This window comes from Eptesicus fuscus, chromosome 2, assembly GCF_027574615.1.
Source record: "Eptesicus fuscus isolate TK198812 chromosome 2, DD_ASM_mEF_20220401, whole genome shotgun sequence".
Taxonomy (NCBI): Eukaryota; Metazoa; Chordata; class Mammalia; order Chiroptera; family Vespertilionidae; genus Eptesicus; species Eptesicus fuscus.
Genome location: NC_072474.1, coordinates 117,613,376 through 117,715,360, shown reverse-complemented (window position 1 = coordinate 117,715,360; position 101,985 = coordinate 117,613,376). Strand labels below are relative to the sequence as shown.

Genomic DNA, 101,985 nt, shown 5'->3' with positions numbered 1-101,985 from the left:
ATATTCCTATATCCATATATCCCTATATCTCCATATTCCTATATCCCTTATATCCCTTATATCCCTATATCCCTATATCCCTATATACCTTATATCCTTTATATCCATACTAGCTTTCCCGTTGCAGGAAAAATCCTTCAATAGGATTTCCTGCTGCACTCCACCCCGCCTCTGTTCCTCCCTTGTCTCCGCCCCACCTTCTCCTCCAGCCCCCCTGCATTTCTCTTCTCCCCCGGCCCCACCTCCACTCCGCCATTGTCGCCCACCCCGCCTTCTCCTCCATCCCGCCTGTGTTTCCCTTCGGCCCTGCCTCCGCCCCACCCTTGTCACCTGCCCCGCCTTCTCCTCCAGCCCGCCCGCGTTTCCCTTTGCCCCCGGCCCCGCCTCTGCTCCGCCTTTGTCACCCGCCCCGCCTTCTCCTCCAGCCCGCCTGCATTTCCGTTAGCCCCCGGCCCTGACTTTGCTCCTCCCTTCTCCTCCCCCCCCCCCCTCTCCCGGCTTGCTTGCTTTTTCAAGGCTTTACTCCCTTCTGCAGCTCTTGGCTTCTTTCGACGCTGTCTTGATATGCAAATTAGCCGCCTTCTTTGTTGGGGTAATTTGCATACTCGTCCTGATTTGTTGGTGGGCGTGGTTTGGCTGGTGGGCGTGGCTTATGTGTAGCGAAGGTGTGGTCAATTTGCATATTTGTCTATTATTAGATTAGATGTCCCTAATATTGCTTATATCCCTATATCCCTATATTTCTTATATCCCTTATATCCTTATATCCCTATATCCCTTATATCCTTATATCCCTATATCCCTTATATCTCTTATATCCCTTTATCCCTATATCTCTTATATCCCCATATCCCTTATATCCCTTATATCCCTTATATCCCCTATATCCCCTATATCCCTATATCCCTATCCCTGGTGAGGATTAACCAAAAAAGGAAAAAAGGCAGCACTTGCCCCTGGGGTGTGTTGGGCCCCGGGGGTGTGTGGCAGCCTCTGCAGCTGTGTTGCTCCCCTCACGTATTGTATAGAGGCCACAGATGCTGCTCAACACCCTGCAAGGCACACAGAGGCCCCAGTTCCCAACCAGATTATGTGTTAGAAATCTGGGCCCTGGGATAATCTTCTTGGACCCGGCATGATGGTCTGGGCCCCGGATAAAGATCTGGATCCCAGGAGGGCAGTTCGGGCCAGGGAGGGTGGTCTGGGCCCATGGGAGCGGTCTGGAACCTCACCTGGACATCTGGGTTATGGAATGGTGGTCTGGGTTACAGATAGAGAACTACACCCGATACAAGACTGGATTCTGTGTTAGAGACCTGAGCCCCATGATAATCTCGGACCCGCCATGATGGTCTGGAACCCAGATGTAGGTCTGAGCCCCAGATAGAGGAATGTGTTCTGAGAGGATAGTTCAGGTCAGGGAGCAAAGTCTGTGCCCCGGGGGAAGGTCTGGTACCTCACTTGGACATCTGGGTTATGGAATGGAGGTCTGGGTTACAGATAGAGAACTACACCCCTGATACAAGACTGGATTCTGTGTTTGAGGCCTTGCCCGGGGATAATCTTCTCGGACCCGCATGATGGTCTGGGACCCGGATGTAGGTCTAAGCCCCGGATAGACGAATGGGTCCTGAGAGGATGTGGCCAAATGATGATGGGGCCTAATGATGGGGCCAGGTGATGATGGGGCCAAATGATGGAGCGAAATGATGGGGCCAACTACATCCCTGATACAAGACTGGATTCTGTGTTAGAGACCTGGGCCCCGAGATAATCTTCACGGACCCACCATGATGGTCTGGGACCCGGATGTAGGTCTGAGCCCCGGATAGAGGAATGGGTTCTGAGAGGATCGTTCGGGCCAGGGAGCAAAGTCTGGGCCCTAGGGGGAGGTCTGATATCGCACTTGGACATCTGGGTTATGTTATGATGGTCTGGGTTACAGATGGAGAACTACACCCCTGATAAAGACTGGATTCTGTGTTAGAGACCTGGGCCCCAGGATAATCTTCTTGGCCCCGCCATGATGGTCTGGGACCCAGATGTAGGTCTGAGTCCCGGATAGACAAATGGGTTCTGAGATGATGGGGCCAAATGATGATGGAGCCAAATGATGGGGCCAAATGATGGGGCCAAATGATGGGGCCAAATGATGGGACCAAATGATACCTTTGGTTAATCTTCACCCGAGCATAGTTTTTCCCCTGATTTTTAGAGAGAGAGCGGAAGGGGGGAGGGTGAGAGAGAGAGAGTGAGATGGTTTGTTTGCCTCCTGCACACGCCCCAACCAGGCCAGGGATTGAGCCTGCAGCCCAGGCACGTGTTCTGGCCTGGGAATCGAACCTGAGACTCTTCGGTGTACAGGCCGACACTCTAACCACTGATCCACACCAGCCAGGGCCAAGACCATTTTTAAAGATATCTTGGGGAGTGTGGAGAGGGGTGCAGCGCATCGGGGTGGCCCTGCCTCCCAGGACTCAATCGAGGCGAGGTCCCCAGCCTGCTCCCAGCCGGATGGGAGCACCTCCATGGCTCCCCCAGGGGGAAGGCTGCTTCGCCCCCACGTGGGCTCTGGCTCAGGTCTCCCAGAGACGGCAGGCCGCCAGGCCCAGAGGAAGCTGTGGCTCGGGTGTCCGACGTGGGGACTCGGTGAGTGTCGGCTGCCCAGAGTCGGCTTGCTTGCCCTGAAGTTGCCTCGTGGCCATGGTCATGTCCTCACGGGAAGCCCCGGGCTGCCCCACTCCCGCCCCACCCTGCCCCATCCGGACCTGGGAGGCCAGCACCAAAGTCAGGGACAAAGTCATTTTGAGGATATCAACTAAGGAACATTCTGGTAGCTTCACGGGGTCTGTACCTTACCTCCAAGTCCACCTGGGAGGCATTTGCAGCCCTTAAACCAGACGCGAGACATGAAGTTCCCTTTCGGGGACACCTGAGACTGGGTGGATCATCGGCTGGTCACAGGCCCTCAGCAGCCAGTGCGGGAGCATGTGGCCGTGTCACCGGATGGTGAACAAGACCCGACGTCCTGGGAGGCATGCAGATTCGCCCGGGAAGGTGCTCTGTAGGGTTTTCCACTGGAGGTCTGGGCATTTACCTGACAGTGAGCCTTGAGTGGGGCCCAGTGGCCTGTTGAGCTCAGATACAAAGGGTGAATTGAGTGACCAGGTGAGGGAGGAAGGAAGAGGCAGGGCCACAACTGGGCATGGCATGTGCAAAGGCCCTGGGGCAGAGCAAGCCAGAAAGAAGGCAGGTGGCCGGGCACGGAGAGTGACGGGCGTGTGTAAGGGTGGGCAGAAGCCAGACCCCACTAGAGAGTTTTGCTTCATCCCAAAGTCAACAGGGAACCATGGAAAGCTTTTGGGAAAGAGAGAGCTGGGGTTGGAGCAATGTTGGCTGATCCGCTCTGCATTGGGGAAGATCGCCCTACGTCCCCACCAGAGACACGGCCCATCGCTAGAAACGTGACTGTCCACATGGACCAACGGAAACAAACCACGGGGGCGGGGGAGGGGGGGAACACATGACAAGGCCTGTGGCCACGTATGAGCACAGTGCAGAGCATGCTCGTGGTCAATGTCCAGTGGCCACGTTGAAAAACAGCGGAAAGAAGCAGGTGCAGCTGCGTTGAACACTGCCGTGGAGCCCGCCTTCCTGACCCTGCAGCGCTGAAACCGCGCCTCCCACACTTAAGTCTGGGTCCGGACGACTCAGCACGGCTCCCGCCCATGGCCAACGAGCCCCTCACGCAGGCGCCACTTCAACCACGAAGGACAGGAGATCGAGGTCCAGCGGCTGCTCCCCCCGCACAGTGACCCTAAGGTGGTCAGAGCCCACGGCACCCTCATCGCTGGGCTTGCCCCTGCTCCCCCCCCTTCTCTCTGGCCTCCTGGGCGCCCTCCCTCCGGCTCCCCGAGCACGAACCCCTCAGGACCAGGAGCCCACACTTAGCCTCCACGAGGTCCCCCACGCACAGGCTGTTTGGAACCATGCAGACCAGTGTCCTCGGACTCATTGTAGTTTTGCATAAGACCAAAGAAATACCAAGCACAAATCCTAGAGAATGGGAGGGACCCCGTTTATTAACACTAGTGGACTCCAGAAATAATTTCCAAATCAGAGTGAAGAAACATCGCAGAGGGCTTCCCTTTTTATAACCTTCTGGGGTCTTTGTCTTGCTGATATGATTCCTCCCCCTTTTATGGGCTTACAGGAAGGCCCCCAGGTGTTGGGGGTCCCCAGGCCATATCTGATGATCTGTCCTGGGGCCAACGATAACGACCCTCCCTCCCCAGGGCAGTGCATTGTTCACAGTTTTTAAGGCCTGACACGCCTTGCAAGACCAGTTTCCTCCTCACCTTGACCAAGAAACATGCAGTCGAGTTGTCCCTTTGAGACATTGCTGCACAAGAGCAGGCCGTGGGCCCACTCGACCGAGCCCTTGATGATGGGGAAGCACGCCTCCCATAATTTACTGGTTCCAGTCTTCATTGGGCCCAGACGACTGGGGCCCCCTGCTCATGCTCCATTGGACTCCAAGGAGGACAGCAAAGCCCTTTCTGGAACCAGACATATGACCAGTGAGTTTTCCTGCTTGAGGGCCAGTCCAAGGTCAGGCCTGTCTTTCAGTCTAAAAGGAGTGGCTGATCACAACTTATGCAAAATATATGCTTCAATTCAGGAATTTCTGTGGGTGGAAGTAAAAACTCAGACTGACTGGTGTGTGAATGACAGTGTGAGAGTCTGCATGAAGTGAAAGCTACCTTGTGTTGTCCTGTGTCTCTGTTAACTGGGCGGGATAACATGGTTTAACTGAAAACTTGGGAAGTAGTTCCTCTAAACCACAGTCTTAGAACGTATGCTAAAAAAATTTAAGAAGGGCCCAGACCGCTGCCTGCAATGCCGATATCTCTCCACAAAATCAGGGCCCCCAGCTTATGGCCAAGGATGGTAAACAGAAATTCCAGGCCTGGGAAATACATTCTCCCAAAATAGTCCATTAAGGAGAATGCTGAGATTCTGTGGAGGGGCAGTGCCCCAAACCAGAGACAGAAGACATTGCTCTACAGTGGAAACTTTTAGTGTTGCACGAGCCGCTATGAGAGTGTTTGTTGATGCTTTATGTCTCTTTGTTGTTTAATTTGTTTAAAGATGGGGCAAGTTCCACTTTGGAGGAAGCCCAGTTGTGTGTAGTGAGGCTGAACCACATGGAAGATATTGAAGAAATTCCCCAGCAGCTTCCAAGAGTTCTTTATCTTGGGAACTTCTTTCTCTTCCCCCCCCCCCACTCCCCTCCAGGCCACCATAAACCCTTAGCTAATGAGATTTCTGTCTGTGTGTCTGTATTGTAACTTTAATTTGCTCTTCCCTGATTTGTGATTTTGCTGTGATGGGTTAAAATTTTAAGAGTCTAAGAAAGTGTAAAATTTGTGAAGGTCGAACGCAACCCAGGAAAGTTTAAAACAAAGGCTAGACCATTCCATTATCTTCCCCACCTGAGGCAAAGTGGGAGGACAAAGAAAAAAAAATTTCAAAGCAGCTTTCAAGATGCTGAATGAGAGGCAGTACTTGACAAACTCGGCAGGGCAGAGAAATTGGCAAAACTCCGCCCAGCATAATGTAGGCAGCATTGTTATTACCAGGGGACTGGGTGACCCGTGCCTGCTTGTGACATCACAAACTTGTGCAGGCTGGCAGAAGCAGAACTGAGTCTATGGGGTGGGCACAGCTTGCCGCTCCTGTGCCCTTGAGGGCAAGGTAGCAAGAGAATGGGCGGGCAGTAAGCATGTCCTCCCAGTGTTTTCTCTACAATTCTAGGTATATTCTGTACTTCTGTAGCATTACTAGACTATTACAATTTATTAGCCAAATTGAAAATGATTAATTCTGTGGTGAAGACCAAAATTTTAATGTTAAAACTGGTTTAAGCTTTGATAATCTTTAAATTGGGTATTTAACTGAGAGATAACTTTGTGACATCTCAAGGGCCCTTAGGTGACACAAAGATCTACTCTGTCCGTAAAAGAAATATTTTTGAACTAAATTAGACCAATATAATACACTTGAAATTACACAAGGAAGTAAGTAATTCAGGCTGGATTGGGCAACAAAATTAATGCTTCAATGATAATGGGCAGTTCTTAAATGAGAATGGACCACATTCCAAGGGTGACTCCTGGGTCCCAGGGGCATATAACTTCAAGCCAGATTAGTGTGTCCTTTCTTTGAACAGAAAGGGCAATCATGGTTAACAGCATAATTAAAATAAAATGCCACTTTCACATTGAGTTATCCCTGTTACAAAATTGGTCAAGAAAATGCTTTAGGTAATAATTGGCTTTAAAATCTCAAAGTTGCTAAGAGAAGTAACCAAAAATAAGAATTTATTATAAAGCTTTTAAGTAATAATTATAAATATGTTAATAATAAAAGTCCAGTCACTCAAGAGGAGATTAACTATGCTCTCTGTTGGTGGAAGAAGCCAATCACCCTTCTCCCTGTAAAAGGAGAGACACTTAAAAGAGATCCCTTGTCCTGCCTTCTCCTTCCTATGTAACCAGGGGACAATCTGAGGGAAGAGCCAGATGGCGATTTACAATCCCAGCCTCCCCCTCAGGAGGAGAGCTGTCCTGATAAGGCTCCAACCAGCCTTTGGCCACTGCGCCACCAGAAACCAGCTTTTCTAGGCTGTGAAAGGAGCTGGAGCAGTAAAAAAAGAGTTAAAACCTCTTATGGAATACCCATGTGGTTTAGCTGACCAGCTAGACCCATTTTGGGGCCCACAAATGTATACGTACACCCAAGTTAATGTCTATCCTGGGAATACTATTCTCAGGAAAAGAAGGGGGAATGATTTGAAGGTTGGCTGTGGCTATCTGAGAAAAAGAGTACCTGGCAGACCCTGGTGTACTTAAAATGTAGCAGTTTAAGTCCAAGCCACTAGAAGTTGAAAACAGGCTATGGGGCTTACTCCCTCCTCCCCCTGCCTTTTCTTCAGCCTCATGCCTATACATAGTTTTCCAAAGTCTTTGGTAACTTAGAGGCTTTAAAACATTGCTGGGTTAAATGATAAACATCTAAAATATTTTAAAATAACATAAAATACTGAAACATTGCTATACAAGTTTTAATTAGCCTTCTCTTAGTTTTTATTACAGAAGGTCTCTTGTATTTTGTTGAATGTATATCTTCTTGAAAGTAAAACTGTGTTTAAATTGTGTTCATAAGTGTTAAACTAAGATATGATGGCTGTTTACTTTTTGGTAATCATTGAAAAATTAAAGTTTCTAAGAGTGAAGAATACTAATATATTTTAAAGAAAAAAAGGTCTGTAAAAGTTGCTGAAGGTATGACAGAAAGAAAGAATATTGGAGTAGAAATACTTAATGGAAGGTCTGAGGCATGGTTATGCATTTTGAAGGAAAAAGAAGGTAGTTTCTAAATGTGGTTATTTCTGAAAGTTGTAAGAATGTCTGTGAAAGTTATAGAAAGTTTTCAGAAAGAAATGTTAAAAGGAAATTGATTAAATGACACAGGCCAGTAAGCCAGGATAAGCAGAACAGGGAAACTGAGATAGTAAAACAGTAGGTTGCAAATATAGAGAAATTCTAGATTCCAAGCACTTTGGGACCATCTAGTAAATCCTACCTTCCCTAAACCAAGGACGCTTAAGGGTAAATGATTTGCATTTTGCCTCCCTAAACAGAGGGTAAATAGCTTATGTCAATGTACTCCAGGAGACTAATAGCAGAAATCCAATTAGTGTCATTGGCTGTCCACACCCAAGGACAGAAGAAGTTAGAAAATAAGCCTTATTTTGGTTAGTTCTTTTCTAGCAAAATGATTATGCTATATTAATCAGGTATTTAATAAAAAATAAAGACCATCTTTTAATCATAAGAATTGAAGTTTGCTAGCCTATGTTTGTGTCTAATACACTTTGATATATAATCTTTTGATATAAAGTTCGACAATCCTTCAAGGGTTTGAATTTTAAGAAACTTTATCTTGATCTAGAATTGGCTTTATATCATTCCAATAAGCTCGGAAATGTCTCGAATGTTTGTTTTCTCATGAAGGAAAATTTTGTACTGAAGGTACATAGGAGCCTTTGTAAAATACAGTTATAACTAATGGTTATTGGTTATAGTATAAAATGTTGGGGTTTGCAGCAAGAATAACATTTCATGTCATCAGTATTATAATGAAATCCATTATAGTGTCATTTTAAATTTCTTCTTGTCAATTGGAGACAGTTACTATTTTGTTATAATGCATTTGGAAACATATCACATCTTCTGAAGAGTCCATGGAAAGGACTGGTAAGGAAAATAAGAAGATCTTAAAGCAAGTTAGTCTATTTTTCTTCCTATATGATCCCTCTGATATTTGACAATTCTTAATGAATGAATCATGGCAATGCATTTCTTCGCATAAATTCAATAAGACAGGTTTCCAATGGTGGTTTTATTGACCAAAAAATTTGACTGGAGTGTCATGTTTAAAAGGGTCTTATATGGACTCTGAAGACTTGAAGCCAATAAGAGTGCCATGGAGAAAGCCTGGTATCTTGCTTGGTATCCCTGAAAATGGATGGTGCTGGAGCGTCAGGCCCATGCCCTGCCATCACTGGTGATTGGTCAGAGTGGAAGGGGAGCAGCAAGGGCGCTTCTGCATCCCTGCCAAACCCCCATGCACTCTAGGCCATGACCAGTAGGAGGGTTGCTGAGATGGGTTTTGAAGCCTAAGGTATGGGCCCCATGGAGCCGCTGCAGATACAGATCTTAGTGAGGAATTCACCTAACCCAGCAGATATTGCAGACAGGCCTGATGGAAACTGGATGGCTTGGCTTCTCTGCCCTAATGGGCACATTGAGACTCAATAATGAAATTCCAGCAAAGTCAGTCAGTTACCATTCTTGTTGTGTTTATGGAAACAATCAGGCCAAATTGATAAATTGGTCATAATTTGGCCCTTTAATAAAAATAAGGGTGATGATTTGGAGAAGATGGCTGCCAACAAGAAGGCAGACTGCAAGATACTGTGTGATAGAACAAAGGCAGAGTGTGTGGTCACATGGGGAGTGTTTCTTAGTGAGTTCAGGGACAGCTATACACCAGTAGACTGTGGGAGATGGCTGGATGGGGTTCCCCTGAACAGCAGCCCCCACTGCTGCTGGGTTCCCTCCCAGAGTGACCAACTCTGACACAGAGACCGTGCCATCTTGAAGGGGAAAGTGGATGTTATCAGAAGCCTGAAAATCTACAACTACGGCACCCAGTGAACAGCTGAGAACCCGAGAACACCGGTTCCCAAGTGGCGCGAGCACGCGGATTCAAAGGAGCTCTGCACCCGCTCACGAAAGGTCAGATTTTGCCTGGGATAAGGTGAGGTCTGTGGTCCAGGCAGGAGAGAGAAACATGCACTGTGGGAGCTGGAGGGCCTGGGGAAGTCTGCAACCAGAAAAATCCGTGGCCGTTGGGGCTGGCATGATCCGCAAATGTGGAAGGGGGTCCTCAGAGCTGCTAACAGAAGAGAACTCTAAAAAGCAACCCATAATTGAACTGGGCACAAAAGGACAGCCTAAAAATTTTAAACCTTTGCACTCGCTTGCTTTTTTCTCGATTCCTTTATTCTGCTTGGGATTTAATTTTTTAAATACCCCAGATTTTACAAAGCGTGGCAGTAGAATAAAACACTGAAGTTTCTTTTCATACAAACTTATTTATTTGGATTTTTTTTATATTTCAAATTATTGATACATTCAATAACCATCACACTTGACATCCGAGTGCAAAAGGTTAAAATTGTGCCAGCTGCTTAGACCCAGGGAAAAAAGACTGCACAGACTTGCGCGCAGTGCCAGAGTTCGCACACTTACTCTGCCTCTCTCTCTCTTTCTGTTTAAATTCTTGCTTTTGATTACTAAGCCCAATACATAGGATCACCAAATTGGGGACACTCTAAGAGACTGCAGGGGAAAGTTGTTTTTGTGGAGCCTGGGGATCAGAGCAGGGAATAACGATCAGAGAACCAGCTCTGGGGCAAGTCTTTCCCCAAAAAACGGTATTAAGTGCTATGGGAAAAACAAAATCTAAACACTAGCTGGAGAGGACTTATAGACCCAGAGGTCAATCCAGAAACACTGCCACCCAGGGGTTGAATCACAAATTGACTCATGTGTAAACACAAATAAAGGAGTATCATACCTAATAAAATGGTAATATGCAAATTACCATCACTCCACTACGCCCACGATTGGGCCAGCTGGAGGCGCGGGGGGCGGGACTCAGGGTGGCCGATTGGCTGGCGTTAGGAGCGGGGGGGGGGGGGGCGGGGACTCGCGAGTCCCCGCCGACCCCCGCTCCTCCCACCGGCTTAAACGGCCCGGCGCTGCTTAGGCCGGCGCTGCGGAGGAACTCAGGGTGGCCGATTGCATGGCTGCTGGCACCAGTTTTCCGCCAGCAGCAGTTTTCCTCTGGCCACCCGCCCAATCGGAGCGCCTCCCGATCGGAGTTCCTCTCGGGGTGGCTGATCGTGCTGGTGGGAGGCGCTCTGATCGGCGGGTGGCCAGAGGAAAACTGCTGCTGGCGGAAAACTGCTGCTGGCGGATAACTGGTGCCGGCAGCCAGGTGAAGGAAAAGTCTACTGCACGAAACTTCGTGCAACGGGCTCCTAGTAAGAAATAAAGACATACTGCCTATTTGAAAATCAGGACTGTGACCTACAACACTGAGGAGCAGTGGAACGCAGGGAACTTCAATACTGTCCTGACTAGGAAACAGGCATGTCAAACAGAACAGTAGAGGAAGTGAATGCCCTTCACTACTGCACATTTTTATTTTTATTTTTTTCATCTTTCACTTAAGAAACTATTTTTTTCTTTTTTCCTCACTTGATTTTACCTTTTTAATCATCACATTTTTATTTTCAATCAGTATTATTACTACTAGTATTTTACCTTTTTTCTTTAAAGTGTCATTTTATTTCATCTTTATTTTACTTTGGGATTAGTGTTCTACATTCTATTTTCATCTTTCCTTTAGCATCATTTTACTCTATCTCAACTTTACCTTTATGCCAACACTCTCTTCCTCACTTTTCCCCTTTTGTTGTCCTGTTTCTCTTACCCTATTCCTGCTTTAGATTTTCCCTATTCCTTCTTTTTATCCCCTGTTAAAATTTCACCCTACTTATATATCTAATTTCCAATCCCCTGTTCCAAGTCCATACACACCTCTCTCATCTCTTTCTTCACTATCCACAGTTTTTTCTCTCTCTGTTCTTTTGTTGTTGTTTGCTTGACTATTGATTATATCAATTTTTTTATGCTTGTTTGTGAGATTGTTTGGCTTTTTCTTTTTGCTTTTTGCTTCTGTTTTCCCTTGCCTCACTTGACATTAGTTGTTGTTTGTAGTTTGCATTCATCTCTAGGTATTTGTTGCTGGCATTTGTTGGGATTAGTGGCTGTTCTATTGGAGTTTTCTCCCCATATAAAATTTTACCCATCTTCTTTCTTATTCTCTTTCTTTTCTCTCTTACTTTTTTTTCCTTTTCCCAATTTCATTTTGCTCTAATTCCCCCCCCCCTTCCTCTTTCTTTTTTATCCTCTAATTCACCTTTCTCTGGTGGTCACCTTTATTTGGGGTTATTAATTTCATGAATACATTTCTGTTCAGTGCCTTGTGCCTTGTTGTATTGTATTTTGTGCCTTTAAATCAATGCATGAGAGAAATAACTACATAACCAGACAGCCAGAGAAGAGAAATCATGGGGAGATGAAGAAACAACCCGCATATAAAAGAAAGGCAGGCATCACCAGGAGAGGAAGTAAATGAAATGGATGCAAGCAACCTTTCAGAGAAAGAATTCAGAGAAATGGTCATAAGGTGGATGAAAAGAATGGAAGACAAATTCAACAATATGTGTAAGAACCAAGAGGAAATGAAGAAGAACCAAGAAGAAATGAAAAATGACATCACTGCTATAAAGAACTCAATAGAAAGCATCAACAGTAGACTAGAAGAATCAGAGGACCACATAAGTGAGCTAGAAGACAAGGTAGGGAAAAAATACCCAAGTAGAGCAGCTTCTAGAAAAAAAATTAAAAAGCAGGAGGAGAGCCTAAGGCAGTGGTTTTCAACCTTTCTAATGTTGCAACCCTTTAATACAGTTCCTCATGTTGTGGTGACCCCCAACCATAAAATTATTTTCGTTGCTACTTCATAACTGTAATTTTGCTACTGTTATGAATTGTAATGTAAATATCTGTGTTTTCTGATGGTCTTAGGCTCTACAGCAGCAGTTCTCAGACCACTGTAGAGCCTAAGACCATCGGAAAACACAGATATTTATATTACGATTCATAACAGTAGCAAAATTACAGTTATGAAGTAGCAACGAAAATAATTTTATGGTTGGGGGTCACCACAACATGAGGAACTGTATTAAAGGGTCACGGCATTAAAAAGGTTGAGAACCACTGGCCTAAGTGAACTCTGGGACAACACAAAATGAAACAACATCCACATAATAGGGGTTCTAGAAAGAGAGGAAACTGAGCAAGGAATAGAAAACCTGTTTGAAGAAATAATGACAGAAAACTTCCCTTAAATGGGGAAGAAAACACCCACACAAATCCAAGAAGCTCACAGAGTCTTTAAACAAAATTAATCCCAAAAGACCAACGCCAAGGCACATTATAATTAAATTGGCAAACACCAACGACAAAGTAAAAATCTTAAAAGCAGCCAGAGAGAGACAGAAAGTTACCTACAAAGGAACCCCCATCAGACTAGAGACTGATTTCTCAACAGAAACACATCAGGCCAGAAGGGAATGGAATGAAATATACAAAGTTGTGCAAATGAAGGGTCTGAATCCAAGAATACTGTACCCAGAAAGGCTGTCAATCAAAATTGAGGGTGAAATCAGGAGCTTCACAGACAAAAAAGGACTAAAGGAGTTATTTACCACCAAACCAGCAATGTAAGAAATGTTAAAGGATCTGCTGTAAAAAGAAGAAATAGGAAGCAAAGAAGGAACACAGGGGTAAAGAATAAAAATGGTGACAAACAAGTACCTATCAATAATATCTTTAAATGAATGGATTAAATGCCCCAATCAAAAGACACAGGGCAACGGATTGGATAAGAAAACAAGACCCATATATCTGCTGTCTACAGGAAACCCACCTCAGAAAAAAAGACGCACACAGACTGAGGGTGAAGGGATGGAAAAAGGTTTTTCAGACGAAAGGAAATGAAAATAAAAAGCTGGGGTAGCAATACTTATATCTGACAAATTAGATCTCAAAGTGAAGGACATAAAAAGAGATAAGGAAGGCCACTTCATAGTACTAAAGGGAGCAATCCAACAAGAAGAAATAACTCTGGTAAACATATACACACCCAATACAGGAGCACCAAAATACATAAAAAAAACTCCTGGAGGATATCAAGGGAGAGATTAACAGCGATACAATCATAGTAGGGGACTTTAATACCCCACTGTCACCATTGGACAAATCCTCTAAACAAAAAATCAGCAAAGAAATGTCAATCCTAAATGACTCACTAGACCAGATAGAATTAATTGACATCTTCAGAACATTTCACCCCAAAGCCACAGAATCATAACAAGCATCTTCTCAGATCACAAAGGCATAAAACTGGAAATCAACTACAATAAAAACAATCCAAAAAATATCAAACACATGGAGACTAAATAGCATGCTATTAAACAATGACTGTGGTACCAGAGAGATCAAGGAAGAACTAAAACACATCATGGCGGAGGCGGGGGGAGGGGGTAGAGATGGCAGCTGGCAGGGTGGAAGTGAGGGAGTGAGGGTATGAAAGGAGAGTGTGTGGATGTGCGTGGTGTGTGTGTGAGTGAGGGAGGGAAAGTTAAATCTTGCAGGAGCAGCAGGGGCTGGCAGACAGACTCTCCTTGACAAGGAGAGACTACCACCGCTGCGGGCACTCCCCAGACTGTGGGACTCCAGCACGGAGCCCACGCCATCTTGAAGGGGAGAATGGCATTTTTTAGGAATTCATTCACACCACCAACAAGACAGGCCTTGGAACTGCCCCGAAACCCAGCAACCACTCCAGCCAATATCCTGCTACCCCAGCTACAGGTCCGCGGACCCTGGGACTTCCACCTCCAAAGGTGCACCGCTCAGCAGAACAAGACACCCATGAAAAACACACATGGTGTCAAAACAAGCCAAAGGAAAATCATTTGGGCAAAAAATGAAATAGGATCCCAAGTCAAAGTTATAGAAAATATTCCTTTATTAACTTTTGGTCAAGAATATGTTTGTATATTTTCAGAAAACAACTCCGAGACCATATGGATTCCTGCAACAGAGAGGAATTGACAGGACTGCTCCAGCCATGAAGACAGAAGAGAAACAGTCCAGAGATGGAAGACACTGATGACGCCTGCCTAACTAGCAATCAGCAGCTGTGCGTCACTGCAGATTGCCCAGGATCAAACCAGAGAGGGTTGGACCTGCACTGCCACCATTTGAACTGAAATATCATTGCTGACATGTACAAATAAGGAACTGTTTGACATTGAAATTGGGACTCAAAAGAACTGTTGGCCCAGAAAGAAACTCACTACAGACTGATTCATTTACCTCTCAGCATAACCATTATTGCTTGTCTCATTTTCGGTTCTTATAAATGTATTTCTTGTATCACATGATCTCACTCATCTAGGGGAAATAATGAACAACATAAATGATGAACAAAAACAGACCCGGAGACAGGGAAGCATCTATCAGACTGTCAAACCTCAGAGGGAAGGTAGAGGAGGGTGGGGGAAAGGGAGAGAGATCAACCAAAGGACTTGTATGCATGCATTTAAGCCTAACCAGTGGTCACGGACAACAGGGGAGTGGGGGCTTGCGTGGGGAGGGGTTTGGGATGGGAATGGGGGGATGAGCACAAATATGTGATACCTTAACCAATAAAGTAATTTAAAAAAACATCATGGCAACAAACGACAATGAAAACACAACGATCCAAAATCTATGGAACACAGTGAAAGCAGTCTTGAGAGGGAAATTCATAGCTCTACAAGCCTACTGTAAAAAACAAGAAACAATGGTAATAAATTATCTAATTGTACAAATCAAAGAGTTAGAAAGAGAGAAACAAGAAAAGGTTCCTTTGAAAGGATAAACAAGATTGATGAACCTCTAGCCAGGCTCACCAAGAAGCAGAGAGAGAGGACCCAAATAAACAAAATCAGAAATGAAGAAGGAGAAATAACAACAGACCCCACAGAAATACAGAGGATTGTTAAAAAATACTATGAACAACTCTATTCCAACAAACTGGACAACCTGGAGGAAATGGACATATTCCTAGAAAAATACAACCTTCCAAAACTCAAATCAGGAAGAATCTAAACATGTCAATAGGCCAGTAACTATGGAAGAAATTGAAGCAGTCATCAAAAAGCTTCCAGCAAACAAAAGCCCTGGGCCAGGCGGCTTCACAGGGGAGTTTTACCAAACATTCAAGGAAGAACTAAAACCTATCCTCCTCAGACTATTCCAAAAAAGTCAAGAATTCTATGAAGCCAGCATCACCCTCATATCAAAACTAGATAAAGACAACACAACGAAAGAGAATTACAGGTCAATATCCCTCATGAACAAAGATGCCAAAATCCTCAACAAAATTCTAGCAAATAGGATCCAGCAGTACATCAGAAAGATCATACAACATGACCAAGTAGGATTTATCCCAGGGATGCAAGGATGGTACAATATCCGCAAATCAATAAACGTGATACATCACATAAGCAAATTGAGAGATAAAAATCACATAGTCATATCAATTGATGCAGAAAATGTGTTTGACAAAATCCAACACCCTTTCTTGATAAAAACGCTCAGCATGGTGGGAATATAAGGATCATACCTCAACATAATAAAAGCCATATATGATAAACCCACAGCTAACATCATACTCAATGGGCAAAAACTGAAACGATTTTCCCTAAGAACAGGAACAAGACAGGGATGCCCACTCTCACCACTCCTGTTTGACATAGTACTGGAAGTATTAGCCATTGCGATTGGACAAGAAGAAGAAATAAAAGGCATCCAAATTGGAAAAGAAGTAAAACTGTCCCTATTTGCAGATGACATGTTACTGTACATAAAAAAAACCAAAAGACTCCATAAAAAAAAATGATTAGACTTAATGAATGAATTTGGCAATGTAGCAGGATACAAAATTAACAACAAGAAATCTATGGCATTTCTATATACCAATAGTGAACTTACAGAAAGAGAGACTAAAAAAAGCAATCACATTTACCATCGCACCAAAAAAATTAAGATACCTAGGAATAAACAACTTAAGGAGGTAAAAGACCTGTAGAAAACTACAGGACACTGAAAAAAGAAATAGAGGAAGACATAAACAGATGGAAGAACATACTGTGTTCATGGGTTGGTAGAATCAACATCATTAAAATGTCCATACTACCCAAAGGAATCTATAGATTCAATGCACTCCACATTAAAATACCAACGGCATATTTCACAGACCTAGAAAGAACTCTCCAAAAATTCATCTGGAATAAAAAAAGACCCCGAATAGCCACAGCAATCCTGAGAAAGAAGAACAAAGTAGGTGGGATCTCAATACCAGATTTCAAGCTGTGTTACAAAGCCACTGTTCTCAAAACAGCCTGGTACTGGCACAAGAACAGACATATAGACCAATGGAATAGAATAGAGAACCCAGATATCAACCCAATCCACTATGTTCAATTAATATTTGACAAAGGAGGCATGAACATACATTGGAGTCAAGACAGTCTCTTCAATAAATGGTGTTGGGAAAATTGTACAGGTACATGCAAAAAAATGAAACTAGATCACCAACTTACACCATACACAAAAATCAACTCAAAATGGATACAGGACTTAAACATAAGACGGGAAACCATAAAAATACTAGAGGAATCCATAGGCAGCAAAATCTCAGATGTATGCCGAAAGAACTTCACTGATACTGCTCCTAGGGCAAGGGAAACTAAAGAGAAAATAAACAAATGGGACTACATCAAAATAAAAAGGTTTTGCACAGCAAAAGAAACCATCAACAAAACAACAAGAAAGCCCATTGTATGGAAGAACATATTTGCAAATGTTATCACTGATAATGGTTTAATCTCCAACATTTTCAGGGAACTAATACAACTTTATAAAAGAAAGAGAAATGATCCAATAAAAAAATGGGCAAGGGACCGAAATAGAATCTTTTCAAAAGAAGACAGAAGGAAGGCCAAGAGACACATGAAAACATGTTCAAAGTCAGGAATTATCCAAGAGATGCAAATCAAAATGACAATGTGGTACCATCTCACACCTGTCAGAATGGCCATCATCAACAAATCAACAAACAACAAGTGCTGGCGAGGTTGTGGATGCACTGCTGGTAGGAATGCAGACTGGTGCAGCCACTGTGGAGAACAGTATGGAATTTCCTCAAAAAACTGAAAATGGAACTCCCATTTGACCCAGTAATCCCACTTCTAGGAATAATACCAAGAAACTAGAAACACCAGTCAGAAAGGATATATGCATCCCTATGTTCATAGCAGCACAATTCACCATAGCTAACATTTGGAAACAGCCTAAATGCCCATCAGCAGATGAGTGGATTAGAAAACTATGGTACATCTACACAATGGAATACTACGCTGCTATAAAAAGAAGGAATTCTTACCATTTGCAGCAGCATGGATGGATCTGGAGAGCATTGTGTTAAGTGAAATAAGCCAGGCAATGAAAGAAAAATAATACCACATGATGTCACTCATTTATGGAAAATAAAGAACATTATAACCTGATGAACAAAAAGATACAGAGGCAGTAAAGCACTGAACAGACTGTCAAATTACAGCAGGAAGGCTGAGGAGTGTTGGGTAAGGGGGGAAAGAGATCAACCAAGGGACATACAAGTACAACCAATGGACATAAGACACTGCCAGGCGGGGCACAGGGGATGAGGACATGCAACAGTGGATAGGGGAGGCTGGGGGAAGGTCAATGGGGAAAAAAAGGAGACATATGTACTACTATATATAATACTTTAAACAAAAAACAAAAAAAGAAAAAATACATGAAAATAAAAAAAATAAGGTTGATTTTAAGGAGAAAAATTCTATTTCAATAGGAAATTATTAGAACTGAAATGTTTTCTCTTCCCTCCCACCAGACTATTTGTTGTAATTCTTGCTGTTCTAATTTCTCAATAATACTAAATTTTGTAATAGTTTGTCTCCACCAGGTAACAAGCCCTCCTCCTTCCATGCCCAGGCCTCATCGCCCCTCTGATAGAGAGCGAAGATCTCTTGGCTCTGAAAGAAAACTTCATCCCTCTTCAGCATTTAAGCAGTTAGAGGAGCCCACCAACACCCACTTTCCCTGAAAGAATTCACAGCCAAGATCCTTGAGGAGATGTGTTAGGCAGTTAGACAGACATGAGCAGAGCTAGGACAATGGGTCAACTGGAAGAGAAATAGATGGGACCTTGAGATATGCTTCTCACCACTCCACCTGCTCTGAAGCCAGAAATGAAGAAACCTGTGCAGATTCCCTCTCCCTTCCTTTAAGAAAGCCAACAGGCTTAGATCAGCTAATAGAGATAGAATCAGTAAGCCCTAAAGCCCCAATGTTACTTCAGACCAGGTCTCTGGACTGCCATTGAAGCATCCATCTTACATAAAAAAACTGCTGTTTGAAATTGAACCCTGCTATTTGGTTTCTGTAAATGCTTGCTTGCTTGCTTGCTTGCTTGCTTAAATAATAAGGAAAATAAGACTACTCCCACTTCAGAGAGGCCATTAAACCTTCCCCAGACAAGGTTATCAGTGCTGGCACCAAGCCAGGCCTCTGGTTGAGGTCTCAAGGCCCCAGCACATAGGTGCTCTTTAAGAGCTTGCAAAAGGGGCTGGAAACACCCCATATTTGGGAGACAAAGAAGGTAAAAATATATAAATAGGGAAAATTCCTCCATGTTGGGGCCCAGAATTTGAGAGACATTTTCCTCTGGACCCGTGCGTAATAAAGTGTGACTCCAAACTCTGCGAGCATTGCTTGATTTATTCCGGTTTCTCTGTAACACCATTACAATCCCTTGGGTGAAGATGAAAAAGACTCAAACTGGTGAACACCCTACTCCAGTGATGGCGAACCTATGACACGCGTGTCAGCACTGACACGCGTAGCCATTTCTGATGACACGTGGCCGCTGAGGCGGCTGCATGCCGAGGATAAAACATTTGCTGCTCCTGAGGATGAAACATTTGCGAAATAATGTTTTTTCCTCAAAGTGACACACTACCCGAGTTATGCTCAGTTTTTTGGTGAAGTTTTGACACACCAAGCTCAAAAGGTTGCCCATCACTGCTCTACTACTCCCTAGCTTTTGAGTCTTCTATTGAATCCCCAAGGCTGAAAATCAGCTTGAAGATCAAGAGGGAAGAATGAAGAGGAAAATAAGACAATCGGGGGGCTAGCAATCTGAATCTGTGCCAGTAACCAGTATTCTGACATACATTCTTGTAAGCCTATAATTAAGTCACTTCCACTTCCATACGCAATAATCTGTTTTCCCAAATATTCCCAGTTTACAAGGGCCATAAACCAAGAATTTAACAGCTTAGCCAGAGGGGAGGTCACTGGCACCACCCAGGCCAGGTCTTTAACTGTAATCTTACTTCCCCATTCTAACTGACATTAAGGAGATAAAAGGAAAGCTTGCTCCATATTCATCACTCAGGTTTTGGAAAACTGACTAGTTTGGAAAACTGACTCAATGTACTAGTACATCTTCAAATAAAGGGTTTTTCCTGAATCTTCTGAGTACCCGTTGTTTTCTGGTTGCCTGGTAAATTCTGCAACATTCCCACCAAGAGGGACACCATCACAGCCCGGGCAGCTGTGTGCTGAGCTCAAGCCCTGTTCCCCTCATGCCCACCTCACCCCAGTTCTCTCCTGCCTCCTGACAGGCCCTGTCCCTACTACTCTCCTGCCTCCTGAGAGACCCACCTGCCTCCTTCTCTCACCTGCCTCCTGACAAGCCCACCTGCCCCACATGGATTAGGATAATCCCTGGGAACTTCACTCTCGGGAGTTGTCCATCCAACCACACGTGACCCTCTGGCTGCTCAGTGACTCGGGTGCATCTGGAAACCACCCCAGCAGTACCCGCTGCCACCTACTGTTCTAGTTCTCACCAACTCGGACCTAGACTCTGAGTTCCATGAGCTCCTTCTTCCCAGCTCCCCCACATTGCCTTTCACAGAAGAAACTCTCAATGAATAAGGGAGCACCTGGGTCCCAACTTCAGCACCTAACGTCCACGTGACATATCTGCTGATCACAGACACCCAGGCACTTGAATTGTGGAGATTTCAGTTATAAATTCCACATAATGGACTTGTTTGCATGGAGGAAATATCTAATTTTAAATGCTCACGTAAATGTTTACTTTCATCAGGTTTACATAACATTGTACAAAGGTGTTTAGGGGTAAACTATGAAGACACAGAGAAGGAGGGTTTCCAGCCCCACAGGCCTGTGGGGAAGAGGTTGTTGGTGCCTCCCCAGGACTCAGCTCACACTCACAGCCGCTCTCTGCAGTGCACAGTGGGGAGGAGAGGCCCACATGAGCAGGCTACCCTGAGGCCACAGTCAGGAGGGACACTTCTTCTATCTGATTGAGTGCCACTCACAGGTCCGCCTCCACACAGGGAAGGGTGCTCTCCAGGGCGCTCAGGGGTCACTAGCAGACAAAGAACCCTCACTCTCAGCCCACAGCCCACAGCTCACAGCCACCACCACCCCCCAACCCCGTGTGAAACAGACATGGTTGGGGAGCGGAGGAGCACGCCATTGCCCTGAATCCAAGCAGTTTAGAGGAGACCTTACCCAGGGACTGAGGGACACTCGGTGCTCAAGGGCACAATTGTGGGGAGCTCTCAGGAATTGGCCCTAAAGGAACCTGTGGACACTGTCACTAAACCTAGGACAGGCGTACACAGCGCAAGGCCAGCCGCTGGCCAGGTTTCCTCTCCAGTCCCGAGCCTCTGGCTCACTCGGGGCTCTTACAGACTTACAAGGACTGCACAGGATGCCAACATGTGGTGCTCAAGCTTTATTGCAGACGCTAGCCAGCGAGCTGTCAGAGAGAGTGGTGTGAAAACATCCACGGTGCACACCCTGGATGTGGGCCAGGACCCCTGCAGCCGCTCAGAAATGTGGGCTTGAGCTCTGCCAGCCGGATATGGTGACTTTTTTGCAGGTGTTTCTTCATGTTGCCTGAGTTGTACAGGGGTCTGAAGGCTGACTTGTTGTTTACTTCCCACGAACGTTCACTTCAGTGACCGTAGTGGTCTGGACAGTTCTCACATTCGTGGCTACACCGAAGAGGAGTGCAGCCAAGAGGGCAAGCAAGCGACCAAAAACGATTCTCAAATACACCACTGACATACCACTTTCCCTCACTGTCCGCGTTCTTCTTGGAGGGGGTCCGCTGTCCACACTCCCTCCGGCTCCAGTGTTTATGCACCGGGGAGGGTCCCAGCCTACATGGCAATGGCAGTTCCTGTTATTGTTGCACACGCCCCTGTAGTTGCATTTCGAAGGGGGACAGTTGTAGTTTATGGCCGCCAGAGTAGCATTGCAGAAGCCCTGAAGACAGAACTTTCCACCCCCACAGGGAGTACCAGGTCTCACAATACCAACATCAGTTGTTTCTGTCGCACGGTGTGCACCCACCCCAAAACACAAGAACCCCCCCCTAATATGGAGTGATGGAACCCCACATGTTCCTGCAACCGAGGCAGATGAGTGACGTGGACACACTGTAGGCGTCCACACTTAACATCAGCATCAGCACAAGGTGTTATTTCGTAGTCAAGATTAACTTTACAGTGTCCAAATCGGTGGCCCTTTTTATTTATGCGATAGCAGACGTCGGGAGAGTTCAGCGCCCCTTCCCCAAAGATCTCCTTGCAGTGCATACTGCGGTCCGTACAATTGCCATGGTAGCAGTAGCTGTCCTCGGTGCATGGGGTTCCATCTTGCAGATAAAAATCACTGGGGCACCGCGTGTCCTTCCCCTTGCAGTACTCGGGAAGGTCACAGATATTCTGGATTGGTCTGCAGAGCGTCCCCGCGGGCGTGTAGGTGCAGTTTGTGCAGCAGGTTTCCCTGTTACAAATGCTCCCAGGTGTAAAGTGGCAGTCACTGTTGCAGCATGGGTTGGTGTAACACTGCTTGAAGGTCCCACAGTCACACTGCTCTTTGTCTTCCACCACAGAGTTTCCACATCGAATGGGTGTCAGGCTACTGTTTGAATACTCTATTTCTCTGAAGAGGCAGCGTTCTGCATTATTATTAAGAATGTGTTTAGTGTGTTGAAAGGAACAGTTACTGAATGAATCTGTCAACACAGGGTACCTGTAAATTATGCAGGTGGTCCTTCTCTGGCAAACACAGTCGTTCATATCTAACCACAGACCGAAAAGGGCCCCTACTTGGTGGGAGGCTATAATTGTTAACAATAAATAATGTCTGGATAGTTGACCCAGAAAAAACAGATTTCTATGTCCACACAGTGTGTATAGGTATGGTGCATGATCAACTTAATGAGGTCCATCTCTTTTCATAATAATGGCTGGATTTGTAAGAAAATATTTGAATATGTTATTAGCATAATTCTGAGCAAATGGACCTTGTGGCACATCATAGTTGCTCATGTCTGGAGGCTCTCTCGTATTATAAATGATGATCAGGCCAATGAAGTACCTCATATTAAGACCTCTCAACATGGCGTCTATTAAACTACCTAGTTGTACCAGGAATTGGGCACACTGTGACACAGCCTTTCATAGTTGCAATGTGGGATGAATAGAACTTACTGCTGATCCTGGAGGCTGCACTGGGGTTCGGGTCAGAGAAAGGTGGGTGCCTCTCAGCCTTGTGTCCCAGCGTGGACATGGGTCCTATGGCGTTAGTGTCGGCTACGATCTGAGAAATGATGTGCTCAAACCTCAGGGAATCCTTGAGGGGTTTGATTTCATAGGCCAGGTCATCCACCTTCATGATGCCTTCCAGGCCCCCATAGCACGTGTCCACGGTGACCATGGAGAGAGGGACGTCCTCCAGGTAGCCCAGGTAGTAACAGTCGAGAGGGAAATAGGGGTAGTCCACCTGCAAGGCCCCCTGGTCATCCTGCGTCATCACCACCAGCTGTCCAGGCCAAAAGAGTCTCTTTCGCCGCATGTGGAGGACGTGTCTCTGGCCCCCGAACCTCAGGCTGTAGGAGAGCCAGCCTGCTGCCAGCACGGCTTTGCCATGGTGCAGCTCCTTCCTGGGAATCACCACCTCCGAGGAGATGTAGCGCCAGGAGGGATGACCTTCAGAACACTGGGCGGGACCCAGCACCACCCAGAGCCCAAGCAGCAAGATGGGCGTCCTGAGGGTGACCGGGCCCTCTGCCAGCCTCATGCCCTTGGTGGGGGAGAACCGTGGATGGGAACGGAGAGAGGGAGGGTCCTCAGTGAAACCTGGTCCCCACCATCTGCAGTGGCCACTTCCTACCAAGAGCAGAGTGGCTGGGTCAGCTGAGGCAACAATGACAGGGTGTGGCAGTGGGTGGGGCTGTGCATGCATTCAGCTGGGGTTGAGGAGGGGGAGGTGGGAACCCTGTCCGTGAATGCTAAGGTGGAAATAAGGGAGAAATAAGCAGACCCATGTCCCATTGCATCCATGTCAGGCTTCTCTCTAGCTACTTGCACACATGCAATGTCATTACAGCAAAGTTAAATTCCCTGCTGTGGATGAAAAACTGCCACATACTAACCTGACTAGCTCAGGGGAGGCCTTCATGGCAGCCTGGCAAACTCAGTGACCTAAAGTAGCCACAAAGCATGGTCTGAACTTAAAACATTTTCACTAAAAAGCACTTTATACTGGACATGTCCTAGGCCAGCATCTTCCCTGACAAAGGTCAGTCTTTACCTTAACTGAGCCTAATTGTCCTTTTGCATCTATGATAACATATCATTGAAATGTCAGGGTAACTTGTAACTTCTTCCAGACCCCTCAGGCACAAGCTAATGCCCTAGGCTCCAGGACAGCAACCACAGATTCCTTCATTGTTACTGTTATCGTGTTAATTGTTGCCTGTTAATTATCCTATACCCAGCAAAAGAAGTAAAAAAAGCATGTGTCCATCATTTCACTTTTTATCCATTCCCAGAGGTCTCCCCCGCCCCCCTCCACCCAACATCTCAACCCTCCTCCTTTGCTTTCTCCCACCTCCCTAATGTATCACCAATGGATTTCAAGTAACCCAGGTTGGTCTCCTCCTTTGATTACAATGAATGAAGCAAGGTGAAATTCTCCACAGCATTGTCCCAATCCCTTGTGATTCTGCTTCCCGGCAATTGTCTAAAGTTTGGCTCAATTAAACTCACAAAAGTTCTTGACAGGTTTGAATGTTTTCACATTAACACTACCAAGAAGCAACACTGCCCAGCCTGGAGCTCACGAGACACCTGCAGCAGGACAAAGCCTCCAACGAGCCCAGGACACTGGGCCTCAGCGAAGAAATGTTCATCTGTCTGGATTAAAATAACGGGATTGCAGACGGAAGTACGGCAAAAAGGAGACTTTTAACATGTCCTTGAAAGAGAGGGTGTCGGGCTGTACAGGCACACATGGAGTAGCCATCACAGGCTATTTCTCCCCAGGGTGCAAAAGTCCCTCCTCTGGTTCCTCATTGGCTCAGTGCTATGGGGTTAACGGTTTTCCTCATATGTGGACTAGGTCTCATTGTATCACACTGGGCCATTAAAAAAAAAAGGGGGGGCTGCCCTAGCCGATTCGGTTTGATGTGCAGAGCGGTGGACTGTGGACCAAAAGATCCCAGGTTCAATTCACATCAAGGGCGTGTACCTAGGTTACATGCTCCTACCTGGCCTAAGCCCTGTTCAGAGTGTGTGCGGGAGGCAACCAATCGATGGTTGTCTCTTTCCTTCTCTCTCTCTTGCACTCTCTCTAAAATCAATGGAAAGCCAGCCAGCATGGCTCAGTGGTTGAGCTTCGACCTATGAACCTGAAGGTCATGGTTCAATTCTCCATCATGGCATATGTCTGGGTTGTGGGTTTGATCCCCATAATAGGGGGTGAAAGAGGATACCTATCAATGATTCTCTCTCATCATTCATGATTCTCTCTCTCTCTTAATAGAAAAAAAGGGGGTGTTGCTAAGGTCTTTTCATGGGAGCTCCTGGGGGTTTATTCATGATGCTGGGTCCCATACACAAACCTTTGTTCTTATATCCTCTTCCCTCCTCCCCACATTCTCTTTGTTCTGGGGAAATTCAATAACCAGTTCCATTAAAAGCTGACTAAGCTGGAGATGGTTCTCAGAGGCCTATTTCCTACACTCAGTTGCCTGAGGCTAAAGCAAACGGAAATTAGCATAAAAGTGCAGAAGAGACATTGGAAGGCCAATGGACTTTGATATTCAGCAGAGCTGAATATCAGCACAAAACTGCTCTGCTGTGGGAGCAATGGCTCCAGGCAATTTCCTGACCTGATAAGCCTTACATTGGTTACCAAACTTTACCCTGGATCTGTCTGTGTGCATTGCTAAAGGGCAAATATGTATTCAAAGGGAATAAAAAGGCGATGGACCTGGGCTTGGTGTGCCTCTTCAGGAAATAGGTCTCCACCTGGCCCTCAATGCCTTCTAAATTCATATTTCATGTACAGCATTTTCATTTGTGCATCGGCACCTCCTTCAGCTCCTGTACCTCGCCGAGCAGGTCACAGCAATTGGTGCCTCAAACAGGAGACTGAAGGAGAAAATTCGCCTGAGTGAAAAAGGAAAAATGGAAACTCATGGGCGCACAAAACCCCTGCCAGCATCTAAGTCATGACCATAAGTGGACAGGGACATTTCTGGAATCAACCAGGTAATAATGGGGCAGACTTGAAGTAAAAGGCAAAAAATCATTGTAAATGTTTACCTTGCATGCTCAAGGATAAAGGAATTAAGGTGTCAGAAGGTACTCTCTTAAACCAGGCTCAAAGAAAATGAGTGCCCTTGTCATCTTTAACTATGGGGGCTCCTGTTCGTACTGCATTATGTCCACTTTGTATTGACGATCAAAAGCCTACAGATGCCAGGAGGATTTGTCACCTTCTCTTCCTAAGGTAGAGCCTTTAAAGCCCCCTGATCCTCCACCTCCAGTGTGGGAAGGCTCATCAACTAGAGAAAATGGGGCTAACAGTCCATTTAAAAAAGGACTCTTTAATGCTTCGTCTGAAAATTACCATATGACGCCTTGGAACTGGCAGATTTTAGCTCAAATGACTTTAGATGCCAGTCAATGCTATGGAGAGCAGACTATGATAAGATCTGTGAACAGCAGGCTGAGATCTGGGCTGCACCTGGCTGTAAGTCCCAGGCAATGTAAAACATCTGAAAGACCCATGGAAAGACTCTGATTTATTAAGTCTTGTCTACATGTTATGGGCGCTTGTCTGTTGATTGTTGTTTTACCTGTGTTTGTTGTTTGGTTTAATTGTTTATTGTTAGTCTATTGAGCATGCCTATGGTTTATATTCATAGAAAAGAAACAGTAGGTGGCCAAGCCATTACTGAATTTCTCCAGAACAAACAGGATGTGGGGGTGAGGAGAGAGAGTATAAGCGGTACACGTGGCCAATATCACAGGTCCTAGAAAGATTCCCCTAGGGCCTAGACAAAGGGAGGTAACTATAAAAGGTCTTAGCCCATTAATTATTAGGTCTCTTGGTGATCCTGTGAAATGGACACCCACTCTTCAGGGTGTAATTAAAGGTCTCATTTTGGTCCTGTTTTTGTTTCCCAGTCCGTCCTTGGAAATTTAAGTACACCAGCCATTTCTCACAATCTTGGGGATGCGTCCAGGACGTCTGTACCCATGAAGAGAAAAAGACTAGTTTAAGGAGTGGGCTGCCCCACCACATTTTGGGTGGCCTCTTGTCCTAAGCATTTTACTGTGATGTAGTCCCATTTGTTTATTTTCCTTTGTTTGTCTTGCCCTAGGAGATGTATTGGCAAAAATTCTGCTACGTGAGATGCCTGAGATATTACTGCCTATGTTTTCTTCTAGGATTTGTATGGTTTCATGACTTACATTTGAGTCTTTTACCCATTTTGAGTTTATTCTTGTGTATGGTGTAAGTTGGTGGTCTGGTTTCATCTTTTGCATGATTCTTTTACCCATTTTGAGTTTATTCTTGTGTATGGTGTAAGTTGGTGGTCTGGTTTCATCTTTTGCATGTTTCTGTCCAGTTTTCCCAGCACCATTTGTTGAAGAGACGGTCTTTACTCCACTGTCTGTCCTGGCCTCCTTTGTCAGATATTAATTGAGCGTAAAGGCTTGGGTCAATTTCTGGGTTCCCTGTTCTGTTCCATTGGTCTATTTCAGTGGTCGGCAAACTCATTAGTCAACAGAGCCAAATATCAACAGTACGATTGAAATTTCTTTTGAGAGCCAAATTTTTAAAACTTAAATTATATAGGTAGGTACATTGTTATTAACTTAATTAGGGTACTCAATTCTTAAATTGATGACCAAAATATCTGTAGGATTTGCAGCTGGTTGGAAAAATATGGGTAACTTTATGCTTCGAGTAGGTACTTTTGCCACCCACACCCGTGCGATTTGTGGACGTGATTAGCACTAACCATTGCACCATGAGACTGCTGACTGACTGGCTCACTCAAGTCGTGCTTGAATCGCGTGCGCCTCCCCCACGCTGCATATCCCGCGGCCCGCCTGCACCTCGTCTCCTGTCTCCAACCGACTGACAACCCTACTTCTTCTAACGCCACTTCAAAATCGACTCGCCCAGGCCAAAAACCGACTTCTGCGCATGGGCCACGAAGTTTCAATCACACTGTACATGCGCGCCTGCACATGGTATTTTGTGAAGAGCCTCACTCAAGGGGCCAAAGAGCAGCATGTGGCTCGCGAGCTACGGTTTCCCAACCACTGGTCTATGTGCCTGTTCTTGTGCCAGTATTGGGCTGCTTTGATTATAATGGCTTTGTAGCATAGTTTGATATCCGGTATTGTGATTCCCTCCAACTTTGTTCTTCTTTCTCAAGATTGCTGCAGCTATTCAGGGTCTTTTATGGTTCCATATAAATTTTGGTTGTATTTGTTCAAGTTCTGTGACATATGCCCTTGGTATGTTAATAAAGATTGCATTGAATCTGTAGATTGCCTCCTTGGGTAGTATTGACATTTTACTGGAGTTAATTCTAGAGATCCATAAACACAGTATATTTTTTATTTCTTTATATGTTCCTCTATCTCTTTTCTCATGGTCCTATAGTTCTCCAAGTATAGATCTTTTACCTCCTTTGTTAAGTTTTTTCCCAGGTATCTTAATTTCTTTGTTGCAATGGCAAATAGGATTTTTGGGGGGGTTTTGTTTGTTTTTTGTTTGTTTGTTTCTCTTTCTGAGAGTTCATTATTGGTGTATTAAAATTCCATTGATTTCTGAATGTTCATTTTGTATCCTGCTACCTCTCCATTTTCACTGATCTCTCACTTATTTCCTATATCTCTCCATTTTCTCTGACATGAAAATGTTATTTTATATGAAATGGTGGTTATCTGATTTTACAATGTTGAACCTATTTAATGGCTTTCTTTCAACTTGGAAAGATGTTTGTACATAATGTTGATCCACTTTTTAAAGAATTCCATGGCACATAAGATTAAAGTGGTGTGACCCACTCATCTAGTCCAGCATTTATTATTAAACTTGGAAAGATGGGGTCATCCATTGACCTGACTCCAAGGTGCATCATACCCCAAGTGTTCTCCCATCCAAGACCCACGTGACTGAGTCCTGGAGAAGGAATGTGCTCAGGACCTAGAAGGACATGTCAGACTGAACACAGTCCCTCCCACTTGAGAACAGAGTCCCACATGCAAATGTCTCTTCAAGCCCCATGTTGAAACCTCTCTGGGCTAAAGAAACCATCAACAAAACAACAAGAAAGCCCACTCTATGGGAGAACATATTTTCAAATGTTATCACTGATAAAGGTTTCATCTTCAACATCTACAGGCAGCTTATACAACTGAATAAAGGGAAGTTAATGATCCAATAAAAAAATGGGCAATGGACCTAAATAGAATCTTTTCGAAAGAAGACAGAAGGAAGGCCAAGAGACACATGAAAACATGCTCAAAGTCAGGAATTATCCAAGAGATACAAATCAAAACGACAATGTGGTACCATCTCACACCTGTCAGAATGGCCATCATCAACAAATCAACAAACGATAAGTGTTGGCGAGGATGAGGAGAAAAAGGAACCCTCGTGCACTGCTGGTGGGAATGCAGACTGGTGCAGCCACTATGGAGAACAGTATGGAATTTCCTCAAAAAACTGAAAATGGAACTCCCGTTTGACCCAGTAATCCCACTCCTAGGAATATATCCTAAGAACTAGAAACACCAATCAGAAAGGATATATGCACCCCTATGTTCATAGCAGCACAATTTACAATAGCTAAGATTTGGAAACAGCCTAGGTGCCTGTCAGCAGATGACTGTCATGTACATCTACACAATGGAATACTATGCTGCCACAAAAAAGAAGGAATTCTCGCCATTTGCAGCAACCTAGATGGAATTGGAGAACATCATGCTAAGCGAAGTAAGCCAGTAAGTGAAAGAAAAATACCACATAATCTCACTCATTTGTGGATAATAAAGAACATTATAATCTGATGAACAAAATTATAGATACAGAGGCAGTAAAGCATCAAACAGACTGTCAAGTTACAGCGGGAAGATTAGGGAGAGGTGGGGGAGATAAGAGATAAACCAAAGGACTTGAATGCATGCATATAAGAATAACCAACGGATGCAAAGCATTGGGGGGTGAGGGCATGTATGGAAGTGGCATGGGGGGGCAATGGTAAGATATGTACACATATAAAACCTAAATAAATAAATAAATAAATAAATAAATAAAGTTTTTAATCATACATTCCAGACCTGTAGGTTGTGAGGAACTCCCCACCCGGCCCCCATGATGGTGTCCAAAATGATGAATTAACGCCCCCCTCCCACCCCCACCCCAGTGAACGGTGTCGCGAGACAACCTAAGGGGAGCTCTTCCTGTCGTCCACCTGGCCACTCCCCTCGCGGGGAATTAGGTGCCCCTTAGCATTGGCAGGTCAGTATAAGGCCCTGACCCGGATCAGGTTCGCCGGGAGGGCAGTGTCCCCCAGAACCTGACACCGCCCTAAGCCATATGAGGTCACCACAGAACCGCAGGTTGGGACTCACTCAGGCTCCATAGCTGACGCCATGGGGCACAGTCACACACACATGCACACAGATTCACACAGAGTTCCAGACTCCCACCCCAGGAGTCTCCTATCCTATGCGGTGACCACACTGCTCAGGAGGTGATCAAGCTGCCTTTCCGCCTTCGAGGGGGGCCTGAACTCGGTCCAAGTTCCCCAGGGACACTTACCAGTCTCATGCCCTGGTCCTGGCAGACTTTATGGTCTTCCTTGGAGTCCGTTCGAGGACAGCAGTGGCCGACTACTTTCGGGCCCGGCGAGGGTCAGGGCCCAGTGACATCACCAGCGGCGAGCCTTCCTGTCCTTCACGGGAACCCGAAATTAGCGGCTGCCTCTGATGGTTTCTGACAATGGTGGCTCAAAGGGCCAGAGTGGCTGTTGGCTTCTCGGAAAACAGGGAAACAAATGTGATGGCAGAAATCAGGATGGGCAGAAGTGACAATCCAAATGCACTTGGAGGTTCAGAAAAAGACTTATTTGCACCGCTGTGGTCTCAGGGGAGTTCTCTCCAGAGGCTGAGCCCTGCGACCGGGTTCTGACCTTCTTTCATACATGATAAGCTTCTGGGTATTCAGGGGGCTTTCCACACATGTGGCAGCCTGGACTGTTGGCTGCGCATCATGCGAGAAGCAAGCGAGATTACAGAAGCCAAGAGGATGGTTCTGGTGGAGCAAGTAAGGGGAGGGTTACCTGCTCTCGGCTTGCCTTCTCCCTCTGAGGCCAGAGTCACGAGGGCCAATTCTTTCTGATTGAGTGCCACTCACTGGTCTGCCTCCACACAGGGAAGGGTGCTCTCCAGGGCGCTCAGGGGTCACTAGCAGACAAGGAACCCTCACTCCCAGCCCACAGCCCACACCCACCCTCCCCCAACCCCGTGTGAAACAGACATGGTTGGGGAGGGGAGGAGCTCGCCATTGCCCTGAATCCAAGCAGTTTAGAGGAGACCTTACCCAGGGACTGAGGGACACTCGGTGCTCAAGGGCACAATTGTGCGGAGCTCTCAGGAATTGGCCGTAAAGTAACCTGTGGCCACTGTCACTAATCCTGGGACAGGCGTCCACAGCGCAAGGCCAGCTGCTGGCCAGGTCTCCTCTCCAGGCCGAGCCTCAGGCTCACTCAGGGCTCTTACAGATCTACAAGGACTGCACAGGACACCAACGTGCAGAGCTCAAGCTTTATTGCAGACACTGGCCAGCAAGCTGTCAGAGAGAGTGGTGTGAAAACATCCACGGTGCACACCCTGGATGTGGGCCAGGACCCCTGCAGCCGCTCAGAAATGTGGGCTTGAGCTCTGCCAGCCGGATATGGTGACTTTTTGCAGGTGTTTCTTCATGTTGCCTGACTTGTACAGGGGTCTGAAGGCTGACTTGTTGTTTACTTCCCACGAACGTTCACTTCAGTGACTGTAGTGGTCTGGACAGTTCTCACATTCGTGGCTACACCGAAGAGGAGTGCAGCCAAGAGGGCAAGCAAGCGACCAAAAACGATTCTCAAATACACCACTGACATACCACTTTCCCTCACTGTCCGCGTTCTTCTTGGAGGGGGTCCGCTGTCCACACTCCCTCCGGCTCCAGTGTTTATGCACCGGGGAGGGTCCCAGCCTACATGGCAATGGCAGTTCCTGTTATTGTTGCACATGCCCCTGTAGTTGCATTTCGAAGGGGGACAGTTGTAGTTTATGGCCGCCAGAGTAGCATTGCAGAAGCCCTGAAGACAGAACTTTCCACGCCCACAGGGGGTACCAGGTCTCACAGCACCCACATCAGTAGTTTCTGTCGCACGGTGTGCACCCACCCCAAAACACAAGAACCCCCCTACTATGGAGTGATGGAACCCCACATGTTCCTGCAACCGAGGCAGATGAGTGACATTGACACACTGTAGGCGTCCACACTTAACGTCAGCCTGCGCACAACGAGCTGGATGGAAAAACTCAGTAACTTTACAGTGTCCAAATCGGTGGCCCTTTCTATTTATGTCATAGCAGACGTCTGGAGCTCTCAGCGCCCCTTCTCCAAAGATCTCCTTGCAGTGCATACTGCGGTCCGTACAATTGCCATGGTAGCAGTAGCCGTCCTCGGTGCACGGGGTTCCATCTTGCAGATAAAAATCACTGGGGCACCGCGTGTCCTTCCCCTTGCAGTACTCGGGAAGGTCACAGATATTCTGGATTGGTCTGCAGAGCGTCCCCGCAGGCGTGTAGGTGCAGTTTGTGCAGCAGGTTTCCCCGTTACAAATGCTCCCAGGTGTAAAGCGGCAGTCACTGTTGCAGCATGGGTTGGTGTAGCACTGCTTTAAGGTCCCACAGTCACACTGCTCTTTGTCTTCCACCACAGAGTTTCCACATCGAATGGGTGTCAGGCTACTGTTTGAATACTCTATTTCTCTGAAGACGCAGCGGTCTAAATTATTATTAAGTATGTGTTGTGTGTGTTGAAAGGAACAGTTACTGAATGAATCTGTCAACACAGGGTACCTGTTCATGATGCAGGTGGTCCTTCTCTGGCAAACACAGTAGCTCGTATCTAACCACAGACCGAAAATAACCCCTATTTGGTGGGAGGCTATAATTGATAACAATAGATAATGTCTGGATAGGTGGCCCAGAAAGATGAGATTTTTTTGACTGCATATCGCGTATAGGTATGGTTGATGATTAAGTTCATGGGGCCCATGTCTGTTCACAATCAAGGATGGATATGTAAGAAAATACTTGAAAATGTTGTTAATATAATTCTGAGCATATGGACCTTGTGGCACAGCATAGTTGCTCATGTCTGCAGGCTCTCCCTTATTATAAATGACGATGAGGCTGATGTAGAACCTCATATTAAGACCTCTCAACATGGCATCTATTAAACTACCTAGATGTACCAGGAATTGGGCACACTGTGACACATTCTTGTACATAGTATAAATGGAATGGGCACTCATGAGACAGCCTTTCATAGTTACAAGGTGGGATGAATAGAGCTTACTGCTGACCCTGGAGGCTGCACTGGGGTTCGAGTCAGAGAGAGGTGGGTACCTCTCAGCCTTGTGTCCCAGCGTGGACATGGGTCCTGTGGCGTTAGTGTCGGCTACGATCTGAGAAACGATGTGCTCAAACCTCTGGGAATCCTTGAGGGGTTTGATTTCATAGGCCAGGTCATCCACCTTCATGATGCCTTCCAGGCCCCCATAGCACGTGTCCACGGTGACCATGGAGAGAGGGATGTCCTCCAGGTAGCCCAGGTAGTAACAGTCGAGAGGGAAATAGGGGTAGTCCACCTGCAAGGCCCCCTGGTCATCCTGCGTCATCACCACCAGCTGTCCAGGCCAAAAGAGTCTCTTTCGCCGCATGTGGAGGACGTGTCTCTGGCCCCCGAACCTCAGGCTGTAGGAGAGCCAGCCTGCTGCCAGCACGGCTTTGCCATGGTGCAGCTCCTTCCTGGGAATCACCACCTCCGAGGAGATGTAGCGCCAGGAGGGACGACCTTGAGAACACTGGGCGGGAGCCAGCACCACCCAGAGCCCAAGCAGCAAGAGGGGCGTCCTGAGGGTGACCGGGCCCTCTGCCAGCCTCATGCCCTTGGTGGGGGAGAACCGTGGATGGGAACGGAGAGAGGGAGGGTCCTCAGTGAAACCTGGTCCCCACCATCTGCAGTGGCCACTTCCTGCCAAGGGCAGAGTGGCTGGGTCAGCTGAGGCAACAATGACAGGGCGTGGCAGTGGGTGGGGCTGTGCATGCATTCAGCTGGGTTTGAGGAGGGGAAGGTGGGAACCCTGTCCCTGAATGCTAAGGTGGAAATAAAAGAGAAGGAAGCAGACCCATGTGCCATTGCATCCATGTCAGGCTTCCCTGTAGCTACTTGCACACATGCTATGTCATTACAACAAAGTTAAATTCCATACTGTGGACGAAAAATCACCACATACTAACCTGACTAGCTCAGGGGAGGCCTGCATGGTGGCCTGGCAAACTCAGTGACCTAAAGTAGCCACAAAGGATGATCTGAACTTAAAACATTTTCACTAAAAAGCAGTTTATACTAGGTAGTCATGTTCTAGGCCAGCATCTTCCCTGACAAAGGTCAGTCTTTACTTTAACTGAGCCTATTGTCCTTTTGCATCTATGATAATGTCAATGTAAAAAACCATTTCTGGTTAGCCAGAGATGGGTAAGATTCCTCAAGGAAGGAACAACCTAAGACAGGCACAGTTTCTGAGGGACCATCAGGAGAGAATTTGGGTATCAACAGAGGTGGGGCACAGACCCTCACCTCCCCCTCAACATTGCAGAGGCCTGAACCCTAGCCCCTCTGAGGGAGGTCTCCTTCCCCCATGGCTGCTTCGTGCTTCCCATGCCCAGCTCAGATCAGGACCCAGGTGACCGACAGAGACTTGGCCGACAGCAGCTGCCCTCTCACTCCAACAAGAATTGTTTGAGTTGTCTTGTACCCATGGTGTGGGGAAGTGGGTTTACGATATCTAAATCCAGCCTGCCACCAGGAATGCTCAGGACCTACTCAAGAAGGCAAATAATCCCTTCCACCAATATTTACAGGGTAAAATAAGATTGTTGTTAGAGTAATAAATTTGACAGTAAAATAGTAGTCAAGTTTTCAGGCAAATTTAAATTGGCTAGTTGAAACAAGCAAATATTCTAGAAAAATTAATTGTACTGGACAAAAAGGTGTTCCTAAAGTGTTAACTAAAATTTTTACTGGTACTTCATCTCATGATAAAATTGTGCACTATGTAATGAACCTAAAACAGTAATATTATAGTGCAAAAAATTAAAATTTAAAAGCCATCAAGACTACATTATAAAATTTTCAAAAGCCTCCTAACATTTAAATCAAAAAAGGAGGGGATAGTAGAGGAATATCATGTAAGGAAAAATATCCTGTAAGTAAATTACATCTAGAAAATTAATACTTTAGAAAATTAATTGTAAGGCTAAAAGCAAGACACCCATGAAAAACACACAAGGTGTCAAAACAAGACAGAGGAAAATCATTTGGGCAAAAAATGAAATAGGATCCCAAGTCAAATTTATAGAAAATATTCCTTTATTAACTTTTGGTCGAGAATATGTTTGTATATTTTCAGAAAACAACTCTGAGACCATGTGGATTCCAGCAATAGAGAGGAATCGACAGGACTACTCCAGCCATGAAGACAGAAGAGAAGCAGTCCAGAGATGGAAGACGCTGATGTGGCCTTCCCATACTAGCAGTTAGCAGCTGTGCATCACTGCAGGTTGCCCAGGACTAAACCAGAGAGAGTCGGACCTGCATTACCACCATTTGTCCACCATCCAGAACTGTAATGTCAGTGCTGACATGTACACATAAGGAACTGTTGGACATTGAAATTGGGTCTCAAAAGAACTGTTGGCCCAGAAAGAAACTCACTACAGACTGATTCATTTGCCTGTCACCATAACCATTATTGCTTGTCTCATTTTCGGTTCTTATAAGTGTATTTCTAATAGCACATGATCTCACTCATCTAGGGGAAATAATGAACAACATAGACTGATGAACAAGAACAGACCCAGAAACAAGGAGGCATGGATCAGACTGTCAGGCCTCAGAGGGAGGGTAGGGAGGGTGGGGGTAAAGGGGAGAGATCAACCAAAGGACTTGTGTGCAAGCATATGAGCCTAACCAGTGGTTAAGGACAACAGGGGGATGGGGGCATGTGTGGGGAGGGGTGTGGGATGGGAATGGGGGGATTGTGGGAGACCGTGAGAGGCAATCAGGTAAACAATCCAGTAACCTTGTTTTCCCCGCTTTGCTGGGGCCCTTTGCTTCACATATTTAGGTTTGATACTAAGCAGGCTTGAAGAAAATAGTAGCACTGTGGTAGAGTCAAGAGTTGCAATAGGTTCTCAATAACAGGAACAAGGATAGGGAAATTGATGGAGTGAGAAGTTTAAAGTGTATCTGGGATTCTGCTAAGGCGGAAAAAACATCCTGCCCGGGCAATGACCTTTATGCTTGCACAAGCTGTTTTTGCCTATAAAAGGGCTAAGAAAATAAACTCGGCGCGGCAGTCTTAAACTGTCCGTCCTCCCGGTAACTACTGTGTCTGTGTTTTTTAATCCTCACCCCCCTTTTCAGGTACCGTTCAACTACAGTGCCGGCAGGCTCCGGCAGGTGGCGCCCGAACAGGGACCTGAACACAGGGGATTCGGTGAAGGAGCACCGCGGTAATAAGGCAAGAGAACGTTCACAGAGGTAGTGGGATGCGGTGACAGAGCAGACGGCGGGAGAAGCTAGTGAAAATGGGACAAACTAGCAGAGGGAACTGTGTGTTTAGAAACTGGGAACAAGCAGGAAAGAGAAGGATGCTAAAATGCGGTGAGGCCAGGAAAATAGTTAAATAAAAAGAATAAACAGAATGTGAGAGTGAGGGGAGTTTAAAAGGAGGAGTTAGTAAGAAAATTAAGTACAGGGTGATTTTTAAAAAATGTATTTTTATTGAGTGTGATTTTTAAGTAAAGAAGTCAGTACTAAGGATGAAAAGCATAGAAAGAGAGAAAGAAGAAAGTATTTTTTTTTAATTAGCCTGTAAAAAGAGTAAAAAAGAAAGGAAGGAGGGAGGAAAGAACTTTATAAAGGAATCAGTAGAGAGCAGAGTTAAAGAAGGAGAGAGGATGTATGTGGATCTATAATGAAAATCAAGTATAGTTGTGTACTGGAGACAGATTTTAAAAGTAGGAATCAGAAAAGAAAAAAGATAAATGATAGTGAATAATTATGCAGGTAGATAGATATTAAAACAGTGGAAGTAAGTAGAGAAGAATGTATGGGAAAGGTAGGATGAGAGAGAGAGAGAGGGAGGGAAGAAAAGTTTTAAAGGGGAGCCGGTAGAGCTTAAAAGGAGAATGGGAAGAAGAAAGAAATGGGGGAGAGAGCGGGGCTGAGGAGATCAAAGGGAAGAAGGATGCAGTTGGGGAGATGACTGGTCTATATTATCTATAGGAGAGGGAGATAAGGGGGAAAGGCCACTTTGAAAGGCCTCATCTTCGCCATCTTTATTTATTTTCCAGCTAATGACTTAAAGCTTTTACAAATTCATAACTGCATCTGGGGTTTCTGTGCACATGTAAAAAGAAAAGGCCGGTTTAAAAACGAGTGCGCATAGTTTTTGAGCTGAACTTAACTTTTTGCTGTGTACAGAATAAAAACCCGAGACTGTTTTGGCCTTAAAAATGGCAAAGATGAACCGGAGAAAGAAATACAGGCCAGTTTCCCAAGGCATCTAAAGTAACTCTTGAAATTTCCCGCCAGAGGCAAGTAAATAGCAAGAAAGAAATAGTCAAGTTTACATATGAATGGCTGAGAGTTTGCTTCTTGATTTCCCCAGCAGGAAAATTGTGACCATTTTGAAATTTAGAGGCTGGTCCAGGCCTATCGGCTGGAAATTTAAAAAGAACTTGGAAGTTTACTAAATCAAATGATAAATTTAAAAGATCTAAATGTATTGAATTGTTATAATACTGAAATGTTGATCTGAGTATGCATTGCATGAAACCTAGAGGACAGAATTGAAGCTCTTAATTGATTATGTCTTGTATTTATTCTTAGAAATATAAAGTGTTATTGTGTTATTAATCTAGGACATGCTAAAAAATATTTGACTGGCCAGCTCTAAAAGTTTAAATTTGATAAATATTAAGATAATTATAAAAAAGTATTATAATCTTTAAATCATATATGGATATATATATATATATTTGATGGTTTTTTGTTTTTTTTTACCATGTTAAAATTTCAAGGTCTTAACAGAGATGATTCTTGGAAAGCTCCAAGGGCCCGGAGTAATACAAGAAATTTATCCTCTCTTCTTAAAGGAAATCTTTATAAAAAAGATCTAATATACTTGAAATTGCATGTAAAGCCTTATCAAATAAAAATTAATAAATATACTTTAAATGTTATGAAGGTTTTGGCCCCAAAAATGGCAAAACAGAGTAACTAAATAATTGACAGCCAGTTTGAAATTGGATTGCCATGGCCTAGAGCAAAGGATATCCTTACATGATATTATTCTGCAATTTCATTATAATTTTTGATATTTTACAACAGCATATACCAAACAAACTTACAAACTAATTCTTTGAATGTCTGGCAGCAATTTAAAAAGGATATGAAAGGATTTAATCCTTTCCACTGTGTGGAAGGCCCCCTTGGGAAGGCAATTAAGCATCCTATATTAGTCCTTTTTGCCAAGAGGGACCCTCTTCTCACAATCCAATTTCCCACAGCTGCTGCCTGAGTTTTCAGTTCATACTGGGGTTGAAGCCTCATCATGGCTGGTGCCATGGATCTGTCTCTCAAAAGGAAATATTTTTACCAGCTCTTAGTTTTATCACAGAAGGTCTAAGTCATAAATGTTAATCTAAGAAATTCTGGCTATTTAGTTTTTAGGATTCATTAAAGGATTGAAGTTTCAAAGAATAAGGAATACTAAGTAGAAGGTCTGAGGCATGGTTATGCATTTTTAAAGGACATAGAAAGAAGGTTTAAAGGCTAATTTAGAAGTGTCTCAATAGAAGGTTGTGTAAGTGTAAGAAGGAGAAGAGATATGTTGTAAAGAAAGCAAATAATACAGGCCAGTAAGCCAGGAAGAGTAAATAATTTGCATTCTGCCTCCCTAAACAGAGGGTAAATAGTTATGCCAAAGTACTTTGTGAGGGTCTAATAAAAGAAATCTAACAGTTACTGTTTTTTGGTTTTTTTTAAATCACTAGAGAAGCAGACAATGGACCAGGATACACTGGTAAAAATTTCCAGGTATTTTGCAGTCAACTAGGAATCAGTCTAAAAACAGGAATTCCCTATAACCCTCAAGGATAGGGGATAGTAGAGAGAGCCAATGGGACTCTTAAAACTCAATTGCAAAAAATAAAAGAGGGGGAGCTATACCCTAGGTCAGCACATAACTATTTACATCATGCTCTCTTTATCCTTAATTTTTTAACTTTTGATGCTCATGGACAATCTGCTGCTCAGAGATTGTGGGGAGCCAGTAGTTCCCGCACTTATGCTCAGGTGCGCTGGAAAGATCCCCTAACAGGACAGTGGTATGGGCCCGATCCTGTATTAATCTGGCGGCGAGGCCATGTCCGTGTTTTCCCACAGGACGCCGAGGGGCCGCGCTGGTTACCAGAGAGGCTGGTTCGCCACGCAACAGTCCAGATATCCGAGAGGGAGGACCAGGACCAGACAGGAGGGTCAAATAACGATACTGCTCCAGAATGAAGCGTGGGGTGATGCTGCTCGTTCTGCTGGCCTGGTGCTCCGTAACAGAAGCAAGGGAATATTGGGCATACGTGCCTGATCCTCCGTTGCTGCATGTGTCCGTGTGGGAGGGTCGCAACGTCCCGGTTTATGTTAACAATACCAAGCTTCTTGGGAGGCCTTCGAATGGTCACCTCCAGGCGCACAACCCAGTGCCATACAACTTTTCCGCTGTAGGAGAAGGCACTCCTATCTGTTTTTCCAAGAACGTGAGTGCAACGGGCTGTGTCACCCTCCAGGGGGTCACTTTTATGGTCCAAAGCTCCACCGTCGGATGGAATATCAATGTGATGAGCCTTGGGGGGTTGGGAACAGGACTGAATGCCTCTCTTCCCCGAGACGTCCTGCCATGTGAGAAACCATCCGATATACGAGAGCATTCAGTACCTTGGGAGCGGTGCTACACCAATCAAGCTGTTGCCTTCCCGATCCAGGGCACCAACTCATCCATCATCAACTGGTCCGTCTTTAACAAGACCAGCTGGACTCAAGGACTCTATGAGGGACTCTGGAGCGTGGCTGGTGGTCCAATCCAGCTACTACTCTGGAAATTGGCTGCTGCTCTGAACACGGTCACAGCCGTGGTGACCTATCCGTCTAGTGATAAGAATAAGAACTGGACTGCGAGCAGCTGGACAGTTAATGTGACTGCCTGTGTGCCAGAGCCTTATGCCTTGCTAGTGGGGAAGGTGAATATTTCCCATCAAGGTCAGACCTTTAATGTTACTTGTGTGAGTTGTCTGTTAACCAATTGTATTGCTAATGTACCTTGGGGAGAACAGGTGGTTGTTCTCCACCAGCCTGCCTTTGTAATGGTCCCGGTAAATCTCTCTGAGCCCTGGTATAATGATCATTCCCTCCAGGTGTGGAGGGAGGTGACCTCGGCCCTCAGCAGACCCCGGAGGTTCATTGGGTTGCTGATAGCCGGTGTCACGGCAAGATTGAGGAGAAGCTCAATGCTTTATATGACATGGTTATGTACCTAGGGGAAGAAATAGAAGGGTTAAAGGTAAGGAACAAATTACAATGCCATGTTAACTATCAATGGATATGTGTTACGCCTCAGCCATACAACCAGTCCGTACATGGCTGGAATAAGGTAAAGGCTCATTTGTCAGGAATCTGGCACAATGCTAACGAATCCATAGACCTACTGAAATTACATGAGGAGATCCTAGGTCTGCAAAGTACAGACCCCCTTAAGGTAGATGCGGCAGAAACCGCCAAGGACTTTTTAAATCAGCTTATGCGCATGGTCCCCTCCACCTCTGACCTTCAACATGTGGCCCTTACCGTAGCCCTACTAGGGGCCGTGGTGGTAGGGCTAGCATGCTTTTTGCCTTTTCTGGTGCGCAGAGGAATCAGCGCTTTGACGCTTCTCCAAGCAGGCCTACACGAGGTCAAGCTCAAGGCCGGCCCACAAGGGCCTCTACATGTTGTATAGAATCATATTTTTAAGCTTGATTGCCTCCATGGGAAGCAGACAGGTAGTCAGAGTGCTGCATCTCGCCGCAGGGCGAGACTGGGTACTGGCTAGGTGCAGAGCAAAGCATCTGCAAGGGAAGGCCTTATAGTAGCTGGCCGTCTCTGACTTCCTCTGAAGGTATGTCTGATTTGCATAGAGGTTGGTATCATCTAAAGTAGATATAGTAAGAAAAAGGGCTCTGCCTCTCCTCCCCAAAAGATACCAAGAGCCTGAGGAGTGGCTGATGAGCCACGGGAGGAATCAGACCTCTACTTCCCTAGCCAGTTAAGGCCCACCCCGGTTCTTTTATTATAAAGGAAAGGGGGAAATGTGGGAGACCGTGAGAGGCAATCAGGTAAACAATCCAGTAACCTTGTTTTCCCCGCTTTGCTGGGGCCCTTTGCTTCACATATTTAGGTTTGATACTAAGCAGGCTTGAAGAAAATAGTAGCACTGTGGTAGAGTCAAGAGTTGCAATAGGCTCTCAATAACAGGAACAAGGATAGGGAAATTGACGGAGTGAGAAGTTTACAGTGTATCTGGGATTCTGCTAAGGCGGAAAAAACATCCTGCCCGGGCAATGACCTTTATGCTTGCACAAGCTGTTTTTGCCTATAAAAGGGCTAAGAAAATAAACTCGGCGCGGCAGTCTTGAACTGTCCGTCCTCCCGGTAACTACTGTGTCTGAGTTTTTTAATCCTCACCCCCCTTTTCAGGTACCGTTCAACTACAGTGCTGGCAGGCTCCGGCAGGGGATGAGGACAAATGTGTGATACCTTAATCAATAAAGAAATTAAAAAAACAAACAAACAAACAAAAAAACATTGAAACCTGTTGTGGTCGAAAAGGGCCACATGCTAACCTGACAAGCTCAGGGGAGGCCTGCATGGCAGTCTTACAAACTCCGAGACCTAAAGTAGCTACAAAGGATCGTCTGAAATTAAACTTTAACTAAAAGCAGTTATGGTGGGCAGTTATGTCCTAGGCCGGTATCTTCACTGACAAGGTCAACCTTTACCTTAACTGAGCCTATCTATCTGTCTTTTTGCCTCTACAATAACAGGCCCTTGAAATATCTGGGTGACTTGGTAACCTCCCTTTCTCTGGACCCCATGGGGCACAACCAAATGTGCTGGGCACCAGGACAGATACCACAAATTCCTTCATTATCATGTTAATTGTTCCCACACCCACCTAAGTATGTGTCCATCATTTCACTTTTTATCCAATCCCAGGGGTTTCCCCAGCTCTGCTTTCTCCCACCTCCTTAATCTATCACCAGTGGATTTCATGTAACCCACCTACATCCCTCCTTTGATTGCAATGTATAAATACAGATGTCACCCGCCAATCTCCAGAACATTATCTCTATTTGTTGAGGTTCTGCTTCCTGGCACATGTCCACAGTTTGGCTCCAATAAACTCACAAAAATTCTTTACAGGTCTCAATGGGTTTTTTCGTTGACGTTATGTTAACAGATGTAACCTGTTTATGTTAATGTAGCACAAGCATCACGAATTGGCACAAGGCCTCTTCTGTTTGATCGTGTGTCACTAGTTGGCATGAGGCCTCTTCTGTTTGAGCGTCTATATACACTTCTACTGACCAGCTGGCGATGGGCCGCTTTCTACAGCTGCTCTTGTGGGGCTATTTTGAAGAACTACTTTGTCTAATGGCTCCTACAGTAGCAATGGCTGCTTGATCTACAATAGTCTCTCCTGTATGTGCCTACGACTTCTCATGTCTTCTCTGTCTAATGCCCGGCATCCGAGGACCAGTGCTCCCAACAGTTGGCATGGTCAAGCAAGATCGAAGAGTAAGGGCTCCCACAATCCCCCCAAAAGGTTGGTTTCCACCCACCGTTTTTGTCTTTGAATCCATTCTTCAGCTTTGTGAGACAAAGCACTCTGACCGACCACCACAGCATTTTTGTTTCACTCTCTTCCCAGGACAACCCCTGCCTTTCCCCTCCCCTCCCCTTCCTGCCCCAGGAGTATTACCATCATCTTCCTCTCTCCCAAGCTCCAAGGGCTCTTCCTTTGCATTTATAACTTGTTTACTAAGCCCATTTCTTCTAGCCATTACTTTTTCTCGCTCTGTGATTTACCAGATAAATGTTCTCTTACAGTTTGGGTCATGGCTCTGAATTCTTTCCCAGCCAGAACCCAAATACCAAGGTTGCTGACCCCAGCTTTGATCTGACTCCACAGGTCAGACACCGGGTGCCCATCCACCATCTACAACACACACCATGTAGAGTCCTCATGTGGGGCTTTGTGGCCCTTTGGGGAAGTGTCCCTGTTTGGGGCAAGACATCCCGCAACCTTGGGGTGGCCCACTGGTAACAAAGGATAGCTGGGACCCAGGGAGGGACGAGGAGTGCTGTGTGCTGCTCCTTGTTAGGTCTCCAAAGGAGGAACACAGGAGGCCAGAGTGGGGAGGGATTTATTTGGTCATCCGCACACCACGTGGCTGAGCCTGTGTGGCGCCAGCACCCAGTGACAGGAGTCAGCGGCCCTTAAAGGACTTTTGCGGGCTTTTTGGGGGGCGAAGACTTCTTTATGCAGACCCGGAGGGGAGAGAATGGACGTGGTCAGCACAAGTGAAATGTGGCCTCAGCAAAGGGAATATCCCTAGTGAAATGACCTGAAAAAGCCAGTTCCCGGGGGAGGGGTATTGATTCCACTTCTCCATCAAGCCTAACACTCGAGGTTTTCTGTATTCAGGTTAGGGGAATCAGGCACTCCTGGGAACAACCACGTTCAGATCCCCTGTCCCCACCCCCACCCAGCCTCTCTCAGGGAGCCCACATCCACTTTCCCCCTCTTTTACTAGGGGAAGAAATGGCAATCCTGCTCTGTGAACTGGGATTGTTCTGTTCTGGTGAGAGAATGCATATCCTCACCTGGCTGAGAGGTGCACTGCCCGGGACATGGGAGTATTGGAGAACTAGTACCCTGGGAAGATCAACAACCTTGTTGCAGAAAGAAAACAATGGAGTCCCCGATGAGCCTGTGCTTTCCAAATCCCCAGCCCACATTGCCTGTGTGGACTGGAAAGGGGCTACATGCTGGCTGGCGGGCTTGGGGGCTGGGCAGGGGGAGGGGGGCGGAGTGCATGGTAGTCTATTAGGAAGGGATGTGGGATGGGGGAGGACCACAGAGGATGGTCTGAAATTGAAGGCCTTTGATTAGAGAGCAAATGGATGTGGGTGGTCATGTTCTAGGCTAGTTCTTTGGCAAAAATCAACTTTGATCTTGGCTGAGCCTATTGTCTTTTTGCATCTGGGGGTGCATACCTGTGAAATGTCAGAGTGACTTGTGGCTTCCCTTTTTCCGGACCCCTCAGGGTGAGAAGGCTAAAAGGCTAATTCCAATGTAACCCTGATATTTGGGGGGTGGGGGAGGGGCCTAGCAATCTGCATCTGTGCCAGCAATCTAATGTACATTATTTTTTTCAATAAATCTTTATTGTTCAGATTATTACAATTGTTTCTTCTTTTTTCCCCCTATATCTCCCCACCACCCGGTTCCCACCCACCCCCCTCTGCCATTACCTCCACCCTGTTGTCCTTATCCATAGGTGTATGATTTTTGTCCAGTCTCTTCCCGTACCCCCCACACCGACACCCCTTTCCCCCTGAGAATTATCAATCCACTCCCATTCTATGCCTCTGATTCTATTATGTTCACCAATTTATTCTGTTCCTCAGATATTTAATTCACTTCACTTTTAGATTCACTTGTTGATAGATATGTATTTGTTGTTCATACTTTTTATCTTTATCTTTTTCTTCTTCTTCCTCTTCTTAAAGAATACCTTTCAGCATTTCATATAATACTGGCTTGGTGGTGATGAACTCCTTTAGCTTTTTCTTATCTGTGAAGCTCTTCATCTGCCCTTCAATTCTGAATGATAACTTTGCTGGGTAGTCTTGGTTGTAGGTTCTTGCTATCCATCATTTTGAATATTTCTTGCCATTCCCATCTGGCCTGCATAGTTTCTGTTGAGAAATCAGCTGACAGTCGTATGGGTGCTCCCTTGTAGGTAACTAACTGTTTTTCTCTTGCTGCTTGTAAGATTCTCTCTTTGTCTTTTGCTCTTGGCATTTTTATTATGATGTGTCTTGGTGTGGTCCTCTTTGGATTCCTCTTGTTTGGGGTTCTGTGCGCTTCCTGGACTTGTAAGTCTATTTCTTTCACCAGGTAGGGGAAGTTTTCGGTCATTATTTCTTCAAATAGGTTTTCAGTATCTTGCTCTCTCTCTTCTTCTGGCACCCAAAAAATTCGGATATTAGTACGCTTAAAGCCATCCCAGAGGCTCCTTACGCTATCCTCACACTTTTGGATTCTTCTTTCTTTCCGCCTCTCTGGTTGGGTGTTTTTTTCTTCCTCATATTCCAGATCTTTGGTTTGACTCTTTCGGGTACGGTGGTCTACAGTTGAGTGTCTGTGTATTCTTTATTTCAGACAGTGTATGCATAATTTCTGACTGGTCCTTTTCCATTTTTTTTGGTATTCTCATTAAGGTCCTTGAAGGTCTCTTCAAGTTTCTCAGCGGTTTTTGGAAGATTCTTGAGTAACCTTATAAATGTGGTTCTGAACACTGTGTCGTCCATTAGTTTGCTTTCCTCCATCTCTCCTACTCGTGACATACTTCGGTGTCTCCGCATTTTGGCTGCCTCCCTGTGTTGATGGAGTGGCTTTGTGTGGTCAGTGACCTATAGGGGCCGGTAGCTCAGCTTCCCCAATCACTCTAGGTGGTCGCTCTTGGTACACCCCTTTGTGGGCTGAGTGGAAAGTCTTGGTGTAGTTAAAAGCCTTGATTGCTGTTGGTACACTGGGAGGAATTGACCTCCAGGCCAATTGGCTGTGAGGACCTGCTGTGTCTATAACGGAAGAATTGCTGTGCTGGAGACACAGTAGGGCTTTGGTGCTCACTGAGTCTGCCTCTTGAATGTGTCCCTTATGAGAGTGGTTGAAATCTGGTGTCGTCCACACCGACCACTAGATAGCCTAGTGTCTGGATCTCCAATGGGGTGCAGGTCTGAGGCCTCCCAGCAGGAGCTACAGCAAGAGCTACAGTTTTCTCCTCTTTGCTTGGGCGGTTTTGGAGCAGTCTGACTGGAGCTGCAGTTAATTTGGTTAAGCTGCCACAGAATAGGCCTTTTATATGTAAAAGCCGCTGTGTGGAGCCTGGGCGGGTTTGTAGAATGTGCAGGGCAGGGTCTCAGGGTGGGGCGGGGTTTCAGGGCATCAGTAGGCTGGGGCGTGGCCAACGGCCATGGCTGCCTTCAACCATCTCTGCCTTTCCGCGTTTCCAAGTCCCTGTGTCCCGCGCTCCAGCGCAGCAAACCCTGATTGCCGGGCGCACCTCTGCAGAAAAGTCACTCTCACTCTCCGACCGATGGCCGACAGTCCAGCTTCTCCCCGTAGGCGTCTGGGTCCCCCGCGTGTCCCCAGAAACTGGAGTTCAGAGTGATCGGGAGTTTGTCTCCCTTCGGTTTGAAGAAAAGCCGCGCGCCCAGTCGCCCACCACCAGCCCGCTTCGCACGCGCCTGCGTACCTCAGCTCTCCAGCGTTTGCGCTCCCTTCTCCTCTTAGTTGTAAATCTACCACTCAACCAGCTTTCCTGTGGTTCTGGGTGGTAGACTTTTGTTTTTTAGTTGTATTTTTGAAATGGTTGTGCGAGGCGGCAGTTTAGTTGTTTAACTTTGCCGCCATCTTGGTTCCTCTCCTAATGTACATTCTTGATGACCTATAATTAAGTCACTGCCCCTTTCTCCACAGACTGGTCTTGCAAGACCTGTTACCTAAATGCTCCCATCTTACAGCACCATAAAGCATGACACAGCCCCTGGAGGGGGGTTATCAGAACTGGCGCCAGGCCAGGCCCTTAGGTATGGTCTCAACCACCAACACCTGTGGCTTTTTACAAAGTCTGAGAACGGTCTGGAAGTATAATCCATATTTGGGGGACAGAGACACCAAAAGGCGGTAAAAGAGGGGCTTCCATCATATGGGTTTGCTCAGAATTTGAGAGGCAACCTCCTCTGAGTCCACTGGCCTAATAAAGCTGTGTATCTCCATTTCTCTCAGCTTTGCTTGGTTTCTCTCCGGTCTTCTAAAACAAGGGCACAGCCAGGGCGGGAAGGATACCGTAAGTTCCTTCATTGTTATGTTGGCTGTTGACTGCTGACTGTCCTGTGCCCACCTGGGTAGAAGTATGTGTCGCTTTCCTTTTCGTCCATTCCCGGAGGCTTCCCCGCGTTGCTTTCTCCCACTCCCTGGTCTGTCACCGGTGGATCTCATGTGGCCCACTGCGTCTCCACCTTTGCTTGCAGTGTGCAAAGCGGTGTGAAGGGACTGCGGATATCCGGGGCATTACCCCAATACATAGAGATTCTGCTTTGGGGTAATTGTCGACAGTTGGGCTCAAATAAAGGCACGGAAACTCTTGACAGGTTTGAATGTTTTTTTACGTTAACACTTCTAACCTGTAACCGTTACACACATTTCTATTCCGTTGGCCTACTTCCCCGGGTAATCTTTGTCCTTCTTACCTTACAGGCCGCTGGCTTACGGGGGATGCACAGCAGGCTTTGGGGGTGACCTGCCCGTCTGCCACCTGGCAGGCGGCTCGGGATGAACGCTCCCGGGAGTGGCCCCTGTCTGCTGCGCTGGCCCGAGTGGCCACAGGCGCCCCGACCCCTCCCCTCGGTTGTGGGGCTTCCCCTCCAGCCTCTGCCCCACTCCTTAGCCCACGACCCTCACCCCAACCCCAAACCTGGCGGGAGACGGGCGGGCCCCAGCCCAATGGCCCCGGCTCCAAGGCGCGGTGGGCGGGGCCGCGCCGCGGGATTCGCCGGTGGGCGGGAACCCTGCGGGGATTGGGCCGGCGCGCCGGAAGTGCTGCACGGGGCCTCCAACCGGGCGGCTGGGCCCCCGGAAGCGCTCGCCCCTCGCGGGTGTGTCGCTGGAGCGCAGGGCCGCCCGGACGCGCGGGGCTGGCTGCAGCCGGGGCCGCGGAGCGCGCCTGCTCCCCGCTGTTCCCGCAGCCGGAGGCGGCCGGGCGGCGGCGGGCGGCGCGATGCGGCTGGGCGGCGGGGCCTTCGCCGCGGGCTGCGTGGTGATCGAGGTGCTGGGAGTCGCGCTCTTCCTGCGGGGCTTCTTCCCGCCTCCCGTGCGCTCCTCCTCCAAGCCCGAGCCCCCGGCGGCGCCCGAGCCCTCGGCAGGTAGGGCCCCGCTCCCGGGCCACTCCTTTGCGGAGGACCCTCCTCCTGAGCGCCCCCCGGGCCCCCACCCGAGGCCCCTCTCCTGGCCGCTCCGGCCTCTCTCTGTCCGTCCGACAACTTGACAACCGCCCTGTCGGCCCCGTTTCGGCCCTCCGGTCTGGTCACCGAAAAGTCAGCTCTCCCAGCCGGGCCGCCACCCTCCAGCCCGCGCCCCTTCCCCGAGCAGCGCGGAGCCCCTGGGTTCCCGGCGCCCGCTTTGCTCATTGAGTCACAACAGATAAGGATCCCTGCTGAGCCCTCGCTTTTCTCTCCTGCATTCCGCCAGGCCCCCTTGTCGCCGGGAGTGACGAGCGCCTGCAGGGACCCCTGCTCGGTTCTCCCTCCCGGCAGTCCATGCCAGGGAGAGGCTCCGTTTTGCCCAGGTCCACACACTACGAGCCGCCGACCACGCGAACACAAGTGGCGGAAGCTCGCCCTTCCGCGCAGTGAAGCGCGTGTTCGCAGGTCCAGCGCCTGCATTTACCGCTCCAGGGCCCTGGCCTCGGCAGGGCCTCCCCGGGCCCAGAACTTCCTCCTCGCCGAGCTGAGGGCAGTTCCTAACGCGGTCCTGGGGCTCCCGAGCTACCTGGTGGGAGCCGCCCCCCACCCTGTGGGGGAGGGCATTGTTCTGTGGGTCGGTGGGTGGGTGGGTACGCACACACGTGGCAGGAGCTGTGCTAGAGAAGTGGGCAGCAGCTAGGTTATAGGTGCTGGAATGCTAAGTAAAGTGGACACCTCCATTTTCTTTTCCTTTCAAACCCTTTTAGGGGCCAGTTCCAATTGGACCAAGCTCCCCGCACCTCTCTTCGGGAAAGTTGTTATTATGCTGATCGATGCCTTGAGAGATGATTTTGTGTTTGGGTCAAAAGGTGTGAAATTTATGCCCTACACAACTTACCTTGTGGAAAAAGGAGCATCTCACAGTTTTGTGGCTGAAGCAAAGCCACCTACAGTTACTATGCCTCGAATCAAGGTAAACAGTTTAACACCGTGTTTCATAACTCACTAGGCGCCAGGTGCACGAAATTCTCACAAGGGGCACAGCCCTCGCAGCCCCCGCTTCGTCCTAATGAGCGCATGAGCCCTTTATGAGATAGGATGGTTTGGCTCTAAGAGGTTCAGAGGGCTCTCTATAGTCTGTTACTTGTCCACATTTGAAATGCATTTGGTGCCCTCAGCCTGGCTGGGGCAGTAGACGGACAAAGAAGCCTGGCATAAGGTAGAACTGAGACCACGGTTTGTACCCCTTTTCAAGTAGCCAGAGTTCATGCTTGCTGGGAGGCATAAAGGATTGAAAGCCAGTTATTCCAGGCTAGCCTAGTCTCAGGGGTGCCATCCTCCTTGCTACCCTGTTATTTTCTGTAATGGCCATTAGGTCAGTTATACTCCTGGAAAGCCTCTAGGGTTATCTCGTCCAGTCTCTTGACTTTATGGATGAGAAGGGAAACTCAGACTTGCCCAGCACTGAAGCATACAGTGACTGACCCAGCAGGGTCTGGCCTCCACAGTTCTCGCTGTGTAAACTGCCTGCAGGTGCTCAGCTAGTGAGTGTGGCTTTCAAGTGCCTAGTGCCTCACCCAGGAACTATGGGTAAAGAAAAGACTGAAGCTTTATTAGGGACCGTTTACAAAAGAGGGAACAGGCTTGAAGTACCCAAGTCACGCAACTGGAATGGGGACTGGAGCACAAGGCTGCCTGGCTCCAATGACTGGCCGTCATGGGGCAGCACACGGCAGCACTGCTGAGCAGGGTGACTGAGGCAGGTCCTTCCCTCAGAAGGCAAGAACCCCCATTCCCAAGGCCATGGCAGCCACGGGAACCTCCAAGGAGCTGACAGACTTGAGTTCTCACTTCACACTCCCTACAGCCCCCAACTGCAACTCGGTCGCTACCTGCATGCTCCCTGGGGTGCCAGCCCAGAGGGTAAGAGGAGTTCCACAGGGCAAGAAATTGAAATGTCCATTAAACATGTGAAAAGACTCTTTTTACTTTACTAGTAATCATAGCAACTCAAAACCATCTGCAAGGCCAATTTTTGTCTATCACGTTGTAAAAACTTAAAGATGGATGGTAACCTACTCTTCATGACAAATGCGGTGAACATGTGTCTTAATTCTGAGAATATAGCTGAACTGAGCCACCTCCCTCATCCAGTCCAATGTGGTCTCCAGCTCGTGCTACTCAACTGAGTGCCCTCCACTGTGCCTACTCACCCCGGCCTCGTGGCTGTCCTGCCCGTGTACCTCCCCCTCGTCTGAGCTCCCTTTCCTCTCAGGATCACATGTAGCTAGCTCCCATGCGCACTGCCCCCTGGCTTGGAGCCTTTGCAGTTTACTGTCTCCCTAGGAAGGCCCCACCTCATCTCACCTAGACAACACTTCAATCTCAGGCCTCAGCTCAAATGGTACTTCCATTGGGAGCTTTTTAAACTAAATGCCCATTAAAATCGTCTTCTTTAAATATATTGTGCATTCAAATATTGGATGTAAATATGTTGTATATTCAAACACTAAAAACAGCCCCGGCTGGTGTGGCTCACTAGATAGTGCCAGCCCCCCCACAAAGGCACATACTGGGTTGCAAGTTCCAGCCCCGGCCCGGTCGGGCGGGTGCAAGAGGCAACCAATTGATGTGTCCCCTCACGTGTTTCTCCACCCCCCTTTTCCAGTCTTTTAAAAGGAAAAAATATCCGCAGGTAAGGGTTAACAAAAGTGTGTGTGTGTGTGTGTGTGTGTGTGTGTCTGTCTGTGTCTGTGTGTGTGTGTATATGTAGTTTTTATAGCTGTTTTCTGGGGAAAGAAAACTGTGGTTGGTTATTAATGGGAAAACAAAACCAAGTTGTAAAATGCTTTACATAGTCTGTTAACATTTTGGTGAAAAATGTATCTTGGTGTAAATTTGGTTGTACACCTACAGAAAGAAAGTATGAAATGATACTTGCCAAAAAGCTTATTGGGTGGGGAGGTATACAGCCTCATATTCTTCTTCCCGTGGTGCCGGCACAGACAGGATCATGGGAGGGACTTCCTTATCTAGGCACAGTCGTGCCGATCCATCCAGAGTAAAGACTATCTCTGCACCCATCTCTACCAGCAGGTCCCTGCCCAGCAGCGGGACCGGGCAGTCTGGTAGATACAGGAGCTCATGGACTACCTGGTGGATCCGAAGGGGCATTGTCGGGGGCCACAGAGTGGTCTACAGGTTTTGGTCCTGGCAGCCCCCACAATGGTGACATGTTATCCTGATAGGGATGCCACCTTTTGAGTCACTACAGAATGTTCGGCCCCTGTGTCTACCGTAAACTTGACTGTTTGGCCCCCAACCTTCACATGGACCATGGCCATGCTCATGGGGGCCAAGTTGGATAGAGCTGGTCTTTCCTAGTTGGAATCTACTCCTGCCAGGCCGATCTGGTAGGCCTCTGGTGGGTCTGCCCCGTAGCGGCTGGGTGGAGCAGAAGCTCCTGGCTTCCCCTTCTGACAGTTGGGGCACTCAATTTTCCAGTGCCACGATTCCGTGCAGGAGGCACATTGGTCCCGTCTCTGGGCCCATTCCTTCTTGGTTCTTTAGTCCCTCGTTGTCTCCATCTGGGGTCTTCAGCAGGGCTGGTTGCCTCAAGGCAGCAGCCAGGAGAGGCCCTCCCTTTGCATTCTTCCTTCTTCCTCCTTCTTGGTAGTACGGTCTCGGTTCACAAAGACCTCGTTGGCAATTTCTATCAATTCAGTGGCATTCCTTCTGTCGAACCCCTCTAATTTTTGAGGTTTCTGTCTGATGTCGGTTTGAGCCTACCCCACAAAGGCAGCATTGACCATGCGCTGGCTTTCAGGGGCCTCCGGAGTGTAGACTCTGAAGGCCTCGCAGACTCTCATAAAAATCAGCCAGACTCTCACCCCATTTCTGCAGGACCTTAGAGGCCTTTGCCATGTTTGTAGGCTTCTTGGCCCCTGCCCTGATCCCTTAGAGGAAGGCGAGTCAACATCTTTGTAGACGACTTCTTCCCTCCTCTGTCTTTGGGTCCCAGCGTGGTTCTCCATCAGGCGAGCTTCGCCTGCCCGGGCTTCTCCACGTAGATGTCCAGTTGGGTATTGAGTCTGCAGCCATTTCCTGGCTTCAGTGACTATTCCACGGAGTTCTTCTGTGTTGAACAAAGTGAGGAGGAGCTGTTTACATTTGACCCAGGGTGGGCAATGAGTCTGAAATATGGATTCTAGAAGATCAACCATTGCCTGAGGTGTTTCGGGATATGGCGGCATGTGATGTTCCCAGTTGAGGAGGGCAGTGGTGGAGAATGGCTGGTACTAGAAGACTCACCCCCTTCTGGGACGTCCCATCAGGGCCTATTCTCTGTGGACCCCTTATCTCCCACAATGGCATCTGCATTGCTCCTGGGGGTCTTGGTCCTTGGGCTTGGGCCGCTGACCCAAGGTGTCTTCCCACAGGCTGAGGAGACCCTGGTAGTGGCGGCAGGCTAGCTGCAGGCAGGGGTGAGATCGATGCATGCAGGCCATCCGGCAGTGAGGTTCCCCATCTTCAGATAGTGCGGCATTGGCGCGTATGGTGGCAGCAGTGAAATAGCTTCCTCTGAGTCCCCTTCTAATATGGGGGGCCTCTGTTCTTTTCGTGAAGTCTTCCTTTCACTTTGTGCCACGAGGACCTTACACTGTCCCTGACCAGTAACGCAGAACCGGACCCAGGAAGGTTGATCTGAGCTATTTCCAACCATTGGTCTATGTAAGGAAACTGGTCCTGGTGGCCGGGGCTTCCAGTGACGACCCCATATACAGCACGGACCATGGGGACATCAAGAGTGCCTTCGGGGGCCATCCTACACCAACGGTGGGCCATTCCAATTCACAGAGTGTGCGCAGGTTTCCGGGGGTCAGTTACCCCATAATCTCCTGAGAACCCTTTCTTAAAGTTTTTAATCATACATTCCAGACCTGTAGGTTGTGAGGAACTCCCCACCCAGCCCCCATGATGGTGTCCAAAATGATGAATTAACGCCCCCCTCCCACCCCCACCCCAGTGAACGGTGTCGCGAGACAATCTAAGGGGAGCTCTTCCTGTCGTCCACCTGGCCACTCCCCTCGCGGGGAATTAGGTGCCCCTTAGCATTGGCAGGTCAGTATAAGGCCCTGACCCGGATCAGGTTCGCCGGGAGGGCAGTGTCCCCCAGAACCTGACACCGCCCTAAGCCATATGAGGTCACCACAGAACCGCAGGTTCAGACTCACTCAGGCTCCATAGCTGACGCCATGGGGCACAGTCACACACACATGCACACAGATTCACACAGAGTTCCAGACTCCCACCCCAGGAGTCTCCTATCCTATGCGGTGACCACACTGCTCAGTAGTTGATCAAGATACCCTTCCGACTTCAAGGCGGGCCTGAACTCGGTCCAAGGTCCCCAGGGACACTTACCAGTCTCATGCCCTGGTCCTGGCAGACTTTATTCTCTTCCCTGGAATCCGTTCGAGGACAGCAGTGGCCGACTACTTTCGGGCCTGGCGAGGGTCAGGGCCCAGTGACATCACCAGCGGCGAGCCTTCCTGTCCTTCGCGGGAAACTGAAATTAGCGGCTGCCTCTGATGGCGTCCGACAATGGTGGCTCAAAGGGCCAGAGTGGCTGTTGGCTTCTTGGAAAACAGGGAAACAAATGTGATGGCAGAAATCAGATTGGGGAGAAGCGACAATCCAAATGCACTTGGAGGTTCAGAAAAAGACTTATTTGCACCGCTGTGGGCTCAGGGGAGTTCTCTCCAGAGGCTGAGCCCTGCGACCGGGTTCTGACCTTCTTTCATACATGATAAGCTTCTGGGTATTCAGGGGGCTTTCCACACATGTGGCAGCCTGGGCGGTTGGCTGCGCATCCTGCGAGAAGCAAGCGAGATTACAGAAGCCAAGAGGATGGTTCTGGTGGAGCAAGTAAGGGGAGGGTTACCTGCTCTCGGCTTGCCTTCTCCCTCTGAGGCCAGAGTCACGAGGGCCACTTCTTCTTTCTGATTGAGTGCCACTCACTGGTCTGCCTCCACACAGGGAAGGGTGCTCTTCAGGGCGCTCAGGGGTCACTAGCAGACAAGGAACCCTCACTGTCAGCCCACAGCCCACACCCACCCTCCACCAACCCCGTGTGAAACAGGCAGGTTTGGGGGAGGGGAGGAGCTCGCCATTGCCCTGAACCCAAGCAGTTTAGAGGAGACCTTACCCAGGGACTGAGGGACACTCAATGCTCAAGGGCACAATTGTGGGGAGCTCTCAGGAATTGGCCGTAAAGGAACCTGTGGCCACTGTCACTAATCCTGGGACAGGCGTCCACAGCGCAAGGCCAGCTGCTGGCCAGGTCTCCTCTCCAGGTCCGAGCCTCTGGCTCACTCAGGGCTCTTACAGATCTACAAGGACTGCACAGGACACCAACGTGCAGAGCTCAAGCTTTATTGCAGACGCTGGCCAGCGAGCTGTCAGAGAGAGTGGTGTGAAAACATCCACGGTGCACACCCTGGATGTGGGCCAGGACCCTTGCAGCCGCTCAGAAATGCGGGCTTGAGCTCTGCCAGCCGGATATGGTGACTTTTTGCAGGTGTTTCTTCATGTTGCCTGACTTGTACAGGGGTCCGAAGGCTGACTTGTTGTTTACTTCCTACGAACGTTCATTTCAGTGACCGTAGTGGTCTGGACAATTCTCACATTCGTGGCTACACCGAAGAGGAGTGCAGCCAAGAGGGCAAGCAAGCGACCAAAAATCACTCTCAAATACACCACTGACATACCACTTTCCCTCACTGTCCGCGTTCTTCTTGGAGGGGGTCCGCTGTCCACACTCCCTCCGGCTCCAGTGTTTATGCACCGGGGAGGGTCCCAGCCTACATGGCAATGGCAGTTCCTGTTATTGTTGCACATGCCCCTGTAGTTGCATTTCGAAGGGGGACAGTTGTAGTTTATGGCTGCCAGAGTAGCATTGCAGAAGCCCTGAAGACAGAACTTTCCACGCCCACAGGGGGTACCAGGTCTCACAGCACCCACATCAGTAGTTTCTGTCGCACGGTGTGCACCCACCCCAAAACACAAGAACCCCCCTACTATGGAGTGATGGAACCCCACATGTTCCTGCAACCGAGGCAGATGAGTGACATTGACACACTGTAGGCGTCCACACTTAATGTCAGCCTGCGCACAACGAGCTGGATGGAAAAACTCAGTAACTTTACAGTGTCCAAATCGGTGGCCCTTTCTATTTATGTCATAGCAGACGTCTGGAGCTCTCAGCGCCCCTTCTCCAAAGATCTCCTTGCAGTGCATACTGCGGTCCGTACAATTGCCATGGTAGCAGTAGCCGTCCTCGGTGCACGGGGTTCCATCTTGCAGATAAAAATCACTGGGGCACTGCGTGGCCTTCCCCTTGCAGTACTCGGGAAGGTCACAGATATTCTGGATTGGTCTGCAGAGCGTCCCCGCAGGCGTGTAGGTGCAGTTTGTGCAGCAGGTTTCCCTGTTACAAATGCTCCCAGGTGTAAAGCGGCAGTCACTGTTGCAGCATGGGTTGGTGTAGCACTGCTTTAAGGTCCCACAGTCACACTGCTCTTTGTCTTCCACCACAGAGTTTCCACATCGAATGGGTGTCAGGCTACTGTTTGAATACTCTATTTCTCTGAAGACGCAGCGGTCTAAATTATTATTAAGTATGTGTTGTGTGTGTTGAAAGGAACAGTTACTGAATGAATCTGTCAACACAGGGTACCTGTACATGATGCAGGTGGTCCTTCTCTGGCAAACACAGTCGCTCGTATCTAACCACAGACCGAAAATAACCCCTATTTGGTGGGAGGCTATAATTGATAACAATAAATAATGTCTGGATAGGTGGCCCAGAAAGATGAGATTTGTTTTACTGCATATCGCGTATAGGTATGGTCGATGATTAAGTTCATGGGGCCCATGTCTGTTCACAATCAAGGATGGATATGTAAGAAAATGATTGAAAATGTTGTTAATATAATTCTGAGCATATGGACCTTGTGGCACAGCATAGTTGCTCATGTCTGCAGGCTCTCCCTTATTATAAATGACAATGAGGCTGATGTAGAACCTCATATTAAGACCTCTCAACATGGCATCTATTAAACTGCCTAGATGTACCAGGAATTGGGCACACTGTGACACATTCTTGTACATAGTATAAATGGAATGGGCACTCATGAGACAGCCTTTCATAGTTACAAGGTGGGATGAATAGAGCTTACTGCTGACCCTGGAGGCTGCACTGGGGTTCGAGTCAGAGAGAGGTGGGTACCTCTCAGCCTTGTGTCCAGGCGTGGACATGGGTCCTGTGGCGTTAGTGTCGGCTACGATCTGAGAAACGATGTGCTCAAACCTCTGGGAATCCTTGAGGGGTTTGATTTCATAGGCCAGGTCATCCACCTTCATGATGCCTTCCAGGCCCCCATAGCACGTGTCCACGGTGACCATGGAGAGAGGGATGTCCTCCAGGTAGCCCAGGTAGTAACAGTCGAGAGGGAAATAGGGGTAGTCCACCTGCAAGGCCCCCTGGTCATCCTGCGTCATCACCACCAGCTGTCCAGGCCAAAAGAGTCTCTTTCGCCGCATGTGGAGGACGTGTCTCTGGCCCCCGAACCTCAGGCTGTAGGAGAGCCAGCCTGCTGCCAGCACGGCTTTGCCATGGTGCAGCTCCTTCCTGGGAATCACCACCTCCGAGGAGATGTAGCGCCAGGAGGGACGACCTTGAGAACACTGGGCGGGAGCCAGCACCACCCAGAGCCCAAGCAGCAAGAGGGGCGTCCTGAGGGTGACCGGGCCCTCTGCCAGCCTCATGCCCTTGGTGGGGGAGAACCGTGGATGGGAACGGAGAGAGGGAGGGTCCTCAGTGAAACCTGGTCCCCACCATCTGCAGTGGCCACTTCCTGCCAAGGGCAGAGTGGCTGGGTCAGCTGAGGCAACAATGACAGGGCGTGGCAGTGGGTGGGGCTGTGCATGCATTCAGCTGGGTTTGAGGAGGGGAAGGTGGGAACACTGTCCCTGAATGCTAAGGTGGAAATAAAAGAGAAGGAAGCAGACCCATGTGCCATTGCATCCATGTCAGGCTTCCCTGTAGCTACTTGCACACATGCTATGTCATTACAACAAAGTTAAATTCCATACTGTGGACGAAAAATCACCACATACTAACCTGACTAGCTCAGGGGAGGCCTGCATGGTGGCCTGGCAAACTCAGTGACCTAAAGTAGCCACAAAGGATGATCTGAACTTAAAACATTTTCACTAAAAAGCAGTTTATACTAGGTAGTCATGTTCTAGGCCAGCATCTTCCCTGACAAAGGTCAGTCTTTACTTTAACTGAGCCTATTGTCCTTTTGCATCTATGATAATGTCAATGTAAAAAACCATTTCTGGTTAGCCAGAGATGGGTAAGATTCCTCAAGGAAGGAACAACCTAAGACAGGCACAGTTTCTGAGGGACCATCAGGAGAGAATTTGGGTATCAACAGAGGTGGGGCACAGACCCTCACCTCCCCCTCAACATTGCAGAGGCCTGAACCCTAGCCCCTCTGAGGGAGGTCTCCTTCCCCCATGGCTGCTTCGTGCTTCCCATGCCCAGCTCAGATCAGGACCCAGGTGACCGACAGAGACTTGGCCGACAGCAGCTGCCCTCTCACTCCAACAAGAATTGTTTGAGTTGTCTTGTACCCATGGTGTGGGGAAGTGGGTTTACGATATCTAAATCCAGCCTGCCACCAGGAATGCTCAGGACCTACTCAAGAAGGCAAATAATCCCTTCCACCAATATTTACAGGGTAAAATAAGATTGTTGTTAGAGTAATAAATTTGACAGTAAAATAGTAGTCAAGTTTTCAGGCAAATTTAAATTGGCTAGTTGAAACAAGCAAATATTCTAGAAAAATTAATTGTACTGGACAAAAAGGTGTTCCTAAAGTGTTAACTAAAATTTTTACTGGTACTTCATCTCATGATAAAATTGTGCACTATGTAATGAACCTAAAACAGTAATATTATAGTGCAAAAAATTAAAATTTAAAAGCCATCAAGACTACATTATAAAATTTTCAAAAGCCTCCTAACATTTAAATCAAAAAAGGAGGGGATAGTAGAGGAATATCATGTAAGGAAAAATATCCTGTAAGTAAATTACATCTAGAAAATTAATACTTTAGAAAATTAATTGTAAGGCTAAAAGCAAGACACCCATGAAAAACACACAAGGTGTCAAAACAAGACAGAGGAAAATCATTTGGGCAAAAAATGAAATAGGATCCCAAGTCAAATTTATAGAAAATATTCCTTTATTAACTTTTGGTCGAGAATATGTTTGTATATTTTCAGAAAACAACTCTGAGACCATGTGGATTCCAGCAATAGAGAGGAATCGACAGGACTACTCCAGCCATGAAGACAGAAGAGAAGCAGTCCAGAGATGGAAGACGCTGATGTGGCCTTCCCATACTAGCAGTTAGCAGCTGTGCATCACTGCAGGTTGCCCAGGACTAAACCAGAGAGAGTCGGACCTGCATTACCACCATTTGTCCACCATCCAGAACTGTAATGTCAGTGCTGACATGTACACATAAGGAACTGTTGGACATTGAAATTGGGTCTCAAAAGAACTGTTGGCCCAGAAAGAAACTCACTACAGACTGATTCATTTGCCTGTCACCATAACCATTATTGCTTGTCTCATTTTCGGTTCTTATAAGTGTATTTCTAATAGCACATGATCTCACTCATCTAGGGGAAATAATGAACAACATAGACTGATGAACAAGAACAGACCCAGAAACAAGGAGGCATGGATCAGACTGTCAGGCCTCAGAGGGAGGGTAGGGAAGGGTGGGGGTAAAGGGGAGAGATCAACCAAAGGACTTGTGTGCAAGCATATGAGCCTAACCAGTGGTTAAGGACAACAGGGGGATGGGGGCATGTGTGGGGAGGGGTGTGGGATGGGAATGGGGGGATGAGGACAAATGTGTGATACCTTAATCAATAAAGAAATTAAAAAAACAAACAAACAAAAAAAACATTGAAACCTGTTGTGGTCGAAAAGGGCCACATGCTAACCTGACAAGCTCAGGGGAGGCCTGCATGGCAGTCTTACAAACTCCGAGACCTAAAGTAGCTACAAAGGATCGTCTGAAATTAAACTTTAACTAAAAGCAGTTATGGTGGGCAGTTATGTCCTAGGCCGGTATCTTCACTGACAAGGTCAACCTTTACCTTAACTGAGCCTATCTATCTGTCTTTTTGCCTCTACAATAACAGGCCCTTGAAATATCTGGGTGACTTGGTAACCTCCCTTTCTCTGGACCCCATGGGGCACAACCAAATGTGCTGGGCACCAGGACAGATACCACAAATTCCTTCATTATCATGTTAATTGTTCCCACACCCACCTAAGTATGTGTCCATCATTTCACTTTTTATCCAATCCCAGGGGTTTCCCCAGCTCTGCTTTCTCCCACCTCCTTAATCTATCACCAGTGGATTTCATGTAACCCACCTACATCCCTCCTTTGATTGCAATGTATAAATACAGATGTCACCCGCCAATCTCCAGAACATTATCTCTATTTGTTGAGGTTCTGCTTCCTGGCACATGTCCACAGTTTGGCTCCAATAAACTCACAAAAATTCTTTACAGGTCTCAATGGGTTTTTTCGTTGACGTTATGTTAACAGATGTAACCTGTTTATGTTAATGTAGCACAAGCATCACGAATTGGCACAAGGCCTCTTCTGTTTGATCGTGTGTCACTAGTTGGCATGAGGCCTCTTCTGTTTGAGCGTCTATATAAGCTTCTACTGACCAGCTGGCGATGGGCCGCTTTCTACAGCTGCTCTTGTGGGGCTATTTTGAAGAACTACTTTGTCTAATGGCTCCTAGAGTAGCAATGGCTGCTTGATCTACAATAGTCTCTCCTGTATGTGCCTACGACTTCTCATGTCTTCTCTGTCTAATGCCCGGCATCCGAGGACCAGTGCTCCCAACAGTTGGCATGGTCAAGCAAGATCGAAGAGTAAGTGCTCCCACAATCCCCCCAAAAGGTTGGTTTCCACCCACCGTTTTTGTCTTTGAATCCATTCTTCAGCTTTGTGAGACAAAGCACTCTGACCGACCACCACAGCATTTTTGTTTCACTCTCTTCCCAGGACAACCCCTGCCTTTCCCCTCCCCTCCCCTTCCTGCCCCAGGAGTATTACCATCATCTTCCTCTCTCCCAAGCTCCAAGGGCTCTTCCTTTGCATTTATAACTTGTTTACTAAGCCCATTTCTTCTAGCCATTACTTTTTCTCGCTCTGTGATTTACCAGATAAATGTTCTCTTATAGTTTGGGTCATGGCTCTGAATTCTTTCCCAGCCAGAACCCAAATACCAAGGTTGCTGACCCCAGCTTTGATCTGACTCCACAGGTCAGACACCGGGTGCCCATCCACCATCTACAACACACACCATGTAGAGTCCTCATGTGGGGCTTTGTGGCCCTTTGGGGAAGTGTCCCTGTTTGGGGCAAGACATCCCGCAACCTTGGGGTGGCCCACTGGTAACAAAGGATAGCTGGGACCCAGGGAGGGACGAGGAGTGCTGTGTGCTGCTCCTTGTTAGGTCTCCAAAGGAGGAACACAGGAGGCCAGAGTGGGGAGGGATTTATTTGGTCATCCGCACACCACGTGGCTGAGCCTGTGTGGCGCCAGCACCCAGTGACAGGAGTCAGCGGCCCTTAAAGGACTTTTGCGGGCTTTTTGGGGGGCGAAGACTTCTTTATGCAGACCCGGAGGGGAGAGAATGGACGTGGTCAGCACAAGTGAAATGTGGCCTCAGCAAAGGGAATATCCCTAGTGAAATGACCTGAAAAAGCCAGTTCCCGGGGGAGGGGTATTGATTCCACTTCTCCATCAAGCCTAACACTCGAGGTTTTCTGTATTCAGGTTAGGGGAATCAGGCACTCCTGGGAACAACCACGTTCAGATCCCCTGTCCCCACCCCCACCCAGCCTCTCTCAGGGAGCCCACATCCACTTTCCCCCTCTTTTACTAGGGGAAGAAATGGCAATCCTGCTCTGTGAACTGGGATTGTTCTGTTCTGGTGAGAGAATGCATATCCTCACCTGGCTGAGAGGTGCACTGCCCGGGACATGGGAGTATTGGAGAACTAGTACCCTGGGAAGATCAACAACCTTGTTGCAGAAAGAAAACAATGGAGTCCCCGATGAGCCTGTGCTTTCCAAATCCCCAGCCCACATTGCCTGTGTGGACTGGAAAGGGGCTACATGCTGGCTGGCGGGCTTGGGGGCTGGGCAGGGGGAGGGGGGCGGAGTGCATGGTAGTCTATTAGGAAGGGATGTGGGATGGGGGAGGACCACAGAGGATGGTCTGAAATTGAAGGCCTTTGATTAGAGAGCAAATGGATGTGGGTGGTCATGTTCTAGGCTAGTTCTTTGGCAAAAATCAACTTTGATCTTGGCTGAGCCTATTGTCTTTTTGCATCTGGGGGTGCATACCTGTGAAATGTCAGAGTGACTTGTGGCTTCCCTTTTTCCGGACCCCTCAGGGTGAGAAGGCTAAAAGGCTAATTCCAATGTAACCCTGATATTTGGGGGGTGGGGGAGGGGCCTAGCAATCTGCATCTGTGCCAGCAATCTAATGTACATTATTTTTTTCAATAAATCTTTATTGTTCAGATTATTACAATTGTTTCTTCTTTTTTCCCCCTATATCTCCCCACCACCCGGTTCCCACCCACCCCCCTCTGCCATTACCTCCACCCTGTTGTCCTTATCCATAGGTGTATGATTTTTGTCCAGTCTCTTCCCGTACCCCCCACACCGACACCCCTTTCCCCCTGAGAATTATCAATCCACTCCCATTCTATGCCTCTGATTCTATTATGTTCACCAATTTATTCTGTTCCTCAGATATTTAATTCACTTCACTTTTAGATTCACTTGTTGATAGATATGTATTTGTTGTTCATACTTTTTATCTTTATCTTTTTCTTCTTCTTCCTCTTCTTAAAGAATACCTTTCAGCATTTCATATAATACTGGCTTGGTGGTGATGAACTCCTTTAGCTTTTTCTTATCTGTGAAGCTCTTCATCTGCCCTTCAATTCTGAATGATAACTTTGCTGGGTAGTCTTGGTTGTAGGTTCTTGCTATCCATCATTTTGAATATTTCTTGCCATTCCCATCTGGCCTGCATAGTTTCTGTTGAGAAATCAGCTGACAGTCGTATGGGTGCTCCCTTGTAGGTAACTAACTGTTTTTCTCTTGCTGCTTGTAAGATTCTCTCTTTGTCTTTTGCTCTTGGCATTTTTATTATGATGTGTCTTGGTGTGGTCCTCTTTGGATTCCTCTTGTTTGGGGTTCTGTGCGCTTCCTGGACTTGTAAGTCTATTTCTTTCACCAGGTAGGGGAAGTTTTCGGTCATTATTTCTTCAAATAGGTTTTCAGTATCTTGCTCTCTCTCTTCTTCTGGCACCCCCATAATTCGGATGTTGGTACGCTTGAAGTTGTCCCAGAGGCTCCTTACACTATCTTTTTTTTTCTATTTTGATAGGTTTTATATTTACTAGTTACATCCACTTGCAAAATCACTAGTCTGTTTTCTTTATCGTAAAGGGTGCTAACACTTGTAGTCATTCATGTGATAAGACTTGGTGTCGGATTGTTAATTGCAGTATTGACAATACTTGTACCCCCAGCAGCATGCACGCCACTCATTACCTCCTGATCAGCAGAAGTCATTAAGGAAAACTTTGAGTGCCTTACTGAAAGGGGGACACTATCCCTTACCTGGCAAAGATTTTTTTCTGTTCTTAAAATTAAGTTCACAGCTACTAAACAGATGAAAAAAATATTAGTTTTTTTGGCAAAATTATCCTGTCCAGTTTTCACTGGGAGGAAATTTTTGACTCAGGGGCAGCTTCCCTCTCAGCTATGGAAACTTGACAACACTGACGGTCCTTGTCCCATCTTTTCTCTCTTTGTTCTCCTGGATGACTTGGTTTCAGCCAGATGCAGACCCGTGGAGGGGATAGACTGCTGTCTTTCAGTTGTGAAATGTTGCGATTTGTTTCCACCACAGTGGCCCCTGAAGAAGTTGGAAGATGCCACTGACAGTGGTTATATTATAAAAATAGTAAGATGCCAGTTGGTTCAATTGGTTGGAGCGTCGTCCCATACACCAAAAGGTTTCACTAGTAGGTCAGTTTTTTTCTGGTGAGTTAAATTTTAAATGGATTTGAATACAGTTTGGTCTCTGGATGTGATGATTCTCAGTGAAATCTTCAGTGTGCAGAAATGCTGAAAGCTGGCTTATTCAGAGAATCATTCTCTCTCTAACGATTTCCTGTAAGAACCTAAAACTCTCTGTCCTCCGTCAGACTAATGGTTTTTCTAGTCTGGCATGCTGACGCTGATTGTGGACGTCAGGGCGTCACTGTGGGAGGACCTGGTGACCCTTTTGCTATCACCTTAAGAAGTTAGGGGTCCTTACACTATCTTTACATTTTTGGATTCTTTTTTCTTTTTGCTTTTCCATTTGAGTGTTTTTTGCTTCTTTGTATTTCAAATCTTTGACTTGATTCTTGCGATCCGCTAGTCTGCTGTTAGATCTCTGTATAATATTTTTTATTTCAGTCAGTGTATGCTTAATTTCTAGTTGGTCCTTTTTGATATCCTTGAGAGTCTCGCTAAATTGATAGGCCTTCTCTAAAAAATTCTTGAAAAACCTCATAACCATAATTTTGAACTCTATATCCAGTCATTTGCTTTCCTCCATTTCTTTCATTTGTGATCTGTTTCTTTGTCTCCGCATTTTCGCTGCTTCCCTGAGTTGGTAGAGTGGCTTTGTGTGCTAGGTGTCCTATCTGGCCCAGTGGCTCAGCCTCCCCAGTTACCTGAGGTGGACACGCTTGGTGGAGCCCTTTGTGGGCTGTGTGCACAGTCTTGTTGTAGTTAAGCCTTGATTGTTGTTGGTATCACTGGGAGGAATTGACCTCCAGGCCAATTGGCTGTGGGAATCACTGTGTCTACGCTGGGAGAACTTCTGTGCTGGAGACACCCTTATGAGACAGGACTTGTAAAAGCCTCTGTGCTCAGCTTGGATGGGGCGGAGTCTCAGGGCAGAGCAGACAGCATTGGTTAACCCATCAGCCCTGCCCTAAGAGGCCCTGGGTCTTAGTGTCCTGCGGCAATCGCTACAAGTACCTCTAAGAGAAAGCTGCTCTCAAATTTCACCTGCTGCCAGACAGTCCAGTTTCTCCCCATATGAGTCTGGGTCCCCAGGGTCTAGCCTGGAACTGGAGTTCAGCCCAGTCGGAAGCTTTTGTCTCCCTCCCAATTGAGAAAGGCAGCTTCGCACTCAATTGCCCGCCCTCTCCACAAGTGTGCGTGCGCATCTCAGTACCTCTGCCTTCTGCAGCTCCTCTGAGTCTCAGTGTGCTTTTCTCTTTCCTTCTAGTTGTAGACTTTACACTCAGCCAGCTTTCCTGTGGTTCTGGATGGTGTCCGTTTTGTCTTTTAGTTGTAGTTTTGAAATTGTTGTGCGAGGCAGCAGTTTAGGTGTTTATCTATGTTGCCATCTTGGTTTCTCCCAGCTCTGTGGTGTTGAAGAAGATGAGGCTGCTGGATCTTCTCCTGTGCGTGCTTATAGCCCCCAAAAGTGAGGGTCTTAGGGGTGAGAAAGGGGTCATGGATGGGAGGTGACTAAAAGGACTGATGCGCCTTGTGCCCAGGTATCCTGTCCCACATGAAGCTGTAGCTTTCGGGACCAAGACTGGTGAAGCCCTCGCAGACCCTCTCCCCCACCTGCACTGTCCCTGGATTCTCTTTAATGAATGATGCTATGCACTAGACCCACCAGGTTCCAGGGATAGGGGCTGCAGTGGGTTGGAGTTATGTGGGCTAGTGGAAGTACAAAGTATAAAGCAACACTGAAATCCTGCCTCAGCATCACCAGGGACACCTCCAGGAGCCAAGTTTCCTTAACACTGAGCAGCCTGAGAGCCAGGCCAGGGCAGTGTATTGCTGGAAGCTAAAGCAAACAGCAGTTAGCATCAAAAAGAGACATTGGAAGGCCAATGGACTTTGATATTCAGCAGGGCTGAATATCACCCCAAGTGTTGCTCCTGCTGTGATTGCAATGGCTTGAGAGATGTCCTGACCTGATAATCCTTGCATTGTTTACCAAACTTTAGCTTTGATCTGCCTGCATGCATTGCTAAAGGGAAAACGTGTATTCAAAGAGAATAAAATGAGATGGAACCTGGTCTCAGTGTTCCTCTTCACAAAAGAAGTTCCACCTGGCCCCCAACGCCTTCTAAATTCATATTTTTGCATTATGTGTTTATTGTGTCGTAGGCCCTCCTATAAGTCATTCTGAACCTGCCACGAAGGTCGAGGCAGTGTATAACTGGGAGAGACACAGTGATGGGAATTCAGTGTGAACCCAGACACACACCTCCCTGAGGGAGACAGGAGGCCAGGGCTGCAAGGGGCACTTAATTTACCAGGAGATGTTCCAGGCGAGAAGGGTGCGCTCAGGACCAGCAGGGGTTTCAGAGACAGCAGGGGGCTCAGGACCAGCAGGGGGATCAGGACCAGCAGGGGGATCAGGACCAGCAGGGGGATCAGGACCAGCAGGGGAATCAGGACCAGCAGGGGGATCAGGACCAGCAGGGGGATCAGGACCAGCAGGAGGATCAGGACCAGCAGGGGGATCAGGACCAGCAGGAGGATCAGGACCAGCAGGGGGATCAGGACCAGCAGAGGGATCAGGACCAGCAGGGGGATCAGGACCAGCAGGGGGATCAGGACCAGCAGAGGGATCAGGACCAGCAGGGGGATCAGGACCAGCAGGGGAATCAGGACCAGCAGGGGGATCAGGACCAGCAGAGGGATCAGGACCAGCAGGGGGTTCAGGACCAGCAGGGGGATCAGGACCAGCAGGGGAATCAGGACCAGCAGGGGGATCAGGACCAGCAGGGGGTTCAGGACCAGCAGGGGGATCAGGACCAGCAGGGGAATCAGGACCAGCAAATGGAGGCTCAGGACCAGCAGGGGGATCAGGACCAGCAGAGGGATCAGGACCAGCAGGAGGATCAGGACCAGCAGGGGGATCAGGACCAGCAGGGGGATCAGGACCAGCAGGGGGATCAGGACCTATCCAGCACAGACCCAGGAGCCCCTGTGGACTTGGTGGGGAAGAAAGTTTGTACCTCCTGGGCCCAGGGGTTTCCTCTCAAGGCTCAGCCGACCCCATGGACACTTGCGTCTTCGTGGCTCTTGTTTCTCATGGCCTCACTGCAGACACAAATGAGGGAGAGACACTGCCCGTTGGCTGATGAGGTAGCACCAGACCTGGCGACCTTTCTTCACCATATTGCATGTGTCCTTTGTCTTTCTTGTCAAAGACCATCCACAGTGCTCTCATCTTCCTGTGTTTGGTGAATTTCCCACCAACAGGGACCCCAGCACAGCCCAGGCAGCTCTGTGCTGAGCTCCGGACTTGTCCCCCTCATGCCCACCTGTGCCCACTTCTCTCCTGCCTCCTGTCAGGCCCACCTGCTCCACAGGGTTTAGGATCATCCCCTGGGACCTGTACCCTCGGGTGTGTGTCCATCCAAACACAAGCGACCTTCTGGCTGCTCAGTGACTCAAGTGCATGTGGAAACCACCCCAGCAGGACCCGCTGTCTAGTTCTCACTGACTCAGATCTAGACTCTGAGCTCCTTGAGCCCAGAGCCCTTCTCCTTCTTCCCTGCTCCCCCACATTACCCGTCACAGGAGAAAGAGGTTCCAACCTCAGCTTCTAACATCCACCTGACATGTCTGTCCATCACAGACACCCAGGCCCTTGAATTTGTGGGGATTTGGGCTTTTAAATTCCACGTGATGAACCTGTGTTGCACCAAGGAAATACCTAATTTTGAATGCTCACCTAAAGGTTTACTTTCATCAGGTTTACATGACATTGTACAATGGCGTTTAGGGGAAAACTATGAAGACACAGAGGAGGAGGGTTTCCAGCCCCACAGGCCTGGGTTTTTAGCAAAGTCCTGGTGACTCCCCAGGACTCAGCTCTCACTCACAGCTGCTCTCTGCAGTGCACAGTGGGGAGGAGAGGCTCACATAAGCAGGCTCTTCTTGTTATGACAGAAATCAGGCTGGTGGGAGGCGACAATCCAAACACAGCAATGGTTCAGAAAAAGACTCTTTTATGGGCACTGCTGCTGGCTCAGTGGAGTTCCCCCCAGAGCCTGAGCCAGGCACCCAGGTTCTGACCTTTTATACATGACTAGAGGCCTGGTGCATGAATTTGTGCCTTGGTGGGGTCCGGCCGGCCCACCACGATCAGGGTGTGGGTGGCCAATTGAGGTTGGGCTGCCCAGGAAGAGAGACTGACCAGGGGGAGGGGTCCCAGGCAGTTTGTGGGCCAGCCCCGGCCTCCGGTCAAACTCCAGTAGAACTTCCAGTTGAGGGGATTTGCATATTACACTTTTATTATATAGGATAAGCTTCCTTGTATTCAGGGGTCTCTCCACACATGTGGCAACCTGGGTGGTTGGCTGATGCAACTTAATTTACCAGGGGGTGTTCCAGGCCAGCAGGGGGCGCTCAGGACAAACAGTGTTTGTTCAGGACAGCTGGTCCTGAACCCCCTGCTGGTCCTGAGGCCCTGCTGCTGGTCGTGAGCACAGATTACAGAGGCCAAGGGCATGGTTATGGTGGAGCATGTAAGGTGAGGGTTATATGTGCTCTTGGCAGACTTAGACAACATCATTACTTTAAGGTTAGGTATGGACAAGGGATTTCCCGCTGTGCTGCATGAAGGAAATGGGGTGCCCACTGCTCTTGCTACTTCCTGCTGAATGGGGTGTCGAATGGGGAGGGGATGCAGTAACCAGGGCTTCTTGCCATCCAGAGGGTAGTATCAGTAGTTGAGGTTCTTTGTTTGAAGCATCATCTGCAGTTTTATTGCTTCTAAAGGAGAGTAAATAAAACGGCTTAGCATGTTGAGAATTCAGGGGCCAAAAAGGAGTGCCATGAGAAGCATGAGGAGAGGGCCAGCGAGTGGGAGAATCCAAGATGCACAATTCCAGATATTACTCCAGGAGTTTCAAGATTCTGACCATTCCTATCTCCTTTTTGCAACCCATTCCTTTAATTGTTGGGCCATAGCTCTAACTATTCCTAATTGGTTAACATAAAAGCAACACTCTTCATTTAAGAAGAGGTATATTCCTCCCTTTTCAGCAGTTAGTAGGTCTAAACCCCTTCTGTTTTGTAATACTACTGAATTTCTGCAAATAGGAGGTTGATGAGGCTATTCCTGCAATATGAGTACCTATTCCAGCAGTGATTCCTAGTCCAATTAACAGGGTTATAACCTAAATGGCTTTTTTAGATCGGGTGTGTGCTGCCAGAGGAACTACAAGATTGATGGTTGGGGATAATGCTCATCTAGGGAGTTAGGAATGCCAGAGTTCAGCAACAAAGGAGGAGGGCAAGGAAGAGGATAGTTAATATTGCTAATAGAGAAAGATAAGTAAGGATACAGCATCTGAAGCCAGGCTCAGGCCAGCAGGTGGTGACCACTGGGTCCACTGACGAAGTCCTTAGGCTTTTGTGTAGGTTGATCAGCTGGTTTACTGTCTTCTTAAGGGTGACCCGCAGAGGGTTGTCTTGGTTGGGAGTTGTCTTCCACTCAGGTTGGTTGTCCTTCAGCGTGTGGGCTGCCTTCACTCGGGAGTGGTGGATCCAGGTGTTCAGACCTGCAACTTTAAGGGCTGTGGGAGTGGTTAGTATTACTAAATAGGGCCCCTTCCAGATGGGTTTGAGGGGTTCCTTTTTCCAGTCTTTTACCCAGACTTGGTCTCCTGGCTTATGGGGATGTACCATTATTGCCAGAGAAATGGGTATTCTGTCAGTTACCACCTGTGTACCCTAAGGACGGTTTTTCCTAGTCCTTCAAATGGTTTCTATATTTCTAAATTTACTAGTTCTTTTATGTCTCTCCTGAGTTTGATTATTGGGGGAGGTTTCCTGTATAGGATTTCAAAGGGGGAGAACCCTGTCTTTGCCCATGGGGTACAATGTACCCTCCAGAGAGCCAGAGCCAGTATGTCAGGCCATGGCAGGTTGGTTTCCTGACAGTTTTGCCATAGCCTGCTTAAGGGTCCAATTCATGCATTCTACTTTCCCTGAGCTCTGAGGCCAGTAGGCCGTGTGTAAATTCCATTGGATGCCTACAGTCTTAGTTACCTGCTGTACTACTTCTGCCATGAAGGCTGGGCCATTGTCTGATCCCATAGTTTATGGCATTTGGGATGATGTCTCTTAGTAGAGCTTTGGTTACTTCTATTGCCTTCTCTGTGTGTGGGGGGTAAACTTCGACCCAGCCTGAGAAAACACAGGCAAAAAACGGGAGGTATTTACTTCCCCTGCTGGGTCCTGTTTCAGTGAAGTCTACCTCCAGATCTTCAAAGGGTGCTTGGCCGCAGCGCTGGGTTCCAGCAGGCCCAATGGGGCCTTGCTTGGCATTGTTTTAAGCACAGAGGAGGCAGCATTGGGAGACTGAGGTGCACAGGGACAGAAGCCGAGCAATCAGGTAGTACCGGCTCCATAAGGCTTCTAGAGAGGTTTTTCCCAGGTGGGTGAGTTCATGTTGCTGCAGGACCACCCAGTGGGCTAGTTGCTCTGGCACATAGATTCTGGGTTTGGGAGTATCCGCCATCCTTCCTTGATCATATTTCCACCCTCTTGCTGTGCCCATTTCTCTTCCTGAACTCTATATTGTGGGGGTGTAGGTAGTTCTGGAACCAGCATGATTTTGGATGGTATTGCCTGTTCTCTTGCAGCTTGTTTAGCTGCAGTGTCTGCCTGGTGGTTCCCCTCTGACAGATTCTTCCTTTTTGGTGCCCCTTGCAGTGGATGACTGCCACTTCCTTTGGTTCCCAGAGGACCTCTAACAGTTTTAGGATTTCATTTTGGTTTTTGATTCCTTTCCCTCCTGTAGTCAAGAGTCCTCTTTCCTTGTATATAGCCCCATGTATATGTAGGGTAGCAAAGGCATAGCACAAATCAGTATATATGGTGGCCTGCTTATACTTGCTAAGTTCTAATGCCCTCACCAGGGCCCACAGCTCTGCTCTTTGGGTAGACCATCCCTCAGGAAGGGCCTTTGAGTTCAAAGTTTCAAAATCTGAAACTATTGCATACCTAGCATATATTTTGCCCTAACTCATGAAACAACTGCTGTCTGTATTCAGAAGGAGGTCAGGATTACGCAGTGGTTTATCTGTCAGGTCTGGCCAGCTGGAGTCAAATTCATCAAGCAACTCTAGGCAATCATGCTCTGAGGCCCCAGCTTCTATGGGCAAGAAAGTACAGGGTTTAGAGATTTTACTGTTTCTAGTCTGATTCGTGGGTTTTCTCATAGTAGCCCTTGATACTGGGCCATCTGAGCATGAGTTAGCCAGTGCTGTCCCATAGTGTCCATCAAAGTAATGATGGAGTGGGGCACCTTGACGTTTAGATTTTGTCCCAACGTGAGCTTGTCTGCCTCCTTGATCAGCAGTGTGGTGGCCGCTAAGGCCTTCAGGCAGGGTGGCCAGCCTGCTGCAACCGGGTCAATTTGCTTTGAAAGGTAGGCCACTGGTCTCTGTCAAGGCCCAAATTTCTGGGTTAGGATGCCCAGAGAGATGCCACTGTTTTCATGAACGAACAGGTTGAAATCCCGTGACACGTCTGGGAGTCCCAAAGCCGGTGCCCTCCGGGAGTTTTGTCTTGATCAGTTGTCCTCAAACTACGGCCCGCGGGCCACATGCGGGTGTTTTTGCCGTTTTGTCTTTTTACTTCAAAATAAGACATGTGCAGTGTGCATAGGAATTTGTTCATAGTTTTTTTTTTAAACTATAGTCTGGCCCTCCAACGGTCTGAGGTACAGTGAACTGTCCCCTGTTTAAAAAGTTTGAGGACCCCTGGTCTTGATGGTCGTAAATGCTTGTGTGCAGAGAGGACTACAGCAATTACCGACGGACACGGAGACACAGGGGCCTCATAAGGCAGTGCTGACGGGAAGCCAGGCTGTCTGCTCAGCCCTGAGACCCCACCCCATCCAAGCCAAGCACAAAGGCTTTTGCGATTTAGCAAGTCTGGTCTCATAAGGCTGTCTCCAGCACAGAAGTTCTCCCAGCGTAGACACAGCTGATCCTCACAGCCAATTGGCCTGGAGGTCAGTTCACCCCCCCACCCCCGTGATATCAACAACAATCAAGACTTAACTACAGCAAGGCTGTACACACAGTCCACAAAGGGGTACACCAAGAATGTTTACCTAAGGTAACTGGGAAGGCACAGCCACTGGGCCACATAGGACACCTAGGACACAAAGCTACTCTACCAACTCAGGGAAGCAGTGAAAATGCAGAGACAAAGAAACAGGTCACAAACGAAAGAAATGGAGGAAAGCAAATGACTGAATATAGAGTTCAAAACCACGGTTATAAGGTTTATCAAGAATTTCCTAGAAAAGGCCGATAAATTTAGCGAGACCCTCAAGGATATGAAAAAGGACCAACGAGAAATTAAACATACACTGACTGAAATAAAAAATATTATACAGAGATCTTACAGCAGACTAGAGGATCGCAAGAATCAAGTCAAAGATTTGAAATACAAAGAAGCAAAAAACACTCAAATGGAAAAGCAAAAAGAAAAAAGAATCCAAAAATATGAAGATAGTGTAAGGAGCCTCTGGGACAACTTCAAGCGTACCAACATCAGAATTATGGGGTTGACAGAAGGAGAGAGAGAGCAAGATACTGAAAACCTATTTGAAGAAATAATGACCGAAAACTTCCCACACCTGGTGAAAGAAATAGACTTACAAGTCCTGGAAGCGCAGAGAACCCCACACAAAAGGAATCCAAAAAGGACCACAACAAGACACATCATAATTAAAATGCCAAGAGCAAAAGACAAAGAGAGAATATTAAAAGCAGCAAGAGAAAACAGTTAGTTACCTACAAGGGAGCACCCATACGATTGTCAGCTGATTTCTCAACAGAAACTATGCAGGCCAGACGGGAGTGGCAAAAAATATTCAAAGTGATGAATAGCAAGAACCTACAACCAAGATTACTCTACCCAGCAAAGCTCTCATTCAGAATTGAACGTCAGATAAAGAGCTTCACAGATAAGAAAAAGTTAAAGGAGTTCATCACCACCAAACCAGTATTATATGAAATGCTGAAAGGTATCCTTTAAGAAGAGAAAGAAGAAGAAAAAGGTAAAGATAAAAAGTATGAACAAATACATATCTGTCAACAAGTGAATCTAAAAATCAAGTGAATTAAAAATCTAATGAACAGAATAAACTGGTGAATATAATAGAATCAGGGGCATAGAAAGGGAGTGAGTGGACTGACAATTCTCAGGGGGAAAGGGGTGTGGGGGTGCGGAAAGTGACTGGACAAAAATCAGACACCTATGGATGAGGACACTGGGGGGGAGGTAAGGGCAGAGGGTGGGGTGGGAACCAGGTGGAGGGGAGCTATGGGGGGGAAAAGAGGAACAATTGTAAGAATCTGAACAATAAAGATTTATTAAATTATAAAGATATTTTAAAAATTACAGAAGCCAAGAGATTGGTTCTGGTGGAGCAAGTAAGGGGAGGGCTATCTGCTCTCAAGTTTCCTTCTCCCTCTGAGGCCAGAGTCACGAGGGCCACTTCTTCTTTCTGATTGAGTGCCACTCACTGGTCTGCCTCCACACAGAAAAGGGCGCTCTCTAGGGCGCAAAGGGGTCACTAGTAGACAAGGAACCCTCACTCTCAGCCCACAGCCACCCCACCCCTCCCCCATATGAAAATGGCAGGGTTGGGGGAGGGGAAGAGCTCGCGATTGCCCTGAACCCAAACAGTTTAGAGGAGACCTTACCCAGGGACTGAGGGACACTCAATGCTCAAGGGCACAATTGTGGGGAACTGTCAGGAATTGGCCCTAAAGTAACCTGTGGCCACTGTCACTAATCCTGGGACAGGCGTCCACAGCGCAAGGCCAGCTGCTGGCCAGGTCTCCTCTCCAGGCCTGAGCCTCTGGCTCACTCAGGGCTCTTACAGACCTACAAGGACTGCACAGGATGCCAACGTGTGGTGCTCAAGCTTTATTGCAGACGCTGGCCAGCGAGCTGTCAGAGAGAGTGGTGTGAAAACATCCACGGTGCGCATCCTAGATGTGGGCAGGACCCCTGCAGCCACAAAGAAGTGTGGGCTTGAACTTTGACATCGGGTTATGATAACTTTATGCTGGTGTTTCTTCATGTTGCCTGAGTTGTACAGGGGTCCGTAGGCTGACTTGTTGTTTACTTCCCACGAACGTTCACTTCAGTGACTGTAGTGGTCTGGACAGTTCTCACATTCGTGGCTACACCGAAGAGGAGTGCAGCTATGAGGGCAAGCAAGCGACCAAAAACGATTCTCAAATACACCACTGACATACCACTTTCCCTCACTGTCCGCGTTCTTCTTGGAGGGGGTCCGCTGTCCACACTCCCTCCGGCTCCAGTGTTTATGCACCGGGGAGGGTCCCAGCCTACATGGCAATGGCAGTTCCTTTTATTGTTGCACACGCCCCTGTAGTTGCATTTTGAAGGGGGACAGTTGTAGTTTATGGCCGCCAGAGTAGCATTGCAGAAGCCCTGAAGACAGAACTTTCCACCCCCACAGGGGGTACCAGGTCTCACAGCACCCATATCAGTTGTTCCTGTCGCACGGTGTGCACCCACCCCAAAACACAAGAACCCCCCTAATATGGAGTGATGGAACCCCACATGTTCCTGCAACCGAGGCAGATGAGTGACGTTGACACACTGTAGGCGTCCACACTTCACGTCAGCGTCCGCACAATTAGCTGGTTTGAAATACTCAGTTACTTTACAGTGTCCAAATCGGTGGCCCTTTTTATTTATGCGATAGCAGACGTCTGGAGCGCTCAGCGCCCCTTCCCCAAAGATTTCCTTGCAGTGCATACTGCGGTCCGTACAATTGCCATGGTAGCAGTAGCCATCCTCGGTGCACGGGGTTCCATCTTGCAGATAAAAATCACTGGGGCACCGCGTGTCCTTCCCCTTGCAGTACTCGGGAAGGTCACAGATGTTCTGGATTGGTCTGCAGAGCGTCCCCGCGGGCGTGTAGGTGCAGTTTGTGCAGCAGGTTTCCCTGTTACAAATGCTCCCAGGTGTAAATCTGCAGTCACTGTCACAGCATGGGTTGGTGTAGCACTGCTTGAAGGTCCCACAGTCACACTGCTCTTTGTTTTCCACCACAGAGTTTCCACATCGAATGGGTGTCAGGCTACTGTTTGAATACTCTATTTCTCTGAAGAGGCAGCGGCCTACATTATTATTAAGAATGTGTTGTGTGTGTTGAAAGGAACAGTTACTGAATGAATCTGTCAACACAGGGTACCTGTACATGATACAGGTGGCCCTTCTCTGACAAACACAGTCGCTCGTATCTAACCACAGACCAAAAAGGGCCCCTAGTTGGTGGGAGGCTATAATTGATAACAATAGATAATGTCTGGATAGGTGGCCAAGATAGACGAGACCGTAGCGTGAGCATAGTCCGTAGATATATGGTTTGAAATTAAGTTCATGGGGCCCATCTCTTTTCACGATTAAGCCTGAATGTGGCTCAAATACACTGTGAATATTGAAAGCATAATTCTGAGCAAATGGACCATGTGGCACATAATAGTTGTCCATATCTGCTGGCTCTCCCTTATTATAAATGACAATGAGGCTAATGTAGTACCTCATTTCGAGACCTCGAAACATGGCGTCTATTAAACTACCTAGACGTACCAGGAATTGGGCACACCGTGACACATTGTTGTACAGAGTATAAGTGGAATGGGCACTCATGAGACAGCCTTTCATATTTCCACTGTGGGATGAATAGAGCTTACTGCTGACCCTGGAGGCTGCACTGGGGTTCGGGTCAGAGAACAGCGGGTGCCCCTCAGCCTTGTGTCCCAGCGTGGACATGGGTCCTATGGCGTTAGTGTCGGCTACGATCTGAGAAATGATGTGCTCAAACCTCTGGGAATCCTTGAGGGGTTTGATTTCATAGGCTAGGTCATCCACCTTCATGATGCCTTCCAGGCCCCCATAGCACGTGTCCACGGTGACCATGGAGAGAGGGACGTCCTCCAGGTAGCCCAGGTAGTAACAGTCAAGAGGGAAATAGGGGTAGTCCACCTGCAAGGCCCCCTGGTCATCCTGCGTCATCACCACCAGCTGTCCAGGCCAAAAGAGTCTCTTTCGCCGCATGTGGAGGACGTGTCTCTGGCCCCCGAACCTCAGGCTGTAGGAGAGCCAGCCTGCTGCCAGCACGGCTTTGCCATGGTGCAGCTCCTTCCTGGGAATCACCACCTCCGAGGAGATGTAGCGCCAGGAGGGACGACCTTGAGAACACTGGGCGGGAGCCAGCACCACCCAGAGCCCAAGCAGCAAGAGGGGCGTCCTGAGGGTGACCGGGCCCTCTGCCAGCCTCATGCCTTTGGTTGGGGAAACCGTGGATGGGAACGGAGAGAGGGAGGGTCCTCAGTGAAACCTGGTCCCCACCATCTGCAGTGGCCACTTCCTGCCAAGGGCAGAGTGGCTGGATCAGCTGAGGCAACAATGACAGGGCGTGGCCGTGGGTGGGGCTGTTCGTGCAGTCAGCTGGGGTTGAGGAGGGGGAGGTGGGAACCCTGTCTGTTAATGCTAACGTGGAAATAAGAGAGAAGGAAGCAGACCCATGGCTCCATTACATCCATGTCAGGCTTCTCTTTAGCTACTTGCACACATGCAATGTCATTACAGCAAAGTTAAATTCCCTGCTGTGGATGAAAGACCGCCACATACTAACCTGACTAGCTCAGGGGAGGCCTGCATGGCGGCCTGGCAAACTCAGTGACCTAAAGTAGCCACAAAGGATGGTCTGAACTTAAAACATTTACATTAAAAAGCAGTTTATACTGGGTAGTCATGTTCTAGGCCTGCATCTTCCCTGACAAAGGTCAGTCTTTACCTTAACTGAGCCTATTGTCCTTTTGCATCTATGATAATGCCAATGTAAAAAACCTTTGAAACCTGTTGTGGACTACAGGAGCCACATGCTAACCTGACAAGCTCAGGGGAGGCCTTCATGGCGGTCTTACAAACCCTGAGACCTAAAGGATGGTCTAAAATAGTGATGGGCAACCTTTTGAGCTTGGTGTGTCGAACTTCGCCAAAAAACTGAGCATAACTCGGGTAGTGTGTCCCTTTGAGGAAAAAACATTATTTCACAAATGTTTCATCCTCAGGAGCAGCAAATGTTTCATCCTCAGCATGCGGCCACCTCAGCGACCGCGTGTCATCAGAAATGGCTATGCGTGTCAGTGCTGACACGCATGTCATAGGTTCGCCATCACTGGTATAAAATTAAACTTTAACTAAAAGCAGTTATGGTGGGCAGTTATGTCCTAGGCCGATATCTTCATTGACAAGGTCAACCTTTACCTTAACTGAGCCTATCTATCTGTCTTTTTGCCTCTACAATAACAGGCCCTTGAAATGTCTGGGTGACTTGGTAACCTCCCTTTCTCTGGACCCCATGGGGCACAACCAAATGTGCTGGGCACCAGGACAGATACCACAAATTCCTTCATTATCATGTTAATTGTTCCCTCACCCACCTATGTATGTGTCCATCATTTCACTTTTTATCCAATCCCAGGGGTTTCCCCAGCTCTGCTTTCTCCCACCTCCTTAATCTATCACCAGTGGATTTCATGTAACCCACCTATGTCCCTCCTTTGATTGCAATGTATAAATACAGATGTAACCCGCCAATCTCCAGAACATTATCTCAATTCGTTGAGGTTCTGCTTCCTGGCACATGTCCACAGTTTGGCTCCAATAAACTCACAAAAATTCTTTACAGGTCTCAATGGGTTTTTTCGTTGACGTTATGTTAACAGATGTAACCTGTTTATGTTAATGTAGCACAAGCATCACGAATTGGCACAAGGCCTCTTCTGTTTGATCGTGTGTCACTAGTTGGCATGAGGCCTCTTCTGTTTGAGCGTCTATATAAGCTTCTACTGACCAGCTGGCGATGGGCCGCTTTCTACAGCTGCTCTTGTGGGGCTATTTTGAAGAACTACTTTGTCTAATGACTCCTAGAGTAACAATGTCTGCTTGATCTACAATAGTCTCTCCTGTATGTGCCTACGACTTCTCATGTCTTCTCTGTCTAATGCCCGGCATCCGAGGACCAGTGCTCCCAACAGTTGGCATGGTCAAGCAAGATCGAAGAGTAAGGGCTCCCACAATCCCCCCAAAAGGTTGGTTTCCACCCACCGTTTTTGTCTTTGAATCCATTCTTCAGCTTTGTGAGACAAAGCACTCTGACCGACCACCACAGCATTTTTGTTTCACTCTCTTCCCAGGACAACCCCTGCCTTTCACCTCCCCTCCCCCTCCATGCCACAGGCGTGTTACCATCATCTTCCTCTCTCCCAAGCTCCAAGGGCCCTTTCTTTGTGTTTATAACTTGTTTCTTAAGCCCATTTCTTCTAGCCATTACTTTTTCTCCCTCTGTGATTTGCCTAATTGAGCCGCGCCAGCACAGCCAAGGGTTCAGCAAGCCTGAGGGAGGGCTAGTGAAGGATGAAGAAAAGACAGAGAAGAGAATAAGCTGGGTCTAGGTGGATCTTCTGTGCCTGGCTGCGGCCACAGAATAGATACAGACTGCACAGCTGATGCTTTATTTATAGTCAGGGGTAAACAAGGTAATTTACAATGTTCTTGTCAGTTTCACTTGTTTTGGCAGCACTTGCTGCACCTCCCACAGCCCATTAGCTACCCAGGAAAGATCTAGGGAACAGTCACAAGATCAAGCTTAATTATGCTGAGAGGGTTGTGCCCTCCAAGCTGGGACTGGTTTGCGACTTTGCCAACATGTCAGTCCAAGGCTTAACCCCATAACCGCTCCCTACATCTTGCCCTTCTTTTAATTTTAAGCTACTAATAATGGAAGTAAAACTTAAACATCAAGAACAATGTTCTGCCGGGTGAGGCCGAACGCCCCTGGGTCCGGGTGACGCTGGGTCCCGGGTCCGGGTGAGGCTGCACCCCTGGGTCCCAGAGAGGCCATGCGCCTCTGGGTCCAGGAGAGGCCACGCGCCCCTTCATCCGGGTGAAGCTGGGTCCCGGGCCCGGGTGAGGCCGCGTGCCCCTGGGTCCAGGTGAGGCCATGTGCCCCTGCATCCAGGTGAAGCTGGGTCCCGGGCCTGGGTGAGGCGACGCACCCCCGGGTCCAGGTGAGGCCGTGCGCCCCCGGGTCCAGGTGAGGCCACGCTCCCCTGGGTTCAGGTGATGCTACGCGCCCCTGGGTCCGGGTGAGGCTGGGTCCCAGGTCCGGGTGAGGCCACGTGCCCCTGAGTCTGGGTGAGGCTGCGCCCCTGGGTCTGGGCGAGACCAAACCAGAGGGAGTCGGACCTGCATTACCACCATTTGTCCACCATGCAGAACTGAAAAGTCAGTGCTGACATGTACACATAAGGAACTGGTGGACATTGAAATTGGTGGTCTCAAAAGAACTGTTGGTCCAGAAAGAAACTCACTACAGACTGATTCATTTGCCTGTCAGTATAACTATTATTGCTCGTCTCACATTCGGTTCTTATAAGTATATTTCTAGTAACACATGATCTCACTCATTTAGGGGAAATGATGAACAACATAGACTGATGAACAAGAACAGACCCAGAAATAAGGAGGCTGTTGGGCCTCAGAGGGAGGGTAGGGGAGGGTTGGGGTAGGGGAGAGAGATCAACCAAAGGACTTGTGTGCATGCATACGAGCCTAACCAATGGTTAAGGACAATAGGGGGGTAGGGGCATCCGTGAGGAGGGGTGTGGGATGAGAATGGGGGGATGAGGACAAATATGTGACACCTTAATCAATAAAGAAATTTTTAAAAAATAAAATAAAACCAATAAAAACACATGTTAAAAAAAAAAAAAAAGAACAACGTTCTGAAGGGACAGCTAAACTCCAGGAGAAGGTGGGGGAGTGCTAGGCAGGGTTCCCCTGACTGTGCAGCACCCACAGCGGCTGGGATCCCTCCCGGAGCTGAGGGCTCAGAGGGGGAAACCTCGCCATCTTGCAAGGGAAAGACGATTTTATCAGAAGCCTGACTTTCCACAACAACAGAAAACACTGAACAGCTGTGAGCACCAGAGTACCTGTCCCCAAATGGCACAAACACACGGATTCAAAGGAACTCTTCACTGCACCAAGGAAAGGTCAGATTTCGCCTGGGATAAGGTGAGGTTTCTTGTCCCTGCGGTGGGAGAGGGAAACGTGCAAGAGGCGGGAACTGCAGGACCTGGGAAGTCTGTGCCTAGAAAAATCCGCAGCTGTTGGAGCTGCCGTGATCCGTGAATGTGGAAGGGGGTCCTCTGAGCTTGTAACAGAAGCAATCTCTAAAAAGCAACCCATTTTGATCTGACGAAGAGGGTCAGACTAAGAATTTTCAAAGGAGTGCAGGGAGCTTAGTCTTGCACGCAGACCCACTGTCGGCACACTTGCGCTTTTTCCGATTCTGATTACTAAGCCCAATACATAGGAAAACCCATTTGGGGAATACCCTGAGAGACTGCAGGGGGAAGTTGTTTCTCTGGAACCTGAGGAGCGGAGCTGGGAGTGACCATCGGAGAGGCAGCTCTGAGGCGCACACTTCCACAAACCGGTAGTGAGTGCCATAGGGACAAAAAAAAAAAAAAAAGCTAGAGTGGCCCATAAGTCAATCCAGAAACACTGCCACCCAGGAGCTGAAACACAAATTGTCTCTGGTTTAATCAAAAATAAATACGAGAAATTAAGACACCACAGGCTTAAAAATCAGGACTGGCTTACAACACTGAGAGCAGTGGAACGAAGGGAACTGCAATACAGCCCGGACTGGGAAACAGGCATACCAAACAGAATAATAGAGGAAGTAAATGACTGCCACTACTGCACATTTTATTCTTATTATTTTTTATTTTATTTTTAATTTTTTTATTTTAATTTTTTTATCTTACTGTTTTACTTTCATTTTTTGCATTTTTACTTAAGAAACTAAATGTTTTTCTTTTTCCTCACTCGATTTTCACCTTTTTAATGATTACATTTTTATTTTCAATCAGCATTTTATTACTATTATTTTACTTTTTTTTCTTTCTTTTTTTTTTAAGTGTCATTTGACTTTCTCTTTGTTTTATTTTGGGATTAGTGTCCTACATGCTATTTGCATCTTTCCTTTAGCATTGTTTTACCCTATCTGAATGCTAACTTTATGCCATTACTCTCTTCCTAACCTTTCCCCTTTTGGTCTCCTGTTTATTTTATCCTTTTCTGGCTTTACATTTCCCCTACTCTTTTGGTTTACCCTCTGCTAAAATTTCACCCTACTTATATATCTAATTTCCAACCCCCTGCTCCAAGTCCATACACACCTCTCTCTATGCTACCTTAACTAAAATAAATAAATAAATAAATAAATAAATAAATAAATAAAAATTGTTTTTCTCTCTGGCCTTTTGTTGTTGTTTGCTTGAATGTTGATTAGATTGAATTGTTATGCTTTTTTATGAGATTGCTTTCTTATTCTTTTTTTGTTTGTTTGGTTGGTTCTTTTGTTTGCTTTGTTTTTGTTTGGTTTTTACTTCTGTTTTCCTTTGCCTCGCTTGATATTAGTTGGTGTTGTAGTTTGTATTAATCTCCAGGTTCATGTTGCTGGCATTTGCTAGGATTAGTGGTTATTCTATTGGAGTTTACTCCCCATATTTATAGTTTGTTCCCCTTTTCTCTCTTAGTATCATTCTTGTCTCTCTTACTTTTTTTTCTTTTCTTTTTTTTTCTTCTCTTTTCCCAAGTTCATTTTCACACTCCTTTTTTTGTTCTTTCTCTTTACTCTTCCTCTTACTCTCCTATCCCCTAATTTGTCTTTCTCTGGGGGTCACCTTTATTGGAGGTTATTAATATCGTGAATACAATTATGTTCAGTGCCTTGTGTGTTGTATCTGGTTGTGTTGTATTTTGCACCTTTAAATCAACACAGGGGAGAGAGAACTATATAACCAGACATCCGGAGAAGAGAGACCATGGGGAGACAAGAAACAGCCCCCATAGGAAAGAAAAGCAGGCATCACCAGAAAAGGAAGTAAATGAATTAGAGGCATGCAAACTATGAGAGAAAGAATTCAGAGAAATGGTCATAAGGTGGCTGAAAAGAATGGAAGACAAATTAGACAATATGAGTAAGAACCAAGAGGAAATGAAGAATAACCGAGAAAAAATAAAAAATTACATCACTGCTGTAAAGAACTCAATAGAAAGCATCAAGAGTAGACTAGAAAATGCAGAGGACCGCATAAGTGAGCTAGAAGACAAGATGGGAAAAAATACCCAAATAGAACAGCTTCTAGAAAAAAAAATTAGAAAGCATGAGGAGAGCCTAAGGGAACTTCGGGACAACACGAAACAAAACAACATCTGAATAACAGGGGTACCAGAAGGAAAGGAAACTGAGCAAGGAATAGAAAACCTGTTTGAAGAAATAATGACAGAAAACTTCCCTGATATAGGGAATAAAAAACCCACACAAATCCAAGAAGCTCATAGAGTCCCAAGCAAAATGAACCCCAAAAGACCAACGACAAGGCACATTATAATTAAATTGGCAAACACCAATGACAAAGTAAGAATCTTAAAAGTGGCCAGAGAGAGACAGAAAGTTACATACAAAGGAACCCCCATCAGACTAGCCACTGATTTCTCAACAGAAACACATCAGGCCAGAAGGGAATGGAATGAAACATACAAAGTCATGCAAAGGAAGGGTCTGAATCCAAGAATACTGTACCCAGCAAGGCTGTCAATCAAAGTTGAGGGTGAAATCAGGAACTTCACAGACAAAAAAGGACTAAGGGAGTGTATCACCACCAAACCAGCAATGTAAGAAATGCTAAAGTGTCTGCTGTAAAAAAAAGGAAATAGGAAGCAAAGAAGGAACACAGGGGTAAAGAATAAAAATGGTGACAAACAAGTACCTATCAATAATAACTTTAAATGTAAACGGATTGAATGCCCCAATCAAAAGACATAGGGTAACGGATTGGATAAGAAAACAAAACCCATATATCTCCTGTCTACAGGAAACCCACCTCAGAAAAAAAGATGCATACAGATTTAGGGTGAAGGGATGGAAAGAGGTTTTCCAGGCGAATGGAAATGAAAATAAACTGGGGTAGCAATACTTATATCTGACAAATTAGATCTCAAAGTGAACAACATAACAAGAGACAATGAAGGCTACTTCATAATACTAAAGGGAGCAATCCAACAAGAAGAAACAACTCTGGTAAACATATATGCACCCAATACAGGAGCACCCATATACATAAAAAAAAAAAACCTGGAAGATATCGAAGGAGAGATTGACAGCAATACAATCATAGTAGGAGACTTTAATACCCCACTATCACCATTGGACAAATCCTCTAAACAAAAAATCAGCAAAGAAACATCAATCCTAAATGACTCACTAGACCATATGGAATTAATTGACATCTTCAGAACATTTCACCCCAAAGCCACAGAATATACATTCTTCTCAAGTGCACATGGGTCATTTTCAAAGATAGACCATATGTTAGGACATAGGCAAAGTCTCTCCAAATACAAGAAGATAGAAATCATATCAAGTATCTTCTCAGATCACAGTGGCATAAAACTGGAAATCAACTACAATAAAAACAATCCAAAGAAATCAAACACATGGAGACTAAACAGCATGCTATTAAACAAGGACTGGGTTACCAAAGACATAAAGGAAGAAATAAAAAACATCATGGCAACAAATGACAATGAAAACACAACAATCCAAAATCTATGGGACACAGCGAAAGCAGTCCTGAGAGGGAAGTTCCTAGCCTACTGCAAAAAACAAGAAACAATGGTAATAAATTACCTAACCCAACAACTCAAAGAGTTAGAGAGAGGCCAACAAGAAAAGCCCAGTATAAGCAGAAGGAAGGAAATAATAAAGATCAGAGCAGAGATAAACAACATAGAGACCAAAGAAACAATACAAAAGATCAACAAAACCAAGAGCTGGTTCTTTGAAAGGATAAACAAGATTGATGAGCCTCTAGCCAGGCTCACCAAGAAGCAAAAAGAGAGGACCCAAATAAACAAAATCAGAAATGAAAGAGGTGAAATAACAACATACCCCGCCGAAATACAAAGGATTGTTACAAAATACTACGAACAACTCTATTCCAACAAACTGGACAACCTGGAGGAAATGGACATATTCCTAGAAAAATATAACCTTCCAAAACTCAATCAGGAAGAATCTAAACAGCTCAACAGGCCTGTAACTATGGAAGAAATTGAAGCAGTCATCAAAAAGCTCCCGGCAAACAAAAGCCCGGGGCCAGATGGCTTCACAGGAGTATTTTACTAAACATTCAAGGAAGAACGAAAACCTATCCTCCTCAGACTATTCCAAAAAATTCAGGAGGAAGTAACACTTCCAGACTCTTTCTATGAAGCCAGCATCACCCTAATACAAAAACCAAATAAAGACAACACAATGAAAGAGAATTACAGACCAATATCCCTCATGAACATAGATGCCAAAATCCTCAACAAAATTCTAGCAAATCGGCTCCAGCAGTACACCAGAAAGATCATACACCATGACCAAGTAGGATTTATCCCAGGAATGCAAGGATGGTACAATATCCGCAAATCAATAAATGTGATTCATCACGTAAAGAAATTGAGATTAAAATCACATAGTCATATCAATAGATGCAGAAAAAGCATTTGACAAAATCCAACACCCTTTCTTTTTTTTTAATATATTTTATTGATTTTTTACAGAGAGGAACAGAGAGGGATAGAGAGTTAGAAACATCCATGAGAGAGAAACATGGATCAGCTGCCTCTTGCACACCCCTTACTGGGGATGTGCCCGCAACCAAGGTACATGCCCTTGACCGGAATCGAACCTGGGACTCTTGAGTCCACAGGCTGACGCTCTATCCACTGAGCCAAACCGGTTTTGGCCCAACACCATTTCTTGATAAAAACTCTCAACAAGGTGGAAATAGAAGGATCATACCTCAACATAATAAAAGCTATATATGATAAAGCCACAGCAAACATCATACTCAATGGGCAAAAACTAAAACCATTTCCCCTAAGAACAGGAACAAGACAGGGATGCCCACTCTCACCACTCCTGTTTGACATAGTACTGGAAGTATTAGCTATCGCAATTAGGCAAGAAGAAGAAATAAGAGGCATCCAAATTGGAAAAGAAGAAGTGAAGCTGTCCTTATTTGCAGATGACATGACATTGTACATAAAAAACCCAAAAGATTCCATAAAAAAATGATTAGACTTAATAAATGAATTCGGCAATGTAGCATGATACAAAATTAACGCCAAGAAATCTATGGCATTTCTATACACCAACAGTAAACTTACAGAAAGAGAAACTAAAAAAGCAATCCCATTTACCATCACACCAAAAAAATTAAGATACCTAGGAATAAACTTAACTAAGGAGGTAAAAGACCTATACACGGAAAATTACAGGACACTGAAAAAAGAGTTGGAGGAAGAAGTAAACAGATGGAAGAACATACCATGTTCATGGATTAATAGAATCAACATCATTAAAATGTCCATACTACCCAAAGCAATCTACAGATTCAATGCTCTCCCCATCAAAATACTAACAGAATATTTCACAGACCTAGAAAGAACTCTCCAAAAATTCATCTAGAATAAAAAAAGACCCCGAATAGCCACAGCAATCCTGAGAAAGAAGAATAAAGTAGGAGGGATCTCAATATCAGATTTCAAGCTGTATTACAAAGCCACTGTTCTCAAAACAGCCTGGTAATGTCCTAAGAACAGACATATAGATCAATGGAACAGAATAGAGAATTCAGATATCGGCCCAAACCACTATGCTCAATTAATATTTGACAAAGGAGGCATGAACATATAATGGAGTCAAGACAGTCTTTTCAATAAAAGGTGTTGGGAAAATTGTACAGGTACATGCAAAAAAATGAAACTAGATCATCAACTTACACCATACCCAAAAATAAACTCAAAATGGATACAGGACTTAAACCTAAGACGGGAGACCATAAAAATACTAGAGGAATCCACAAGCAACAAAATCTCAGACATATGCCAAAAGAACTTCTTCACTGACACTGCCCCTAGGGCAATGGAAGCTAAAGAGAAAATTAACAAATGGGACTACATCAAAATAAAAAGCTTTTTTACAGCAAAAGAAACCATCAACAAAACAACAAGAAAGCCCACTCTATGGGAGAACATATTTGCAAATGCTATCACTGATAAAGGTTCAATCTCCAACATCTACAGTCAGCTTATGCAACTTAATAAAAGGAAGATAAACGATCCAATAAAAAAAATGGGCAACAGACCTAAATAGAATCTTTTCAAAAGAAGACAGAAGGAAGGCCAAGAGACACATGAAAACATGCTCAAAGTCACTAATTATCTGAGAGATGCAAATCAAAACAACAATGCAGTACCATCTCACACCTGTCAGAATGGCTATCATCAACAAATCAACAAACAACAAGTGTTGGCGAGGATGCGGGGAAAAAGGAACCCTCGTGCACTGCTGGTGGGAATGCAGACTGGTGCAGCCACTGTGGAGAACAGTATGGAAAAAAAACTGAAAATGGAACTCCCATTTGACCCAGTAATCCCGCTCCTGGGAATATATCCGAAGAAACTAGAAACACCAATCAGAAAGGATATATGCACCATTATGTTCATAGCAGCACAATTTACAATAGCTAAGATTTGGAAACAGCCTAGGTGCCCATCAGCAGATGACTGGATCAGAAAACTGTGGTACATCTACACAATGGAATATTATGCTGCCATAAAAAAAAGAAGGAATTCTCATCATTTGCAGCAACCTGGATGGAATTGGAGAACATTATGCTAAGTGAAATAAGCCAGTCAATGAAAGAAAAATACCACATGATCTCACTCATTTATGGATAATAAAGAACATTATAAACTGATGAACAAAAAGATAGATACAGAGACAGTAAAGCATCAAACAGACTGTCAAATTACAGGGGGAAGGTTAGGGAGAGTTGGGGGAGATAAGAGATCAACCAAGGACTTGTATGCATGCATATAAGCATAACCAATGGACGCAAACCTGTGGGGGGTGAGGGCATGTACGGGTGTGGGGTGGGGGGACAATGGTAAGATATGTACACATATAATACCTCAATAAAAAAAAATTAAAAAAAAGAAACATCAAAAAAAAAAGAAAAAAAGAACAACGTTCTGACTATTAAAATATTAACAAAACAATGCCAATGCAAAACCCAATAACAAAACAATGCCAATGCAACACTACAATAATAGAGAAATCAAACTACAGTAACATTTTTCTACTAAATGGAAGTTTCTTTTGCTGATTCACTAAGAGTCCTTGGAGTTGGCTGCACAGCAGTTTGCAGAAGACTGGCAGCTAACCAATGCTAGCATAGCCAGCAACATGATTGAGGCAGTAGCTCCCACTTCTTGCTTTCCTGCCATCTGCTGGGCCTCAGTTGTTAACTTCTTCAGCTGACCCCATGTTGGCTGAAGAAGTCTCTTGCGTACCCTTCGTCATCTTCCTTTTTCCGCTTTGCTATCATTGGGGCAACTCTCGGTCTTTTGAACAATGGGACAAGGAGCTTCTCTGGGTCCATTGTGGTGACGTATGTAACGCTCTGGCACCCAAATTGGTTGTGCTGCTCCTTCTGGAAAGATACAAACACAACCTCTTCCCCACATCATTACTGGATCTGATCCAAAACATTGTCCAGTTTGTGCATCCTTCCATCGGGCTAACCCCGCGGAGGCTATTGTACAGGAGGCCCGATGCCTTTCGGCTGTTCTATGACCCTCTGCATCGCAATTCAAAAAAGTTAAAGCATAGAGAACATGACTGAGTTTGTTTTGAGCTGACACATAACATCCATCTTCCCCTTTCTGTTTTATTAATTGCATTTTAAGAGTACGATTTGCTCTTCTCAGAGGCCAAAACCTTCATAACATTTAAAGTATATTCATTAATTTTTACCTGATAAGGCTTTCCATGCAATGTCAAGTATATTAGAGCTGTTAAATTTAAAAAGATTTCCTTTAAGAAGAGAGAATAAATTTCTTGTATTACTCTGGGCCCTCGGAGCTTTTCAAGAATCATCTCTGTTAAAGCCTTGAAATGTTAACATGGAAAAAACCATCAAACAAATATCTATATGTGTTTTAAATATTATAATACCTTTTATAATTATCTTATCAATTAGATCTTAAACTAGTTTTTGCATAGAAAAATTTTGGTTGAGATCACAGAATTAATCCTCTTTTTTAATTAGGCCAATAATAAGCAACTTATTTTTCATTCCTAATTATTAGAGAAAACACAACATTTTATTTTCTCAAAAATAAGTTCTTATACTTTAGGCATTTAATTACCACAGCTATATAATTTCTCCCAATTTAATTTGCACTTTGAACTTTTAAAGCTGACAAGTCAAATATATTTATCATTTCCTAGATTAATAACACTTTACATTTTTAAGAAAAATACAAGACATAATCAATTAGTAGCTTCAATTCTCTCCTCTAGGTTTTTTATGAGGCAAATGTAAACTTCACTTTTTATTTGCCAGTGGCTCTGGAAAACCAGGTTTGGTTTATTTGAATGTAAATTACCACATTTTTCAAAGATGGTTCCTGGCAGGAAATTAGATTACCTGTCTGTGGGGGGAAGGGCATCTAACCCCTTCCTCCACTAACAAAGGGCGTAGCCAGTTACCTGGGCTATTTAGATCTTTATAATTATCACATTATTTATCTATATTTCAACAATTTTTTGAGATTCAAATCCAATTCCAATTATTTTAAGGCATTCATTTTGGATAAATTTTACAACAGAATTTACTGGTTTTCTTGAAGGCCTTAAAAGTTAACTTTTTAACAATGTTTATTAGTATTTTGAAAACTACTCTTTATTATGGAAATGTGAATCCTGTTGCTGGAATTAGCTTGAATTTCTTTTGAGAAGACTTTTTCACCGTTTTTCTTAGGGGGAAAATAAAACCAGTTCTGGGTTTTTCATTTTCTATAGCTTTTGCAAAGAGATTCCAGCTCAAGACAATCTAAATGTCCAAAATCGCATTCTGTCTTACAGCTAGGTTCTCTCCTCACGAGCACAGAAATTCCAGACACATTTCTAAATTTTTCAGACTTTTTCATGGCAAAAAAGGAAACTTTAAATTAGCCTACTGAGACAGTGGGCTTCCATATTGGATCACCACGTGTTTTCCTTCCCCCACATCCTGATTACTTCAGGGGAAGTTTCAGCAACAGATCTGGCCGAATTTCTTTTCATGCTTAATAGATAAAGACAGACCTTAAATTTTTTCTTTCTTTTTTGCTTTCCAAAGTAATAACTAGTAATTTGGCCAAGATTTGCATTTCCCTGCCACATTCCTGCACTCCCCTTCTGGAGTGGGCTCTAGGCAGTTACAAATCAGGGACCAAAGACTGAAAGTAGAGGCAGGCATTCCCTCTGGATCTTCAGCTATATAATGATCGTGAAGTTGTTTTCCTACCTTCTCCCATGCCTCTATGTTTACCTTTCCTTCCTCAGAAAATCATGGGCAGGTTTTACTTACAAAATCAAAAAAATCGAAAAGCTGTTCATACCTCACAGAACAGCCCCTTGCTTGGAGCATAGCCTTAAGCATGGATACACATACATTCTTTCCCTTCGATCCTGAATTTCCCATGTTTAACACAATAGCCAGTACTAAATTGCGCTCCTTACCTTCCTTTTTCCTTTCTGCACGTGCTTCACTGCAGTGCCTTTCACCTGACAATTGCAGTTCCCTCACACTCAGGCCCGCATTGAGTGCCACTGGGGCTGAACTCAGCCCCGAGTTGGGCACCACTTGGGCCACGCCAGCACAGCCAAGCGTTTGGCAAGCCTGAGGGAGGGCTGATGAAGGATGAAGAAAAAGACAGAGAAGAGAATAAGCTGGGTCTAGGTGGATCTTCTGTGCCTGGCTGAGGCCACAGAACAGATCCAGACTGCAAAGCTGATGCTTTATTTATAGTCAGGGGTAAACAAGGTAATTTACAATGTTCTTGAAGGTTTCAATTATTTTGGCAGCACTTGCTGCCCCTCCCACAGCCCATTAGCTACCCAGGAAAGGTCTAGGGAGCAGTCACAAGATCAAGCTTAATTATGCTTAGAGGGCTGTTCCCTTCAAGCTGGGACTTAGAGGGCTGTTCCCTTCAAGCTGGGCTGTTCCCTTCAAGTTTTCGACTTTGCCAGCATTTCAGTTCGAGGCTTAACCCTGTATCCACTCCCTACACCAAATAAATGTTCTCTTACAGTTTGGGTCATGGCTCTGAATTCTTTCCCAGCCAGAACCCAAATACCAAGGTTGCTGACCCCAGCTTTGATCTGACTCCACAGGTCAGACACCGGGTGCCCATCCACCATTTACAACACACACCATGTAGAGTCCTCATGTGGGGCTTTGTGGCCCTTTGGGGAAGTGTCCCTGTTTGGGGCAAGACATCCCGCAACCTTGGGGTGGCCCACTGGTAACAAAGGATAGCTGGGACCCAGGGAGGGACGAGGAGTGCTGTGTGCTGCTCCTTGTTAGGTCTCCAAAGGAGGAACACAGGAGGCCAGAGTGGGGAGGGATTTATTTGGTCATCCGCACACCACGTGGCTGAGCCTGTGTGGCGCCAGCACCCAGTGACAGGAGTCAGCGGCCCTTAAAGGACTTTTGCGGGCTTTTTGGGGGGTGAAGACTTCTTTATGCAGACCCGGAGGGGAGAGAATGGACGTGGTCAGCACAAGTGAAATGTGGCCTCAGCAAAGGGAATATCCCTAGTGAAATGATCTGAAAAGCCAGTTCCCGGGGGAGGGGTATTTTTTTTCCAATTTTTTTTATTAAGGTATTATATGTGTACATATCTTACCATTGCCACCCCCCACCCCACTCCCATATATGCCCTCACCCCCCAGAGTTTTGCATCCGTTGGTTATGCTTATATGCATGCATACAAGTCCTTTGATTGATCTCTTATCTCCCCCACCTCTCCCTAACTTTCCCCCTGAAATTTGACAGTCTGTTTGATGCTTTACTGTCTCTGTATCTGTCTTTTTGTTCAAGTTTATAATGTTCTTTATTATCCATAAATGAGTGATATCATGTGGTATTTTTCTTTCATTGACTGGCTTATTTCACTTAGCATAATGTTCTCCAATTCCATCCAGGTTGCTGCAAATGATGAGAATTCCTTCTTTTTTATGGCAGCATAGTATTCCATTGTGTAGATATACCACAGTTTTCTGATCCAGTCATCTGCTGACGGGCACCTAGGCTGTTTCCAAATCTTAGCTATGGTGAATTGTGCTGCTATGAACATAGGGGTGCATATATCCTTTCTGATTGGTGTTTCTAGTTTCTTCGGATATATTCCCAGGAGCGGGATTACTGGGTCAAATGGGAGTTCCATTTTCAGTTTTTTGAGGAAACTCCATACTGTTCTCCACAGTGGCTGCACCAGTCTGCATTCCCACCAGCAGTGCACGAGGGTTCCTTTTTCCCCCGCATCCTCGCCAACACTTGTTGTTTGTTGATTTGTTGATGATAGCCATTCTGACAGGTGTGAAATGGTACCGCATTGTTGTTTTGATTTGCATCTCTTGGATAATTAGTGATGTTGAGCATGTTTTCATGTGTCTCTTGGCCTTCCTTCTGTCTTCTTTTGAAAATATTCTATTTAGGTCTGTTGCCCATTTTTTTATTGGATCATTTATCTTCCTTTTATTAAGTTGTATAAGCTGCCGTAAACAGATGGAAGAACATACCATGTTCATGGATTGGTAGAATCAACATCATTAAAATCTCCATACTACCCAAAGCAATCTATAGATTCAATGCAATCCCCATCAAAATAACAATGGCATATTTCACAGACCTTGAAAGAACTCTCCAAAAATTCATCTGGAATAAAAAAAGACCCCGAATAGCCACAGCAATCCTGAGAAAGAAGAATAAAGTAGGAGGGATCTCAATACCAGATTTCAAGCTGTATTACAAAGCCACTGTTCTCAAAACAGCCTGGTACTGGCACAAGAACAGACATATAGATCAATGGAACAGAATAGAGAATCCAGATATTGACCCAAACCACTATGCTCAATTAATATTTGACAAAGGAGGCATGAACATACATTGGAGTCAAGACAGTCTCTTCAATAAATGGTGTTGGGAAAATTGGACAGATACATGCAAAAAAATGAAGCTTGATCACCAACTTACGCCATACACAAAAATAAACTCAAAATGGATACAGGACTTAAACATAAGACGGGAAACCATAAAAATACTAGAGCAATCCACAGGCAGCAAAATCTCAGACATATGCCAAAAGAACTTCTTCACTGACACTGCCCCTAGGGCAATGGAAGCTAAAGAGAAAATTAACAAATGGGACTACATCAAAATAAAAAGCTTTTTCACAGCAAAAGAAACCATCAACAAAACAACAAGAAGGCCTACTGCATGGGAGAACATATTTACAAATGGCATCACTGATAAAGGTTTAATCTCCAACATCTACAGGGAGGGGTATTGATTCAATTTCTCCATCAAACCTAACACTCGAGGTTTTCTGTATTCAGGTTAGGGGAATTAGGCACTCCTGGGAACAACCACGTTCAGATCCCCTGTCCCCACCCCCACTCAGCCTCTCTCAGGGAGCCCACATCCACTTTCCCCCTCTTTTACTAGGGGAAGAAATGGCAATCCTGCTCTGTGAACTGAGATTGTTCTGTTCTGGTGAGAGAATGCATATCCTCACCTGGCTGAGAGTTGCACTGCCCGGGACATGGGAGTATTGGAGAACTAGTACCCTGGGAAGATCAACAACCTTGTTGCAGAAAGAAAACAATGGAGTCCCCGATGAGCCTGTGCTTTCCAAATCCCCAGCCCACATTGCCTGTGTGGACTGGAAAGAGGCTACATGCTGGTTGCTGGACTTGGGGCGGGGGGTATATGGCAGTCTTTTGGGGCAGGGATGGGGTGTTGTGGAGGATCACAGAGGATGGTCTGAAATTAAAGACCTTTGATTAGAGAGCAGTTTATGGTCATGTTCTAGACTGGTGGTCATGTTCTAGGCTAGTTCCTTGGCAAAAATCAACTTTGACCTTGGCTGAGCCTATTGTCCTTTTGCATCTGGTGGTTCATACCTGTGAAATGTCAGAGTGACTTGTGGCTTCCCTTTTTCCGGAACCCTCAGGGTGAGAAGGCTAAAAGGCTAATTCCAAAGTAACCCTGATATTGGGGGGTGGGGGCTAGCAATCTGAATCTGTGCCAGCAATCTAATGTACATTCTTGATGACCTATAATTAAGTCACTGCCCCTTTCTCCACAAACTGGTCTTGCAAGACATGTTACCTAAATGCTCCCATCTTACAATGGCCATAAACCATGACACAGCCCCTGGAGGTAGGCCAGGCCAGGCCCTTAGGTATGGTCTCAAGCCCCCTAACACCTGGGGCTTTTTGCAAAGCCTGAGAACGGTCTGGAAGTATAATCCATATTTGGGGGACAAAGACACCAAAAGGCGGTAAAAGAGGGGCTTCCATCATATGGGTTTGCTCAGAATTTGAGAGGCAACCTCCTCTGAGTCCACTGGCCTAATAAAGCTGTGTAACTCCATTTCTCTCAGCTTTGCTTGGTTTCTCTCCGGTCTTCTAAAACAAGGGCACAACCAGGGCGGGAAGGATACTGTAAGTTCCTTCATTGTTGTTATGTTGGCTGTTGACTGCTGACTGTCCTGTGCCCACCTGGGTAGAAGCACGTGTCTCTTTACTTTTCGTCCATTCCCGGAGGCTTCCCCGCGTTGCTTTCTCCCACTCCCTGGTCTGTCACCGGTGGATCTCATGTGGCCCACTGCGTCTCCACCTTTGCTTGCAGTGTGCAAAGCGGTGTGAAGGGACTGTGGATATCTGGGGCATTACCCCAATATATTGAGATTCTGCTTTTTGGCAATTGTTGACAGTTGGGCTCAAATAAAGGCACGGAAACTCTTTACAGATTTGAATGTTTTTTACATTAACACTTCTAATCTGTAACCGTTACACACATTTCTATTCCGTTGGCCTACTTCCCCAGGTAATCTTTGTCCTTCTTACTATACAAGCTATTGGCTTATGGGGGATGCAGAACAGACTCGGGATGACCTGCTGGTCTGCCACATGGCAGGCAGGCTTGTGTGAGAATAAACAAGTCATCTTTTCTGTCAAAGAACAGATTAGACAGTCGCCATTTTGGACCGTGTGACTTGGCAGCCACCATGTTGGTCGCATGGCTTGCAGCTTCCTTGGGAGCCACCCTTTGAATTAGCCAATCGTGAAAGACTGTGCACCTGAGCTCCAATTAAGCACAAAGGACAGGACACGTGCATCAGGGATTATAAAGCCAAGCAGACTGTCTGTTCACTGTGCATGCGCTTCCAGTCCACATGTGTATTCTGGGCTGCAAACATTGCACAGCTCCTCCGTTGCCTGGAGGCAGGATGCCTTGGGACAGAGGGAGGTGGAGTAGGTCACTGAACAATGGGTTGGTTGGAGTTTAGAGGGAGGTGGTGGTTCAAGCTCCGGCCAAGCGTGCCCAGGCATTGCACCTGTGCCCTGAGTTTCTTGGAAACAGCTGAAATAACTTTTGTAACCTTTGGGTTGTCAATGTAACTGTCCTAACTCCCTCTTGTGGATTCTGAGTATAAATTTGCTGTTAACACCTGTGGTCTGCACTGCAGTTCGGCCTTTACCGCGGTGAAGTGCTGCAACTGCAGTCACTGGCCAGTTTCATAAAGGCTCATAAATTTTTATCTCTGTCTCTGGTGGTCGTCTCTTGCGGGTCGCTCCATAACATTTGGAGGCCCCAGCGAGATACACTCCAGCCACATTGCCAGTGGACGCCACAGGTGAGGACACTCCAGTCTCCATCCCAGGTTCTAGGGAGGCGGAGTGTCTCCTCCAAATTTCACGATCCAGAAGTAAGAGCCACCTGGACCTCCAGTGGGGAGGTAAGCACCTGGTTTCTGTTTGTGGAACGTTTCCCTAGTGGACTACAGGAGGGCTGGATGCAGCGGAGCCTCCGAGTCCGGACACCCAGGTGCAATGGCGTCTGGGGTCCCTGTTACATGTGACCTTTGGGTGCATGTGTTTGGTTTGTCTTGTCTTTGTTAAAATGGGTCAGGCCAGTTGTCTACGTCTACGTCTACCCCCTTACAATGTTTTCTTAAGAATTTTCAGGACTTCAAATGGCACGGAGGAGACTATGGGACGTCGGTTAATAGTCTTGATTTGCAGAGATTATGTGAATTAGAATGGCCCACATTTTGGGTTGGGTGGCCGTCCACCGGGACCTATGACTTAGGAACAGCTTATAAGGTTCATCATATTGTTTATGGCCGTCTAGGTCACCCTGACCAAATCCCTTATATTCAAATTTGGATTGATATTCTCACTGAAAAACCCCACTGATTGAAAAATTGCTGGGGCCAAGAAAGGAAATTGGGACAGAGACAGATCATTTTATTGGCTCATCCCCCAAAAGGAGACAAGGAGGTAGACCCTAAGGTCTTACCAAATGATCCGGAGGATGACGTCCCCCACCGCTGGCCTCTCCCTTATGTTCCCCCTCCAGAGCCCCAACTGGAGGTGGGCCCCTCTGCCTCGAGGGAGGCCCCAATACCCTCACAAATGCCTTCTAGTTCCGTTGCCCCACCACTTTTGGCACCAACATTATCAATGGGACAGGCAGGAGGAGCCCATGGGAACCCAACCCTGGCGACACTCCTCTACCCTGCACTCCCTCAGGAGCCTCCGCCCGGAGTGAGAGAAAATCCGGACCCAAGTCCATGGCCCCTGGGGGACCCGGACAATTGGCCTCCCACTCAGAATCTGTCTGCGAACAACCCTTTCAGTCCGCCCACACCCGGACTGGGATCTCTTATGGCCCACCGGACCTGACTAGCAGAGGGGAGAGAGAGAGACGGGTCTCAGTGGCCCTGCTCCCATGTTCCCTCCACGCTAGGTGGGCCCCCCTGATTTAGGACCTGATGGTCAGCCTTTTATGGTCTATGTCCCATTTTCAACCAGTGACCTATACAACTGGAAGAACCAAAACCCATTGTTCTCACAGAATCCCCAACGTCTGATTTTGCTCCTGGAGTCGGTCTATTTTACCCACCAGCCAACCTGGGACGACTGCCAGCAGCTACTCCAGACTCTTTTCACCTCAGAAAAGAGAGAGAGAGTAAAAGGGGAAGGGAGGAAGTTAGTCCTTGGGCCAGATGGCCAACCCACCACAGCCCCAGGGAGGATTGAGGCTATTTTCCCATCTGGAAGGCCGCAATGGGATCACAACACTGACCGGGGAAGGGAGGCTCTCGACAGGTATCGCCAGACTCTCCTGAGGGGCATCCGAGCAGCAGCTAGGAAGCCCACCAACCTTTCCAAGGTAACAGAAACAGTCCAGGGACCAAACGAGAGCCCCACCGCCTTCCTCAAGAGGCTCTGTGAGGCATATCAGGTGTACACCCCAATAGACCCTGATGCCCCAGAGAATCGGTGGGCTATCAATGTAGTGTTTGTGTCCCAGTCAACCCCAGATATTAGAAAAAAATTACAGAAGTTAGAAGGCTTTGAGGGGAAGTCACTTTCAGAACTGGTCGAGGTCGCCCAGAAGGTCTTTAACAACCGAGAAGATCAGACCGCTAACCTAAACACCAGAATGGCAAAGGTCCTTCTAGCCATGAATGAAATGAAGGGACAACAAAGAGGGACAGGAAGAAAAGAATGGGAGAAGAAAGGACAAAACCAAAAGACCCAGCTGGGGAAAAACCAATGTGCCTATTGTAAGAAAGAAGGGCACTGGAAACGGGAGTGTCCTGAGCGGCCAGGGAATGAGGCAGCCCCAGTGTTAGTGGAAGAGGTGGACTGAAGGCGTCAGGGCTCTGTGGGCCCCCAGGAGCCCCGGATAATTCTAAATGTGGGGAGCAAGCCAGTAGATTTTCTAATAGACACCGGAGCCACCTTCTCTGTACTGCAACACCCTGCCGGGCCAGTTTCTAAGGACAGAACTCCCATCCAGGGGGCCACAGGACAAGTAAAGTCTTACCCCTGGACACAAGCCTGGATTGCTAATCTCAGGAAAAAGACTGTTACCCATTCCTTCCTCGTTATGCCTGAATGTCCCTATCCCCTCAACAAACTCCAGGCCACAATTTCCTTTGAAGGAGGGGAGCCTCAGGGCTTCTTCGGGGACCCACAGACCAGGAAAAAAAACTATCCTCCTCCTCACTTGTCCCCTAGAGGAGGAATACGGCTACATGAAGGATCTTCGGAGGCCCCTCTGCAGGATCCTTACCTCGGGAGGCTCTGAGAGGAAATACCGGGGGTCTGGGAGGAAGGGAACCCGCCCGGATTAGCAGCTCACAGACTCCCTACAGTGATCCAACTAACCAGTACAGCCACCCCAGTTAGAGTGTGGCAGTACCCTATGAGCCAGAAGGCGAAAATAGGGATAGCAAAGCACATCCTAAGATTAAGGGAGGCCGGGATCCTGATTCCCTGCCGGTCGGCATGGAACACCCCTTTACTCCCCGTCCAGAAGCCTGGGACAGAGGACTTTAGGCCATTCCAGGACTTATGAGAAGTTAATAAAGGAGTAGAGACTATCCACTCAACGGTACCCAAACCGTACACCCTCCTGAGCCTGCTCCGGCCTGAGCACCGACATTATACCATCTTAGACTTAAAGGATGCCTTTTTCTCCCTCCCATTGGCACTGCAGAGCAAGCCAATCTTTGCTTTTGAATGGACAGATCCAGAAGAGGGGGACAGATCCAGAAGAGTTAACCTGGACAAGGCTTCCCCAGGGGTTCAAGAACTCCCCTACCTTGTTTGATGAGGCTCTGAACCACAACTTAAAGGAGTACCGTCATAGTCACCCGGGTGTCACCCTATTCCAGTATGTCTATGACCTCTTACTTGCTACTGGGGACCTGGAGAAATGTCAACAGGCAATCCGGGACCTGCCGGTGACGCTAGATCAACTTGGGTACCGTGTATCGGCCAAGAAGGCCCAGCTCTGCTCAACCAAGGTAATGTACCTAGGATACAACATCAAAGAATGTTGGACCCTCGCAAATAGTAGAGCTCAGGCCATCCTCTCAATACCCACCCCAAAGACGAAGCGGCAGGTACGGGAATTCCTGGGAGCTTTAGGGTAATGTGGACTTTAGATCCTGGGTTTTGCTGAAATAGCCAAGCCCCTATATTCAGCTACAGGGGGGTAAGAACCCAAGCCTCTCCTGGATGGACATAGAGGAAAAGGCGTTCCAAAAGTTAAAGCAGGCCCTCGCGAGTGCTCCAGCTCTGGCACTGCCTGACCTCACCAAGCCCTTCCAGCTTTATGAGGCAGAACCTCAGGGGGTTGCCAAAGGGGTACTAACACGAACTCTGGGGCTGGAAGAGGCCAGTTGCCTACTTGTCCAAGAGGTTGGACCCAGTGGCTGCAGGATGGCCGGGCTGTCTGAAGGCTATAGCAGCCACGGCCGTACTGGTTAAGGAAGCCTCTAACCTGACTTTTGGCCAAGACTTACAAATGGTTGCGCCCCACGCAGTAGAAACCCTACTGCACAGCCCACCTGAGCGCTGGTTGTGAAATGCTCGTATTACCCAGTACCAGGTGCTTCTGCTAGACCCCCCAAGGGTAAGCTTCTCGAAGACTACAGCCCTAAACCCAGCCACCTTCCTCCCCGATGAGGGAGCTGAAACTCCCTCCACGACTGTGAAGAGACCCTGACTACCCTAACCTCCTTGAGGGCCGACCTAACAGACCAGCCCATCTCCAACCCTGAGGAGACCCTGTTCACCGACAGGAGCAGCTTTGTGGAGGACAGTGTCAGGTATGCTGGGGCAGCTGTAGTTACACAAGAAAGAGTCATATGGGCACCATCCCTAGGACATGGGACTTCAGCACAGAAGGCAGAACTCATAGCCCTCACCCAGGCCTTACGGTGGGGAAAGGACAAGAGAATATCTACATGGACAGTAGATATGCCTTTGCCATAGTGCATATACATGGAGCCTTATATCAAGAGAGGGGCCTCCTTACCTCAGGGGGGAAGGATATTAAAAATGCTCCAGAGATACTAAACCTTCTTTCAGCCATTTGGGGCCCTAAAGAAGTTGCAGTCATCCACTACAAAGGGCATCAAAAGGACAACTCCCCTGTGACAAAGGGCAACCAATTTGCTGACAAAATGGCTAAAGAGACTGCAAAAAGACCAGTAGGGCCCCTAGAAGTGCTGGCAGCCAGAATCTGGAGCCCAACCCCAGGTACACCCCCGAGGAAGAGGATACAGCCAGGAGGTTACAGGCGAAGGGAACCACCAATGGGTGGCTACAGTTACCTGATGGGAGACCATTAGTCCCAGAAGCCCTTGGACAGACCATCGCCTCCCAAACACACAGGAGCACACATCTAGGAGGAACTAAGTTAGCTGAGCTTTTAGGAAGAGAATACTATATCCCTGGGTTGCATAAAATGGCCCGGGATATAGCCAGGAGATGCCAGATCTGCGCACAAGTGAGCCCAGGACCTCCGATAACCGCCCCGCCAGGAACCCGGTTTCGAGGTTCAAGCGCTGGTGAACACTTAGAAGTCAACTTTACTGAATTGCCCAGTGGATTGGGAGGATACCGATATCTCCTAGTATTTGTGGACACTTTCTCCGGTGGCCAGAGGCATACCCGACCAGGGCTGAAACAGCACAGGTAGTAGTTAAGAAACTCCTCTCTGAAATTGTCCCCCGGTTTGGCCTACCTTTATTCATGGGGTCCGACAATGGCCCAGCGTTCATCGCTAAGGTAACCCAATCTTTAGTTAAGGCCCTTAAGGTCACATGGAAACTAGAACATTGTGTTTATAGACCTCAGAGTTTGGACAGGTAGAGAGAATGAATCAGACACTTAAGGAAACCCCAACTAAACTAAAATTAGACTGGCGAGAATTGGGTAAGTCTCCTCCCCTTTGCCCTACTCAGGACTCGCTGCACCCCATATGTAAAAGGGCTAACTCCTTTTGAAATCATGTTTGGCCGTCCGCCACCTCTCCTCCTGCGGCTAAGGGAGGAGGAACTAGCTGTGTTATCTAATAGAAATCTCCTCAAGTCTTTGCTGGCACTCCAGAGCAGTACAGCAGCTGCAAGGCGGATCGTCAGGGCAGCACACCAGAAAGCCCACCCACCAGACCCGGACAGCCCACCTCTATGTGCTCCTGGCGACCTAGTTTGGGTGAAGAGGCACGACCCAGGTACTCTTGAGCCACGGTGGGAAGGGCCATTCCAGGTCATCCTGAGCACCCAACTGCCGTTAAGTTTGGGGGAAAGAAGTGTTGGATCCCTCGGACTCAGGTCAAGAAAGCTGACGAGACTGCTGAAAGATGGACAGCAAGGCGCACCGACAACCGCCTCAAGGTCAGACTACCGTGGGACCCCACATAAGTACCCTTCTTTTATGCCTCCTTACCTGTGCAGAGAATGCCCAAGCAATTGGAAACCCCCACCAAGCTTCGGTTTATATGTGGGAAGTTACCCGCACTCTAGATGGAAAAACCTTCGGTAGGGTGACCACCTCTGGAATCCCCACAATTGGGGCTGACCTATGTAAGATATTTGGAGAAGGATGGAATCGCCCTCCTACAGTAAGGGGTACGGGGTTATCTAGAGGAAATACTGGTATGTTGCTACAAAAACCTATGGGTGCGGGACGCTAGACCTTGAGAGAGGACTTTGGAGAACCCAACATTATATATGTCCTCGAGAAGGACCCTCCGGGTATGGAAGTGAAGAGGACTATTTTTGTGCCTCGTGGGGATGTGAGACATTAGCCCTGTGGAAGACAGTTGACCCGACACTCCGGCTCACCAGAGTAGTAAGGCCAGAGGCCCCCACCGCTCATTGTACGATCGGGAACTGTAACCCGATTATTATCCAACCCTTAAACTGGAGGGCAGACTGTTGGGAGGGAGGTAATGTTGTGGAGCAGATGCGAGTGAACGACCACTGGAGCCCAGACCAAATTAAAATTTAGGGAGCTTTTATTAGCCGGGTGGCCGGACGACCCGGCGACTGCTCTGCCATTCTCCACGCAGGGAGACCAGAGAGCAGCAGCGACCCTTTGTGTAGGACCGCTTTTAAGCACATTAACCACATCCGGTTTTTGCAGAACAAGTAACCCAAGACAAAACAGTTTTTCCCAAGCAACGTCAGGATCATGCCAATGACAACCATGTTATTCCCAGGGTCATCCTGTTCTTCAGAAAGCTGACAGTGTTCGATGAAAGAAGGCTACGTGCTGGGAAGGGGCCATGAGACCATATCTCAAGGCTTGGCCTGGTGTCAGCACTGACAACTCTATCTGGGGCATAGTCCACGGCCTCTCTGGAAGCATGCTCAAAAATTCTCACTCTCCAACATTCCCCACTGGTTTTATGTACGTGAGTCAAATCGTTGACTCTTTTGGTTCATTGTTGGTGAGGGAGTTATATTGACCCATGAGGACTATAAGCTTGATATCTTAAGCTGGGTGTGATGAAGTCACGTCGGGATCCCATCGACCTTGACTGCTGTGGGGGTGGTCCTTTTCAGGTAGGAGTCAGTCAGAGTCACCAGGGTGGAAGTATGGACCAGATCAGAGATGCTTCTGGACTGCTTTCTGGGTAGACTGTAAAGCCTGTAAGAACTTGAGTAAAGATTGGTTATGGATTTCAGCTTTTCTAGATTGGGTTTCCATGTAAGCTGGTGAGGTGGGTAGGTCAGGGTTTGGAAGAGTCACTAGAATCTGTAGAGGCGCCACTGGTTTTAGGGCAGCCTCCCGGGCTGCTTCATCTGCAGCCTCGTTCCCTCTTGTTTCTGGGGAGTCCCCTTGTCTCACATAGGTAGAGATGGAGAGACTTAATTGCATCTGGTAGTGCTAGTTGGCCCATCGTCCTTGCTCTGCTCATGTCTGTCTAACTGCCTAATATATTACCTCAAGGATCCTGGCTCTGAATTCTTTCAGGGAAAATGGACGTCGTTAGGCTCTTCTAGCTACTTCCTGCTGAGGCGGGTCAGAAGTCTCTCTCAGAGCCAAGAGATCCCTGCTGTCTGTCAGAAGGACAATGAGGCCTGGGCACAGAAGGAGGTGGGCTTGTGACCTGGCGGAGACAAACTGTA

The 101,985-nt window shown here is 46.9% G+C and overlaps 5 protein-coding genes across 7 annotated transcripts; 1 reads left to right on the top strand and 4 right to left on the bottom strand.

Moving 5' to 3' along the window:
* Positions 1 to 21,744: 21,744 nt before the first annotated feature.
* On the bottom strand, positions 21,745 to 23,653 carry LOC114229685 (disintegrin and metalloproteinase domain-containing protein 21-like). Its single transcript, XM_028138842.2, has 2 exons — positions 22,967 to 23,653; positions 21,745 to 22,431 (listed from the first exon to the last, which is right to left on the bottom strand). Exons 1-2 carry the CDS (start codon positions 23,553 to 23,555, stop codon positions 21,776 to 21,778), a joined length of 1,245 nt encoding a protein of 414 aa, XP_027994643.2. The 5' UTR covers positions 23,556 to 23,653; the 3' UTR covers positions 21,745 to 21,775.
* Positions 23,654 to 31,611: 7,958 nt separating this feature from the next.
* LOC129147325 (disintegrin and metalloproteinase domain-containing protein 21-like) lies at positions 31,612 to 34,129 on the bottom strand. The gene has a single exon (XM_054708989.1). The coding sequence runs from the start codon at positions 34,012 to 34,014 to the stop codon at positions 31,819 to 31,821; it is 2,196 nt and encodes a 731-aa protein (XP_054564964.1). The 5' UTR covers positions 34,015 to 34,129; the 3' UTR covers positions 31,612 to 31,818.
* A 14,091-nt stretch (positions 34,130 to 48,220) lies between these two features.
* Positions 48,221 to 79,308, top strand: LOC129147324 (GPI ethanolamine phosphate transferase 2-like). Of its 3 annotated transcripts, none has more exons than XM_054708984.1 (3): positions 48,221 to 48,443; positions 49,250 to 49,455; positions 79,268 to 79,308. In XM_054708984.1, exons 1-3 carry the CDS (start codon positions 48,299 to 48,301, stop codon positions 79,274 to 79,276), a joined length of 360 nt encoding a protein of 119 aa, XP_054564959.1. In that variant the 5' UTR covers positions 48,221 to 48,298; the 3' UTR covers positions 79,277 to 79,308. The 3 variants fall into 3 exon arrangements, with proteins under 3 accessions (XP_054564959.1, XP_054564953.1, XP_054564947.1); XM_054708978.1 differs by lacking the exon at positions 79,268 to 79,308 and adding an exon at positions 58,839 to 59,337; XM_054708972.1 differs by lacking the exon at positions 79,268 to 79,308 and adding an exon at positions 58,818 to 59,337.
* On the bottom strand, positions 56,332 to 57,408 carry LOC129147322 (disintegrin and metalloproteinase domain-containing protein 20-like). Its single transcript, XM_054708960.1, has 2 exons — positions 56,730 to 57,408; positions 56,332 to 56,421 (listed from the first exon to the last, which is right to left on the bottom strand). Exons 1-2 carry the CDS (start codon positions 57,309 to 57,311, stop codon positions 56,407 to 56,409), a joined length of 597 nt encoding a protein of 198 aa, XP_054564935.1. The 5' UTR covers positions 57,312 to 57,408; the 3' UTR covers positions 56,332 to 56,406.
* Positions 73,669 to 76,148, bottom strand: LOC129147323 (disintegrin and metalloproteinase domain-containing protein 21-like). The gene has a single exon (XM_054708965.1). It carries the CDS (start codon positions 76,066 to 76,068, stop codon positions 73,873 to 73,875), a length of 2,196 nt encoding a protein of 731 aa, XP_054564940.1. The 5' UTR covers positions 76,069 to 76,148; the 3' UTR covers positions 73,669 to 73,872.
* Positions 79,309 to 101,985: the final 22,677 nt, after the last annotated feature.

What these genes read in the sequence shown, in the direction of transcription:
- LOC129147323 (XM_054708965.1), bottom strand. Translation starts at nt 76,068, where the DNA reads ATGAGGCTGGCAGAGGGCCCGGTCACCCTCAGGACGCCCCTCTTGCTG.
- LOC129147324 (XM_054708972.1), top strand. Translation starts at nt 48,299, where the DNA reads ATGCGGCTGGGCGGCGGGGCCTTCGCCGCGGGCTGCGTGGTGATCGAG. An exon ending in GGCGCCCGAGCCCTCGGCAG is followed by an intron (nt 48,444 to 49,249) that starts GTAGGGCCCCGC and finishes AAACCCTTTTAG; the next exon opens with GGGCCAGTTCCAATTGGACC. An exon ending in TTACTATGCCTCGAATCAAG is followed by an intron (nt 49,456 to 58,817) that starts GTAAACAGTTTA and finishes CTTTTGGTCGAG; the next exon opens with AATATGTTTGTATATTTTCA.
- LOC114229685 (XM_028138842.2), bottom strand. Translation starts at nt 23,555, where the DNA reads ATGAGGCTGGCAGAGGGCCCGGTCACCCTCAGGACGCCCATCTTGCTG. An exon ending in TGCAGCCTCCAGGATCAGCA is followed by an intron (nt 22,432 to 22,966) that starts GTAAGTTCTATT and finishes ATAATAATGCAG; the next exon opens with AACGCTGCCTCTTCAGAGAA.
- LOC129147322 (XM_054708960.1), bottom strand. Translation starts at nt 57,311, where the DNA reads ATGAGGCTGGCAGAGGGCCCGGTCACCCTCAGGACGCCCCTCTTGCTG.
- LOC129147325 (XM_054708989.1), bottom strand. Translation starts at nt 34,014, where the DNA reads ATGAGGCTGGCAGAGGGCCCGGTCACCCTCAGGACGCCCCTCTTGCTG.